Source organism: Chionomys nivalis, chromosome 4 (genome assembly GCF_950005125.1).
Source record: "Chionomys nivalis chromosome 4, mChiNiv1.1, whole genome shotgun sequence".
NCBI classification, from domain to species: Eukaryota; Metazoa; Chordata; class Mammalia; order Rodentia; family Cricetidae; genus Chionomys; species Chionomys nivalis.
Window position 1 is genome coordinate 118,816,055 of NC_080089.1, and position 126,114 is coordinate 118,942,168.

The 126,114-nt window shown below is 43.6% G+C and overlaps 5 protein-coding genes across 5 annotated transcripts; 4 read left to right on the plus strand and 1 right to left on the minus strand.

Annotated features, from left to right (window-relative positions):
- The first annotated feature begins 7,257 nt into the window (after positions 1 to 7,257).
- Positions 7,258 to 22,527, plus strand: Znf660 (zinc finger protein 660). Its single transcript, XM_057768431.1, has 6 exons — positions 7,258 to 7,285; positions 7,606 to 8,054; positions 8,139 to 8,354; positions 16,357 to 16,556; positions 16,762 to 16,823; positions 22,268 to 22,527. The coding sequence occupies exons 1-6, from the start codon at positions 7,258 to 7,260 to the stop codon at positions 22,525 to 22,527; spliced, it is 1,215 nt and encodes a 404-aa protein (XP_057624414.1).
- Positions 22,259 to 33,339, plus strand: Znf35 (zinc finger protein 35). Its single transcript, XM_057768920.1, has 4 exons — positions 22,259 to 22,404; positions 24,484 to 24,774; positions 25,630 to 25,786; positions 28,844 to 33,339. The coding sequence occupies exons 2-4, from the start codon at positions 24,589 to 24,591 to the stop codon at positions 30,085 to 30,087; spliced, it is 1,587 nt and encodes a 528-aa protein (XP_057624903.1). The 5' UTR covers positions 22,259 to 22,404; positions 24,484 to 24,588; the 3' UTR covers positions 30,088 to 33,339.
- A 1,474-nt stretch (positions 33,340 to 34,813) lies between these two features.
- Positions 34,814 to 38,275, minus strand: Kiaa1143 (KIAA1143 ortholog). Its single transcript, XM_057768455.1, has 3 exons — positions 38,107 to 38,275; positions 36,207 to 36,351; positions 34,814 to 35,303 (listed from the first exon to the last, which is right to left on the minus strand). Exons 1-3 carry the CDS (start codon positions 38,212 to 38,214, stop codon positions 35,089 to 35,091), a joined length of 468 nt encoding a protein of 155 aa, XP_057624438.1. The 5' UTR covers positions 38,215 to 38,275; the 3' UTR covers positions 34,814 to 35,088.
- Positions 38,276 to 38,371: 96 nt separating this feature from the next.
- On the plus strand, positions 38,372 to 106,997 carry Kif15 (kinesin family member 15). Its single transcript, XM_057767306.1, has 35 exons — positions 38,372 to 38,440; positions 46,138 to 46,180; positions 47,534 to 47,717; positions 49,194 to 49,270; positions 52,150 to 52,187; positions 56,839 to 56,936; positions 59,663 to 59,842; positions 61,149 to 61,358; positions 62,578 to 62,703; positions 62,844 to 62,966; positions 66,134 to 66,257; positions 68,564 to 68,640; positions 68,844 to 69,053; positions 69,849 to 70,026; positions 71,340 to 71,481; positions 72,150 to 72,291; positions 73,013 to 73,210; positions 75,054 to 75,161; positions 75,594 to 75,699; positions 76,944 to 77,109; positions 78,427 to 78,577; positions 78,736 to 78,821; positions 79,934 to 80,003; positions 80,760 to 80,846; positions 82,147 to 82,251; positions 83,112 to 83,234; positions 85,660 to 85,806; positions 95,668 to 95,769; positions 96,083 to 96,247; positions 97,320 to 97,429; positions 101,200 to 101,275; positions 101,767 to 101,804; positions 105,882 to 106,047; positions 106,220 to 106,351; positions 106,606 to 106,997. Exons 1-35 carry the CDS (start codon positions 38,422 to 38,424, stop codon positions 106,666 to 106,668), a joined length of 4,170 nt encoding a protein of 1,389 aa, XP_057623289.1. The 5' UTR covers positions 38,372 to 38,421; the 3' UTR covers positions 106,669 to 106,997.
- Positions 106,998 to 109,170: 2,173 nt separating this feature from the next.
- Positions 109,171 to 112,372, plus strand: Tmem42 (transmembrane protein 42). Its single transcript, XM_057767627.1, has 3 exons — positions 109,171 to 109,410; positions 110,044 to 110,190; positions 110,767 to 112,372. The coding sequence occupies exons 1-3, from the start codon at positions 109,219 to 109,221 to the stop codon at positions 110,899 to 110,901; spliced, it is 474 nt and encodes a 157-aa protein (XP_057623610.1). The 5' UTR covers positions 109,171 to 109,218; the 3' UTR covers positions 110,902 to 112,372.
- The last annotated feature ends 13,742 nt before the right edge of the window (positions 112,373 to 126,114 follow it).

The window sequence follows — 126,114 nt, forward strand, 5'->3', positions numbered from 1 at the left end:
GCTGAACTTGTGCGTCCTCTGCAAGAACAGTATATACTCCTAACCAGAGCCATCTCTCCAGCCCCTGAGATTTGTTTTATTTTTTTTTTACATGTTTTCCCTCTTAAACTTCTGTTGATCTGATCTCAACTTGCTTTGAGTTAGTTGATGCTCTATGGTACAACTGTTAAATTCTCTTGTATTTATATACTTTCATACCAACATGAGGGCTCTTTGTGGGTATATATTTTTCATATATAGATAATTATATTAATTGATAAATAAATAACTTTTAAAATCTCCCTCAATCCTTAAATTTTGTCCCCTCTCCCCAAAGTTTTTAAGGTTGGGAGTGCATCTCCGGTGTCACATACAATATATTAATTACGGTATCGTAACTACTAGGGTATTGTTCTTAGAAAGCTAATTATATGTGAGACAGAGTGAGAGACAGAGCACATTTTGTTGTGGATTCAGTTGTGCAGGCAGGACCCACCTAACATGCATTGTGCTGCACAAGGACTGGCTGACTCCATTCTGACTCTTGAGTGAGCAGGCTGAGAAAGATCAGTCAGAAAACTAGAAAGGCTTCTTGATGACTCCAGTGGCTGCGCTAGGTGACGGGCACACCCACCATGAGTTTCTGTGAGTGTGCCCGAGATCTGAACTCGGATCCTGCACTGGGTCACGGACACACCCACCATGAGCTTCTGTGAGTGTGCCAGAGATCTGAACTCGGGTCCTGCACTGGGTCACGGACACACCCACCATAGTTTCTGTGAGTGTGCCAGAGATCTGAACTTGGGTCCTCATGCATGTGTGGCAGTCATTGCCTACTGAGCCACCTCTCCGGGCCCATTGTGCACACGTTCTTGAAGAAAATGTGGGAAGCTTCCTATTCTAACATACAGTTACGGGCCCCTCAAGGGATCCATAATGAAGAAAAGGTCTCCATCTGGGTGTGTTGGCACATGCCTGTCGTCCTAGCACTTGGGAAGCAGAAACAGCTCTTTATGAGTTCAAGGCAAGCTTGGACTACATAGCAAGATGCAGGCCAGCCATGCCTTACCACTTGTCTTAGAGGGAAGAAGAGGGGGTGTTGTGGGAGCTCCTTCCGCTCCTTCAGCCAATAGCTACTGAGATACCAGCCCATTGGGGCGTGGTCTCTCTCTAAAAAGGGTGTGAATAAAACAATGCACAGAACTTCTACTTCACTGGGTATCTTTAAATTTACATTTCTCGTACGTTCCTCGTAGAGGGCACAGGACAGCTGTGGGAGCTGGTTCTCTCCACAAGGTAAACCCCATAGATCCAAGTTGGAAGTCAGGTTGTCAGACTGGGTAACAAGTGCTTTCACCTGCTGGGCCCTTTCACTGATCCTTGGCTTAATTTTTATAAACCATCCCCTCTCTCTCTCTCTCTCTCTCTCTCTCTCTCTCTCTCTGTGTGTGTGTGTGTGTGTGTGTGTGTGTGTGTAAGAGAGAGGGCGGGAGGGAGGCAGAGAGCGAGAGCATGTGTGTAGTGATCAAAGAACAACTCTGGAGTTGGTTTTCTCCTTCCACCTTTATGTGAATTCCAGGGATTGAATTCAGGTCCTCCAGGCTTGTTCAGAAAGCACCTTTACCCACTGAGCCATCTTGTTGGTCCCTGTATTAGTTACTTTTCTGTTGTGTTGGTAGGGTTGCATATCTTTAATCCCAGCACTTGGGAGGCAGAGGCAGGTGGATCTCTATGAGTTTGAGGCTAGCCTGGTCTGCAGAGCTAGTTCCAGGACAGCCAGAGATACACAAAGAAACCCTGTCTCCAAAACCAAAAATAAGCTGGGAGCTGGTGGCACACACCTTTTATCCCAGCACTCAGGAGGCAGAGGCAGGCACATCTCTGAGCTCCAGGCCAGCCTAGTCTACAGAGTGAGTTACGGAGAAACCCTGTCTCGAATCAACACACACACACACAACAAAAAGAAAAGAGAAGAGCTAGGCATTGTGGCTCCAGCAATGATCATCCAGAAGCTGGATGGTCCCATTTTATACACAAAGCAGAAAGAACATTAAGTGGGTGAGGCTGTAAGTCCTCGTTGTCTCCAGCAAAGCTCCACCTCCTAAAGGTTCTACCATCTTCCCACACAGTACCACCGACTGGGGACACTGTTCTTAATCACCACAGCCCCCATCCAATTTCCTGTTTTTTCTTTCTTGGTTTTTAGAGACAGGGTTTATCTGTGTATTAGCTCTGGCTGTCCTGGAACTCACTTTGTAGACCAGACTAGCCTCAAACTCAGAGATTTGCCTGCCTCGGCCTTTCCCCAAGTTACCTTAAGTCAGAATTCAAATCTTGTAGTCATACATGATGGTAAAGGGTGGGAAGTATACACTGAACCATTTGCCTCTGATACATGGGAACAACAAGGAAAGTCATGTCGTTATACTATACCTTTATATGTTTGGACGCTTGCTAGCATGTATGTTTGCTTGGTGCTTGCAAATGCCAGAAAGGGCACCAGATATCCAATAACAAGAGTAATAGCTGGTTATGGGCCACCATGTGGATCGAACCTGAGTCTCTTGAAGAGCAGCCAGTGTTCCTAACTCCTAAGCAATCTTTCTAGTTCCCCGTATTATTATTATCATTATTATTTTATATTATTATTATTTGGTTGTTGGTTTGTTTATTTTAGGGAGTTGTTTGTTTTGGTTTGAGGTTTTTTTAATATTTATTTATTATGTATACAATATTCTACATGTATGTCTGCAGACCAGAAGAGGGCACCAGACCTCATTACAGATGGTTGTGAGCCACCATGTGGTTGCTGGGAATTGAACTCAGGACCTTTGGAAGATCAGGCAATGCTCTTAACTGCTGAGCCATCTCTCCAGCTCCCTCGTTTGAGGTTTTTGTTGGTTTTGATGTCTTGTTTTAAGACTAGGTCTCACTTTTAGCTCTGGCTACCCTGGATCTCACTATGTAGACCAGGTTGACCTTGAACTCACAGAAATCCACTGGCCTCTGCCTCCCAAATGCTGGAGTTAAAGGTGTTGGACAAGCCTGAGACACAAATCATGAGATTTCAAACTTTGACTATGGGGGGGGGGGCTAGGGAAGTTCCTCGGAATTTAGGGACTTGAACTGCCATGGTAAAGAACTCAAGTTCAGTTCCCAGCACCCACAACAGGTAGCTCACAACCTAATTACCTGTAACTCCAGCTCCAGAAGATCCGATACCTTCTTCTGACCTCCTGAATTCACATGCACTCAACAGCAGTCACTCAAGGATTGGGTGAAAAGAAGGCCAATAGACAGAGTAACACCAGGACAACGTATATCTACCCTAGGCTGAATAAAGGGTGAGGACCATAGCTGAATGGAATGCGTTCAGACCATGGGACAGGGTTATATGTATCCAGCCACAAGACTGAACGCAGTATTCCATTTCCACTCTTAGAGATTGGAAAATGCTATTCCTCCTTAAGGGTTTACACACTGCCCTCTGGAGCAGCGGATGCCAGATCTACAGCAGTGACAGCATATCTGTGGCAGCCTTGGAAAAATCAGAGCACATTCTGATAACAGGAAGAAGCCACAGTGAAACTTTTCCAGTCAGCATTAGGTTGCCTTGGCAATGAACAGAAGCAAAACCAAAACAAACCGACAGCTGCCCATTTTTTTTTACCAGGCAGCCACACAATGGGTGTCCTCAAGTTCTGTAGCTATTGCCTTTAAATTGATACATTTCCACCTAGAGTAAGTAAGAAAGCTACTAATACCAGGGAAGTTAAACTCATAAGGTTCAGGAAGAAAACAAAACTTACAAGGTATTTCTGGAGAGGTAGTTAGCAGTCATAAGCCTTTGCGGGGGACCCAAGTTAGGTTTATACAAAATAGGCTCTAGCACCCACATTTAGAGGCTCACAGCTACCCCTGCCTCCAGAGACTGGTTGCACCAACACACATAAATACATGTGCACACCCACACACACATTCTCTCGCACTACGTGCATGCGCACACACACACTTTTTGATCTTACATTTTTTGCTCAGGAAGATCCTGAAACCTAGAAAATTCATAAGGCCCCTCCCTGAGTTTATATAAATTGTGAGGATAGCTGGGGAAGGTGGGAGAAGGAATGGGAGGAGAGGAGACTGGAAAAAAGGTTGGGATGTACAGTAAAATTTAAAAAACAGCTGGGGAAAAGAGACTCCCTGACCAATCAAGATGCAAGTTGCGCAGAACTCTAGGGTTGAAATATTGTGAATACCCACCCATGTGAGTGTGGTTTCTAGAGATGTAGCTGCCTTTGAGTTATCCGTGTTCTTACAAGGATCTCTCATGTATGTTTCTGTAATTCTTTGGTCTGTTGGTGGTGTCCTATGTGGAGGGAAGATAAATTGTTTATATTTCCTCTGGAAAATTACGTAACTACTGGCACAAGAACAGGGATCCAGAGAAACAAAGATTTAAGTTTGTTTTTTAAACACATTAGCCTCTGAAAGACATTCCAGAGTTGAACAATAGTGACCAATGTACAACTCATTAGCAAATCACTCTGGTCATTCCTTCAAAAATATGTGTAGTTCCTATTCTTAGCTACTGCACTTACAGTAGTTTATCATTTATCATTTACCATTGCGTAAACTGCAATACCTTCTTAATAAATCTGTGTTTGATCTTGACCCTCTCTTAGCCTGTTCTCCAGAGGGCAGGCAGTTCTAACGGTAAAGACTAAGTCAAGGAGCTGAGCTTGCCCACAAGGTTATTTCAGAACACCTCCAGACACAGAGCAGAGAATAACAGAATTTATAGGAACAGCTTTCTTGGCTCATTTCATATCTCACAGGCAACAAATGTCCGAGTATGTGAAGAAGACAAGCAACAAAAGAAAGCCTGTGTCTCTCCTTGGTCCCAAGTACCGAGCAGCTTAGATACAGAGGTGGTGGTGTGACCAGTCACTGAGGACCTTGGATACAGAGGTGGTGGTGTGACCAGTGACCGAGCAGCTTAGATACAGAGGTGGTAGTGTGACCAGTCACTGAGGACCTTAGGTACAGAGGTGGTGGTGTGACCAGTCACCAAGGATCTTGGATACAGAGGTGATGGTGTGACCAGTGACCAAGCAGCTTAGATACAGAGGTGGTGGTGTGACCAGTCACCGAGGACCTTGGATACAGAGGTGGTGGTGTGACCAGTGACCGAGCAGCTTAGATACAGAGGTGGTGGTGTGACCAGTGACCGAGTACCTTAGGTACAGAGGTGGTAGTGTGACCAGTCACTGAGGACCTTAGGTACAGAGGTGGTGGTGTGACCAGTCACAGAGCAGCTTAGATACAGAGGTGATGATGTGACCAGTCACCGAGTACCTTAGGTACAGAGGTGGTGGTGTGACCAGTCACTGAGGACCTTAGGTACAGAGGTGATGGTGTGACCAGTCACAGAGCAGCTTAGATACAGAGGTGGTAGTGTGACCAGTCACCAAGGATCTTGGATACAGAGGTGGTGGTGTGACCAGTGACCGAGCAGCTTAGATACAGAGGTGGTAGTGTGACCAGTCACCAAGGATCTTGGATACAGAGGTGATGGTGTGACCAGTGACCAAGCAGCTTAGATACAGAGGTGGTGGTGTGACCAGTCACCGAGGACCTTGGATACAGAGGTGGTGGTGTGACCAGTGACTGAGCAGCTTAGACACAGAGGTGGTAGTGTGACCAGTCACCAAGGATCTTGGATACAGAGGTGATGGTGTGACCAGTGACCAAGCAGCTTAGATACAGAGGTGGTGGTGTGACCAGTCACCGAGGACCTTAGGTACAGAGGTGGTGGTGTGACCAGTCACTGAGGACCTTAGGTACAGAGGTGATGGTGTGACCAGTCACCGAGCAGCTTAGATACAGAGGTGGTGGTGTGACCAGTGACCGAGTACCTTAGGTACAGAGGTGGTAGTGTGACCAGTCACTGAGGACCTTAGGTACAGAGGTGGTGGTGTGACCAGTCACAGAGCAGCTTAGATACAGAGGTGATGATGTGACCAGTCACCGAGTACCTTAGGTACAGAGGTGGTGGTGTGACCAGTCACTGAGGACCTTAGGTACAGAGGTGATGGTGTGACCAGTCACCGAGCAGCTTAGATACAGAGGTGGTGGTGTGACCAGTGACCGAGTACCTTAGGTACAGAGGTGGTAGTGTGACCAGTCACTGAGGACCTTAGGTACAGAGGTGGTGGTGTGACCAGTCACAGAGCAGCTTAGATACAGAGGTGGTAGTGTGACCAGTCACCAAGGATCTTGGATACAGAGGTGGTGGTGTGACCAGTGACCGAGCAGCTTAGATACAGAGGTGGTAGTGTGACCAGTCACCAAGGATCTTGGATACAGAGGTGATGGTGTGACCAGTGACCAAGCAGCTTAGATACAGAGGTGGTGGTGTGACCAGTGACCGAGCAGCTTAGACACAGAGATGGTAGTGTGACCAGTCACTGAGGACCTTAGGTACAGAGGTGATGGTGTGACCAGTCACCGAGCAGCTTAGATACAGAGGTGGTGGTGTGACCAGTGACCGAGTACCTTAGGTACAGAGGTGGTAGTGTGACCAGTCACTGAGGACCTTAGGTACAGAGGTGGTGGTGTGACCAGTCACAGAGCAGTTTAGATACAGAGGTGATGATGTGACCAGTCACCGAGTACCTTAGGTACAGAGGTGGTGGTGTGACCAGTGACCGAGGACCTTAGATACAGAGGTGGTGGTGTGACCAGTAACCGAGCAGCTTAGATACAGAGGTGATGGTGTGACCAGTCACCAAGGACCCTAGGTACAGAGATGGTGGTGTGACCAGTCATCGAGCAGCTTAGATACAGAGATGTGGACTGGAGCCTGGGGCCCAGATCTCAAGAAAAAGAGGAAACCTTAGTCGTACCCTGAAACCATCTTAGTTGCTGTCTGTGGTTCTGCGTGTTTGCTGTGTGCCAGCTGCTGTGTCTCTGTTACACAGGAAGCAGCTCAGCAAGAACAGCTGACTGAGCCAGGGGACCTTCCATATCCCTGTTCTCAGTGCTAGATTACACTTGATCCCGCCTTTCAGTTACTCTGCTCCCATTTTAGAAAGTTGAGCAAGAAGAGAGCAGGGTGGATTTTATGAGGTTCTTTGCATGTTCTGAGACTGGACCTGCTGTGTTCCACTTCACCTCTATCTGTCTCTATCTTTTTATTGTCTTTTTCCTAACTTCACTTTTCTCATTGTTTTGAACAGCTCTCTGCCTTTGAACACTTGCCCTCCTATGTGAGACACCATGAGCTACTACATCTTGTCTTCCTTGAGTAATTCTTACTCTATTACAGAGAAACTGAGACATGTACACTTTCTCTTCCTCCTGTGTCAGATGGTGAAATAGACTGGGGAGGGATTGATTCTAAAGCGTCATTCCTTGAAAAATCAGAATCACGTTTTACCCTGGAGAATTCCACATAAGTGTTGCCAAGGAAGTAAAGAATTTAAAAGGGAAAGATAAGATCAGAACAGCCACTGGAAAGCCCCCAGCAGAAGATGAAGCGAAAGATGAGAAAGTTCAAACACAAGGTGTTTGAAGGGAGTGACCAGGAGTGTGAAAACGATGGTAGTTAGCTCTGTGACTCTCCAGCACACGAGCGAGGTTGTGGTGGAAAGAGACAGTACTTGTGCCCTGAGTGTGGAAAAGCCTTTAGTCACAGGGCCAACCTCACGGTGCATGAGCGAACCCACACAGGAGAGAAGCCGTATAAGTGTAAGGAATGTGGCAAAGCTTTTAGTCATAGATCCAACCTTGTGGTCCATCGGAGAATCCACACCGGAGTGAAGCCGTACACGTGTAATGAGTGTGGGAAATCTTTCTGGGGTAAGTCCCATCTCATCCGGCACCAGGGAATCCACAGAGCAGAGAAAACAAATGTGTGTAAAGAGTGTGGGAAAGCCTTCAGTCGGAGCTCGGGACTTATTTCCCATCACAGAGTTCACACTGGCGAGAAGCCCTACACTTGTGTTGAGTGTGGGAAAACATTTGGCAGGAGTTCAAACCTTACTCAGCATCAGAGGACGCACAGAGGAAAAAAGGTTTACAAATGTAGAGCGTGGGGGGAAATATGTGGTTCCAATACAAAGATTATGGACCATCAGAGAATTCACAGCGGAGAGAAGCCCTACGAGTGTGCCGAGTGTGGGAAAGCCTTCACCCTAAGGAAGGCTCTTAGCGAGCACCAGAGACTCCACAGTAGAGAGAAGCCTTATAAATGCAACGAGTGTGGCAAAGCTTTCACTTCTAACGGAAACCTTGCTGATCATCAGAGAGTTCACACTGGAGAGAAGCCTTACGAATGTAACGAGTGTGGGAAGACCTTCAGGCAGACATCCCAAGTGATTCTGCATTTGAGAACCCACACTAAAGAGAAACCCTACAAATGCAGCATGTGTGGGAAAGCCTACCGTTATAGCTCATAGCTTATTCAACATCGAAGAAAACATAACGAGGAGGAAGAAACCTTATTGTTTGTGGGCCAGGTGTGATGGCTCATGCTGTTCACCCCAGCGTTTAGGAGGCAGAGACAGGGAGATCTCTGTGAGTTCGAGACCAGCCAGGGCCATACGGTGAGACCCTGACTTAGAAAAAAAGAAAAATTGGCTATTAGGCTGATTGCTACTTTTCTGAAAATTAGATTTTTATTTTTTTAAAGATTTATTTATTTATTGTGTATACAACATTCTGCCTCCATGTATGCCCAAACGCCAGAAGAGGACACCAGATCTCATTATAGATGGTTGTGAGTCACTATGTGGTTTCTGGGAATTGAACTCATGACCTCTGGTAGAGCAGTTAGCGCTCTTAACCACTGAGCCATCTCTCCAGCCCTGAAAATTAAATTTTTAATTAGTAACATTCGACTAAATTCTGCTTCTAAGAATCCACACAGGGAAAATAGTAAGTGGCTAAAGTTTAACAAAAGGTATATTCACGCCAGCATTATATATAACTGAAAGGGGAAACCACAGCGTAGATGTTTGCATGTGCAGGCAGAAACAATGATAGAATATTCAGATTATGCTTCGGAAGACAGTCTGTTTTTAAAAGATTTTTAATGTGTGTGCCTTGGGGAAAATTTTGAATAAAATGGAAAATGAAAGAATTAGATATCCAGATTTAAAATATTTATGCCTAAGGAAATGAGGAAAGAGAAAGAAGACCAAACCTAAATATCAGCAACGATCATCTCTGGGTGATAAGGTGTAGGTGATTTCTATTTTCTTCTGTGTACTTTTTTATGCTTTCTAGATTTTCTACAATGAGAGTGTTACTTTTATATTTAAGAAAAAGTATATTTTAAATATGGTGATTATGTCATCATTTTTATTCAGTGGTGGTAGAAAAAGGACCTGTTGTGTAGTCTTAAAAAGCTCGGATTCACCCTCATACTGGCACCCCACTTTCTACCAGTAAACCAGTGTTGCCTTTTGTTCTTTGTAGTTTTAAGATGAGTTGACTCGCAGAGGAGATTAGTGCACCTTCTCTTCCTCGGCAGTAGAATCTGAATCATCCATGATAGACAGCGACCCAAGCTCCACCCTTCCAAGAAATGTCTAGACAATAAGGGAAAAAATGTCTCTTAATGAGCTGGAGAAATTGCAGGCTCAAAAACTAGAACGCATGGCTGGAGAGATGGCTCAGCGGTTAAGAGCATTGCCTGTTCTTCCAGAGGTCCTGAGTTCAATTACCAGCAACCACATGGTGGCTCACAACCATCTGTAATGAGGTCTGGTGCCCTCTTCTGGCCTGCAGGCATACACACAGACAGAACATTGTATATATAGTAAATAAATAAATATTAAAAAAAAAAAAACTAGAACGCAGAGAATTTCACCTTCGTCGTGTTATTTGAGGCTGTGGTTGAAATGCAGTTAGGCTAAGAGACCTGCGTCCTGATCCTCTTACTGAGAACCAGCTAACTCCTTTGGACAAAGGACTTCACTGCTCAGACTTCTGGTTTACCTCAGGGTTGCTGTGAGGATTGAGATCTTGCAAGCGATGCCAAGACTGGCACATGGCAGAGACAAACAGGCCCACTGAAGGTTATCGGAGCCATGTTTCTAAACACTTCAGTAAGAAAATAACAAGAGATGTTTAGCCTTAGCATATTTTCAGGTGTGATGAACAGGATTCCAAGTAATGAAGAGGTAGTCTAGAGTCAAGCAGCTCATACTTGGCTTTTGTAACTCAACAGTTCATCAGACTTGCAATAATTCCCTAATATTGCTTTTATTTTTTTTTATTGTCTTACTGTTGCAAGTCACTGGTCACAGCTGCATGCTTCTTCACACAGTTTCTTCTACAGAACATTCTATAGTTTATCATTATCGAAAAAAAATGTTTCCCCAAAGTGGGGACAGAATGCTAAATAATTCATGTGACAAATGCGTCTGGATTCCCAGCTTCTGGGAGTGGACCTGGGACCTCACATGCTGGCCAAACACTGTTGTGCTCGTTTATGAGATCTTTGTGGCAAGCTTTTAGGAGGGTATTGGCCTATCTTTAGACACAATCAAAACTTTTAATCCCTTAGTCCAAAATCCATCTAACTGTATTTAGACTCTCTCCATTACAAATTCCTCTTGTATGCAATAAATGCCTTAAGTTAATGTAGGAAGAAGGCTGCTAGTTAGTTCCCGGCCACTTAGCCCCGAAATAATCACACAGAAACTGTATCAATTAAAGAAATTAAATTCTGATCGGTTGACCTAGAGCCTGTCCAAACTACATAGTCCCCATAGGCTGAAAGTGTGTCACCGTGGAAACTCCCCAACAGTTTCTCCCTGTATTACATAGTGATTCGATGGGACTCGGGAGCTATCTCTTTGTGGTTTTCCCTAATATATCAGTTTTTCCTAAATAAATTCTTGGTTTGCTTGAACTCGATCTTTTGTGGATTATTCTCGGATTCTCGGACCCTGCCAATGTGACTTGTCCAAGGCCTGTTCGCGGATAAGCATTCGCAACAGGAAGAGAAGATCCCCTCTGATCAGGTCCTGTCCCCACCAGCCCTCTTTCTCCCGGAGTCTGACCTGAGTCCTAAGTGATTTTCTTCAGCGAGGATAAAAGCTGATCTAGACGAAAGCGCACTTGCCTTGGATTTCAAAGCCTTGCTAGTTAGTTAGTTAGAAAAAGTACTCAAGTTTATTAATCCTTAGTCTCTGGTATTAGGACAATATCGTCTGTCTTAGAGGGCTCTTGTAAGGAGCAAAGTAAGCATGTGAAAAAGGCAGACATGGAACGAGTGATTTTATATTCTAGTTTTTGTTTGTTTTGATGCCCTAGATGTTCTGGTTTGAAAGATAGCTTTATCTAAATATGCAGTTCCCAGCCTGGGAACAACATTGTTTCTGAGCCCGCGAGTTATGGAGATGCAGCTTCCTAGAAAGTCAGGATTGGTGTGGTATGTGTGGGGGGGGGAAGAGGGGAGGGGAAGGGAAGCCCCTCTCCCCTTATGAGCAACCGGAAGTCGCAGTAACTGGCTGAGCCATTATTCCAGGCCTTGTCATCTACTTCCTGCGTTGTCTGCTGGCTGCCAGACTCAGGCTGGACACCGCCCCTCCTCCCCACACACACCCGGGTAGGAGAGAGCAGAAAGTGGACACCGAGGACCAGGAGTGGGGGAGAGACCTCCGGCTGCGGTCACGCTACTTTGGGCTTGTGCTCTGAGAACCCCTGTCATCTCAGCACTAGGGATGCTGAGGCAGGAGGATCAAGAGTTCCAGATCGGACTTGGCCACTTGTGTCAGGGTGGCGAGGAGAAAGCAAGAGTGAGCGCCGTAGCCGGGTTCTTCGCATCAGTCCCATCTCTACCTTTTCGGTGTTCTTGAGGCTGGCAATGCTTTAAATGTTTGACATGTCCCTAGGACAGTGGTTCCCAGTCTTCTGGAGATGGATTTGTTTCTGTGTTTAGGGATGGGTCAGTTGTCCTCCAAATGTATAACTTAATGGAACTGAAAAAAAGAAAAACATTGTCTCTACAGAGAAATCATTTTATCACCGAAGTAGCAAGACTGTAAACTCAGAAAAATGCCAATTCTTTGCCAATCTGGCGATGACTGTAGTTAATTCTCTTTTTTTAGCCTAACAGATGGAAGCTTTTATCTCGGCCTGGTGATTGGAAACAGGTGTCACATGTCTCGTCTTAAACAGCAGTATTTTGGACTCTTGGGCTTAGGATCCTTGGATTCATAGTTTGCTCCCATGCAGTAGCCAGGATGCTCATGTGTGAATTACTAAGCCTCTGGACCTTTTACTTTTGATTGCTGCCTCATAAACCGTTTTTTGAAAAGCAAGAAAAGTGTGGGGTTTGTTCTGATCTGTGACGTATGGAACTCCAGGGAGCAGGTGAGATGGCTCACTGTGTAAAGGCACCTGCCTAACCAACCTGAGTTCCATTCCAGAACCACACAGAGGCGGGAGGAGAGGACTCAATAGTCATCTTCTGACCTGCACACGCGTGCCATGGCATGTGCCTGCACACTCTCATGCACATGCACACATCTGGCACACACAATAACAGAAAAAAATTAAGTATGGAACTTATCAGTTGTAGAGAATTATTTTAAACACCTTCTTAAAAATCCCATACCATCAAGCCAGGCATGGTGGCTCACTGGGGAGGAGGCAAAGGCAGGTGCATCTCTGAGTTTCAGGCCAACATGGTCTACAGAGGGAGGGAGTTCCAGGCCAGCTAGGACTACCCAGAGAAACATTGTCTTAAAAAACAAAACAAGCAAACAAACTAAAATTCCTTTCCATCACTTGTAAATGAGTTACCCAGAATGCCAGGTCTTTCTAGGTTGTCTTGTATGCACTACCTCTTTACTTAGAATATGATCATTTGATTAGACTGTTGGAAAAATGGAGCTGACCTCCTTGATACTGATCCATCCCACTCCAGTATCCTTCCCTTATGTGTTCTTCAGCAATTCTAGACTTCCATCATGTTCAGAGTCTGAAATTTCTCTCTAGTCAAAGCCCCAAGCACAGAAGCCATGAAGGAAAGGTTTATTACATGTCACCAACCGTGGAAACCACAAAGTCGCACATGTATAACAAACTGGGGTGCATATCTTTAATCCAAGCACCCAGGAAGCAGGTCTCTGTGAGTTGGAAGCTAGCCTGGTCTGCCTAGCCAGTTCCAGGCCCTGACTCAAACAAACCAACAAGGGAGTAATTGCAGCTCCCATTGTCAGCAAATATTGACTTTCTTTTGATATGAGGATCAGATATGAGTTAGCATATCTGGCTGTTACCCTCTTCCTTTGAAAATACAATGTCTTCTTGAAATAGCGTTCCTGAGTGGACTTTGTATGTCTTGCCTTTAAGCACACTCCAAAGTCATCTCTCATGAATCCCTGTGCTTGTGTGTTTACGTGTTGTTAGGTGTGACCACACGTATTGGAATCTTTTAGATTTCTGTCTCCCCTGATTGGTTATTGTTAAGACAAGCCCAAGACAAATATCGGCAAGCTTGTATCCAACTGTATGAATTGATGAGGATGCTCATAAATCAGTGTTATAACTGGTAAACCTGAAAACTTGTAAGATTTGTACCCTTTGCCCAGCAGTTTTTCTTCTAGAAATGTATCCTGGAGAAATGTGTAAGAGATAATCGAACTTTTGTTTTGTTTTGTTTTGTTTTTTTGGCTTTTTTTCGAGGCAAGGTTCTTCTGTGTAGTTTTGGCGCCTGTCCTGAAACTCACTCTGTAGACCAGGCTGACCTTGAACTCACAGAGATCCACCCACCTCTGCCTCCTGAGTACTGGGATTAAAGGCATGCACCACCACCTGGTGTTAACCAACTTTTTTTTTTTAATATTTATTTATTTATTTAGTATACAATATTCTTTCTGTGTGTATGTCTGCAGGCCAGAAGAGGGCACCAGACCTTATTACAGATGGTTGTGAGCCACCATGTGGTTGCTGGGAATTGAACTCAGGACCTTTGGAAGAGCAGGCAATGCTCTTAACCACCGAGCCATCTCTTCAGCCCGTTAACCAAAATTTTAACAATAACAATTAGTTTCTGGTTTGTGTGTGTTTAAAAATCTTACAAATTTTTTGTTTTGTACCCAAATAACGCTGTTTCTGTTGAGTACTTCACTTCTGGGGAGAGTCACAGCCTAAGATCTGCTTAGCAAAACTTTGTTCAAAGTTATCCAGATATTTCAGTTAACATAATGAACACATCTCAGAGAATATTGTGTAGGTCCTACAAACCCACACAATTTAATCTAGCCTTCCTTTGTTAACCGAGCATTGGGATCACCCCTTGCATGTTTCAGGATTAAGCTGAACTTGGGGAGGAGCGCAGTGACCCAAGAATAGGCGGCTTTGGATCTGAGCTCCGAGCACTATACAGAAACTTGGATGGGAGTTTAGGGGTACAGTTCAGAGGCTGCACATTTATCTGGCGTGTGCACTCAGTGCCACAAGACAAATCACGATGGAAACCTTCAAGTATAGTTAGACATCACAGTTTCACAGCCCTGTATGAATTGCTGTGGTCTCTGTCACAAGCTCAGAAACCAAGTCATAGGTGAGGTAGGCTGCTCTGGCTACAGCAGTATCCAGCAGGCTTCTTGGTCAGAGTGTTGGCTACGGTTTATTGTAAGCAGGTGGAAGAACTTTTGAGAATAAAGCCTAAGGCCATCCCATGTGTATGGTTCCATCGTCTGCAGGGCAAGGAACTTTTGCCAAAGGAAGTAGTCTACAGAGCCTTGCATTCCAGAAGATTCTATTTGTTACTGGAACTGGCTGGGCTCTAGAAATCTTAGCTTTGGGGACTGGAGAGACAGCTCAGAGGTTAAGAGCATTTACTGCTCTTCCAGAGGTCCTGAGTTCAATTCCCAGCAACCACATGGTGGCTCACAACTGTCTATAATGAGATCTGATGCTCTCTTCTGGCCTGCAAGCAAACATGCAGACAGAACACTGTATACATAATAAAATAAATCTTTTTTATTTATTTTTATTTATTTATTTATTTTGGTTTTTCGAGACAGGGTTTCTCTGTGGTTTTGGAGCCTGTCCTGGAACTAGCTCTTGTAGACCAGGCTGGTCTCGAACTCACAGAGATCTGCCTGCCTCTGCCTCCCAAGTGCTGGGATTAGAGGCATGTGCCACCACCGCCCGGCTAAAATAAAAATCTTAAAAAAAATGAGTTTTGGCTTTTCTCGAGTCTCTTGGAAAGAGAAACCTCATTTGAAGAATTGTCTTGATCAGAGGGGCTTATGGCCACATCTGTGAGAGATTGTCTTAATTGATAATTATGGGGGAGGGCCCAAGGCGTGTATGGGTGGTATGAAAAACTAGCTCAGTGTGGGCCTGAGAGCCAGCAAGCAGCATTCTTCTGTGTTCTCAGAGCTCTGGCCCTGACTCTGCACAATTGGTTGTTGCCTAGAAGTATAAGCCAAGTAAACCCTTTTGTAAGAGACTGGTATTGGCTCAGGATCCCCAAGACCAAGTTCTCAGCACAAAGGAGATTTATTTGCCCCATGGGGACAAAGGACAGAGAACAGGAGACAAAGACAGGAGAGACTGAGGACTAGGGAGAAGGGGAAGGGAGCAAGGGTCAGGGGTCGGTAGTGTTTGTCCCAGTGGTGACACAGGACTGCCTCTGGTTAGAGAGGAGTCATATGGATAGAGAGGAAAATGACGGTTTATAAACAAAAGGGTTTAATTTTAACTTATAATTTAGTTATAAACTAGAGGTGTTTCATTTTAATTGGGCATGTTGATTAGGTGAGCCAAAGGAGGCTTTTGATTGTTGGACTTCAATACTTGGATAGTTGGACCTTAGTAGTCAGCCTCAGGAGGAAGTGGCCAAATAAGGAAATAGACCTTGGTGGCTAGCTTTAGGAAAGTAATCTAATGGTTTTCAGTAAGGCAGATGGAAGGGCAAGGCCTGCCAGAGGCACACTTTTCATGCTTGAGCTTGCCAGAGCCCCTTTACTTTTCCTCCCAAAAGTTGCTTTTGGTTGTGGTGTTTATCACAGCAACAGAAAACAAACAAGGACGCTAACTTTAATGTTTTCTTGAGGTCTTACAGGTAGTGTTCTCCGTGCTCTAAGGAAGATTCAAGCCCAGACCAAGAGGAGTGGAAAGGGGCCTTTCTTAACGAACAATAATAAGAGAAAGTTGGTCCCACAATGTTCTAAGACAAGAGAATCTTTTGACAGGGAAGGACGATGCCTGGAAACGGGGAAGCAGCTTCCCGGGAGGCAGCTCTTCTGTTTTGGAAACCTCGCATCTGCATTTTAGACAGCTACACTACCTTGAGACATCTGGACCCCAGGCGGCACTGAGCTGTCTCAGGGAACTCTGCCACAGGTGGCTGTGGCTGAAGCACACACCAAGAATCAGATGTTGGTGCTGCTGGTGCCGGAGCAGTTCCTGGGCATCCTGCCTTGCGAGCTCCAAGCCTGGGTGCAGCTCCATTGCCCTGGGAATGGCGAGGAGGCTGTGGCTCTGGTAGAGGAGCTGCAGAAAGATCCAGATGGACCACATCCCAAAAGAAGTGAGGTGGCCAGGTAGTGGGGGAAGGAATGAATTAAGACCGGACTGGTCGGTGATCCTGTGATTTTCCTTAATCTTAGCACACTGGCAGCCTGATGGAAATTAAAGCAGGTTTGTGTTCAGAACAAAGTGTATACTCTGGTTTAGGGGTTGATGGTTAAGGTCTTTGATGCCAGTTGAGAATCCTCACACAAGCACAGATTCCTCTCTGTCCTCCAGGGTGAAGATGGCAATGCTGAGTGTGGTTCCATACCTCGGAGGTGATGGTTACAAGCATTCCCGTAAGCCAGCGGTTCTCAATCTGTGGATCTTGGCCCCAACAGGGGTTGCATATCAGATATTTACATTACGATTCCTAACAGTAGCAAAATTACAGTTATGAAGTAGCAATGGAATAATTTTATGGTTGGAGTCACCACAGGATGAGGAACTGTACTAAAGGTCACAGCATTAGGAAGGCTGAGAACCACTGCCCTAAGTAAAGCATGTCTGTTGTTTCTGTGAGTCTGGTTGGAGCAGTGATGTGGGACTGGGGTGCAAAAGGGAGTGGCACAGAGAGAATGATGCTTTCCAAACCAAGTGTGGCGTCTCAAGATTATCGGGCAGTGGTGGCGCAGGCCTTTAATCCCAGCACCCGGAAGGCAGAGGCAGGCGGATGGATCTCTGTGAGTTTGAGGCCAGCCTGGTCTTCAGAGCCGGTTTCAGAACAGCCATAGCTGTTACACAGAGAAACCCTGTCTGGAAAAAAAAATCACTTAGAATGCTGAGGAAGGAAGCTCACTGCAAGGTTTGAACTATTGTGGAATACTTAAGGGGCTCCTGAGCTCCTGTCCAAAAAGGAAGGATGGAAGGAAAGGGAGAAGGTGAGGGAGGGAGGTACGGAGTGAGAGAGGGAGGGAGTGAGACACACGTACACACACACACACACACAGAGAGAGAGAGAGAGAGAGAGAGAGAGAGAGAGAGAGAGAGAAGAAAAGAGAATGCCGTTTTTCAGATCTAGTGGGAGCTCCTCTGTGCTCCCTCACTGGAGATTTGTAAGACACGTGTATAGTTGAGATATGTGCTTTTGGTAAAACTTTGAATCCTTAACCTTTAGGTTGGAACCTTGGCATTGTTTTTTATATTTCTTATTAGATTCATTTTTTCTTAAATGTGTGTATATGTGTGTCTGTGCGAATATATACCACATGTGTTCAGGTGCCAATGGAGGCCAGAAGGGGCCATTGAATCCTTTGAAGCTGTAGATGCAGGTATCTGTGAGCCATATGATGTGGGTGTTGAGAACCAAACTTATGTCCTCTGGAAGAGCACTGAGTCATCCCTATGGGTTTTTTTTTTTTAAAGATCAGCCTATTTATTATGCAAAAATTCATTATGACATTCTCCTGCATATGTATTTTGTACTTCAACTTTACTCCGATTATTTTCCTTCAATCTGTCGCTCATGAAAAATACTTGTATGCAGGCAGCCTGAACCATAACTCAGTCTGGGCAATGGTATCAGGTATCAAGGATGGACTTGTTATTTTATTAAAAGTAAACAATTAGCCGAGTGGTGGTGGTGCACGCCTTTAATCCCAGCACTTGGGAGGCAGAGTCAGGCATGTGGTACACAGACATGCATGCAGGCAAAACACCCATTCACATAAAATAAATAAAAACGGTTTTAAAGTATATTCTTCCAGAAGCCAAAAAAAAAAAAAAAAAAATAGCTCACTGATAGATCACTGGCCTAGCATGTGCAAGACCCTGGATTCCATCCCTGCACTGCAAAAATGAGTAAATTAACACATGTTGCGTGTGTCCTTGTAGCATGTTTTTAAGTCGTGTAATGATTTTGTTCTCAAACGAGGTGTCATAGCACACACCTGTAATATTTGCCTTTGGGGAGCTAAAGCCGGAAAACTGGGCATTCAGCACCATGCTGGGCTACATAACAAGATGAAAGAGGGAAACCGAGAGACAGACAGACTGTCATGGTGGTGCTACCCTGCTGTTCCAGTGCTTATGAGACAGACGGACGGGGAACTCATGACTTTGAGGCTATCCTGACCTACACAGTAAGTTCAAGGCCATTTAAGCTACATAGTGAGACCTTGTCTCAAAAGAAGTATGGACTGAGGATGTTCCTCAGTTGTAGAATACTTGCCTAGCTAACGCAAAACCCTGGGTTCCATCTCTAGCACCAGAATAACCAACAAAAAATTGTCTTTTCAAAAATATAATAATTTGGTTTTTTTAAAATATTTATTTATTTATTATGTATACAGCATTCCTTCCATGTATGTCTGCAGGCCAGAAGAGGGCACCAGACCCCATTACAGATGGTTGTGAGCCACCATATGGTTGCTAGGAATTGAACTCAGGACCTTTGGAAGAACAGTCAGTGCTCCTAACCTCTGAGCCATCTTTCCAGCCCCCCAAATATAACAATTTGATAGCTTTGTATTTAGTTCATTTTACCAGAATGGGATACCATTGCCGAGAATGAGGAGGTGATGTCAAAACTGAGCATTTTCTGAAGAGCAGACCATATAAAAGGAACATCAAAAAGATTCCAAGAACATATTTCTTTGATTTTGAAGAAGAGTGTGAATGGCAAGTTTTGACAAGTCAGTCAGAAAACGAACAGGGGTAGAGCATATATACTAAAGAAGGGGACCCTTTCCGGATGTGAACAATGGAAGAAGAAAAGGACTCTACCAGAAAAACGAGGCCAGACACGGAGGGAATTTGAAGAAAGCTAGACCTTGGATTCAACTATTTGTGAACGTTTCATAGGTACTGAAGGAAAGAAGTTTTATAACGGGATATATGTTCTAAACATTTTAGTAAAATCCCCCATCATATGAACCATCAGAGAATCCATACCGGTAGAAATCTCATACATGCAAGGAGGGAGTGTGGACTAGGCTCTGTTGGGCCTCAAGCCTTCTAATGGTCACAGAACCATCCTGGGGAGAGACTTTCCAAAAGCCAGGACTGTGGGAGAGCATTCTCTCAGAGTGCTTATCTTCTAAATCACCAGGGAATCCACACGGGGTTCTCCTTACAAATGTGAGGAGTGTGGAAAGGGCTCCTTTAGTCCCTCAGGCCTTTTAATACATCTGCGACACCATTCAGGGGAGATACCGTATAAATGTAATAATGTGGCAAGGTGTTTTCCAAGAATGCTTAACTTATTGACTTTCAAATGCAACGACTATGGCCAAGCCTTTCCTCAGAGTGCTTATCCCTTGGACCATCAGAGACTCCACGATGGAGAAAAGCCTTGTGGCTGTAGTGAATGTGGGGAGTGCTCATTCTGAAGAAGAGCCTTATTTTGCTCTCCACACCTGAGAGAGTCTCCATGAAGGCAAAGACTGTGGTAAAGTCTTTGGTTCCAACAGAAACCTTCTTGACTGTGAGAGACTCCATAATGGAAGAAGCCATATGAATGTGGAGAGCCTGGGCAAACCCTTACGATGAGCAAAAGTTTCACGGGCCATCAGAAACTCCATACCCACAAGAGAGAGCCTACAAGAGTGAAGACTATGGGAAGGATTTCAGTTATAATTCAGGAATGTTTGTTCACCAGAGAATCCACAAAGAAAAGCCCTTTGAATGTAGTTAAGTCTGGGAACCTCATCGAACATAAGAGAACCCACAGCGGTGAAAAGCCCTATGCGGGTAATGAGTGTGGAAACTGCTTCGTTCTGAAGAAAAGCCTCATTGGGCATCAGAGGATTCACACGGGGAGAATCCTACAAGGGCAATGGCTGTGGGAAAATCTTCAGTTACCGCTCAAACCTGATAGCCCATTAGAAGATCCACACTGGGGAGAAGCCCTGTGAGTGTAATGAGTGTGGTAAAGGCTCTGCCTACAACAGAAATTAACAGAACTAACAATGGGTAAAGAAAACTTACGAATGTTATATATGCAGAAAAGTCTTTACCTCTAGTAGAAAGTTTATGGTACATCAAAGAAATCACAGTGGAGACAAACTTCACAAATGTGGGGAGCGTGGGAAAAATTTTAGTCAGAATAAAAACCTCGTGGTGCATCGGAGAATGCACACTGGGGAGAAATACTGGAAATCCTTGAGCTCTAAGAGGAATTTAATTGGTCACCAGAGAATCCGCACAGGGGAGAAACCCTATGGCTGTAATGATTATAGCAAAGCTTTTAGGCAAAGGAAAAATACTCACAAAGGAATTCTTGCCACTTCAAGACATCACCTATAACAAAAAGAAATCACACTATGGAAGAATTTCTTTTTGCTGTAAATATGAGTCACTGAGAGATCAGAAAATCTAGGTAGTGCTGGGCATATACCTTGGTATAAAGGTGTTTACCAGGACCCCAGAACAGTAAAAAAGAAAAATGCAGTCATTTGTAAAATAAAATGCAATCACACTGAAGTAACTGTTGCAGTTTGAAGGAAAATGGCCCCAAAAGGAGTGATACTGTTAGGTGTGACTTGTTGGAGGAAGTGTGTTGCTGCAGAGCAGGCTCTGAGGTCTCTCTTGCTCAAGTTTCCCTCCGTGTAACAGTTGACTTCCTGCTGCCTTCTGATGAGATGTAGCCAGCACCATGTCTCCCTTAACAGAGCTATGCTTCCCACCATGGTGATAATGGACTGAACCTCTGAAACGGTAAGCCACCACCTCAATTAAATGTTTTGTTAGTATTGCCTGGGGGCCCAGCCTTCAGCAGAAAAGGGCTCAGAGGGGTGCACACTGTGACTATCTGAGGGGGTTAAGGGAGAAAACACTCACACTCTCTCTTGATGGTTTCCTTCAGACCTTCTCTTTATTCTTCTTCATATTATATATTCTTTATTTTCCTAGTGATTTCTTTCTCTGATTCTTGATGTTTTCCTTCTAACCCTATCTTTATTCTTGATGTTTTTTTTTCCTTCTAATTCTCTCATTCTTGATGTTTCCCTTCTAACTCATTTTGATTCTATCTTTATTCTTGCCCTTACAGCTTATACACCCAGCAAAATCTTTCAGGCAATATAAAAATTACAATGTGGTTACATTCTGTTTTTCAAGTGAATGATTACAATGACTATAAGTAAAAAACCAGCATGTTCTCTGTATCCCTTACAAGATTAAACATTTTACATATTACAGGTGAAAAACGAATTATTCCAGGAACCCACGGACATTCATGTCCAAGCAATTTGCTATAGATTAACAGAGAGTAAGTAAGTAAGGTATTCTTTTATTGGCAGGCTGCCTTTTACAGTTACAAAGAAAGGACCAATTACTTCATTACTTTAAATCTTTAGGGTACATGCCCACTCACAAATAGTTGTTTTTGTTTTGTTTAAGCAGGAGATTGAAAGCAAAAATGGGTACAAGGAATTAATCATCACCTTTGGTCATTATCAAATCCTAGAAAGAAAAGTGCAGACTGCTTTGGTCTTGTCCTGATGAAAGATAGTGGTATTCACTGCATCATTTCTTCAATTTTTCTGTACTGTTTGATATTTTGAAAATACATTTTTTTTTCTGCAATCTATCAGGATTTTCTAGTTTGGCAGCTCTGGGTAGGTGCGCGCCTTGCAAGAAATGCCCCTACCCTGCCCGCTAATACCCGGCTCTCCCTAATCTCAGGACTCTTAGGAAATGCACAGAGGAGGACGACTTCCTAGATTCCTAGAGAAGTCGGCCTGTGACTGTGGAGCCGGAAGCCCTTCCCGAGGCACTTCCTGTCCGGTCATTGTTCTCCCAGTTAATGCCGAGAGGCTCTGTAGTCTCAGTCCCGAAATTGGCGCTGGCGGGCCGGGCCTCCGTGGTGAGCGGGTGTCGCCGGGCGGGAGAGGAGCAGGATCGCCCTGCACCGACCCATCCTACTTGCGGAGCCACGAGGTAGTGGGACGGGCCGGGGCCGGGCGGCTAGGGGCCGCGGGCTCTGGAAGACCGAGGCCTGTGCTGTGGCTCCGGGCCTGCGGGGGCGAAGACCACGGAGTCTGTTCGGAAGACTCAGAGTAGACAGCTTAGGGGAACGAGTCTCAAAGGCTTTCCTGCCAGGGGACTCAGCCCCACCACGGGGAGAATAACCCTCCAGAATTGTGGTTTGGTTCAGTGGGGAAAAGCCTGGCATTCCTTGAAAATTCAGTGTGTACGATAAAGTAACGTTGGAAAAATGAGTATGATTACTCCAAAAGCTGCAAAGGTGGATTTGGTAAAAATTGGCACATTTTTATTAACAGAACCAAAGAGGAATAGAAACAAACAAAAAAACAATGTCCTTATGTCCAGCTAAAATAATAGTCAGATTATTTGACTTAGTTAAAATTAAAAAAAAAAAAAAAACACCTGTCGGCTTATCCAAGATAAAAAAGTCTTGTTAATCAGTAGTTGTGTGCCTGACTTTATGTGGTGTTTTAGGAAGCAATTTGAAACAGTATGGTGAAGTAAGTATAGAATCCTCCACCAGAGTGAGGGAGTATGCTATGTTTACTTTAGATATTGGAAGACCGCTATGGCTGTTGTGAAAGAGTTGAGTCAAGGAATGGCTGTGGCTGAGGGTGTACCTCAGCGATAGAGTGTCTGTCTAATAGCATCAGGCCTTTGGATGTCTTCCCAGCACTGCAGAAGCCACAGCAAAACCCACCAGCACTGTAGTGGCATTTCGTTTGTATTTTAGTAAATAAAACTTGCCTGAAGGTCAGAAAAGCAAAACAGCCAGTCACTAACTCTTCTTACCTTGACCTCAAGTCCAAAATGGTGATCCTGCCTCCAGGAATCCCAGAATGAGACTGTGTCTGAGAGCTGTCTCCTCCTGTCTTATATTCCTCTCTAGGGCTGGGATTATAGGTATGCACCACTACCACCTGGTTTCTATGTCAAACTAGTGTGGCTACTGGGATTAAAGGTGTGTGTCATTGCTGCCTTGTCTGTAAGGCTGGCCAGTGTGGCTGTTTTACTTTTCTGACCCCCAGGCAAATTTTATTTATTAAAATACAAATGAAACACTATTGCACAGTACAGAGTGGAGAACTATGTCCAAGTGTGGTCCAAAAGTACACACACAGGGGACTAGCAACATCCAATCTAGTCACTAATTATGCTGTTTGTTTATATAAGTATATGTGTAGAATACATTTGATTTTATGTGTTTATATAACCTCTTCAGAAAGACTGAAAATTATAGGTTATTGTGCAACAGTTAAAAAATAAGGATAGGCTGGGCGGTGGTGGCACTCGGGAGGCAGAGGCAGGCGGACCTCTGAGCTCGAGACCAGCCTGGTCTACAAGAGCTAGTTCCAGGACAGGCTCCAAAGCTACAGAGAAACCCTGGCTCAAAAAACAAAAAAAAAAGATAAACAATGTTAACATGAATACTTTTAAGACCCCCCCAAAAAAAACCCTCAAAAATGCTTGTAATTATAACCTTTGAGATAATCATTCTTTTCTCTTTAGAAAATCTTTGTAATATTCCCTCTTTAAAGCTTTAGTCTAGGGGTTGGGGAGATAGTTCAGTGGTAGAGTATTTGAGGCCTTGTGTTTGGTCCTCAGTTCTGAAAGGAAAAAAAAAATTAGTCTAATTCTGAAAATAAGTGTCCCCATAGTAAAAAAAAATTAAGCTACTAAGTAAAATAATTATTATCACTGGATTGGAGGTTTTCCCTAATATTTTTCTATATTCTTAAAGTTTTTACAGTTAAAATATTAATACTTCCTCCTTTTTTCCTTTTCTTTCTTTTTTTAATTTGAGATACCATCTCACTATGCAGCCTGGGATGGCCTATGTAGACAAGGCCTCTGCTTCCCCAAGTGCTGGGATTAAAGGTGTGCACACCAGTGCACCCCTGAAATTTGAAGGAGAACAGACCGCCGCTGTTCTGCCGTGCCACTAGCCAGAGCAGGAAGCACCAACCAATGGGCACAGTGTTATCCAAACAAAGCTATATTTGGTGTTAGCTGTGTTTTCTGGTTTTGCAGGGAACAATACTCCTGTGGGCACTGGGAAGAGACTCAGAAGCTCTGGCGACTTGGAGATTAAATGGTGCATGACCAGTGCTGGGCATCCCCCGCTGAACAGAGAGGATGACTGCCGAATTGAAGAGGACCATGGCCCGAGCCTCCTGGGGCCCAGTGAAGGTGGAAAAGGACAGGGACGATGGTGAAAGTGTGAGCGCATCCAGTCGACAAGTGTACACTGAGAACGTCAAGGTCTGGGCCCCAGGGGAAGGTCCTTTTTTAAGCATTGATGTATCTGAAGAGGAGGGAAAGGTAAGTGATGGTCTGGAGGGGAAGAAGAGAGTGCGGATCTCAGATAGTTTCAGAGGCGCTCCACTGCCAAACCCAGGCTTTGTCTCTCCTGGTGAGAGTTCTTACCTTTTATTCCTGTGGAGCACAGTGAGACGTTCCCTTCGATTGATCTGTAAGTCTGTCGTTCACAACCATTGCTGCATAGAACCTGGGGGGCTTTACAACATCTTGTTACCCACGGTATATTCTGTTCTAACCAGAACAGACTCTGGGGAATAATACCTAGGTTTTTGGGTTTGTTTTTAGTTGTTGTTGTTTTTTGTTTTTCGGGGCTGGGTTTCTCTGTGTAACAGCCCTGGCTATCCTGGAACTAGCTCTTGTAGACCAGGCTGGCCTCGAACGCACAGAGATCTGCCTGCCTCTGCCTCCCAAGTAGTGGAATGAAATGCATGCACCACCACCGCCCAGCTCACCCTGATTTCTTAAAGCCATGCTCCCTACTTGTCTAAGCTAGGGCTCACTAACAGATAAGAATGTATACTGTAGAATTCTGTGAGTTAAAAATCGAAGTGGTAGAGGGGGTGGGGGGGAGTGAGGGGGGTGGGTCACCCACCTTTAATCCCAGCACTCGGGAGGCAGAGGCGGGTGGATCTCTCTGAGTTCCAGGACAGTCAGGGCTACACAGAGAAATCCTGTCTTGAAAAACTTAAAATAATCGAAGTGGTAGCCTAACTTCTCCACGCAGGTGTGTCCTGGGGAGGTAGGGGACTCCTGCCCAGTGTTGGTGACTCCAGGAATGTGCTCTCATCTGCAAAGCTGTATCACAATGCTTCAGTCTTTATTTCCCTCAAACAATCTATGCCCACTTGTTTCTAGGGTCAGAAAATGTTCTGGGACATGGCACTGGTCCTAAAAGCAACACAGGAGGCTGCTGCTGCCGCTTCTGCTGCTGCACCCCTTGGGGGCTACTCATTACCAGGGACTCTGGCCAAGAGTGAGATCCTGGAGCCTCATGGGATCCCAACCCCGCTAGGTAAAGTTCAGCTCCCTGATCTCAGTCACATTAAAATACGTGGGTGGGTGTCTGGTTTTCCTTCTTAAATACACAGTGTGGAGAGAGCAGCCCATATGGTTGCCATGGTGAGTGGTGGGTTTTGTTTTTGTTTTTGTTTTTTAATATAAACTAAAGAGCAAACAGATAAATTCTAAATTTCACTGTTTAATCATGCTCATTCCTCAGGACTTTTAACATCTCTGCGCACGTGTAAACCCGTGTCATCATGGATATTTATATGTTGCAAGTAAAGGACAGTAGGCTCTGCTTTTTTGTTTTTTGTTTTTTTTGAGGTGGTCTAATACCCCTCCTGATCCTAAACTCACTATTCAGCCATGATTGACCTTGAATTTTTAATTTCTAATCCTCCCGCTTTCATCTCCCAAGTGCTGTGGTTACACGGATGTGCCTGGTGCATGTGTGCTGGAAGTTAAACCCAAGGTTTTGTACATGCTAGGCAAGCAGTTTACAAATTGAATTATATCCTCAGTCTTAAATGTCTGGGTTTTTTTAAAATACTTAAAGAAAAAAAAATAATACCTTGGGCTGGAGAGATGGTTCAGCAGTTGATAACACTGGTTACTCTTCCAGGGGACCAGGGTTCAATTCCCAGCACCCACATGGCAGCACACAACCAACTGCAAGTCCAGTTACAGTGTATCAGACATACGTGCAGGCAAAACACCAATGCACATAAAATAAAAAGAAGTAAATTATTAAAAAATACCTTTAGGGCTAGTGATACAGCACAAAAGGTAAAGATGCCGATGACCTCATTCCATCCCTCAGACCCACATATTAGAAAAGAAAAACACTATTTTGACTCTCAAAAGTTGATCTCTGACCTCCACACGTGCACTTTGGCATGCTACTTCCCTCTCCCAATAAATGTAATTTAAAAATTCTTAAAAGATACCTTTATCTTTGTATCATGGCCTTTAATCCCAGCACTCTGGAGGCAGAGGCACTTGGATCTCAGTTTGAGGCCAGCCTGGTCTACATAGCTGGTCTGGACCAGCCAGGGCTATAGAGTATGTGAGGTGTTACTACAGATCATTAATATGATAAGTGATTTAAAGACTTAAAAAGTTAATTCAGGGCTACCAGATAGCTTACTGGTAAAGGCAGTTGTTGCCAAACTTGTTGACCTGAGTTCACTCCCAAGGGATCACATGGTAGCAGGGGAGAACCAGCTCTTGAACGTTGTCCTCTGGCCTCCACATGCACCTGTGGTGTGTGCGCTCATACACACAAACAGAAGTGGTTATAAAGGGGGGGGGTGTGATTCAAAGGTACAGAAATAAAAGAAAAAATCCAAGAAGCAGATGAGGTGTTGAGCCTTGCTGATTGTAAGAGCATCACAGACTGCAAACAGTAGGATGTTAACCTCATCTAATTAAATCATTTAGTATTTTTGCTCATTTGTTTTGGTTTTTGTTGTTTTGAGACAGGGTCTCTCTACATAGCCATGGCTGTCTGTCCTGGAACTCATTCTGTAGACCAGGCTGGCCTTGAACTCACAGAGATCTACCTGCCTCTGCCTCCCAAGTGCTGAGACTAAAGGTGTGTGCCACTACACCTTGGCCTGTGAAATCAGTCCTGATTGTCTATGGCAGAATCCGGTTTGTGCAGGAATAACCCATAAGTGAGGGTCAGGAATGTGTTTAGATGGGATCAGAAATATCTTGGTCGGTGGGATTATATGCTTCATAGCTAAAGAGTACAAAACCCAGTTAAGAGGACCAACAACATAGATTTCAGATATTTTTTTATTTGTTGGTTTGAGTGTGTGTGTGTGTGTGTGTGTGTGTATATATATATATATATATATATTGTTTTGTTTTGTTTTTGACTTTTCAGCCAGTGTCTTATGTAGTTCAGACTGACTTCTTGAATTTAGGAACTTCATGTTTCTTTCTTCCTCCTAGATGTTGGGATCACAGGTATATACTGTCATGCCCACGTGAGGTCTTTTTCTGATTAAATTTTATTTACTCTGTGTGCATGTGTGTTCACACCCACACCACAGAGGTTAGAGAAAGATTTGTGGAGTCAGTTCTGCCCTTCCACTTTCTCATGGGTACAGGGTTGGGTAGCAAGGACTTTGAAATGGTTACATTTACAGTTCAAAATGTAGGTTTACAAATGTGAGGATTTACATTTAATCCTCTGCACCAAGAAGAAAAAAGTAAAATGAAAAAAGATATTGTTATAAAAACTTTGTGGGGTCTGATTGTAGTTTGGTGACAGAATGTTTGCTTGGCATTGTAAGTCCTAAGACCTTTGGAAACATAGTGTTCTTAACTTCTGAGCCAGTTTCTCTGTTTAACCCTGACTGTCCTTCAACTTGCTGTGGTCGAGGCTGGCCTCAGACTCAACAGCAACTTTCCTTCCTCTGTACCCAAGTGCTGGGATTACAGGTGTATGTTACCGCGCCCAGATTTTATCCTTCCTTTCAAAGCTGTCTGTCTAGCATTTGCACACACAAAAAAGCCTAAATTCGTAGCCTTTTGTTTATGAATAGGAATTTTCCATAATTAACTGGTCAGTTTGCTAATCCATGCTAGCAGGTCAAGAAAAAAAGTTGAGGCAGAGCTGGTATCCTTCATAACTGGTCTTCAGGTTACCAGGAGTCTTGTCTAGAGCTTGGGCCTGTTACTCTGGGCTAAGAGTCTGTTGTTGCTGACAGATATAAGGAGGGAAAGATTCTTTTAGCTTACAATAACAGATAACAATAGAAGATGAGTTTGTTCACTTCATGATAAGCAGGAACCAGGGCCTCAAGTGTTCGTAACTTCCTGAGAAACACCATCGCTAGGGGCTGGTCATTCAGCCCGTGACCTTTGGGCGACACTCAGACTGGACTGTGACAGAATCTGGGGAGCTAAGTGCTTAGAAGGGCACAGAGGGCGTGGTGTTTATTCCCTTCTTTCAGGAGGTCAGTTTGCAAAGGTGGAGTTCTTTATTCTGACCTTGATGCCTGTTCTTTTTCTAGGCCAGAGGAATCTAACATTTTTATTTCTGTTCCTGGTACAGGTACTGAAGCCAAGAACCTACAGCTATTGGTTCCTAAAACAGAGATTTGTGGTGAAGCAGAAGAGCCCCCTGTGGTTTTAGGAACAATCCAGAAAGGTGACCTTCAAGGACCTGAGCTAGGAGAATCTTATGAAAAGGGAAATGTGTTAAAAAGACAGAAAATAAAGAGGGAAAAACAAGATATAAGAAAAGTGACAATGAAAGACTCTCCATTGTCTGAGAGCTTCCGAGAGGACGAAGACCAGAAATCTAAGTCCAGGAGGAAATACTGCCTTAGCTCTGACCCAGCCAAAAGTCAGAAAATACAGCCCGGGCTGAAGCCTTTTACATGTAGTGAGTGTGGGAAAGGCTTTAGTCAGAGTGCAAATCTTGTTGTGCACCAGCGAATCCACACTGGGGAGAAACCCTTTGAGTGCCACGAGTGTGGGAAGGCCTTCATCCAGAGTGCAAACCTTGTTGTGCACCAGAGGATCCACACTGGGCAGAAACCTTATGTTTGTGCAAAATGTGGGAAGGCTTTCACTCAGAGTTCAAATCTGACCGTACATCAGAAAATCCACTCCTTAGAAAAAACTTTTAAGTGTGGTGAATGTGAGAAAGCCTTCAGTTACAGCTCGCAGCTTGCTCGGCACCAGAAGGTCCATATAACCGAGAAATGCTACGAATGTGACAAATGTGGGAAGACATTCACTAGAAGCTCCAACCTGATTGTCCATCAGAGGATCCATACCGGGGAGAAGCCTTTCGCCTGTAACGAGTGTGGCAAAGCTTTCACCCAGAGTGCAAACCTTATTGTGCATCAGCGAAGCCATACTGGGGAGAAGCCATATGAGTGTAAAGACTGTGGGAAAGCCTTTAGTTGTTTCTCTCACCTCATTGTCCATCAGAGAATCCACACTGCAGAGAAACCGTACGACTGCAGTGAATGTGGAAAGGCCTTCAGTCAACTCTCTTGCCTTATTGTCCACCAGAGAATTCACAGTGGAGATCTCCCTTATGTGTGTAACGAGTGTGGGAAGGCCTTCACTTGTAGCTCATACCTGCTCATTCATCAGAGAATCCACAATGGGGAGAAACCTTATACATGTAACGAATGTGGGAAGGCCTTCAGACAGAGGTCGAGCCTCACTGTCCACCAGCGAACCCACACGGGGGAGAAGCCCTATGAATGCGCCAAGTGTGGCGCAGCTTTCATTTCTAACTCACACCTCATGCGACACCACAGAACCCATCTTGTTGAGTAGCGAGGAAGAGGATGTTTCTCTGCTGTTGGTCATAGCCTACTGCTCCCAATAGTAGGCACCTCTGTTCAGCTTTATTCTTCCTTTATTAAAACAGCCTATACCCTTTAAAGTTATTTTTCTGGAAGGGAAAGTAAACACAAGCATTTCAGAGACTAATTTAAAGAAAATAAAACTTAAACATCTAAGAGCCAAGGACTTCGTTTTAACCGTACCCTAAGCAGTCATGCTTCCTGAAATGGAATGTGGGTCTGTTTTTTTTCTCTGCCTGTACTCACTGGTCCCAATCCTGCTAAGCTGAGGTTAGATGAAATCAAGCATTGTGGGTGGTATGGGAACAGACGGGTGTGGCTTTTATAGAAATGGGTCCTGATGAGCATATATAGAATGAGATTGTTCAGGGAAAGGTTGTTGCTCAGTACTCCTTTTTTGTTGTTGTTTTTTTTGTTTTTCGAGACAGGGTTTCTCTATGGTTTTGGAGCCTGTCCTGGAATTAGCTCTGTAGACCAGGCTGGTCTCGAACTCACAGAGATCCGCCTGCCTCTGCCTCCCGAGGCATGCGCCACCATCGCCCGGCTCAGTACTCCTTTTTTTAAAATTATGAATCAATTGAGCAATAAGCAAATTGTCCTGGCTGAATTCTGGAGCTTTGAACTTTATGTCTGTCTAGTATTGAGTGAAGCAACGAGTCATCACCTGACATAGCATTTGGCAACTCCACTGTAAACATTTCATACGCTTTCCCATTCCTGAAGTCTTAAAAAAAAAAAAAAAGAAAGAAAAAGAAAAGAAACCAAACACAAGCCCTTAACAACTTGTTCCTTTGAAGTGACAGGAAGTAGAAAACAGCCTTTTTCCTTACTGTCTGTACCTCCCAGACCTAACATTACAAAGCTCTGGGACCTCTGACATGTCTGTCCTAAATGGCCAGGTGGTCAGGGGCTGATGGAGACAGCTAATTCCAGCTACTTTGATTTACTAAGATTGAGGACCGTCCCTAAACGGCTCTACTCCCCAAATTCCTATAATATTCATTTGGGTGAGGTGCTGCTAACATTCCCCAGTAAGGAGTCAGTACTGCTTGTTGAGAGACATGCCCAGGTTGTCTCTGTCTCCTCCCCAGGTTGAGCAAGTTTCAGTGGGTTTCATTCTCATATTCTGGATGGTATTTAGAAAAAGTAGAAAATACCAGTTTTGAGAACTACAAAACAGAGGAGGCACAGTGGGATTCCTATGATTTTAATTTAATCTTTGAGGATTTTTTTATTTTATTTTAAAGTGAAGACACAGATGAAGAAACTGGCTGGAACTAGAGCTCATGGATGGAGTACTTGCCTAGCATGTATGCAGACCTTGGTTGTGATCCACAGCACTGAAAAAGTGCTCTCCTGAAATGAGATGACAGCTGGTATTTGTACTATTCAAACATTTTTTTTTTTTTTTTGGTTTTTTGAGACAGGGTTTCTTCTCTGTAGCTTTGGTGCCTGCCTGGAACTCACAGAGATCTGTTTGCCTCTGCCTCTTGAGTACTGGGATTAAAGGTGTGCACCACCACCGCCTTGCAACTATTAAGACCCTTAATGCCTTGACTTCATAACATGTACTAATGTTCATTTGTTATGCATGATTGTGTTGTGGCTGTAGAAATCCCTATGTTGAGAAAAGATACAGAGATAATTCTAATACATACTTACCTAAACTAAAAGTAAAGTCAAGGGATTATGATAATCTAGGTTACTTTCAAATTTTCTATTGTCAGGACCTCAGAATTTTTTTATACTCTGGAAGAAATTAAAATGTACAGTCAAAATTATAAGATTGTAGTCAGATAAAGCCTGTGCGCCAAAATGGATGTAATTAGAGGTGACAGATGACAAGTGCTCAATAAAATGACATTTCATCGGCTGCACTAGATGCCCTTCAGGGCCTTTAAATCACATAGGCAGATTCTGTGACCTAATTTACTTTATCAAGTTTTACATAACATTTTTATGTTTGTAGTGTGACTTTATATTTCAGCTTGTATTTTAACTCCAAATCTGAGTTTTTTAGAAACTCCAGGGTCAGGATCTTTCTTTGATCCTGACCAAATCACATGAGGTAGTGAATTCCTATCTATCTGTTCACTGTCCAGCTAATAACAACTCTTCCCAGTTCAGTTACTGCCCTCAAGTCATAATCTGTTTTCCTTAGTGTTTAGTAGGGCAGAAGGGCCGCCCTTGTCAAAGCTGGCATGAGTATTCCTGTTGCATTGGGTCATGGCCCTCTCCCTTGGCTAGTTCTGGGGAAAGTGGTTGAAAACGCCAAGATCAGCACTCGGGAGGCAGAGGCAGGCGGATTCCTGTGAGTTCAAGGCCAGCCTGGTCTCCAAGACCTAGTTCCAGGATAGAATCCAAAGCTACAAAGAAACCCTGTCTCAAAACAACAAAAAACCTGCCAAGATCCCATTTCCACAGTTGTTGGGATAGGAAAGAACTTTCTGCCAGGCCTGGCGATTAGCTTAGCTTTAAGAGTAAAGCCAGGTGGAGGCTGCAGAGAGAGATGGCTTAGTTGGTAAAGTGCTGTCTGCAAGCCTGGGGACCTTAGATTCAATTACAAGTGGGGCTGGAGTCAGGTGGTGCTGGGGCATACCTTTAATCTCTCTGAGTTCGAGGCCAGCATGGTCTACAGGGTGAGTTCCAGGACAGCCAGGGCTACACAGAGAACCCTGTCTCGGGGGAGGAAAAAACCATGGAGCTAGAGAAACAACTCACTTTATGCTGTTGTGCAGGACCTAGGTTTAGCTCCCAGCACCTACATTTGGCTCAGTCACCTTTATCTCCAGCTTCAGAAAAGAAACTTAAGAAATGTAAAAGAAAATGTTTTGAGGTCCAAAAACAAAATCAGTTTTGGGTTGGTAATACAAGTTAGGAGAGAAAGTGAATTAGGTACAAAACTTTAGACTCCCCAAGATAGGGTAAGTTAATACCTTTCCTGTCTATGTAGACAGTACCTGATAACTGTTTTCATTGTATACAGCTTTATTGTGTTAAGAGTTAAAAACCTTTCCTTTTTCTTTGGACAAAGAGGGAAATGTTTTGGAACACTTTGAAGACATGTCACTCGGATTGGTTTAATAAAAAGCTGAATGGCCGATAGCTAGGCAGGATTTTCGGGGCAGAGAGGATGCTGGGAAGAAGGGTGGAGTCGTGAGAAGACAGAGGAAGCATGACATTGAGATGAGGTAACAAGCCGTGAGCCATGTGGCAGCACATAAATAGGAATGGGTTAATTTAAATTATAAGAGCTAGTTAGAAACAAGACTAAGCTATTGGCCATTCAGCCTCTTATTAAACTAGTCTGACGCATCTTCATCTTCAGACTGTACAATAAGATTACAACATTTAACACTTAAGATTTCCACCCTAGCATCTCAAGACTATTATAAAGTGGGTTTTATGTGCTAGTTTGCTTGTTTGTCTTATGATGGGATATTCCTGTGTAGCTTAGGGTGATCTGGTAATCCCTGTGTCAGACTAGTCTTCAACTGTGATAATCTCCCTGCTCAGCTACTGGAGTCCCTGGCGTCCAGGCATCTATCATCCCATCCAGCTAAGAATGGAAATTTACAGTCTGACCTTTCCTTCCTGTAAGAAGGTGGATCCCTTGACTAGGCCAACACCCATCTTACTTGTGTTCAGTGTTCTTTGGCTCCCCATTCTACCACTAATTTTCTGCCACACTGAAAGAAATTCATCCTGAGCTGGGAATGGTGGGCCACACTTTTAATCCCAGCATTTAGGATTTACAGACCTCTGAGCTCAAGGTCAGCCTAGTTTACAGGGTGAGTTCCAGGACTACACAGAGAAACCCAGTCTTGAAAAAAGCCACCCCCTCAAAAGATCATCACAAAATGCAGACCGTTATTCCCTTTAGTGGCACTTCTTTATATAAAGCTTGTGGCTCACAGTGTTACCCTGGCTTGCCTGGAACTCACTACGTAGACCAGGGGACCTTGAAATTCCTCGCGTGCATGTTGGACCAACTCTGGAGCTGGGACACCTGGCTTGGGAAGGAATTTTCGGCCAGGCACATATCCATGCCTTCATCTAAAGTAGGGTTTTACTAATGAAAAAAAATCACAAAAAAGGCTCATATATTTGAGTGCTCCATCACCAAGAAATAACCTGAAAGGATCACAAAGATTAGGAGATATGGCTTTATTGGAGGAAGTGTGTCACTGGGGGTGGGTTTTAAGGTTTCAAAAGCCCATGCCAGTGGGCCATGGTGTAACACACCTTTAATCCCAGCGTTTGGGAGGCAGAGGCAGGCAGATCTCTGAGTCTGAGACCAGCTTGGTCTACAAAGTTCCAGGACAGTCAGAGCTACTCAGACAAACCCTGTTTCAAAAAACAAAAAAAGCCCATGCCAGTCTGTCTCTCTCAGTGTTGTCATGTTTCCCACCCCTCCCCCACCACCCCTTGTGGTTCAGGATGTACCTTCAAGACTTCTTCAGCCTCATGCCTATCTTGCCACCATGCTTCCTGCCAGGATGACTAAGCTCAAACTACAAGCAAGCCCTCAATTAAATGCTTTCTTTTATAATAGTTGCCTTGGGTATGGTGTCTCTTTATATCAATAGCACAGTGATTAAGACATCTATTATAACTTTATGAGCTATTAACGTTAGATTTTTAAAATGCAACAAAATTCTAACGCTGTAAATATAAGAACCAGGATACAGAACATATACGACAACTTCAGTTTTATTTAAAAATATAATTTACATATATACATACCCACAGGTGGGAGATAATAAAATGTTAACAGTAGTGAATGTCTAACATTTCCAGCAAAGGGGCATTACTGGATGGGTTTTATTTCAAGTTTGTCTTCTGCGTTTTTGAGGCTTTCTGCAATGAACCTGAAGTACTTGGGGAAGATGTCACTTTAAGATATAGGAAAATTAATGTTTTAAAAAATACCTCATTGCTTTCAAAGGAAACCAAGTCCACATGTTTATACTTACTCATTTTCATCTTCATTGTCAAAAGAAAGGAGACTACTATTTCTTATTTGCTTTTGTGAGTTCTTTCTAACTGGACCCTGCCTATCTACGTCATCTTCATTTGTTTTCTTTTTCTTGGAGCTTGCTGTTAAACCTGAACACTTTTCATCTGAGGAACGCTTAACTGGTTTTCGATACATGATTCTCCCATCAGCTGGAGGTGGATCTTCATCTGTGACAAAAAAGAAAAGAAAAGCTGGAGAAGTTTCTTCTCATTATTTAGCTGCTAACCAAGAGTCAATTGGCAAGAAAGCCGTACAGTGTACTTAAGAAAGCAATACAGTATACTTAAGAACACCCTTGACTAAATTCAGTCTGCTCTACTGCTTCTGGTTATACCGTACCCAACACAATCCACCACTCAGTAAAACGTCACTAACATGTCCCATAATATTATTAGTCCCCAGCCGATGACAGAAAAGATGAGGGTGACACCCGAACTTAGGGTCTCGTATGCTAAGAAGGCCTCTACCACTGAGCTCTTTTCCAGGTCCTCAGGGTGTATTTTGAAATGTGTTTGGAACCACAATATTTCTCCCTAAAACAATGTGACACCTGTTTAGGAACAATGTAAGTGTACCACACAACATACTACACTTCAGCACTAATGAATTACACGAATCGTCGACCTATGTTTTTTTTTTTTTTAAATATTTATTTATTATGCATACAATATTTTGTCTGTGTGTATGTCTGCAGGCCAGAAGAGGGGACCAGACCTCATTACAGATAGATGGTTGTGAGCCACCATGTGGTTGCCAGGAATTGAACTCAGGACCTTTGGAAGAGCAGGCAATGCTCTTAACCACTGAGCCATCTCTCCAGCCCTCAACCTATGTTGTTAAACGGCTACTTTAAACAGCACACTAAGGCAGGATCATTTATTGTCTCTATTTCACTGATGGGGAACTTGCCCAAGGGTACACATCTGGCACCATAGCCAACGCTTGAAACAAAGGCCGCATTCTTCAAACAAATCATTCTATTCAATTGAGAAAAAAAAACAACCCTATTTTATGTCCTTAAAGTGCCAAAAAACAACAACAACAAAAATCAGATAATTTTTGGACATTACCTGCTTTGGCAGCCTTTATTTCTGCTTTAATTTTCATGACTTCTTCAGCTGTTAGGTCTCCCTTCTTTAAAACCACTACTTGAGGCTGCTCATCTTCTTTGTCACTGCGGTCCCCATCATCATCTGGGAGCTGAGGCTGGATTTTCTACAGAAAATCAAGTGTAACGTGTAGGTTGCTGACCTTTAACATAACCACAGCCACTGTGACAATAATTATTAAAGTAAAATGGGTATCCATGAAATGAATATAAAGTGATTAACTCCAAAGAGCCTAACTTACCACACAGAACACAGGTCTACCTGCCAGTCACCCTAGCATGCCCAGTGGCACTCACTTCTATCTAGCCCACTCAAGGGAGTGGTGAACTACTCTGGTTCTTCGTTTATAATCAATATTTTTCACTTCCGTCTTGTCTGAATTTGACAAAAAACAAAATGCCTGACAAACATAACTCAGCCTCACCAGTTAAGCCATCAAAGTAAGGAAAACAACAGGTAAAACTTATTTTCTCCTACCTCTGCTCATCTAATATCCTAACCGCTTCAGTTTAGTAGACACCGTATCAACTGCTCTTCAAAGACACACAACTTATGTAAAAGGTTTTGTTTTTTTGATCATGACATCATGAGATTTTCTTTCTTCCAATATGTCATGTTGACATTTTTTTAAACTAAAAATTTCCACCTCCTCCCCTCCCCCTGTAAAAGGTTTTATACATAAACAACGCTATACGTATTGTTTAACTCTGAAATTTCTCAAGCAGTACCCTGTCTCATTGTACACGTGTAACAAATGTAGTATTTTGTCAGCTAAATAATATTTTTCAAAAGCTAGGCACCATATGTTTTTTGTTTGTTTGTTTTTTTTGGTTTTTCGAGACAGGGTTTCTCTGTAGCTTTGGTGCCCGTCCCGGAACTAGCTCTTGTAGACCAGGCTGGTCTCGAACTCCCAGAGATCCACCTGCCTCTGCCTCCTGAGTGCTGAGATTAAAGGCGTGTGCCACCACTGCCCGCCTCATTTTTCAAATTACTGCCCAGGACTTCATTTTGTAATGTGAACACACTGCGTGAGTTGGCCTTAGACCACTCCACCCTCCAAACTCCAAACTTGAGTACTTAACAGTCCGTGACCATCTCCACTCGTCTGCCTCCTTTGTCTCTCACATTGTGTCTAGGACACGCCGCTGTTCCAGGCCAACCCTTACTTATGTTGCCTTCAAGACTAAAGAGCCTCGCCGGGCGGTGGTGGCGCACGCCTTTAATCCCAGCACTCGGGAGGCAGAGGCAGGCGGATCTCTGGGATCTTCGAGACCAGCCTGGTCTACAAGAGCTAGTTCCAGGACAGGCTCCAAAACCTCAGAGAAACCTTGTCTCGAAAAACAAACAAACAAACAACAAACAAACAAACAAAAAAAGACTAAAGAGCCTCTAGAAGACACACATGTGATGTGTGCATAGCTCCTAGGCAACAAGAACGACACTGTGTTTACGGTCTTTTTTGGACAGACTCCTTTGATGAGTACTGTTTCATCGCCCTATCCTGAGACACGCAGCCTGGACGACTGTAGAGATTCTGCTTCTAGTCCTGGATGGTTCCCCAAAAGACTCCAGATTCGAATCATTTAAACAAGTGGCCTCCGTTTCCTTCTCTGAAAAAGGGGACGATGCTGTCATCATCTTGCTCATGTACAGTGAGATCAAGAAGTGAGAAAGAAAAGGACGGGGAAGCCGTCTTAAGTTACTGAGAGCTAGGTCATCTCCAAACACAGCACTGTGAGCGAGAGACCAGACCTGGGGTCCGAGGCCCGGCCGGCTTGGCCCGGTCGCGAGTGCGGGGACCCGAGGAGCCGGAAGTGGCGTAGGCACGCGGGTCCGACGCGGCCGACTCCGGCTGGCTCACCTTGGTCTCGACGGTGGGCCCCTCCTGGTAGCCGACTCGCTCCTTGAAGCGGGACAGGAAGGCGGGCTCGGCGGGCCGCACGTACGACACCAGGTTGCGCTTGCTCATGGCAGCCCTGACGGGAAGCGCCCACCGCACCCGGCAGGGCAGAGGCGCCGTCGCCCGCGCGCACTTCTGACGTCTGCGCACGCTGGCGTCACCCAACCACGCCCTCGGGGGGTGTGGCGCGTGGGCAGCGCCAAATTCAAATCCGTGGCCATCTTGGCGGGAGGATCCTAGCGGCCACGGCGGTCGCGAATCCGCGCGGAGGTCGCCATGGCCCCTGGCTGCAAAGGTAAGTCGTGAGCCTGCCTCGTGAGCTCATGGCCGCTGGCCAACCCCGGTGTCAGCGGACGGCAGCTCCTAGGGCGGCCCGCTGGAGTGACGGCGGCGCGCACGGGGGGGAACCCGAGTTCCACGCAGAGCGCAGGCGCCCGAGTTCAGCCTCTGCTCACTTGCGCGCCTTTCCCAGCGCTGCACACACTGCTGTGTCCTTGCTGGCTTCTTGTGTCAGTGTCCCGAGGGCGGACCCTCGCGCTCTCCACCTGCTGCTTGCTCCCACGTTTCCGACTTTCTCGAAGGGAAGGGAATCCCGCCCTCAGAGGAGGGATTTTTAAAGCGAATTGCAACCCATCTGTTTACAATAGTTCCCACTTCATCCGGCAAGACTTCCTGAATTCATGAGGCCAGAATTGCATCCTAGCACAGAACCCTATAGACAGATAACTGTGTTCTGTAAATCTCGTATACTCAGAGATAAGCTGATAATAAAATACAGCAGCTGTGGTAATATACAATAGTAAGTTATGTGAAAGGGTTTCTTAGAGCCCTCTTTCCTTTTGTCATGAGGCGCTACGGTGAGAGAAAGGCTACAGTGTGACAGTTTCCAAAAGTCACTTGCACGCAAACATTGTCAGTTAGCTAGTTGCTCTCATAACAGAAGGCTGAGACTATTTAGGAGAGCGGTATATATAGTGTGGCCAAGACCCTGGCTAACGGAGTTGTGTAGCAGGATGTGCTACTGAGAATAGGCTGTTTGAGGCCAGCCTTCATATTGAGAGCTTGTCTCAAGATAATAAATAAAAGACTTACGATTTGTTTAGTTCTGAATTTTCTAGTTAGTGATTTTGGACTCTAGATGGTGGCTGGGATAAAAACCATGGAGAAGGGACCTAGAGTTAATGGGTAGACTGATACACATTCTCAATCTCTTCATTCGGAAGAGACTGATTTAATCCCCCACCTCCACTGTATGTAAGTGCCACCTCTTGTGTTGCGGAATTCTGTAAGCTGTTTTTCTTAAATTCTTTAATTTTAATTATGGTGTATGTGTCGAGGTGCCTGCCCTTGGGAGGGTGGTTGGAGACAACGAGCTGGCATTCTGAGTGTACGGGTGCTGCCATCTGTTTTTTAAGGCTGATTTTAAGATTTGAGAGTGGAATAAGGAGATGCTTGAGAAAATTGTGAAATTGTACGTTTGAATTTTACAATAGTGTTCATGTTTGTACCTCTTTGTCAATTGTAATTGTTTCCTGATTAGTTCCTTAATTTACCTCTAAGTCTATTACACCATTATCTGAACAATTCAGTGTGATCTTTTTCTCAGTTTAAAGCAGTCTTTTTCCTCTGCCACTTTCAGTGTTACAGGAATTTAAGCATACGAATGGGTACGTTGTGGATCTTAAATGCTCATCCTATTTTCTGTATCATCACAGTATTTATTATAATTCTTTTTAAAAGCAGATATCACATAAACCAGACTGGTCTTAAGATTTGTGTGAAGCCAGAGATGGTCTTGGGCTTCTGATCCTCCTGCCTTCACTCCCATAAAATAGAATAGAGCTGTTCCTGTAGTCAGTAACCCTTCAGCCTCGCCAGTATTCTGCTTATCACCACTCAGCAGTCCTATCTATTCTTGAAGCTCATGTGGTTGGTACATACGTTCTTTCTTCTCATAATGACTTTTGTGAAATTTTGTGCCTTTTCCGTGGTAGGCAGCGGCAGCTAGGTCTTTTTCACTACTCTCTGGTATTCCCTTCGGTGAGCATTTTTTTTGTTTGTTTGTTTGTTTTTTTGAGACAGGGTTTCTCTGTGGTTTTGGAGCCTGTCCTGGAACTAGCTCTTGTAGACCAGGCTGGTCTCGAACTCCCAGAGATCCACCTGCCTCTGCCTCCCAAGTGCTGGGATTAAAGGCATGCGCCACCACCGCCCGGCTAAGTGAGCATATTACAATTTGTTCTGTTTTTGAGGGGCTTTTTTCTCTCTCTCTCTCTTTGAACTTGGGTTTCTAGGTCGAATTAAATAATCTGTGAATAGTCTCTAGTATGTTTTTAGGTAGCCACATCGATGACCTCAAAATTGAAAAAAATTTACAGTAAATGTATGTAGAGAATGGTGACCTGATAAGGATAGATATATATATTCCTGTTAACCTATGTAGAGAATGGTGACCTGATAAGGATAGATATATATATTCCTGTTAACCTATGTAGAGAATGGTGACCTGATAAGGATAGATATATATATTATATATATTCCTGTTAACCTATGTAGAGAATGGTGACCTGATAAGGGTAGATATATATATTCCTGTTAACCTATGTAGAGAATGGTGACCTGATAAAGATAGATATATATATTCCTGTTAACCTTGAGTCAAGAGGGAACACAACAAAGTGGCTAAGTCCATGAAAGATGAACTCAACATCCCATCAGGCTTCAGTTGGGAATCGTGCATAGCTGCCTGCTTCTCTGCAGTTTGTTGAGACGGGATCTCTCCGCATTGTTCTAGGTGTTTGGTGCTTGCTGTAGAAACCGGACTAGCCTGTAGCTCAGAGCTCCTCCTGCCTCTGCCTCTGGAGCGATGGGATTTAAGGTGTGCACCCCTGGCCTCCTCCCTGAAATTCTTCATTTTATCTCATTGTTCAGGTAGCTTTGCTTTTGGGGGTGGGCTGGGAATGGGTAAGAATTTTCTTTTGGGATCCACTTGACTTACTGAAAACTTGCACACACATGCCTGTTGATGTCTGGGTACTTAGAAGATCTCTGGAGAGCCAGACCTTGCTCTCTATATGAACTTCTGTCCCACAGAGTCTAGCTGCATTTACTTTCCCAAGCCAAACCATTTTTCCTCAGCTCAGCCAGATCAGCGAGCTCTGCTTGGATTCTCCCGCTGCCTTCATTTCCTCCCCTCAGGATGGCTTCTATGTTGCCTGTTGCCCAGTGTCTCAGAACTTGCTGCAGACTTTTTTTGTTCAGTTCCCTAGTCACTTAACACAAGTACATTGCGTCCTTGCTACTCCATCATCGCTGACAGATTGGAAGGCTGTGTTTGGTTCATAAGGATAAGCCAAAGCGTGGACTCAGAGTTCAGCTTTTGAGACATGAAAGCCTTCCTTTTGTGTCCTGGTCTGTCCTTCTTTTCACTTTTGCTCCAGGTACAGAAATGCTGTTTATTTGTCACCAGCGTTAAGAGAACTGTGTACAGAGGTGTGATGGGTTGGACGGTCGCCTTGTCTGTTTCCTGCTTCACAGGTGTCGATCTGAGGGATAATCTCCAGAAATAAAGTTCTGTGATAACCTTTTGCTTTCAGTTCTTGTATGCGTAGAATTTATTATTGTTCTGGTCTCATTCATTCAGAGATATTTTGTGTTTCTGAGTATCAGGCACTCCTTTCAAGTATGCTTTATAAGGTGGAAGAATAATATGTGTTATGATAGTAATAATGACAACAGGTTCTTTGAAGCTGAACAGAGCCAAGAAAGGTATGGGAATTTTGTCTGTGTTGTGCTCTGACATTCAGTGGAGTCAAGTGTTGGTCCGACAGGTGGTGGGAGAAGTGGTGTTCACATTCAGCTGTTTGGAATGGATCATAGAGTGTGTGTGTCCACATGCTCCCCCCCCCCCCCCCCCGGGCTCTAGAAAGGCCCCTGAGAAGAATAGGCTGGCTGGAAGGTTGTCTGCTTTTTTTTTGAGTGGGGGAAGTAAATGGTAGTGGTGTGTTTCACGGTCTCTTGTGATTGTCTTAGATTGTATTCTTTAACATGTCTGTGAGTTTTATTCTTTAATAGCCAATAAAAGAAATTGCAATATCCGGCACCCCATGTAGGGGGCCATTTATAGGCCGAGTTTATCATCGGGACCATTGGTCACCTCTGTCCCACCAGCCTGCTCCCAAATAACCACACAGAGACTCATTATTAATTATAAATGCTTGGCTGATAGCTTAGTTTTGTTACTAACAGTTCCTGTCTCTAATTAATTATTAATTTGAAAATCATCAATATATACCTAGCATTTAAACTCATGAGACTGGATATGATTACCAGTATAATGGACTGAGATAGCATGGGGAGGAGAAATGAGGCCAAGAGTTGGTTGTGGATATAAGGGATCTGAGAAAGTCAAGGAGTATCAATAACTGAAGAAAAGATTTCCATGATGGATTTTTTGTTCTTTGTTGGTCACCCAGCCTAGGCTTTGCAGTTAGTATATAAATGCAATTATAATTACCTTTAATGGTTTTGCTATATGAAATGGCATATAGCCATTTATATGCCATGAAAAACGATGATACAGATGGTAAAGAATTTACCCAGTTCACAAAAGCATGCAGAGAAGTTCTTTAGATATGCTGTAAGAAGACAATGAACTGGAGAGATGGCTCAGAGGTTAAGAGCACTGGCTGTTCTTCCAGAGGACCCAGGTTCAATTCCCAGCACCCACATGGCACCTACCGACTGTCTCTAACTCCAATGTTGTAATATGAGCGGCGGACTAAGTTCCTAGCACCCGGCCACCCTCATGGCTAGCTTATGCCCCGAAATAATTACACGGAAACTGTATTCTTTTAATCACTGCCTGGCCCATTAGTTCCAGCCTCTTATTGGCTAGCTCTTACATATTGATCTAACCCATTTCTAATATTCTGTGTAGCACAGCGAGTTGGCTTACCAGGGAAGATCTTAACCTGCGTCTGTCTGGAGTGGGAGAATCATGGCGACTCACCGACTCGGCTTCTTTCTCCCAGCATTCTGTTCTGTTTACTCCACCCACCTAAGGGCTGGCCTATAAATGGGCCAAGGCAGTTTCTTTATTAAATGAAAGTAACTCCTCCATCATTTCCCCTTTTTTTGTTTAAACAAAAAAGAAAGGCTTTCACTTTAACATAGTAAGATTACATATAGCAAAACAGTTATCAAGCAAGAATTACAGTTACAATATTTATATCTATTTTATCTTATCATAACTAAGGAAAACTATAACTATCTATTTATTCTTCAACTCCATCAAAGACTCCAGAAGGATATAATATTACCTAAGCAAACAAGAGATCCAAAACTCTAGAAATGACAGAGACATCTCACTGCCTGAACAGTCACCCAAAGTTCTTTTGTACTGTTGGGGCATCCATCTTCAACCTTCAGGCCCATAGTATCCAGCAGACATTTTCATCAAGCAGGAAATTCCAAAGACAGTTCAGTCACTTTTTGCTGTGTCCTGCAGAATGTCTCGCAGACTCTTTTAGGAGTCAGGAACCCCGAAAAGCCATCTCACCTTTAGGCAAGTTCAGCAGTCCTCTTTCTGCGGGTTCTCTGTGTCCAGTTTATGCAACAGTCCAGGCAAGAGCAGTTTCTTGCCCAAATGGCTATCAAACTCCTTAAGGTGCCTCTTCGGTGCCCATCTTCCTCTTGAAGTAGATTGGTGCTGCCAGGAGCAGACGTGTCTCATTATCATGAAAAGCCCTAAGTTATTAAAACATTAAATGCCATATTCTGCAGTCTTTGAAAGATATGAAGAATGCCTATCTAGCTGAAATATATCTATGCACATCTAGAAAATCTAACTAACATGACTAAAAGCTTGACAATTATCGATGATTATCCATTAACAACCTATATACATTACATTTTTAAATGAACTATACAGTCACAATACCTTAATCAAGATTAGAAATATGCATATACACATAACAAAATTGACCTTCAAATCCACACCAATGCAAATTATTCATATCTATATCATATCCCCCTTTAAATGTAAAAGAACATTTATAAATAATATTTGGGAATATGGGCGCAGTTTTTTCTCTCCAAACTGCTTCTTGCTGAATGGGGGCGCTGTATTCAGATCTTTCATGGTGTAACCTGTGTGTCAGGGTCATCTCAGTCGGCAGTTGAATGAAGTAATTTTCTGAAGGTGTTCACAGCAACCTTTCAGGAGGGCGTGGTCTATCATACCACATTGGGATAGACGCAATCCACAGAGTCTCATCCTCTGTGAAAACAAAAGAAGACCCTCTCCAAAGCATCATATCCTTAGACCCATATTCTGAAATCATAATACCCTTATATCCATTCTGGTTTAGCTTGGCAGCCCATATAATGAAATGTCTCTCTGCACTTAGCTCCTTTACAGTCAAAAATTTTAAAGAAAACACAATAATACAAAGAATCCAGACTCTGTGAATTTTCCATTTTTACGTGGCTTATTTTTCTTTATTTCTTTTAATCTACAACTATCTGTACTCTGTCTCTTTAAAGACTTTACCCTTTTTTTAAGACATTAACTTTATTCTTTATATATATATTTTTCTCTCTCTCAAGCCTACGTACATTCATCCAACAGTGTCTGAATCAGTTCTATTGTGAATCTGTAATTTTTTTACTATCCAGGAGCATTTCTTAAAATGTTAAGCACTTCTTAAAAACTTAAGTTGCACCATGTACAGATAATACGGTATCGCCTGTGTGTGTCCTGCCCAGTCGAAACCTTAACTGCGCTGTTATTATGGTAATTATGGTAGTTCCTGCCTGAGACCAGCACAGTTCAGCATGGCGGAGCTGAGCCCTCCTGCCTCAGAGCCATTTGGTGCCCCTGAGCCACACACAGTTCCAGGCACACAGCAGTCCACATTGCCATCAAGCAAGCCATAGCACTTTACTCCAAAAGATCCATTCAAAGACTCTGTCTCCCGCAGGAGCCAGACAGAGATCGCAGTGGCGGCACAGCCCAGAAAGCAGGCAATTTTAAAACAGCCAGTTTTTTCCTGTTGCTGAGTCAGGACAATTTCTTTGCGGCACGTAACCCAGAAACAGCAAAAAGCTGTCTTAAATTCTCTTTCTGTCCTTTTTAAGCCCTCTCAGGTTTTACGTGGAGTTCATTAGCACGCTGGGCGCCACTCTGTTGTAATACAAGCGGCGGGGCTGCGTCCCCGGCACCTGGCCACCCGCATGGCTAGCTTATGCCCCGAAATAATTACACGGAAACTGTATTCTTTTAATCACTGCCTGGCCCATTAGTTCCAGCCTCTTATTGGCTAGCTCTTACATATTGATCTAACCCATTTCTAATATTCTGTGTAGCACAACGAGTTGGCTTACCAGGGAAGATCTTAACCTGCGTCTGTCTGGAGTGGGAGAATCATGGCGACTCACCGACTCGGCTTCTTTCTCCCAGCATTCTGTTCTGTTTACTCCACCCACCTAAGGGCTGGCCTATAAATGGGCCAAGGCAGTTTCTTTATTAAATGAAAGTAACTCCTCCATCACTCCAAGATCTGACACCCTCACACGGACATACATGTAGCCAAAATACCAATGCAAATGAAATAAAAGTAAATAAATTATTTAAAAAAAAAAGAAGACAGCATGTCAGTTCCCTAGGCCAGCTTTTGAGGGGAGACCAGGGCAGAGAGAGGGTAGAAGTTTTATAGTAGTTGAGGAGAAAGTTACTTAGTCTCATGAGCCATTTGTGTGGGGTCTATACTGGGATAGATAGGCAGAGATACAGGCTTCTCACTGTCTTGTTAGCTAGGAAAGTTTAAAGTGTGGATCATTTTTTATTAGAACTTAGGTACCATGATGTCTATATAAGACATGTTAAGTTACCGAGGTCAGTCTCCAAGGAGTTGTGGCCTAATTCCTGAGGTAAGAGTTTTAGTTTTATTCTTAGGCTTTTATCCTTACAGATCTCTTATCTTCTTTTTCTAGCTGAGTTACGAAATGGGACGAATTCTCATTCCACCCAGCCAAGGTAAGAAAAAGTCTTGCTGATAAAGAAAATGAAGGGTATAGTAGATCGCTGTTTAGTATGGTCTGTAGTAGGAGCAGCAGGCCACTTCCCACCGCCCACTCCCTGCCACCGGCTAGCTTATGCCCCGAAATAACAACACACAAATTATATTCATTTAAACACTGCCTGGCCCATTAGCTCTAGCCTCTTACTGGCTAACTCTCACATCTTGATTAACCCATTTCTAATACTCTGTGTAACAGCACGAGGTAGTGGCTTACCGGGAAGGATTCTAGTCTACATCCATCTTGGGTCGGAGCTTCATTGCATCTGCCCTGGAGAGGAGAGGCATGGCAATTGCCTCACTTCCTCCCAGCATTCTGTTCTGTCTACTCTACCCACCTTAGGGCTGGCCTATCAAATGGGCCAAGGCAGTTTCTTTATTAACCAATGACCTTCCTCCATCAATGGTCAGAGATGCTTAGTTCAAAATTTAGCTCGTCTTCAACCAGCTGGAAGTAGAGGACAATCGCGTGCTTCCCAATGCCTTCCTACTTCCCCGCAAAAATATAGAGTGAATGACGTGATGATTCCTTGGGAAGGAATTACTTATTAATAGGTACTAGTAGGCTGGCAATAGCAGAAAAGCGAAGCTGAGCTCCTTGAAGTAGCTGCCTTTGATTTTATTTTCAATAAAGGTGTGTGAGGGTATCTGCTGGAAAATAAATCTGGGTGTGAGTTATGTGAGAATTTAAAAGGAGTAAATTTCAGCGGCACAGGCCTAAGACTTGGCCTCACTACAGTAATGTGACAGGCAGTGGTTGTAGGAGCGGCAGGCTACGTTCCCGCCCAGCTCCCGCATGGCTAGCTTTATACCCAGAAATAACAACATACAAATTGTATTCGTGGGGCGCCACTCTTAGTAAGAGCTGCTATCTGCTTTCGCCGCTCCCGGCTACCGGCTAGCTTTACCCGAAATAATTACATGGAAACTGTATTCTTTTAAACGCTGCTTGGCCCATTAGCTCTAGCCTCTCACTGGCTAACTCTCACATCTTGATTATCTTAACTCCAACAATCTGTGTAGCACCATGAGGTGGTGGCCCACCAGGAAGGATCCTAACCTGTGTCCATCTTGACAAGGAGAATCATGGCGACTGCCTGACTCGGCTTTCTTTCTCCCAGAATTCTGTTCTGTCTACTCCACCCACCTAAGGGCTGGCCTATCAAAGGCCAAGCAGTTTCTTTATTAATTAACCAATGAAAGCAACAGATAGATGACACTCCCACATCAGGCAGTTTGAGATTCGGTTCTTTATTTATAGTCTCCTTTCCCCAGCAAACTCACCTGTTCCCTTTTGTTTTGGTCCTCAGTAATGAAGGTGATGCCATCAAAGTTTTTGTGAGAATCCGTCCTCCTGCGGAGGGCCCAGGACCTTCAGATGGAGAGCACAGCTTGTGCTTGTCTGTGCTCTCCCCGACGACGCTCCGGCTGCACTCCAACCCAGACCCCAAGACCTTTGTGTTTGATTATGTTGCAGGCATGGATACCACTCAGGTAGTGGCCATTGGAAACTTACCCTTTCATTAGGAAGATATGAGGCTTTGATTGTTGGGATTCAATTCCTGGTCACTTTTTAGTTGTGTAGATTTCAGATAAGAAAGCTAAAACTTCCATAAATGTTTTAATCTAATTTTATTAAGCAGTTGTCTTCTTTAGTCTTCAAGCTTTGTCCAAGAATCACACAAAGCTGCTTTATGTTTCTTTTTATACATACTGATGAAGATAAATGGAGATTTTAGAGCTACTTAAACAATCCCTAAATACAGTTCACTTTCTAGCTTAAGGATTTAAGATGACTGTGAGCTTGTGAAAATGACTCCATGGATAAAATCACTGCCTCAAAGGTCTCGCTAGCTGAGTTCAAACCCCAGAACCCACATAAAGAAGGTTACTGTTGTGTGAACAACTGCTTTGCTTTGCTTTCTTTCCTTCCATCCCTTTTGTTGTTTTGTCTTCTCCCCTTTGAGACAGGGCTTCTCAGTGTAGTCCTGGCTGTCCTGGAACTCACTCAGTAGACCAGACTGGCCTTGAACTCACAGAGATCTGACACCTCTGCCTCTAGAGTACTGGTGTTAAAGGCCTGTGCCAGTACTGCAGTTTGATAACTGCTTTTCTGATTAAATCCATTTTAATTAAAATCTAGTACCACTGTCTAACAGAACTTTCTGCAGTGGTGGAAATGTTTGATATTTGACCTGCTACAGTAACTTCTGGCCATGTAGTGAATTAAATTTAATTAAAACTAAATAAAATTTAAAATTTGATTACTTGTGTGCATTAGCCATACATGACTCTTAACATTTGAAATATGGCTAGTATGTTAGATAATTCAAGTTAGTCACATGTAACTAATGGTTACTGTATCAGACATCACAGGTCTTTATTTTTTTGTTTCATCCTAAGATCCCATGCATGAGCAAAGGCAGAACTGGTGGTCTACACTTGTAATCCAAATGGTGGGAAGGCAGAAATATGGATCACTGGGACTCACTGGTCAGCCTGCCTAGTCTACTTGTTGAGTTGATTTTGTCTCAAAATTAAACAAAAAACTACAGTGGGTAGCACCCAAGGAACAACAGCCACAGTGTCATTTGCATACACACATCTGTACATAAATATGTATGTAAACCCAAAGAATTGAAATGCATTTGTAAACAATATCAACACTTTAAAAATAGTAAAACAGTGTTACAGAAATTGATAAGGCTGAAACCATAAAGTCGACACTGTTAGGTTTCTCAGAACCTTTCCCTGGTCGTGTTGCTCCAAAGCCGTAGATGCACTTTCAATGTATCACTGTATTGGAGATAAACGGACCTAACAATATCTGTAGTTTACCTTTTATCATCTTTTATGGTTTACCCTTTTTTCCTAAGTAGATGCAACCTTCAAGTAATCAGTTTTTATTATATCATGAGATGTAGATTAGAAGTATTTTTATTTAACATGTTTGGTGCTTATTATTTGTAGGAATCTGTGTTCTCAACAGTGGCTAAAAGCATTGTGGTGTCTTGCATGAGCGGTTATAACGGGACCATCTTTGCATAGTAAGTTGTTGTTTGTCTACATACAAAGGTATGATAGTGCTTGTAGTAGTTCCTACTTGTTGCTGCATTAATAAGTCACCCCAAACTTTAGTGGCATAAAATAACCAATTTATTTTACTTAAGTCAAAAGTTCAACATGGATCTTACTGGGCTAAGATTAAGCTGTTACTGGAGCTTCCTTCCTCCTGGCAGCTGTACAGAATATTTCTCCTTTCCAGCTTATGTGGCTCAGAGCCACTAGCAGTGCAGTGACCCTTTCTGACTTTTATTCTGTCCCTGACAAAGGCTCTGGGTTTGTAGACATGTCTGCTGTAGGTCAGCCTGACCTGGGCAATCAAGGTGAGTGGGTTGAGCTCTGTCTCTTGGAGAGAAGAATGATATTTGAAATTTTTCTGAAAGAAAGGTTTGTTTTGTTTATTCGTCCATTTATGTGATCTATAGTCATGTATATTTATATTATACTTTGGGTTGTAATCCTGTGCTATAGTCTTATGTTGCTCATCTTGTTCCATCCTTGGTCACTGGGAGCGTTTTGAAGTTGGTGTACCCCCTTGACATATTCTGTCCTTTGAGTTTTGAGCACTTTTCTTGCTTTATGATGCTACCCGACTTTTCTTGTTTTTTTAATATTTATTTATTATGTATACAATATTCTGTCTGTGTGTATGCCTGCAGGCCAAAAGAGGGCACCAGACCCCATTACAGATGGTTGTGAGCCACCATGTGGTTGCTGGGAATTGAACTCAGGACCTTTGGAAGAGCAGGCAATGCTCTTAACCTCTAAGCCATCTCTCCAGCCCAGCTACCCGACTTTTCAAGCTCTTATATTTTCCCTAAACTCGTTCCAGAACCATTCAAACCCTGGTTCCTTTTGTTGGAAAATAGTAATGAGAAACCAAGATCTGGCCCCTGAGATGTATTTGTTTCTATTGGACAGTGACTGCTTTGAGGCTTTCTCAGCAGACAGGGCTAGGAAATCTATGTATGTAACCTTGTGTCAGCAGAGAGATCTGGAATTGTTTCTGTATCATCTGCTCTGCTCATGTAGATACCATGCTAAACATGGGTTTATACTGATGTCTGGCTCTGACCCAGTAACCACAGGGTTTATTCTAGCCTTTCTTGTTTACTACCCTTGCCGTCGGTGATAAACCTTTTCCTGTCTGTCATCCCTTTACTAACCTATTCAGCCTTAGGATACATGTAAAATAGTTTCAGAATTAATAGGTATCACTGTGAGAAACAAATTAGCTGTAAAGTGTTAATGTGCAGTTCCCTTTCCGTGTGCCCTCCAGCACCATGAGAACCTGTCTGGGCCTGTTCTCAAGTGCATGGTGTCTTCAGCAATAGGGAATGACCTTCCATCTCTAGGAGGGTAACCAAGGGCAACAGCAATAGGTTGTATGTTCTGGGGGTCTCTTGGACACCCCTGCCCAACAACTCAAAAGAGGGCTTCTCATGTCTAGTATTGGGGGTTTTGGTTTTTGTTAGGTAATCTAATTATACATCCATACATACATACATACTATATTATATAAAATTATATATATGATATTTCATGTATTATAGTCTTTTTTAAGTAGATAATTAGTAGTATGATTCCTTATGGCTTTTTCAGAATCCATATTGTTATTTTACTGTCCTCCCTCCTTCTATCTTTACCTCCACCCTGCTCCCCAAAGAGCCTGCCCTTTCCCATTTCCCGGGTCAGACCATTTGTAACCTGCTGTTCCCCTCTCGCTCCCTAACCCCTCTGTCCTGGCAGTGGTTCTGTTTTATTTTCCTGGTTTCTGTAGACTGTGCACTCACTCACATCTGGAGATTTGGAGCTAGGATCCTTTAAATGTTTCGCTTTAAGACACGAGATAGAGGCCGGGCGATGGTGGCGCACGCCTTTAATCCCAGCACTCGGGAGGCAGAGGCAGGCGGATCTCTGTGAGTTCGAGACCAGCCTGGTCTACAGAGCTAGTTCCAGGACAGGCTCCAAAACCACAGAGAAACCCTGTCTTGAAAAACCAAAAAAAAAAAAAAAAAAAAAAAAAAGACACGAGATAGAAAGCTATTCTCTCATGCCTTCCCATAGCAGTGGAGAATTTTTCCATAGATTATTTTGAATGATCAAATTCAAAATGACTTTGAGATAGCCACAGTTGCAACAGATTGCCTGTCTTCAGAACTGTTTTGGTTGGAGACTCTGGAGGCTGGCTTGCTTGCTTGTTTATTTATGTGTTTATTTATTTAGAGGAAGGGTTTCTCTGTGCAGCTCTGGCTATCCTGGAACTTGACATATAGACCTTGAACTCAGAAAGCTCTGCTTGCCTCTGCCTCCTGAGTACTGGGATTAAAGGCGTGCACCATTATGTCCAGCTCTGTAGGAATATTTATGCTAAGATTCACTCATTAATATATTAATTCAAATTCTTTTTTATATTTGTGGGTAGAACTTGGAGATAAACAAGTGATTTATTGGTTGGGTGATCATACAGATCTCAGAGATCTGCCTACCTCCGCCACATACTGAGATTAAAGGCATTTTCACCAGTGCAGTCCTTAAACTTAAATTAAAATAGACATTTAAATGTCTTTTCCAGGCAGAGAACTTCAAAATTGCTACATTATTTAGCGAAAATTAGAAACAGAAGTCTACTTGGTTCTGGTTGAATAACTTATGCTAGAAGATTCTGTCTCCATAACATACTGTTGTAGCTATTCATAAAAATGAGGGAGGCATCTGTTTTCTGGCTGAGATATCTGAGGTGCAGTTAATTAAGGGAAAAGAAGGTTGCAGAGCAGTTTGGAAAGGATCATCCCATTCCATTCTAAATAGGAGGATAGTCGGAATTTTATGTGTGAAAATAACACAAAATTTTATCTTTCAGTGGACAGACTGGCTCAGGGAAGACATTTACTATGATGGGTGAGTAACGACCAGTGTTTGCTACCAATACACTTCCTGTGGTGACTACTTGGGGCATGTTTTAGGAGAAGGCATTATTTTTTTGTGTGATGTTGCTTTTGTAAAAATATGGATGTTTCCCATGTTTCTACCAGGTTGTGGATTCCTAGATAATTTATTTGTTAATCCTGATTATAGCTATGTACCTTACTCAATAGACTAGGTATAGATTGGGTGCTAGACACAATTTTATGTTTGTGTGTCCATTCATATATATACATACATGTGTGTGTGTAAAATCATATACATATGTGTGTGTGTATCTGCATAAGCACTACCAAGGCCCAGATTGCTTGTTTATGGCTCCTGCCCTATCCCCTGATACTATGATTGTTATCTTCATTATGTTTGCTTGCTTTGGAATGTCTACAAATGAGATTTTATAGAAAAATAATGTAAGATCACTCATGTATCTAATGTTATTTTCCTACCTAGTATGCATGTCTGCTCTCCTCCTCTCTCTCTTTCTCCTTCCTCTTTCTATCTGTTTCCTTCCTTCCTTCCTTCCTTCCTTCCTTCCTTCCTTCCTTCCTTCCTTCCTTCCTTCCTTCCTTCCTTCCTTCCTTCCTTCCTTTCTTTCAAGACAGGGTCTTATTGTGTAGCCATAGCTATACTGGAACTTGCTCTATAGACCAGGCCTGCCTTGAACTCACGTTCATCTGCCTCTGCCTCCTCTGGAGTGCTGGTATTTATAGTATATGGCACCTTGTCTAGCTCCTCCTTTCTTTCCTTTCTGTGATTCCCTCCCTAGGGATGCCCCACCCCCACCAACAGGATCTCATGTAGCCTAGACTGATCTGGAACTCACTGTGTAACTATGGGTGAGGTTGAACTTTATCTTCCTGTCTCCAGCTCCCAAGCAAGAATCACAGGTGTGCCTTTTACACCCAGCCTGTATCCTTAAGGTACAGTTTACAAGGACTATTCACAAACTTATAAGTGCAGTGCTACAAGGCCTGTACACGACAATAAGGTTTTCATTACTTCTCTGTACCCTTTTGTGCATACCAGTGTTGAAGGAGACCACTTGTTAGTTCCCAGCTGCCCTGCCCTAAAATAATCACACAGAAACTGTATTAATTAAATCACTGCTTGGCCCATTAGCTTTAGCTTTTTATTGACTAACTCTTACATATTAATTTAACCCATTTCTATTAATCTGTGTGTCACCACGTGGCTATGGCTTACCGGGTAAAGTTTCCAGCATCTGTCTCCAGTGGGGCTATGTGGCTTCTCTCACTCTGCCTTCTTTTTCCCAGCATTCAGTTTAGTTTTCTCCACCTACTTAAGTTCTGCCCTAATAACAGGTCAAGGCAGTTTCTTTATTCATTAATGGTAATCACAGCATACAGAGGGGATCACACATCATACCAGCCACCTGTTATGCCTAGAGCCTTTGGTCTCTAGGGTATGCTTAACTAATATTTGTAACACCTTCTGTATCATTTTAGTTTTTTGTTTGTTTGGTTGGTTTTTTGTTTGTTTTGTGGAGTTTTTTTTGTTTTGTTTTGTTTTTGTTTTTTGAGACAGGGTTCCTCTGTAGCTTTTGGGGGGGGGGGGGCTGTCCTGGAACTCGCTCTTATAGACCACGCTGGCCTTGAACTCAACAGAGATCTACCTGCCTCTGCCTTCCAAGTGCCACCATCGCCAGGCTCATTCTGTTTTTTTTTTTAATATTTATTTATTTATTATGTATACAATATTCTGTCTGTGTGCATGTCTGCAGGCCAGAAGAGGGTACCAGACCTCTTTACAGATGGTTGTGAGCCACCATGTGGTTGCCGGGAATTGAACTCAGGACCTTTGGAAAAGCAGGCAATGCTCTTAACCACTGAGCCATCTCTCCAGCCCCTGGTTTTTGTTTTTTTTTTTTTTTGAGAGTGGGTTGCTATTTATCCCAGGCGGCTGTGATCTTGCAGCAGTGTTTTGCTTTCCTCTCTCTGTCCTGGGATTGCCAGTGTGCAGCACCACTCTCAGACACACCTTTCCTTTCTTTTCCTTTTTGTAAGAGGATCTTACTATGTCACTCTGGCTATCCCTGCACTCTGTGTAGATCAGGCTGGCACCAAACACTCAGTGATCTACCTGAATGTGCTTCCTGAGTGCACTGACTAACGGTGTTTGCTAGCACACTACCACCCCTTTCTGTCTATCTGTTTCTCTCTCTCTCTCTCTCTCTCTCTCTCTCTCTCTCTCTCTCTCTCTCTCTCTCTCTCACAAAAAGAAAGAAAATCAAACAAGCAAATAAGATCAATAAGACAAAATGCCCATACAAAACAAAAAATCCTCAAACAAACAAACAAACATGAAATTTGTTTTGTGTTAGCCCACTACTCCTGGGCATATGGCCTGCCCTGGAGAGTGGTGGATAGACCTGGCGACACTCCATTGGAGAAAACTAATTTTCCCTTTGTCAGTTAGTATCAGTTGATGGGACTCTGTCATGTTCTTTCTTCTCGTTGCTGGGACTCGGTTTGACTTGAATCTGTTAGACCTTTTCTAACTATAAATGATGCTTTCATCACTCTTTTGGTTTTTTTCTACTCAGGAATTATAGGTGGGCAAGGAGAAGCGTTTCAGAGGGTGGTTGTTGGCAGCTTCTGTAGCTCTTGCATTGGATACCAGGGAGTGCTGGTATAGCAGACAGGTCTGAAGAGGGACAGACAGTTCCAGCTCAGCTGTTGCAGGCCTCAGGTGGTAGAATCCGTAGCAGGATGTTGGGATTCCTTAGTCCTTGGTAGAAGCTGGTGTTGCAGCTTTCAAGTAGGCCTACATAATGAGATTCTCTAGCACTTTACAGTTAACACACAAGACTTCCTAAGGTATGATAATTTATTCCCACCTGCAAGCAAGTAATCATCAGCTAAGTGCCCCTAATGCAATTCATTTCTTGTGTCATCTACTGGAAGTTTGTCCTGGATCCTGTAGGCTTGAGGCTCAACTGAGGTTCCCTCCTCTAAGATGACCCTAGCGTGTGTTGAGGTGACAAAATCTAGCCAGCACAAAGAGCAAACTGCTGACCCATTTCTCCAGCCCTCTGGATTTTGGTGGGGGAGCGTGGGGGTAAAAATTGTTTTGGGAATGACTGTAAAGCATTGATTGGTGATCAACTCTACCTTCAATTTCTTTCTCCTCCTCCTGAGGCTGGGAGGTGAGGACCTGAGCCTGTGGTACTGCAGGCCTCCAGCCCCTCATCCTGTCACTTGCGATGGAAGAGCTTTCTAAACATCGCTTCATTAGCATCATGCGATTTTGAGTGGATTTGTTGTAATAGTCTTTCTCCTTCGTTGCTCTAAACTGTCCTGTGGCTGCTTCAGGAGTCAGGGACACAGGCAGAAGTTCTTGAGAAAAGGACATGCTTTCAACCTACACACTTAGGAATAACAAGGGATACAGAACTTGTCAGCTAGGAGCTGTTGAGGTACATCAGAGTATAAATACCACATCACAAACTTCAGCTAGTATTCCTTACAACTCTTACACATCTGTCTTTCCCCAATTGTAACAAAACAGAAAAAACTCTCTGCATTAATGTCTGCTAGTAACGGGGGAAATGTCATTAGTGTGACCGTCTTACTGGTATTTTTTTAACTGCCCAATTAAAAAAAAAAAAAGATAGCAAATCCTAATTTTTAGCACTTAATGTGCTCGATGTCCTACTGTAATTTATTTGCAAACTTGCAAATCTTTCAACAGCTTTCTAGTTATTGACATCATTACCCCTATTTTGTAGTTGAAAATTATGATGCTCAGGACACAGTGTGGGTTCGTGGCTTAGAGGACTGACCAGTCTGCGTCTTAGTTTCTTTTCTCTGGCTGTGACAGGACATCATGACCAAGGCAACTTACAGAAAAAGCGTTTATCACAGCTTACAGTTTAAGAGGGCGGGTCCATGACTGTCATGGCAAGGAACGTGGCAGCAGGCAGACAGTAGCCGAGAGCTTATGTCGGTCCACAAGCAGGAGGCCTAGAGAGTTAACTAAGAATGGTGGTCGCCTTTGGAACTTCAAAGCCCATCACCATTGACACCCCCTCCAATAAGGCCACACCTCCTAACCCTTTCCAAACAGTTCTACTAACTGCAAATCCAGCATGCAAATTACCATTCAAGCCATCAATCCATCTATGAACACACAGGTCACCTGCTTAAATAGAGTAAATAGAGTACAGTCACTCAGTACCTGACGCTTGGAAGTCACCTGTGTAAACAGAGTACAGTCACTCAGAACCTGACACTGGAAGTCACCTGTGTAAACAGAGTACAGTCACTCAGAACCTGACACTGGAAGTCACCTGTGTAAATAGAGTACAGTCACTCAGAACCTGACACTGGAAGTCACCTGTGGAAATAGAGTACAGTCACTCAGTACCTGACGCTTGGAGGATGTGAAGCTTAGCATGGGGATAGATCATACACTTTTTAGAATTGGTTGGTGGCTACTGTGGGCCTTCCCTTCAGTCTCACCAAGGGGCAGTTTTATTATTTAGTTTGTCACAGATGTAAATGTAACTTGCTTGAACCAGAACTAGGAAGTTGGTTATACTGGGTATCATTTTATTTCTGTATAAACTGCCTTCTGATATTGCCATTGTTTTATTCTTTTTTCTCAGGACCATCAGACTCCGATAATTTTTCTCATAATCTGAGAGGAGTAATCCCACGAAGTTTTGAATATTTGTTTTCCTTAATTGATCGTGAAAAAGAAAAGGTAAAGCTTACTGTAAAGATTAAATGTTGGGAGGCTGGAGAGATAGCTCAGCCATAAAGAGCCACTGGCTGCTCTCCTAGAGGACCTGCATTCAATTCCCAGCACCCACATGGCAGTTCACAGCTCTGTAACTCCAGGGGATCTGATGCCTTCTTCTAGCCTCTTTGGGTACCGGGCATCTACATGGTGCACAGACATACCAATAAATTTAAAACAAAAAAATTGAAATGAAAAAATAAAATGCGGATAGAGAGCTTGCCTAGAATGCAGTAGGCCCTGGGTTTGATTCCCAACACTGAAAAAGCTGAGTGCGTTGGTGGACACCTGTAATCCCATCCTTCTGGAGGTAGAAGCACGAGGATCAAAATTTCAGGATCATCAGAAGTTCAAAGCCATCCTAATGGATATAGAGTGTTCAAGGCTAGCCTGACTGACAGCACACACAAAAGAGCTGATTGCTTCTGGCACTCTCAAAGCTTCTTATGGGAGAAAAGTGTATAGAAGATCTCAGTCAAGGAAAATAAAGTGCAGTGATTTAAATGAGAAACACCCCCCATAGTCTCAAGCATTTAAATTCTCTCTCTCTCTTTTTTTTTTTTTTTTTTTTTTTTTTTTTGGTTTTTCGAGACAGGGTTTCTCTGTGGTTTTGGTTCCTGTCCTGGAACTAGCTCTGTAGACCAGGCTGGTCTCGAACTCACAGAGATCCACCTGCCTCTGCCTCCCGAGTGCTGGGATTAAAGGCGTGCGCCACCACCGCCCGGCTCAAGCATTTAAATTCTTGGTCTCTACTTGGTTGCACTTTTTGGGAAGTCTGGGGAAGTACGGCCTTGTTAAGAAGTATGTCATTGGAGGTGGGATTTGAAGAAAGTCTCGACGCCATTTCAAATTCACTCTCTCTGCTTCTTGCTTGTGTTTTGAGATTTGAGCCCTTAGCTTCTGGTTCCTCTGCCAGTTGTTCCTCACAGCTGCTCCCTTCTTTCTGCCATCAAGGACTCTGTCCCATGGAAGCTCTAACTTCTGTAAGCTGTCTTGGTTTGGGTGTTTTATCACAGCAGTCGTAAAGCAGCTAATAACTCATGATGCACTAAAAGTCCCATCATCTAGCTGTATCCAGGCTTAACGGTGTGCATAAGTCCTCATGGTCTACATTAATGTGGACCCATCCTGTAAGTCCTCATGGTCTACATTAATGTGGACCCATCCTGTAAGTCCTCATGGTCTACATTAATGGTGGACCCATCCTGTAAGTCCTCATGGTCTACATTAATGTGGACCCATCCTGTAAGTCCTCATGGTCTACATTAATGTGGACCCATCCTGTAAGTCCTCATGATCTACATTAATGTGGACCCATCCTGTAAATCCTCATGGTCTACATTAATGGTGGACTCATCCTGTAAGTCCTCATGGTCTACATTAATGGTGGACTCATTCTGTAAGTCCTCATGGTCTACATTAATGTGGACCCATCCTCCTTTATTGGCAGTACTTGCTTGCACCTCACTGTTGTCTTGTTCTTTGTGGATTAGAACTCCCATCATCTGAGAATATCGTCTTTTCCCCCTTATGGGTTCCTAGGTTGGACCATTCTCATGTTTGCACTTACTTAGCTTGGTAGATTCCAGAGTTAAGAATCCTTGGTATTGAGTACTTTAAATATTTCTGTACCAAGGAAATTGGTAAGTAGCATTGGTTTACTATTTATTCCTTTGCAAAAATATCCCTAACATTGCAATTAAACATATAAATTGCATGAGAGTAAAATAATTAAATTTAACACCATGTGTTTCTGTGGTTACATTTAAAAAAACTTATTTATTTTTATCAATATCGCATGTCTTGTTGGTATGTGTGTCTTGTGTACCACATGCAAGCCTGGTGGCTGAGACCAGAAGAGCAGGTTGGGTCCCCTGGGACTGGAGTTACTGATAATTGTGAGCCTCCATGTGTGCTGAGAATCTAATGGGGGTCTTCTGGAAAAGCAGCCAAGTGCTCTTAACCAATAAGCGATCTCTGCAGCCCCTAGTTGGTATTGTTTTGTTAAGTATATAGAGTATTTATCAGCACGTATGTGCACCACATATGTAAAGTGCTTGTAGAGGCCAGAAGGCAACAAATGCTGAATTGATGTTGTGCAAAAATACCTGTAGGTGCTGGAAATCGAGCCCAAGTCTTGTATAAGAGCTGCAAGTGCTTTTAACCACTGAGCCATCTCTCCAACCCCAAAATTTTTCAGGATGAATTAATTTCAATCTTTTAAAGAACATAAATCTTACTTCAAGTAAAACTTTATCTGGGGCTGATGCTACGGTCCAGCGAAAGGCAGTTGCCACCAATACTAATGACTCAAGTTTGTTCCCTGGGACCAGAAGTTATCTTCTGATCTACACGTACATGCCTACACATACAAACACAATAAATACATGTTAATAGACAAAACTAGGAGGAAGTTCACTATGGAAGGCAGTGGAAACCCATTTGAGCTGCTCAGTTCCCGTGTCCACGAGCAGGCTCCGTGCTACCTTTCCAAACTGGACTTCTGGGACCGCAGTGATGATGCTTAAAGTTAACTAATGTTTTGAAATTAGTTTTCCAGATTATTTTCACTCAGCTCTCAATGCTTTACTTTATATATTAAAGGACAATAGGAGAGCATACCTGTGGTAGCTCATGGAAACTAAGGGTGAATGTGTGAAGCATGTGCTGATGGAGCTTTGATTTTACAGGCTGGCGCTGGGAAGACGTTCCTGTGTAAGTGCTCCTTTATTGAGGTCTACAATGAGCAGATCTATGACCTGCTGGACTCGGCGTCAGCCGGACTATACTTAAGGGAGCACATAAAGAAGGGCGTCTTTGTGGTCGGTGCCGTGGAGCAGGTGGTGACCTCAGCTGCTGAGGCCTATCAGGTACCCTGCCCTGAGGAGGACGTGCTTGATGCTTAGGCAGTAAGCATACTTTGAAAGTGCCCTCATCTTCAAAGAATCAAGAATTGAATTTCATAAAGGCATGGCACAAACTCTTCTGAGAAGTAAAGAGAAAAGAATGTGTAGTCAGAGACTGTTCTTTTGTTTCCCGGCCGCCCAGACCCAAATAATCACACAGAAACTATATTAATTACAATACTGTTTGGCTGGCCTATTAGCTCAGGCTTCTTATTAACTAACTCGTACATCTTAACCCATTTCTATTAATCTGTGTATTACCACTTTTCCTGGATGTGTTGTGGAGATCCTGTAGCCCTGGCCCACAGGGCCGCCTCACCCACCCCCACCCCCACCACCTGTGCTCCAGCAGATCACAGGTGGAGTGGATGTTGGGACGGGCCCACACTTAACCCTGGTTCTGGGCCTGTATGTCTAATTTTTAAAGTTAACATAAAAAAGTCAACATATAGTACATTAGGTACTGTAATTTTTTTTTTTTTAAGTATTCAAGCAAATGTGCTTCTGTTGCTTTTGGGATCTGTCCTGTGTTTGAGAGATGTCTTTTTTGTTTATTTGTTTTGCTTTGGTTTTTTTTTTTTTTTTTTGAGACAATTCTGTGTATTGCCCTGACTGTCCTTCTTCACTCTATAGGCTGGCCTCTTAACTCAAAGAGATCCACCTGCCTCTGCTTCCTGAGTACTAGGATTAAAGGCAAAGCATCTTTTTTTAAAGTTCTGCAAATATATAGCTGACCTAATATTAAATATATTTATTTAATTCTATGAGAAGGGAGCATAAAGTACTGAAGAACTATGAAAGCTACAAATAATTTCAGTTTTATACTGTGTTTTGTTAATAGTTTTTTAATAACTAGCATTTATTGTATTTTATGCCAAGTACTGTGTTAATGTTTATATATATAGTGTATATATATATATAAATAAACATGTATTATATAATACACATATATAGAATCGTGTGTATGTGTGTGTGTGTGTGTGTGTGTATATAATATATAATGTATAATGGTGATGGGCAGTAGTCTTCTCACCATTCCTACAGCTCTCCTACCGATCTTCGTGTTAAGTATATGCTACTTAGAACTTGTGGTAATATGAATTCTGACAAAACTAGATAACCGTGCAAAGTCTGTTCCAAAGGGAAATTACTATGTTGTGAATGTGGATAATTACCTGTGTTATGATTTTTTCACATTACAATGAGATTATTAAGTGCTTATTTTGTATTTTGAGTTCGTCTTGGGTAGTATATTTTCCTTCTTCCCTAGGTCTTATCTAGAGGATGGAGGAACAGGCGTGTAGCGTCGACATCCATGAACAGAGAATCCTCTAGGTCTCATGCAGTCTTTACAATCACAATAGAATCAATGGAGAAGAGCAACGAAACTGTGAACATTCGGACCTCCCTCCTCAACCTGGTGGATTTAGCAGGGTCTGAGAGACAGAAAGATACCCATGCAGAAGGGATGAGGTTGAAGGTGGGAATGAAATTATAGCCTTCATATTTAACTATAAATTCTTACTAAAAAGCAGTGCTACATAAAGTATAGTGAAGACCTCAGAAGAAATAAGAATTGTCCCTGCTCACAGGAACAACGGTTTTATGAGGTCATGACAGTAAACTAAAATGAGATTGGACAGGTCTGTCAGGACAAGAGTGACTGCTTCTGGCCAAAAGGGGACAGGGGAAGGATGGTGGGGAGTGACGACTGGGAGGACATCTGGAAAAGAAGTGGCTTCTGGGTGGCTGTCTCATAGAAACCAGGGTTCGGCTTGGGAAGGAGGAGCAGGGAACACCTGTCCTGCAGAGTGATGTCTCGAAGTTTGCTGGGTCTTGCAGAGTCAATGTGCATTGGGTATTTCATTGTGTATCAGTGAATAGATCAATTATGGAGCAAGAAAGCCAGGTCAGTTAGGACCAGGAGTGCCAGGCCAAGTGTATACTCCGCCTTCTAAACCCTGGAAAACATTTTAAAAGTTTAGAGCAAATGCATAGGTAGCTTTATGTAGAAAGCCTGTTTTATAACCACTTAGATCCATTTTTAAGTCTTTACTGCTGGAATCAAGGGGAGAGCAGTCATCTATAATCTTTGAGGTGGGAACGTACCTAGCCTGAGCTGTTTGGCAGTGGGACATAAATTTAGTATGACATGTATTGTGAGTGTGATGTAGTTTAGGGATGGGATCTAAGAAATCTGAGCCTACTGAGCTTGCAGTCAGCAAAAGACTCATGTTTCTGTCAAGAAAGGAACATGTTTGTAGAGGTACTTCTAGACTTATAGTGATATTACCTCCAAAGAAACTTGGTTAAGATGAAATATCCTAAATGAGAAGTATATTCAACAAATCTAACCTACTAAACATCCCAACTCAGCAATGTCTCACGTGGTCTGAAGCTGCAGCTCGCTGCTGCGGAAAAGTAATGAGAGAATGTTTTATCACATTTGATTTGCTGGAAGAAATAAAAATCAAATCCCAAGTCTAGTGCATTTATAAATTGTAGCCTTCTGCAGTTACGGTGTGCATGAAATAGGAAATGGGGATAGCTGATCTTATTGTTTTAGTTTAGAAGTTGTTTTTCTTTTGTCCCTCCTTTGCTTTTCCATCCTAGGTTGTCGCCTTGCTCCTTAGATATTAGCTCAGAGCGCTGAAGAGTGACATTGCACCTGTATTTTTGCTTTTCCCCTACCTCCTCAGGAAGCAGGTAACATAAACCGATCGCTGAGCTGCCTGGGCCAGGTCATCACTGCACTTGTTGACGTGGGCAATGGAAAACAGAGGCATGTCTGCTACAGAGACTCCAAACTTACCTTCTTACTTCGGGTAAAGCCGATCACTGGCTCCTGCCACCAGCATTATGCCCAGTGGGACTGATAGGGGAGATTTTCTTAGCCTTTATTATTTTTTGAAAAAGACCTTAGGATTTACAATCTAAAACATACACCATTGATGTCATTAAACAGGATTCGCTTGGTGGTAATGCCAAAACATCCATAATTGCAAATGTTCATCCGGGATCCAGGTGTTTTGGGGAAACACTGTCAACACTTAATTTTGCTCAAAGGGCCAAGCTGATTAAAAACAAGGTAAATTACTGGAGTATTTAATATATCAAGTAAATTGGAAAAATATTTGCATATAGTTTTTTTGTGCTTACCCTAATGTTACCATTAATCTTACTTCTGTAGAAGTTCATCTTGGTTGTACAAGTTTGCTCTTCTTCCTTCCCTCCCTTCTTTTCCTTTTTTCTTGATGCAGTTTTCCTTTTGTTGTTGGAATGGAGAGTAATTAGCCTAAGCCATGCTAGCAGAGTTGGTGCGTGTGATGTATATGGTAGCAAAGAGTAATGTATGATAATAATGACATTTGCCTTTTAAGTTGTGTACATCTTCACATATTCTTGTATACACACACACAACACACACATACACACAAGAGTGTCTTTAGTGATGGCTCAATGGTTAAAAATACTGGCTGTTCTTATAAAGAGGAACCGGACCTGGGTTCAATTCCCAGCACCCACATGGCAGCTCAAAACTGTCTTAACTCCAAGATCTGATACTCTCACCCAGACATACATGCAGACAAAACAACAATGCACATAAAACTAACAAAAAAAAAGGTCTTTAAATATTGGTATATTCCTCAGTCAGAAAGCTTTTCTTGTAAACTACTAGGTGATAAACTTCTTAGGCTTCTTGTACCAACTACTCAGCTTTGCCTTTGCAGTAAGAAAGCAGCCACAGACAGTACATAAACACAGCAGTTGCTGTGTCCCACCACAGCTTGGCACACAAAGAGGCAACAGTCCATATCTTGCCGGTGGATAGCGCTTTACCAATACTTAGTCCAAACTGTCAAAAGACCAATAGGACACCTAATTATTTTGGAGAATTGAACACTCCTTTGGTTTCAGACAAAACAACTGTGCCATGAATTGGTAAGTTTAATTCCTTCCTTTTCCAAGGAGATAACTGGGCATCATATCTCCAGGTCATCTAGCAGAGTGAAGTAGACCATGTTGCTCCTTTCCCTGGGTAAGAGAGAAGAGCACAGGTCTTGTCTTTTACTTTATTTCTTTGAGCATCATCCCGTTTAACGTGAATGTTAGCAATATGAAGAGAAAACATCAGCAGAACTTCCTGACTCTGTCTTGGCTTACCAGGAGTCTTATAAGAGTAGAACCGTGTTGATTAAATTTATATCAATAAAGCAAAAAAAAAAAAAAAAAGAGTAGAACCTTGTTAATGATTGTAGTTTTGATGTCACTGATACAATAGTGATGTCATAATGCCTCATAATGAGGCTGGCTATATGAATCAGAAGCATTTGGAAATGACTTTTAAGCATGAACACCAAGACCAGCAGCTTTCTAGTAGTTGCTCCCAATGGTGAGTCCTTCAGCCTGTCAGTGGGAAGTGCTAAGGTGGCTGGAGCTTGTTTAATGATGAAATGTTTCCGTCTTTCCAGGTGGGCAGGGTGAACTTAAGACAAGAACTCGGGGGATCTGAGCTGTTACACGGTGGTTTTCCTTGCTGAAATAGTTGGCTGTTTCATAGCTCGGCCTCTGGTCTGTCTGGCAGTTAACTGATGGCATTTGTTATTACCCTTCAGTTTTATGAATCTTTTTAAAAAATTTATCTAATTAATAAGATTTACTATGTTTGTTTGGTTGGTTTTTAAGACAGAGTTTCCTTGTGTAACAGCCACGTCTGTCCTGGCTGGCCTCATCCGCCTTACCTCCTGAGTGCCGGGACTAACGGTGTGCACCACAACTGCCTGGCACTGCACTTTACTTTTGAAGAAGCTTTAGGTTTACAGCAGAACTGAACAGAAAGCACAGAACGATGCTGTCTTTGTCCCTGCCCCAACACATGTGACCTCCCCACGACTGACATCCCACACCAGAGTGATGCATTTACTGGTAGCTTTATTTATTTATTTATTTATTTATTTATTTATTTATTTATTTATTTAATTTTTTATTTATTTAAAGATTTTATTTATTTATTATGTATACAACATTCTGCCTCTGTGTATGCCCGCATGCCAGAAGAGGGCGCCAGATCTCGTTACAGATGGCTGAGAGCCACCATGTGGTTGCTGGGAATTGAACTCAGGACCTCTGGAAGAGCAGCCAGTGCTCTTAACCACTGAGCCATCTCGCCAGCCCTCTGGTAGCTTCTTTTTTTTCTTTTCTTTTCTTTTTTTTTTAAATTTATTTTTTCTGTAACTTTTTTAGAGGTTGTCATAAGCAAGACTTTTTTTTTTTTTTTTGGATTTTCGAGACAGGGTTTCTCCGTAGCTTTTTGGTTCCTGTCCTGGAACTAGCTCTTGTAGACCAGGCTGGCCTCGAACTCACCGAGATCCGCCTGCCTCTGCCTCCCGAGTGCTGGAATTAAAGGCATGCGCCACCACCACCTGGCTAAGCAAGACTTCTTTAAGAAGTTGAAGACGCCATTTAGTCACCATGGTGATAACATTTGATTACAACTGTTTTTGGCCTTTCAGAGGCCATTTAAAACAGGACATTACTGTAAGAAAGTGAAAGTGACATTGGAATGGATTGTGAAACCAGTCCCTTTTCCTACCCAGGGACAAAGTAGCTCGCTCTGGAGAGGGTGTTTCTGCTCAGGTTAGTCCTGTTGGTGATCATGCCCTTCTAGGCCAGACTCTCACCAAAGGCTGCTGGAGAGATGTTTGATTCTGTTGTTTAAAAGGGAAGGCAGGGTACTTAAGTCAGGGCAATACATTCAGATCCGAAGGTAACCAGCCTAAGATGGCCGAGGACTGATGAGACTGACAGGGTCATTGGGAGCCTGGAGAGAAGTGGCTAGCAAGAGGAAGAGAGCCCAGCTGTGCTCATTGGGCTATACACAGAGACATACACACAGAGAGAGAGAACTTCCCTTTTTTTTTTTTTTTTTTTTTTTTTTTGGGGGGGTTTTCGAGACAGGGTTTCTCTGTGGTTTTGGAGCCTGTTCTGGAACTAGCTCTTGTAGACCAGGCTGGTCTCGAACTCACAGAGATCCACCTGCCTCTGCCTCCCAAGTGCTGAGATTAAAGGCGTGCGCCACCAACGCCCGGCTGAGAACTTCCCATTTTAACATACTATTTTGGTGACCATTTGACTGTTGGCAAGACAGATGTGCAGTTTTGTTTGGTCTTCCTAACTCCAACTCATACTAAACACACAAACAGGATTGTACAACTTGGAACATGGTCTTTCAGTGCTTTGCTAATTTTTTTCCAGGCTGTGGTGAATGAAGACACCCAAGGAAATGTCAGCCAGCTGCAAGCTGAAGTGAAGAGGCTCAAGGAACAGCTATCTCAGTTTACTTCTGGGCAGATCATACCAGAAAGCTTACTAACTAGAGGTAGGATGAGCTCATTGCTTTTCACCCTGGGAAAGACTTGATGGGAATGTTAGGTCAAGAACTTGTGCTATTAGTTGGGTGGTCAGAGTATAGTGAGGCTTTCCTGATTTTCTCACATACTCTCCTCCGTATTTTACCCGTGTAGGAGGATAGTTCTTTGAATTAGATGTTTTGTGAGGTCCAGTAAGAAGGGGAACCAATGATTTTGAGTAATTCATCCCTAATAAGTACTGGAAAGAGATGCGCTTAGATTATGAGAATTTAGGAAAACTGAATTATTTTTCTGTTTAACTGATTTCATTTGATTACTCCCAAGATTCTGAGTATATACAACATACATATATTGATTGGGACAGGAAATGTTTCTTTATAGAATAGTTAGTAGTGGCCAGGTGGTTGTGGTGCCTGCCTTTAATCCCAGTACTCAGGAGGCAGAGGCAGGTAGATCTCTGTGCGTTCCAGCACAGCCAAAACTGCACAGAGAGACCCTGTCTTGAAAAAACAAAAGACATAACAACCAAAAATAATAGCTAGTAGAATTGAGATCTATAAAACTGTAAGAAAAAATATCTGGGGCTGGGAATATGTTTTGATAGTAGAATACTTGCTAGGCATGTGTGAGGCCCTAGGCTTGATTTCTAGTACTTTATAAGACGAAACCAGCAAGCAAAAAATAAAGAACATGCATTTGTATAATAATATAGAGTACGTGTTGGTATAATAATACAGAATATGCGTTGGTATAATAATATAGAGTATGCATTTGTATAATAATATAGAGTACGTGTTGGTATAATAATACAGAATATGCGTTGGTATAATAATATAGAGTATGCATTTGTATAATAATATAGAGTACGTAGCCGGGCGGTGGTGGCGCACGCCTTTAATCCCAGCACTCGGGAGGCAGAGGCAGGCGGATCTCTGTGAGTTCGAGACCAGCCTGGTCTACAAGAGCTAGTTCCAGGACAGGCTCCAAAAACCACAGAGAAACCCTGTCTCGAAAAAACCAAAAGAAAAACCAAAAAAAAAAAAAAAATAATAATAATATAGAGTACATGTTGGTATAATAATACAGAATATGCGTTGGTATAATAATATAGAGTACGTGTTGGTATAAAAATACAGAATATGCGTTGGTATAATATAGAGTATGCATTGGTATAATAATACAGAATATGCGTTGGTATAATAATATAGAGTATGTGTTGGTATAATAATACAGAATATGCGTTGGTATAATAATACAGAGTATGCATTGGTATAATAATACAGAATATGTGTTGGTATAATAATATAGAGTATGCATTGGTATAATAATATAGAATATGCGTTGGTATAATAATATAGAGTATGCGTTGGTATAATAATATAGAGTATGCGTTGGTATAATAATATAGAATATGCGTTGGTATAATAATATAGAGTACGCGTTGGTATAATAATATAGAGTACGTGTTGGTATAATAATATAGAGTACGTGTTGGTATAATAATATAGAGTATGCGTTGGTATAATAATATAGAATATGCGTTAGTATAATAATATAGAGTATGCATTGGTATAATAATATAGAGTATGCGTTGGTATAATAATATAGAGTACGTGTTGGTATAATAATATAGAGTATGCGTTGGTATAATAATATAAGCATAGTCTGTGTACCTGATTCCCAGAACGCAGGGAGCTGAGGCAAGGTGGTTTAGATTTAGACTAGCCTAGGCTACAGAATGAGTTTTAGGCCAGCCCCTACTACAGAGCTACAGACAAAGACTATAAATAAATAAGAGTTTGCATTAGGCTAGGGGGACTGTGGTTCTCCTCCAGGTTCTGTAGACTCATTTCTAAGCAAGCTCTGGTGGCTCATGCCTGTAAGTCCAGCATTTGAAAGGCTAAGGCAGGATTGCCAGCAGTTCAAGGCCAACCTGGGCTACAGTTTTTTGGGTTTTTTTTTTGGTTTTTTCGAGACAGGGTTTCTCTGTGGTTTTTGGAGCCTGTCCTGGAACTAGCTCTTGTAGACCAGGCTGGTCTCGAACTCACAGAGATCCACCTGCCTCTGCCTCCCGAGTGCTGGGATTAAAGGCGTGCGCCACCACCGCCCGGCTTGGGCTACAGTTTTTAAAACAACCCACTTCCAATTCTTTCAGCACATGTATTTATGCTAAGTAAATAACGAGAAACGTGTTTTCTTTGTAGAACAGCCTGTTTGCTGAGAGAGTTAGCATGAAATTGGTCACCAGTGAGAGTTCACAGAAATAAAGTCTTAATTTTGACAAATGAACATGTTTCTTATTTTCCCTTTTTAGACAAAGAGAAGACTAACTACATAGAACATTTCCTGGAGGCAATGCTATTCTTTAAGAAATCTGAGCAGGAAAAGAAGGTAGGAGATAGAAAGAGATCCGGGACATTTTGGACTTTGCTGTTGTGGTTGGTTTTCATTATTTCAGGGAGTGACACAAAGCACCAGATGCGAAGGAAAAGGCTTCGTGCCTTTGAGTTTGGAGTTGGTGCTCCCTGCCGGGTTCATGAGAATAGGAAAGCTAAATTAATTTTCATGTTTAACTGAATCATGATTTTTTTAAGTCTCTGGCAGAAAAAATTACCCAACTAGAAGACCTCACCCTCAAAAAGGAAAAGTTTATTCAGTCTAATAAAATGATCGTGAAGTTCCGCGAGGACCAGATAATGCGTCTAGAGAGGCTCCAGAAGGAGGCCCGGGGACGCTTCCTGCCTGAGGAGCAGGACCGTCTGTTGTCGGAGCTGAGGGACGAGATCCAGACTCTGCGAGAACAAGTGAGTGCAAGCCGCTGCTGCATCCCTAGGGAGGAGCTCTACGGCATGTGTGTAGTCTTCTCCAGCAGCTCGTTCTGTTGTACAGTGAGCTTGACTGGCAGTGTGGGCTGCGTGATTTCCTCTCCCTTTTCCAAGTTTGCAGCTGAAGACAGAAGGAAATGCAGTGCCTTGGCCTCAGCAGCAGCGGTCGTTACCCCAGCCTCCGCAGAGCTGAGCTTTTCAGGGTTCTCCTTTTCTCTAGAGAGAATGAGTTTCACGAGGCACCCAGTTTGAAAACCAAAATAAATTTTTTGTGTCCAATATATTTAACACATGTCCAATCAATGGATAAATATTTTTACTTCCATTTTTTTGTATGCTTTCCTGCACTTTGCTAGTTAATGTATTTTGGAGGGCAATTTAATCTTAATAGACATGAATTTTCCTTATTTTCCCCCCCTCTTTTTAAAGATTTATTTATTGTATTTTCTGTGTATGGGTGTTTTGCTTGCATGTATGTCTGTGTACCATGTGCATCCGTGGTACCTGAGGAAGCCAGCAGAGGGTGTTGTCTATTGGAACTGGAATTACAGCCATGTGGGTGCTGCAAGTTAAACCCGGGTCCTCTGAAAAAGCAGTCAGTGTTTTTAACTGCTGAGACATCTCTACCCACTTACTCCTTTTATTTATTTATTTTTCTGTGCTGGAGGTCAATCCAGAGCCTTTGGCATGCTAGGCTCTGAATGGCTTTTAGAGAGACCAGTTCCTTAGGACATTTTGTCAACACATGATGTGTGTGATTTCTCAATGTCACAGGTGGAGCACCACCCCAGAGTTGCAAAGTATGCTATGGAAAATCATTCCCTCAGGGAAGAGAATAGAAGACTGAAATTATTAGAGCCTGTGAAAAGAGCCCACGAAATAGATGCCCAGTCCATTGCAAGACTAGAAAAGGCTTTCTCTGAAGTGTCTAGCAAAGAGAAAAACGACAAAGGTAAGAAGTGATGTAAGAAGGAGCTGTGGAGCACTGGCTGCTCTTCCAGAGGAACCAAGTTCAATTCCAAGTACCCATGTGGGAGCTTAGACTGTCTATATCTTCATTCTTACAGAGAATGATGCTCTCTTCTGGCTTTCATGGGCACCAGACATACGTGTAGTGCATAGACACACATAAAGAAAAACACACATGCACATAGGATATAAAAAATAAAACCCAAAGAATCTATGGGATTGGAAAGATAATGTCAATAAGGTGTTTGCTGTATTAACATGAGAAGAGAACTGGGATTCTCTGGTTAGCCAGCCTAGCCTATTAGGAAAACTGTTACGCCATTTACAGACCTCCTTTTTGGTGGATGGCTCCTGAGGGAAAAGACTTGAGGCTGATATCTGGTCTGCACATGGCTCTCACACACAGACAGAGAAAGAGGAAAGAACATTTATAGCAGGGTGTGCAGGTGATACACACCTGGAATCCAAGCACTCAGGAGGCTGAGGCTGGGGGATAGTAAGTTCTAGACTAACCTGGGCTATGAAGTAAGACCCACTCCCACCACAGAAAACAAACCAAAAAAAAAAAAAAGTCACTGATGGAGCTCTATCCCCAGTCGCTTCTCTTGCTTTTCTTTTTATCTCTCTATCACCTATCTCTTTATCTACTTTAGACTTATTGAGACAGGGTTTCTCTATGTGTCTGTAGCTGTCCTGGAACTCACTCTATAGATCAGGCTAGCCTTGAACTCAGAGATCTGCCTTCCTCTGCGTCTGAGTGCTGGGTTTAAATGTGTGTGCTCCCGCTGCCCAGCTCTTTTGCTTGTTTGGTTTGGTTTTTTTATCTTGCTTTTTCCATTTCCCTTGTCTAAGTCTTTGTTACTCAGTTATGACTTAGTCAAAGAATATTCACAATTATTTGCCTGTGGAGAAACTCAAGATTTTATATGCAAAATAAGGATTATCCTTGTTATCATTTTCTCTTTTAAATAATTCATTGCCTGTTCACAGTGGCCAGTAGCACCAATTTTTACAAGTTCAGCTGTGCTAGTGTTTCTCTGTCTAGCATGAACATGATTTTCTTTAGTCTCCTAGGGAATAGCTTGTCGCCTTCATTCCATTTCTCCGTCCTGTGGTTTCTGAATCTCGGACATAACTTGTAGTGCCCTTGTGGTACACTGCCGCGTCCTGTGCCTCCTGCTGACACCTTCCGATCCATTTCTTATTTAGCCTCGTGCCTCAAAACCTGGAAGAGCGTAGAAAAATGTTTTCTCATTTTTTGTCTTTCAAAGATTGAAGTGGTTTCCTTCTTAATAGGTCTGCAAGGATTTTCTCCCAAAGCACTGAAAGAACCAAATTTCTTCGTAAACACTGAGAAGTTAAAAGCACAGCTCCTGCAAATTCAGACAGAGCTAAATAACTCAAAGCAAGAATATGAAGAGTTCAAAGAGCTAACTCGGTAAAGTGCAAGCACACACGCTCATCCCCCGTTTTCTTAATACTTTCTATCAATAACCAATAATTTGGCATGTTACTTTACATATGAAACTTTTAGCAGCTGATTTGAAGAAGCAGTTTTTCTTGTAGCTCTTTGCTATGTGTTGATAGTCGGTCGTGCAAGTGTTTTGAGCAGTGCTCACCTGGACTGTCAGTTGAACTTTAGAGTAAGTTCATCTCATTACCAAATTTAAATCACAGCTACACACTAAATTGAGATTCCTTTTAGAAATTATAGATTTATTAATACTGTTATTTGATTTACATTGTATAAAAGGATAAACTATGTTGATATTATAATCGAAGTTAATCCTAGCCTAAAATATAGAAAAGTGTTAATTTTCAAAGTAACAGTATCCTGACATGAACGTGAGATCTACGAGATCATAAACTGCAGTGTACTTAAAAATGTTTGTCACTGGGTAGGGGTGGCACACGCCTTTAATCCCAGCACTCGGGAGGCAGAGGCAGGTCGATCTCACTGAGTTCGAGGCCAGCCTGGTCTACAGAGTAGTTCCAGGACAGCCAGGACTGTTACATAGAGAAACCCTGTCTCAAAAAAACATTAAAAAAGAAATGTTTGACATTATTGATTATCTGAAGGAACTAAGTCTTAACAACGTCTATTAGGAAAAAGCAGGTAGAACTGGAATCTGAGCTTCAGTCTTTGCAAAAAGCAAACCTCAATCTTGAAAACCTTTTGGAAGCAACGAAAGCCTGCAAGCGCCAGGAAGTTTCCCAGCTGAATAGAATTCATGCCGAAACACTTAAGGTGAGTCATTGGTGCTTCTGTTTAAACTAGACACGTCTCTTTTATTAATAAAGGTTATTTCTAAACACAGATTGCAGAACACACTATTGTTAGACTCCAGTGACAAGGTCAAGGAGGAAGAATAAAACATTTGAGATCAAATTCGACTTTAGACTTGTTTCCTAACATCTGCACCTCTCTCGCTCTCGCTCTCTCTTGCTCTTTCTCTGTGTCTTTCTGTCTGTCTGTCTTTCTTTCTTTCTTCCTATTTTTGTTCTTTTTGAGGCAGGATCTCATGATAGCTTAGGCTGTCTTCAAACTCACTCTGTAACCTAGGTTGGCCTTGAACTTTTGATTTTCCTGTCTCTACCCCTATGAGTAATTGTCTTACAAGCATGTGCCATCATGCCCAGCTTTGCAATTTAATTTGCTTTATGTAACACTCAAAGATGTGTCTTAGGCCAGCAGGCCTTTAGTAGGATGCAGAGGCAAGCATCACAAATCCTGATATTACAGTCATACATAACCATGCCCAGCTTCAAATTCCATTTTTTAAACTTTATTTACATGCAACTATATTGACTGATGGGTTTATTTCCATTTGGTCATTTCTACCCAGTGCTTCAAGAACGCATCTTTTTTTGGTAAATTGATGAATAAAACTTTAATTTTTTCCTAGTCATAAAGTCTCTAGGTATTTTCCTTCATATTAATGATTCTTTCCATAATGATTGTTCTGCAGACAATTACCACTCCAACAAAGGCTTATTCACACTGTTCAAAACTGGCCATAAAGTCAAGCCCTGAGGTGGGGAACTTCGGCTTCCTGTATACACAGAATTCCAGCAATTCAGACAACGATATATTAAATGAGCCAGTGCCACCTGAGATGAGTGAACAAGCTTTGGAGGCCCTCTCTGAAGAGCTTCGAACTGTGCAGGTAATACTTTAATTTTAGGAAATATTAACTGAATGTTCATTTAAATAAACTCCCTATAGTTTTTTCGTTTAGCTTTTCGAGACAGGTTTCCATATATAGCACTCTTGACTGTCCTGAAACTCTCTCTGTAGGCCAGGCTATCCTCAAACACACAGAGCTCCTCCTGCCTCTGCCTTCCGAGTGCTGGGATTGAAGGTGTGCGCCACTACTGCTCAACAATTCCTTTTAATTTTTATGTTTGCATATATAAAAGTTTCTCTTCTGATTTTTTTTTTAGTTCTATTTTATTTATTTATTTTTTCCTTCTTTTTCTTTTTGGTTTTTCAAGACAGGATTTATCTGTAGCTTTGGAGCCTGTCCTGGAACTTGCTCTTTAGACCAGGCTGGCTTCAAACTCACAGAGATCCTCCTGCCTCTGCCTCTTGAGTGCTGGGATTAAAGGTGTGCTCCACCACGGCTTGGCTTATTTCTTATTCTTGAGCAAATTGTTATATAGATCAAATTTTAGGGAGGTTTTAATGTACTTTTTAATGCACTTGAAATAATGTAAGATTTTATTACATTGGGATCCTACTAGTTTGTTAATTAAATTTTACCCCTTTGTCCAGGAAAACTTGAAATAGATATCCCAAATCTGAATTTTTTTTTTCCTGTTGCAGGCCAGAGAGGCCTTTGTGATGAAATAAGCCCGAGGAAGCGTCTTAAAAGACTCTAGAGGGGGGCTGGAGAGATGGCTCAGTGGGTAAGAGCACTGACTTCTCTTCCAGCCTACCTGGACTCTGTTCCCAGCACCCACATGGCAGGTCACTGTTATTTAAGTTCTGGGAACCCTATGCCCTTTCTTAGACAAACATGTAAGCAGAACACCAATTCACATAAAATTTAAAATAAATTGGTTTTCATAAAAGAATTATTAAAAAGTCTCTAGAGGGTTCATTGATTACGTCTGAGGTTTAAAAAGTTATGTAGAGGCCTTTATAATTTATTTCATACATACATTTTATATACATATATGTGTATATATAGTATACATATATAATTACCAACCAAGCCATCTATCCAACGCTTTTATTTGCTTGTTTATTTATATATTTGGGGGGGGAATGGTTTCCCTGTTCAGACTGGCCTTGAACTCAGAGATCTGACTGCCTCTGCCTCCCATGCCATACCAGCTAGGGCTCTGTTATTTATTTATTTGGGTTTTTTGAAACAGGGTTTCTCCGTAGCTTTTTGGTTCCTGTCCTGGAACTAGCTCTTGTAGACCAGGCTGGCTTCGAACTCAGAGAGATCTGCCTGCCTCTGCCTCCCGAGTGCTGGGATTAAAGGCGTGCACCACCACCGCCCGGCGGGCTCTGTAATTTAATTCCGGGTTGAATATTAGCCACTTTTCTTTGTGTTTGAATTTATCCATTTTGATCATTCACAAACATAATTTTGAAACATATGTATAATCAGAATAGCCTTGAAGTTTTCTGCCTCCAGCAGTCCTTTGCTATGTTTGCTTCTATAAGGGTTTGAGTTTATTTTGCTTTGGTTTTTTTTTTTTTTTTTTTTTTTTGTCTCTTTAATCAAAAAGAAATCAGGCAGGAGAGTTCTCTCAGCAGTTAGGCTGCTTTTTAGAGTACCTAGGTTCAATTCCCAGCACCCACCCAGTGGCTTACAACTTCCTGATATTCGAGCTGCAGATTCTCTAGCCCCCTCTTCTGCACCCGTGGGCATTGGGCATGCACTTGGTACTCAGATGTGTATTCACGCAAAACACCCGTCCCTAAAACTTTTATAAAATTAATAGTTTTGAAATTCTATGAAAGGCCTTTTTGATGATTGAAGTGTATTGATGCAGGAACAACTGAGCGCTCTTCAAGTCAAGCTGGATGAAGAAGAACACAAAAACCTGAAACTTCAGCAGACTGTTGACAAACTGGAGCACCACTCAACACAGATGCAGGAGGTGAGGGTCGGAGTGCAGCCGCAGGAGGCTGAGAGAGCGCTGTGAGATGGGGCATCCCATCCCTACCTTTGCAGTTCTTTTCGTTTTTCCTTAGTAAATTTATAGTCAGACCCCATTGCCCTCCAAAACACTGCCAGATAAAAATTCCCTTACCAAGCACTAGTGAACTTTCTGAACCCTCTGCTATAGCAGTGAGACAGACATTCATTGTCTTTGAATCACTTAGTAAAGTATAGAAGTGGACGGTTTGTTTAAAGACATCAGAACGGGTCTGTTCACATCTTACGCTGATTTTGGATTGTGTCAGGCATTTCATGATCGTTCATCTTGTTTTGTCTTGTCATTGCCTTTAAAGCTAGACATTAAATACAGAAACGCATGACTTGCATTGCTTTAGCCTACTTTTCCAGGATGTTCACTTTTTTCCCAAAGCTTTTTTCATCAGAAAGAAGTGATTGGACCAAACAGCAACAAGACTATCTTGCACAGTTGAATGACCTTGAAAAACAGCTTCAGGATACTCACACTAAGAACGACTGTAAGTCTGGACAGTGAGGACATTAGCTCAGTATCTTTTTTGATCATTTAAATGAACTTTTTTTTCTATTATAAGGGATTGCTTATTTTGTTGTTAGATAATTGATATTGAATTTTCATGGTAAAGGTATAATAAAATAGGTTATAAGACATAATTTTCTTCAAGATTACTCACAAATAAACGTTACGAGTGTTTACTTAAAGTTTATCTAAGAGTTGGGAGATGGCTCCATTGCCTCACGAGTTTGAGGACCTGAAATCAGAACCTAGAACCCACATGAAAAGCTGGGCATCTGTTAGCCCAGTGATGTCAAGATGGAGGGCAAGACGAGCAGATCTCAGCTCTCTGGGCAGCTTACCCGACCTACGTCGGGAAGCTCTAGGTCAGTGAAAGACTCTGTGTCCAACAAAAGCGGGAGAAGCACCCGAGCACTGATGTCCACATCTGTGAAGTGTCTCTTTTGAAAGCTGGGTTGCGCTAATGTTGACAAAGTAAAGCAGAAATTATTTATATACATTTCTAGGTGTGAGTCTCCTACTTCTTTCACTTTATTTTTCTCTTTATCAAAGCATTTTCAAATAAGCCAGGAAATCCAGGACTTAGGTGAATTCAGGAGATTCAGGAGTTCAAAGTCATCCTTGACTGCACAGCAAATTGGAGATTGGCCTGGGATGCATGAGACCCTGTCTCCAAAATATTTTCGGTAGTTTGCAGTAGCTCTAGTTTTAAGTTGGAGTTTCCTTTTGAGACTGGAAGTGTCTAACCCATGTTGAAAAACTCTGGTATATTACTAAGCATTTTCAACAGCTAAGAGTACACTGGTTCAGATAGTTAAATATCATGAGTTTTTCTTATGTTAGTAGTATTGTTGCATGTTCTACAAGAAAAAATGTTCTTAAAATGTCAAGTGACCTAAAAACGAGGAACAGATGTTAAGATTTTCTGTTTGAGCAGCATTGTTGGAACAGCTGGGTGGTATCCCACGCCTGTAATTCTAGCACTCAGGAAGTGGAAGCAGGAAGGTGAGGAGCTCAGGGCTATCCTTGCTACACAGTAAAAGTAAGGCCAGCCTGGGGCAAAAGAAATGGAGGTGCAGCCATGAACTAAGGTGAGGAAGAAATGAGATCTTAGTGTTTAGTGCTCAGTTGTCGATGCTTGTCTTGGCGATGGTGAGGTCATATTTATTTGCCTGCTTTATACAAGGTAAAGGAACCTGTTGAGAGCTTGATTTCTTTGATTTCCAGTTTTGAAATGTGAGGTCCATGACTTACGAATCGTTCTTCACTCCGCTGACAAAGAACTTTCTGTGGTGAAACTGGAGTATAGCACGTTCAAAGAGAGCCAAGAGAAAGAACTAAACCAGCTTTCTGAAAGACACATGCAGGTTCAGCTTCAGCTGGACAACACCAGGTAGACCTGTTCTCTGTTGGTTCACGGTGTCTGCTTTGTTGTTATCAATACTACCTGAAGTATTAGAAGCCCAACACACACTGCATAAGCCAGTAACATTGTAATTTATTAATAATTTATTACAAGTACACTGTGTTTTTTAATATCCAGTTGGCTTCATTATAAACTGGCTTTGAGATTTTTTTTTTAATTTAGTTGGGGGCGTGCAGGGGCAGGTTGTTCAAGACAGGGTTTCTCTGTGTAACAGCCCTGGCTGTCCTGAAACTCACTCTGTAGACCAGGCTGTCCTTGTTTTTCCGAGACAAGCTCTCACTATGTAGCTTTGAATAGTCTGGAACTCATTCTGCTTCCTGAGTGCTGGTATTAAAGGCAAGTGCCACCACGTCTGACCTAACCTCATTAAATCTTAATTTCCTTTGTTTGTGAGGCTAGAACTAGATCAGAAATGTAAAGAATCTACCGAGCTATGTATGCATTTTGTGCTAAATTAAAAGCAGTGATTATCCTAGTGGTACTGGTCAAAATGTAGAGTTGTTCTGAGTGTCTGTTTCTACAGTGAGCCAAACCAGGCTGCTTATTCCCCGACACACAGTGACTGCTCGTGCTTCTGGATGGTAGAGCACAGCACTACCTACTTGTCAGCATTGTCTGTACCGTGGATACGTGCACAGGACCCCTCTCTGCCTACTTCTTCATTCTCTTTGTAAGGTGCTGCTTCTGCCCTCCTTCATTGCACAGGAGAGGGTTCTGCATCTGGTTAGCTCTGTGTCGGCCAGGACACCTGCCTTGCATAGTTCAGAGATGAGATTATTGGTTCTCTTTTGGATGACTGCTGGATGCTGCATAAGATGCAGTGTGTTGGGGAAAGGAGCAAGAGGGTGTAACTGAACAAGCAACAAGTACATCTTTTCTGGGGTTATAATCTCTCTTGGTTAGGAAGAAGCCATAGATTCTATTATAACATCTTCCTAGACTTTGTCATAAATGGCTGGCGTTGAATTTTTGACAAATCATGAAAATTAGTAAGTGGCTAGTGCATAGCTAGAAACACTCAAGTGAACCTCAATTGTCAGCTAGCTAATAAATCTCCAGCCAGTTAGCCACGTGAGCAAGGACATGGAGGAGATGCTTCAGGGTGACACTCCCTTTCCATCCTGTCTTCTGGTAGTGGTGCTCACATGAGTACCGAGGGCATTCCACACTAGACCGACAGCTCTCTGTCGAATGCCAATGGTTTCTGATACACAAACCCGAACTTGAGAAAATCTGACTTATAGAAGCAGATGTTCATACTTTCCGTTTATCTTGCTGGTAAAGATTAGAAAATGAAAAACTGCTCAAGAGCCAAGCCTGCCTGCAGGATTCCTACGATAACTTACAAGAAGTAATGAAATTTGAAATTGACCAACTTTCAAAAAAACTCCAGAGCTGCAAACAAGAAAATGAAACTTTGAAGTCTGATCTGCATGTAAGTGATGGGCATTGTTATAACTGGTGGCTGTCTCCTGCATCTGTGGTTTCTGTCCATGTCCTCCAACTTCCTGTACCAATCGCAGTGCTTGTTGTTTGATAGCCGCCTGATACTCATAGCTGCCGCTTCAAGCCTAATCTACAATTGTCTTTTAGAATTTGATGGAGCTTTTCGATGCAGAAAAAGAACGCAACAACAAATTATCATTACAGTTTGAAGAAGATAAAGAAAATAGCTCTAAGTGAGTGCTGTTAATTCTTCCCATTGATTAGAATATTGTTCAATACTACATTCTTTATCTCGCTTTGGGGAACTTTAGGGTCTCACTGTCTAGCATAGGCTGGCCTTAAACCTGCAGTCCCCCTGCCTGGGTCTCCCGTGTGCTGGAAATACAGACTTGCACCACTGTGCACAGCTTTCAGCTTGTGGTTTTCTCATTAACACCCTGTGGAGAGTTATTTTCAGTTGGGCTGTAGTTACCTGGGGTTGATGCTTCTACCCTAGTAGCTGATGGTGATCGGTGATCTGTAAGTAAGTCACAGTATGAGCTATATGACTAATTATCTTTTTGTTTATTTTGTTGTTTTGGGGGTTAGTTGGTTGGTTGCTTGCTTTTTTTGTTTTGTTTTTTTTTTTGAGACAGGGTCTCCCTATGTAGTCATGCATGACCTGGAACTCACAGAGATTCACTTGCCTGCCTCTGCTTCCTGAGTGCTGGGATTAATATACACCACACCAGGCTTCTGATTATCCTTTTATTTCTGGGGGGTAGGGGATGACTTTTACTTTTTCCCCCCAGACTCTCATTAGGTCTCTCCCTCTCTCCAAGTTCTTTTTCTTTCTATTTCAGTGAGTCTGTCAGTAATCTCATGATCACACTAGGGAGATAGCTATTTTTCAATTTCTATTTATAGTGTTCTTTATGACTATTCTTGGTCCTGATACACAGTGAAGGCAGAACATGGCACCTAGTAGGGATATAGTAGGGATGTGCTAGCATTTAGACAGAGCCAGTGAGGTCTGTGCCGTAGGTGCTCGAATGCGTAGAGTGAACCAGTGAAAGAGACATCCCTGTGGTCATGGACCTCACGTCTGTCTCAGACAGGTGGCAGTGAATACTGTGAGCTGTGTTTGGGTTATCAAATACCAAACACTGAAGAGAAGTAAAGAACTGTGGCACAAAAATAATTCCTTACTAAACATTGTTAGCAGATACATTCAGCTTTCTTCCCTCCGTGGGGATACGCTCTCTAACGCAGGATTTGCCTGGTAGACTTCATTTGCGTGGCATTTATCTCTTCTGGGCATGCACAGCACACTCAGTTCATGTTTCCTTAACTTTTTTTTCTCTAGAGAAATCTTAAAAGTTCTAGAGGCTGTGCGTCAGGAGAAACAGAAAGAGATGGCCAAATGTGAACAGCAGGTGGGATTTTATTTTTACTCAATTATCCTAGAATTTGGAATTTGTAAATTTTATTTCTGAACTCTAAAGAAGAAAGTGTTTCCGCTTTCAGTGTTAGAAATCATTAATAAAAATTTTGACTAGGGTGTTTTGTTTTGTTTTTTGTGAAGGTTTAGACTTAGACTTCTGCCACCGAGGTGCATCCTTAGACCTTATTTGTTTCGTTTGTTGTTTGTTTCTGAGACAGGGCATCTCTGTAACCCTGGCTGGCCTGGAACTAGCTATGTGGATCAAACAGGTCTTCAGCTCAGAGTGCTGCAATTAAAGGCATGTGTCGCCACACGTGGCCACTTTTGGTTTTTGAGACAGGGTCACACTGGCTACCCTGAAATGCGCACTTCATAGCCCACGTTTTCCCTGAACTCAGATCCTCCTAGCCCTGCCTTCCAAGCACTTGGATTTTTGCATGCAGTAGGAATCTGTTTCTGTTAGTATTTTTAATTTTCCTTTATTATTGCTGTGCACCCCGTCGCGTGTCTGTCTGTCTGTCTGTGTAGCTCTGAGGACAGCTACTCCCCATCTCACCAACTCTTTCTGACTCCCAGGTGGTTATAATGAGAGCAGCTGGGCTCACTTAGTAGAAACCACAAAACCACTCCAGGCCTTGTTCCTTGTTAGTTCAGACTCTGTAATGTGCAAAGTAATTATCAGCCTGTTTTGTTGTTTTTAAATGTGTGTGATTGAATTATTTTCTAAGACTGTTTGTTTTCCCCACAGATGGCAAAAGTACAGAAACTAGAAGAAAGCTTGCTTGCTACTGAAAACGTGATCAGTTCTCTGGAAAAGTCTAGAGATTCGGACAAGGTAGGTAAAGTCTGAGTTTTATACTTCTACATTTTGTTTATTTTTGGTGTTGTGTGTTTAGTTTTAGAGCCCTGATCTCTGTGTAGCCCTACCTGACTTTGAAATCACAATCCTTTTACCTAAGTATCTGGGATACAGGTGCATCATTCCTGTCTCCTGAACTATTTCCTACCTCAGGATGACTTACAGACTGGTCCATGTACATCTGAGGCATTTTTTTTTTCTTTAAAACAAGATCTCACCATGTAATCCTGAATGGCTTGGAACTTACGATATAGACCAGACTGGCCTCAGACTCACAGAGATCCCCGTCTTTGCCTCCTTAGCACTGAGACTGTGCATGTACGCCGGCGTGTCCAGCGTACACTGTTCCTCTACACACGCCTGCATGTCAGCGTACACTGTTCCTCTAGAGGCTGTGAAACACCTCCTCCTTTCAGCTAGAATCCTGCTGTGACGCTGACACTTTTTTACTGACGATAAGTTCATGACACACAGTCTCAGTCCTTATTGTTGGCTTCACCAGAATAATAAAAGTGGTTTGTCTGTCCAAATATAAAAATGAACATAACAGTCTACACCTACCATACCAGGTCTTAGGAGACAGAGGCAAGAAGGGTAGTAGTTAAGAGGCCAGCCTGAGCTACATAAAGATTTGGAAGCTAACCTGAGCTACGTGGTGAAACCCTGCCTCAAAAAGAAATAAGTAAAAATTTAAAAGAAAAAAAGGTTGTGGAAGGTAGAGTATTATATAATATTTTGCTAAAGTAAATTGACTTCCTTTCTTGCCATTAGGAAACAGAAATGGTTTGTGTGTTAGCTACTTTTCTTTTCTTTTTTTTTTTTGGTTTTTTTTCGAGACAGGGTTTCTCTGTAGCTTTGGTGCCCATCCCAGAACTAACTCTTGTAGACCAGGCTCGAACTCCCAGAGATCCGCCTGCCTCTGCCTCCCGAGTGCTGGGATTAAAGGCGTGCGCCACCACCACCCGGCCTACTTTTCTTATTTATGTGACCAAACAATTCCCCCAAAAAATTTATAGTAGGAAAGATTTATACTTACTCATAGGAGCTCTTTGTAGCTGCTGATTGCATGGCACCTGATAGGGAGCACAGGGGCCGCGGGTAGGAATTAGGACTGTAACCCTAGTACCCACTTCCTCCAGTTCGGCCTTACCTCTGTGAGCTCCCAGAACAGCACCACTAGCTGGCAGTCAAGTGCTCAGACAAGACTGCAACAGTTTATCGTTTAAAATGATCTCCATATCACTAGTTTTGAAGATAATGTTTTTGTCCTTCTCAGGAACTTGTCACTAATCTCATGAACCAAATCCAGGAGTTAAGAACATCAGTTGGTGAAAAATCAGAAACCATAGACACCCTGAAACAAGAACTACAAGACGTCAATGTAAGTTCAGTCAGAATGCCGGTAGCTTTCTCTACAAGTCAAAAGACTGTGGTAGAGTAAGCTCGATTGCAGAAGTTAACACTCAGAGGACTTGTGAGATTGCAGTGGACACACTTTGGGATAGAACATTTGTGTGCCGGGAACCACTGATTAGAAACAAACGATATTGCCGGTAACAGTTAAGGCTAAGGTGGGGCTCCTTATTCGCCTCAAGAAAGGAAGTTACGTTTTAGTTAAATTTGCAGGTGCTTGTCATATGGAATTGTGTCCCTGATCTGAGACCCAATGATACCGTTTCCTGAGGTAGCTTCTCCCTTTGCTTGGCTCAGGGTGAAGGTTTTCATCTGCATCTGTTCTGCTTCAAAGGAACTTGCTTAGCTCCATATTTATCTTCACAAGCAGTCTCTGATGAGATGGCAAAGCCAGCTGGTTTTCTTTAACACCTTTAGAACTGTCCTGTTTGTCCTTGCCATGTACACTAGTCATTAGTTCTTATTCCTTCATTAACACGGTTTGTCGGGCTGGAAAGACGGCTTAGTGGTAAGAGCAACTGCTGCTCTTCCAGAAGACCTAGCCCGTCCTCCTCATTGGGCATCTCACAACCTCCTGTCACTGCAGCCACGTGGATTTGATACCCTCCCTGGGCACCTGCACATATCTGGCATGCAAGTGCACTTGCATACACACACATAAAAATAATGAAACCCAAAACAATAACAAAAACAGCCACCAGGAGTTGCGGGGTTAGCTTGTTAGTCTGGTCCTCACCTCGGAACTAGGATCACTTCTCAGTTGCTGTGATGTACATATGAGCAGACGTCCTGCTGAAAACTTTTGTGCCCTGACTTTATTTTCTGCAGTGTAAGTACAATGTTGCTGTGGCTGAGAAAGAAGAGAGCAAAGAGTTGATCAGGAGACAGGAAGTGGATATCCTGGAACTAAAAGAAACTCTCAGGCTGAGAATCCTCTCAGAGGACATTGAGGTGGGTATTATTATCGTGACACTTTCCTTTTTTCTTTTTCCATCCCTCCCTCTCTTGCCCTCCCTTTCTTCCTCTGTCCCCTCCATCCTTCAAGATAGGATCCTCTCTGTGTAGCACGGGCTGACCTTGAACTCACAGAATTCCACCTGCCACTGCCTCCCAAGTGCTGGGATTAAAGGTGTGTGCCACCGCCAGGCAGCAGTAAAAATTGTTGAGTCCTTGTCACAAAAATAAAATAATGTATCGGAATCTTAAGGAAAAAATTTAGCAAGTGTTAGGCTTATCAGAGAGATTCCAAGTGATGTAAAGGAAGACGTGAGAAGGAAAACACAGAGTTAGCATTGTAGGCATAGAAATTCGTAACTCCAATGCAAATCCCAGTGATGAGACCTGGGTATGGTGGCTTTGCCTTTAATCTCACTATTTGGGAAGCCAGAGTAGGTCTAAATAGAAAGTTCTCTGTCACCCAGGGAGGCTTACACCGTGAGACCTTGTCTTGATAGGAAGGGAGAGAGAGGGGGAATCCAGATATAAGTACACATAATAAAAACTAAACTCACTTGAAATATTTAGTTGTGTATTCAGTTATGATGTATCCAGAGGTGAAACAGAATTCACCTGAGAGAAAGAGTGAATACATGGGAGAATGTAGGATAGCAAGTTCCTCTGTGTGCCTGAGTGTGCGTGTGTGTACGTACGTACGTGTGTGTGTGTGTGTGTGTGTGTGTGTGTGTGTGTTTATGGGTTGTGTGTGGAAGCCAGAGATCAACCACAGGTTTAATTTTTCAGGCACCATCAATCCTGTTTTTTTGAGATAAATTCTTACTGTTCTGTGGAACTCACTGCTTAGGCTAGGCTGTCCAGCCTGTGAGCCCCAGGCATCGTCCTGTCTCTACCTCCCGGGTGTCGGGATTAGGGGCCTGCCGTTCTGCCCAGCCTTTTACATGAGTGCTAGGAACTGAATTCTAGTCTTCATGATTGTACTCGTTTCCTTCCTGTTGCTATGATGAAACACTCTGAAAACAAGTTAGATGGAAAGTTCCTGTTTGTCTTATATTCCCAGATCACAACACTTCGTTGAGGGAAGTCAGAGCAGATGCCAAAGCAGAAACCATAGAGGAATGCAACTCATTCCCTGCCTAGTGATGGTGTTACCCACAGTGAGCTTACCTGAAGACATATCCACAGGCAATCTAATGGCAGCTTTCCAACTTAGGCTTTCCTCTTAGATGACTCCGTTGTATCAAATTAACAAGCTCACTAGGATATATGGGAAGATTTTATTGCCTGAATTATCTTTCCAGTCCCTTGGGTTCTCTTTTTATTTATTTATTTTTAAAGATTTTCTTTTCTAGTTATGTTATGTGTGGGTGTATGTAGTACTCTTGGGGGCCAGAAGGGGCCTTTGGATCTCCTGAAGCGGGATTTATGGTGGTTATGAAATGCCGGATGCGGGTGCTAGAAACCCAACTTCAGTCCTCTGCAAGAACAGCACTTTATTAATAGCTGTTCATCTCTCCAGCCCTGAGATCATCTGTTTAAAACTGTGTGCATATGTCTACGCGGGAAGGAAGGGTGAGCAGATTCTGCTCTGATATGGTCACTACCTGTGCTATGTAAGTGAGAACTACATACGCAGGCATTAGGAATTCTCTCCAACAGCCGGTGCCGTGGTGAATTGTTGCAGCTCTTCTCTGACTGCCTGGGCTGAAGACATCTTTAACAGCTGTTTACCTTCTAGAATATGAAGCCCAGAATCAGGCTGAGGATATGGCTCTGTGGATAAGATGCTTGCGGCATAAGCATAAAGACCCATGTTTGGATCCTCAGCCAATGTAAAAACTGGGCTTAGCAGCTAAATCTGTAACCATAGAGTATAGCGCTAGTGGGCAGAGTCAGACAGATCCAGGGTGCTTGCTGGCCAACCAGTCTAGCCAAGTGGTTTATTCCAGGTCCAGTGAGAGATCTTGTCACACACAAGATAAGGTGTAGAATAATAAAGATGCCTGACGTGACCTCTGACACCTGTACACGTCATATACATATTTACACACACAAGTGCATGCATTGTGTAAATATATATATATATAAGTCCATAAAACTCAATTAATGGGATATTAAGTAAGCTTTGCATCTTGAGTGTTCTCCATGAAAAGATCAACTCTAAATCTCTGAATAGAAAGAGCCTACTACCTAGCCTTACACAGGAGCCTGAATCTGCTGAAATCACGCCTAGGCCTGTTCATTTATGTATCAACTGCCTGCGTTGTCTTGGAATAGTTTAGCCCATAAACTGGAGTGGGGGGATTTTAAAGATTTTTATATGCAACTTTTTTAACTTTAAAAAAATTATAAGAATGCGATGATTTACGAAACAAACACGATAGATATGAACTATTTCCTTTGGAACATTGTTTCCTAACAGAAGGACATGCTGTGTGAAGATCTGGCCCATGCCACTGAGCAGCTGAACACACTCACAGAGGCCTCAAAGAAGCACTCTGGGCTCCTGCAGTCTGCCCAGGAAGAGCTGACCAAGAAGGAGGCACTGATCCAGGAGCTTCAGCACAAGGTGAGGGGCACACTGAGATGAAGGCTCAAGTCATAAACAATCCCACACCAGTTTGGAATTGTGATTAATAGGGTGGTATTTATTTAAAGGGGAATAAACTTACAGATCACCATCCCAGACAACAGCCCTCTGCACATGCAATTAGGAAGAAATCTAGTCGCCGGAACCGGAGCAGGAAGTAAAGAGAGAGAGGAGGGAAGTAGCCGCTTTTTTTAAAGGGAAAGAGACCACGCCCCAATGGGCTGGTATCTCGGCGGCTATTGGCTGGAGGAGCAGAAGGACCTCCCGCAACACCTCCCCCTTTTGTTTAAGTAAGAGAGTTCTAAACCTACTATGAAATTATATACAATAAGTACAAATATCCTATTCTAACTAGCTTCGGTCTTATATAATAAATAGCTTGGCTAAGTCATGAGTCGAAAGTAACTACATTTATATAGTCTTTAACCCCATCAAAGATCTGAGAAGGGAAATAATGTTACCTGAGAATTAGGAAGTGCAATCAAACAACTTCCAAAACATGCAACAAATCACAGAGACAACTAGCTACCTGGGCAATCATCCAAGGTCACATTTGCAGCGTTGAAGCAACCAACTTTGGCTAAGGCCTAGCATAACTGACACACCATTTTCAAAGGCAAGAAACTTGTCAAAACTATCTTACCCTGTCTTGGCAGGATATGACAGTCCTGTTTTTTCCATTCACAGATACTCTGTATTTCTGTCAGTGGTTGAGGTATGGGCATTTCTTTACCCAAAGGCCAGTTCAGCCAAGAAGAAAGGCTCCAGGTGGAGTGTCTTTGGTGCTCAATATTCTCTCGGGAATAGAGCGGTGTTGCCAGGAGCAATTGTGTCTCACTACCACAAAACTCTGAGTTAGATTAAAGGCCATTTTCTACAGCTCTTTGAAGAGGTTGAAGATTATCTATCTATACTGAGTATAATCTCTATGTATCTAAAGAACCTGATTAGTCTAATTATAAATGACAAACTTAGAATACTATTGATCTATATAATTCTCAATACCTATCTACTTAAAGACTAAGACAATAAACAACTGTGAAACAAATGAGGACAATGACCTCCAAATATAAACAATGTACAAATATACATTGCAGTATGGTAAATATATATCAATACACAAACAATATATAAGTATCTTAATCAGAGGTAGAAATGTACACTGCAATATGGTAAATATATACAATATATATCAATACAATATATGTCAATACATAAAAAATGTTTTTAAACAGAGGTAGAAACATACATGCATACAATAGTCAATATAATTTCACTTTGTATCAATATATAAGAATCGATACCAATACATTTGTCTCAAAACAATAACTCACAAGTACCAACAAGTACTAATCTATTATCCCTTTTTTTTTTCTTTTTTTTTTTCTTCAAATGATCCCTGAGCTTATAAAATTCCTTCCCCAACCCTCAACCGTATACCAGTTATAATCAACCCCTAAATGATGTCCCTAAACCCAAGGGCAAACTTTACTGGGAGAGGGGACGTCGTCCTCTAGAGTTACTTCCAGCTGTCATGGGGGCGACGTTCTTTCTGGGGGATCCTGTGAAAGTAAAATGATGGTTAAATTTCAAGATCAATGTCTTTTAAAATTGCAAATAGTCTCTGAGTATTTTGTGCAGGTCTGGCCAGAATGTTGTATAAGATGTGCACCATTTCAGCTAACCAAGTTGGGATCGTCTTGTGCAGCTGGTACCCAAAACAGGTCTTGTAGTAGCGCTATCAGTATCATGACGTCATTTCAACCAGGTGGAGTCGTTGTTATGGGGCCCCATCTTCTTCCTGGAAACTTTAAATGTCACTTCAGGAAAAACTCATTGTTCATTGTGAAAAACTTAAACATTAATCATATAGACATATATATATATATATTCAATGAAAGGCATGATAGATATATTCAATGAAAAGTATGATAGATATGAAGAAAAGCAAAGATGTTTTCTAAACTCATATTTCTTTCTGTCCCCTATCATGGCTCTTGACATGAGACAGAAACTCCAGAAACTCTGGTTTTTTCTCTTACCAACAGACTTGAAATTGGAGAGGAACTGAGCCAGAGTCCAACTTCAAAACCAGCTCTATAAATTTAGAAATATGGTTTAGTATATTTTACTTACACAACTTATTCAGTTTTCTTGATAGTTCCTATTGGGCAGGTATTTTTCTAGCTGTCAGTATCCAAACATCCAGGATCCCTTGAATTTTTCAAAGATGAGTGTTTTCCTGTGGAGATAAGAACAGAACCCTGCCCCCATTCTATATGTTTTTCTTACCACCTGTAGGAATATCATCATTGTGGATGAGTTGTCATTTCTCCTTTCCAAGAGGTTTCTCCTCTTCAAATCGAACCTTTATTAATTTTGATGGTATCCACAATTTTTCTTCTCCTGTGGAAACAAGAGCAAAACCCCTTCCCCAACGTAGCACATCTCCTGGCTTCCATTGAGAGGTCAGCACATCTTTGAAATAAATTGGTTGATTTAGTTCAGCAGACTTTTCCATTATCCAGTGTCTTTCTGCTGCTGTCGTTCCTTTCTCATTAGCGTTAGAAAAATTCAAGGTCAATAAAGCATTATGTAATCTATTTCTGGGGGTATTTTCGGCCCCTTTCTGTTTGTTCAGCATATCCTTTAGAGTACGATTTGATCTTTCTATAACTGCCTGACCTGTGGGATTATGTGGTATACCTGTAATGTGTTTTATATTATAATAAGCAAAAAAGCGTTTCATTTTCTTAGATACATATGCTGGACCATTGTCTGTCTTTATTTGTGCAGGTATACCCATGATGGCCATAACTTCCAATAGATGTGTGATTACTGAATCAGCCTTTTCTGAGCTCAGGGCAGTAGCCCATTGAAAACCTGAATACGTGTCTATGGTGTGGTGTACATATTTTAATTTACCAAATTCCATAAAGTGGAACACATCCATCTGCCAGATTTCATTTCTCTTAGTACCCTTTGGGTTACTCCCTGCAGGCAACGGTGTTTGATTATAGAAAGAACAAGTAGGATATCTCTTTATAATGTCCTTAGCTTGTTGCCATGTAATGGAAAATTCTTTCTTTAGGCCTTTACTATTGATATGATGCTTCTTATGAAATTCTGAGGCCTGCAACACGCTTCCAATCAATAATTGATCAATCTCAGCGTTGCCTTGTGCTAGAGGACCAGGCAGACCTGTATGGGACCGGATGTGTGTTATGTACATCGGACAAAGCCTGTTCCTGATTATGTCTTGTACCTGGATAAACAATGAAGTCAACTCTGTGTCATCTGGTATAAATCAGCGGTTTTAATATGCAAGATAACTCTTTCTGCATATTGTGAATCTGTAACTATATTAAGAGGTTCTTTAAAATCCCTTAGCACCATAAGAATGGCATATAATTCTGCCTTCTGGACAGAATTATAAGGGCTTTGTTCCACCTTACTCAATTCATCTGACTTATAACCTGCTTTCCCTGATTTATTTGCATCAGTATAGAATGTACGGGCTCCAGTTATTGGAGCATCACATACAATTCTAGGAAGAATCCAAGAAGTTCTCTTTATGAGGTTAAGTCTACCACTTTTGGGATAGTTGCTATTAATTTCTCCCAAAAAATTAGCACAAGCTCTTTGCCATGGTTCATTGTCTTCCCATAACTTTTTTATTTCTTCAGTAGTAAAAGGCACTATAATTTCTGCTGGGTCTATACCTGCTAGTTGATGAAGTCTCAGTTTACCTTTTATAATTAATTCAGAGACTTTTCCCACAAAAGTTTTTAATTTTTTACTTGGTTTATTAGGTATAAATATCCACTCTAAAATAATATCTTCCCTCTGCATTAGAATCCCTGTAGGAGAAATTCTGGAAGGCAATATGACTAGGATGCAGCTAAGATTTGGGTTCACCCTATGCACATGTGCCTCCTGTAATTTTTCCTCAATCACTGTCAGTTCCTTTTCTGCTTCAGCTGTCAGTTTTCTTGGACTATTCAAATCTTTATCACCATCTAAGGTTTTGTTTAAATGAACTATTAGATCAGGTGTTATCCCAACAGCTGGTCGTAGACTGGAAATGTCTCCTAACAATCTTTGGAAGTCATTAAGAGTCTTTAACCGGTCTCTCCTAATTTGTGCCTTTTGCGTTTTAATTTTCTCTAACCCTATTCTGTAACCTAGGTAATTAATAGAATTTCCTCTTTGAATCTTTTCAGGGGCAATTTGTAATCCCCACCTAGGCAAGACTTTCTTTACTTCTTCAAACATCCTTTCTAAAGTATCTTTATTTGAATCAGATAACAAGATGTCATCCATGTAATGATAAATTATGGACTTGGGGAATTGTTTACGAATTATTTCCAATGGCTTACTTACAAAATATTGGCACAATGTAGGACTATTGAGCATACCCTGTGGGAGGACAGTCCATTGATATCTCCTATTAGGCTGAGAATTATTATAAGTAGGCACTGTGAAGGCAAATTTTTCTCTATCCTTTTCTTGTAACGGTATGGTGAAAAAACAATCTTTCAAATCAATAACTATAAGAGGCCATCCTTTTGGTAACAGAGAAGGCAAAGGAATTCCAGATTGTAGTGGGCCCATAGGTTGAATTACCTTGTTGACAGCTCTTAAATCTGTCACCATTCTCCATTTACCGGATTTCTTTTTTACAACAAACACAGGAGAATTCCAAGTGCTGGTTGATTCTTCAATATGGTGAGCATCTAGTTGCTCTTGCACCAGCTGTTCCAATGCCTGTAATTTATCTTCAGCTAGAGGCCACTGTTTGATCCATATTGGCTTCTCAGTTAGCCATTTTAAAGGTAGGGCTGTTGGTACCTCTAAAGGTTTGCTATTTGCTGTATGTTCTTGTACAGCCTGAATGGCTGGTGACCTTTTCCCATAATATCTCATCATGTCCTTCCCAGAATTATGAGTTCCTGGAACTACAGGAATGTTAATCTGGGTATTCCATTGCTGTAGCAGGTCGCGGCCCCATAAATTTATTGCAATATTGGCAATATATGGCCTTAGTCTTCCTATTTGCCCTTCAGGCCCTATGCATTCAACCCATCTTGTGCTTTGTTTTACACGAGATAGGGTTCCAATTCCCAGGAACTGAACATCTACCTCTTGAAGAGGCCAATTCGGATGCCAAGATTCTGGAGTAATGATACTTACATCCGCACCTGTGTCTAATAAGCCTTCAATAAAAGTGCCATTTATACAGACTCTTAGCTTTGGTCGTTGATCATTAATAGAAGTCTGCCAAAATATACGTTTACTCTGTCCTACTGGGTTTTTTGACTCATCCTCCATGCGTAATTCATCATTTAGACCAGTAATATTTTTTACAGCAGAAATTGGAGCTTTTAATTTTCTTGGTGAGGCACGTTCTCTACTGTGCCTGGGAATGACTGGGCCACTGTTGGCTTGGGGGCCTGCGAGAGGCCCCTCAAGGAGTTTTCCAACGGTATCGGGTTGCCTTGTCTGTCTGTTGTTGACCTGCATTCGTTGGACCAATGTCGGCCTTTACCGCATCTCCTACATATACCTGAAGGCCGAGGTCTCCTATTTTTGTCATTCCCAGAAGGGATATTATTCCTAGAAATCCTTTGCCTGCAATCCCTTTTCAGATGTCCTAATTTACCACAATTAAAATACCTGGCAGTTTGATGTCTCCTCATTGCTTTGGAAATCGCTTCTCCCACCCAAGATTCATCATTATAGCTAAACGTCTCAACATTCATTGTATGCTGAACCCATTCATCCATAGGTGCTGATCTAAACTTTAAAGGCCCAATTATCTTTTTGCATTCTATGTTTGCATTCTCAAAAGCTAGAGATTCAAGAAGTAGTCGTCTAGCTTCTGGTTCTGTTACCCCTATGTCCAGAGCCTTAATTAATCTTTGCAAAAAGTCAATAAAGGGTTCTCTTTGTCCCTGCCTAATTCTGGTATATGATTCAACCCTTTTTGCTGGATCTTGTAGCCTATTCCAAGCATTTAAAGCTGCTTGGTGACATAAACACAGTACTTCATCATCATAAAGAGTTTGGACCTGTGGGTCAGCATATTCTCCTACACCAAGAATTTGATCTTGGGAAACCTCCACACCTTTCTCTCTTCCTTGCTGTTCCATATGTTTGGATTCCTCTCTGAAATAGATTCCAAACATAAAGGAAGGTCCATTATCTAAAACTGCAGACACTAACTGATGGAAATTGTGGGAGGTAGCTCTAGCATTAGAAGCCCAAGTCCTTATCATTCCTTAACATATGCAGAGTGCAAGCCAAAGGTAACAATAGCTTGCTTCATTTCTTTTAGATCATTCATTGCTATTGGCATCCATCTAGCTTCTCTGACTCCCTTTGAGCCTTTAGAAGTTGACGCTTTGTCAGAATGAATTACAGGGTATGTCGCTAAAACCCTGGGTAAGCCAGATCTAATAGCTGGTGGTGGCATTGTATCCTGTCCTTGTGCCTTCTTACTCTGTTCACCAGCTCCAATAATTTCTTCAATCATTTCAAGTCTTTTTATCATTGTCTCTCTTAAATCCTGAATCTCCTGAGCTACATGTGTTTCTAGTGATTTCACTGAGGTATCAATTTTTTGGTCCCCATTCTGCACCTGTGATTCCAAAGCTTTTGAATCCTGAATCTCCTGACCTGTATTAGTTTCTGGTAAAGATTGTATGGTTCTTAGGAGTGCCATATTTTTCCTAAATAATAGAATATTCAAAAGAATACTGAAACCTAGTAACCAGTAAATTAAGTTATCTCCATAGTCATATAAACCTTGCATGAAAAAATCCATTGTTTTGGTAGCCAAAACAGTAAAATTCGTGTTGGAAACGAAAACTGCCATATTACCTATTATCCAGCAGGTGGCGCTGTTGCCGAGTTGCGACGAAAACGGGGTCCTGTTTCAGTGTCCGCCTAGTATTTGTTAAAAACTGGGAAATGCAAGTTGCTCAACAAAGTAAATGTAATTAAATCAATTCCGTACACGGAACCATAAACCCAGAATCCAGGGGTAGAGAAGAGTAACCCGGAAGCCGTGTATGCCTCCACGTGACAGAGTCGTCCCAAGGGGTTGCAGCTTTCGGCAACCGGTAACCGCGTGCTCTGGTTCGCTCCGTTTAAGAGCTGCGCTTGCAAGGGAGATTTGAAAATGACTCAGAAAAGAGCAAACCACGTGGGCAGAGACTACGCGGGCCTGTGGAGTTTAAATCCACGTAGGGAAGCAAACGATAGGCTGCGTGGGGACTTGAAGTCAATCTGAGGTGTCTAAAGGGGAAATATAAAGAACTGCAGCAAGAAAAGCCACTGCATGATGATTTATGTTAAACTGCTGGCTCCACGCACAAGGCACAGGCCGCAAGGCACAGGCCGTGGCCGAACTGCCGGCCGGCAGCCAAGCGGGGGAAAGAGGGGTCCTAAAACCAAACGTTGGGTGCCAGATGAAGGCGCAAGTCATAAACAATCCCACACCAGTTTGGAATTGTGATTAATAGGGTGGTATTTATTTAAAGGGGAATAAACTTACATATCACCGTCCCAGACAACAGCCCTCTACGCACGCAATTAGGAAGAAATCTAGTCCGGAACCGGAGCAGGAAGTAAAGAGAGAGAGGAGGGAAGTAGCCGCTTTTTTTAAAGGGAAAGAGACCACGCCCCAATGGGCTGGTATCTCGGCGGCTATTGGCTGGAGGAGCGGAAGGACCTCCCGCAACACTGAGACACTCAGACACCAGCAGGGAATGGCATGGGGCAGGGTGTCCTGACTGTCCTGCTGTGGCTGAGTTCTCTGTGCACAGAAAGTCGGCCAATGGGTTGATTAGATAGAGGCTGTCATTCCACCATGGACTTCCCTCCCTGCCCTGGGTCTTTGACACATGACAGCAGTATCTGCGATAAGGTTGTGGTTATGAACAGTGAGATATTAAAACTTTAGCCTTCAAAGTAATAAATTGAACATACATATAACACTTAAGGAACATCTGTTTTTGCTGTTGTTTGAGACTGGGTCTCACTAGTTATTAGGTTGGCTTTGAGCTCGTCATTTTCTTGCCTCCACCTCTTTTGTGGGGAGGCCATTTAATTTAACCCATTTCTAGTAATCTGTGTAGTGCCACATGGCAGTGGCTTACCAGGTGAAGTGCAGGCGTCTGTGTCCAGTAGGGCTACATGGCTTCTCCTTGACTCCGCCTTCTTCCTCCTAGCATTCATTTGGTCGTGCCCCCCGCCCCCCCCACAACTAAGTTCTGCCTTGCTATAGGTCCAAAGCAGTTTCTTTATTCATTAATGGTAATCACAGCATTCAGAGGGGAATCCCACATCACACCTCCCAGAGGGCTGAGAGTACAGGCACACGCCACTACACCCAGAATAAAATATCTTTTTTGTGTAATAAATAATTAGATATATTTGTGAGGTTCATATTAATAGGTTTTGCTGGCGTTTATTGAAACAAGCTTGCTTTGTAGCTCTGGCTTGCCTGGTACTCAGCAGGCAGCCCAGACTGGCCTGATATTCTATAATTCAGGCTGTCCCCAAACTCATGATAATCTTCCTAATCTCCACCCCCTGAATTCTGGGATTACAGGCGCCAGGCATCTCATTTGCCACACTGTGTTGCTTTGATATATGTATACCTTATACTATGATTAAATTAGCTTGGTTAGTATATCCATTACCTTCATATGTATATACATTATACTATGATTAAATCAGATTGGTTAGTATATCCATTACCTTCATATGTGTATACATTATACTATGATTAAATCAGATTGGTTAATATATCCATTACCTCACTTATTGTTTTGTTTGTGATACAGTTTTAAAACTACTTTTTCCTGTTTTGAACTATACTTTATGCATTATTTTTGCTTGTGCTCAAGATATATTAGGTCTCAAAAACTCTCCTGTCTGAACTTGATAGACTTTGATGGACACCTCCTGTCCAGGGCTCTTTAACTCCCCAATCTCTCATAACTACTATTCCTCTCAACTCTTCTGAGTGACGCTGTTGTGGGTTCCACATAGAAGCTAGTTCATTGTGTTTCTGCCCTGGCTTGTCAGTTTTGTGGTATCTTCTAGGTTCGTGCATTTTATTGCAGATGACAGAGTTTGCCTTGTCCTACAGGCTGGCCAGTGCTCTTTTGTATCTAGGTACTCCTTGTTTTCTTTCCATCTGCCAGTGGATAATCAGATTTACTGTGTGCTTTGGCTGTTGTGAACAAGGGTGTGGTTAACACAGGGATGCAGCCCTCTCCTCAAGTATTGTATCACAAACTGGGGAGGATGGTTCAGTAGATAGAGCAGTTACCAGGCAAGCATACGTCCTGCAGCGTAGATGTGCAAAACTCACAATAGCTAGGTAGACGTGGTGGCCTACTTGTGATCTAGTGTGCAGGGAGCAGAGCCAGGGAGTCCCCTGAGCACACTGACTAGGGGTTGGCCTCCACAGGTCACAACCATGCTTCTGCATGTGATCCCACACATATGTAAGCACACACATACACCATTTCATTTCCTGCAAATAAAGACCCAGAACTGAGATTGCTGACCACCTGGGAGTTCTTGTTTGTTTTAGGGGTGACCTTCCCCCTTTCCCATGGGTTTGTAATTGTCATACCGATAGCAATACAGACTGTCTCCAGGTCCTCAACCAGTACAGCTCTTTCACCTTGACAGGGATAGGACACTGACTGTGATGTGCTTTTCTCTGGTGGTTGGCACTGGGGAAACTTGTCTCTTCTAATTGGACTGTGTGTCTTGAGTTATTTTCTAAACTATAACATGTTATCTGTTCAATTTGCCCAGTTAAACCAAGAGAAAGAGGAAGTAGAGCAGAAGAAGAATGAATATAACTTCAAAATGAGACAGCTGGGGCATGTGATGGATTCTGCTACCGAGTATCCACAGGTACTTTTCCAAAAAAGTGCACTTCAGAATAATCAGTTTTTCAAATGAGAAAAATGTGTAATTCCTTGTAATTTTTAAGAAAAAAATCTCTTCATTAACACCCCGTCTGCTTTGTACCTGGTAAATTCTTTTGTTTTGCTTGGATGGGAATTAAAATAATAAACTAAGTGGCCTTTCTCAGTGTGCCCTTCGTTCTAGGGGCGAGGCATATGCATGAAAACCCGCATGTTATCCGTGCAGTGTGTGGACTGCAAACGAACTCTTCATGGTATCGTGTAAGCGAGCATTTGGATGCATATGATTTTCGTTTCAGAGTCCCAAAACACCACCTCCTTTTCAATCTCATTTGGCAAAACTCTTGGAAACACAAGAACAAGAGATAGAAGATGGACGGGCCTCTAAGAATTTTTTGCAGCACCTTGTTACAAAATTAAATGAAGAAAGAGAAGTCAGAAATGCTGAAATCCTCAGGATGAAGGTGCATGACGTTTCCTTTCCGTGGCTTTAAGAATCTGCAGCTTCCTTCCAGCTGCTGCTGATCCACGTTCAAAAGGCCAGAACTTTTTCAGAGTCTTCCTCCCTCCCTTGACCCCTGGTCGTCTACTTTGTAGTCCCGGGGAGCTGCCACTTTCCTTTCCTTCCTTTTTAAAACTGTTCAGTACATACTCACTAAGTCTGTAAGCTCCCTCTCCCTGCCGTGGGGGGGTTTTTAGTATCATAGTCTCTACCAACCACATTGTTATGAGCAATGAATAAGAGGCCTGATTCCTTTAACTTCTCAGTGCTGTCCAACTTCTGAATCTTTGCCAGATTAATAGCATATCACCTCAGCACAGATTTAAATGTGGCATGTATGTCTTAGGTGCATGTGCTCATGGAGGCCAGCGGTCAACATCACATGGGTTTCTCTATCACTTTTCACCTTAGTTTTTGAGGCAAGGTCTCAGAGCAGGCACTATATTGACTGCGCCATCTTCCCAGCCCCTCGGTGTAGTTTCCTTTTCTCTCCTCTCTTAGGCTGTTTAAGACACTGAACATGTTCATGAGTCATGGTTCTAAGTCTCCAAGAACCCATCCCCAGCTGTTTAATCCAATAACACTCAGTGCTGTACTTTAAGAATAATACAGCCAGGCGGTGGTGGTGCACGCCTTTAATCCCTGCACTTGGGAGACAGAGGCAGGATCTCTGTGAGTTCAAGGCCAGCCTGGTCTACAGAATGAGTTCCAGAGTAGCCAGGGCTACACAGTTAAACACTGTCTCAAAAAACAAAAAAAAAAGGTAATGTAAAAAAAAAGGGGGTGGGGTCTCTGTCTCAGTCACAACCTTTTCTTTGGGGACGTGGGGGGGTGACACACAGTGTCACTTCACAGACCTTGCTGTCCTGCAACTCCTTATGTCCAGCAAACTCAGAGTTTTGCCCACCTCTGCCTCTCAAGTTTTAGAATTAAAGGTGTGTGCCACCACACTCAGCTTCAGTCACAACCTTGGGAAGAAAAATAGCACCCAGTCTGATATTTCTTCTGAAAAAAGCTATTTGGTGTGTTCTCAGGATCAGCTGTGTGAAATGGAGAATCTGCGCCTGGAGTCTCAGCAATTAAGAGAGAAAAACTGGCTCCTGCAAAGTCAGTTGGATGATGTTAAAAGGCAGAAGGACAGTGGGTGAGTTCAGAGCAGAAGTCCTCTCTCTGGACTTGGTCCGCCTGTGCGTCCTTATGTAGATGAGGTCAGTGCACGCCTCCCCTGACCCGGGCAGCGCTTGTTTGGCTTGAGTTCTGTGGAGGGTGTGGCTCTTTCTAGCATCTACCTACCAGCTCTGTGGACTAATCATTTGGAATATATTCAGAAGATGTGGACTATTTGAACCAAATCAAAAGCATTATATCAATAAAAACCTAGAGTCAGAGATTGAGTAAAACCTGAAGGATCAGAGAAGTAGCGGAGTAGCCACCAGTGACTTCCTGCTTCCCCGGTTCCTCCAACCAAACGAGCTTAGATCCTCTCTCGCCCCACCTTAGCACTTCCTGTCCCCTCTCTGTACAGACCTCCAGACCTCTATGGTTGACTAGTGGCTGGCTTCACCCTCTGACTCCAAGCAAGCTTTATTTGTCAGAACACAAACAAAATGTCACACAGCACAAACTGCTTCTGTTTAAAAGAGTTTTTGTTTTTTTGGTTTTTGGGGTTTTAGGAAGGGAGGATTGTTTTTGTTTTTATTGGGGTGAGGTTTTTTGAGACTATGTTTCACTATTGCTCTGACTGTCCCAGAATTCACTAGACCAGGCTGGCCATGAATGAATTCACAGAAATCCTCCTGCCTTTGCCTCCTGAGTGCTTGCATTAAAGGTGTGCACCACTACACCTGGCTTTTTGGGTTTTGTTTGGATTTTCCGAGACAGGGTTTCTCTGGGTAGCCTTGGCTTTGTAGACCAGGCTGGCCTGGAACTCACAGAGCCACCTGCCTCTGCTGGGCACTTACATACTAGCCATGTGCCCCACCACTGAGCCACAGTCTGAAACCTAGCATCTGTATTTGTTAAGTAGCTGTCATAGGGTTTCTATTGCTGGGAAGAGATAGCATGGCGACTCTTACTTAGTTGGGTGGCTACGTTTTCAGAGATTTGGTCTGTTACCATCATGATGGGACACGGAGGCATGCAGGCAGACAGGTGCTGGGGAAGGGTCGGAGAGTTCTAGCTACAGTTTGCAGGCAACAGGAAGTGAACTGAGATGTGTCTTGAGCATTCATGAGTCCTCAAAGTCTGCCTCTACGGTGACATACTTCCTCCAGCAAGATCATACCCACTAGGCAAAGCCACACCTCCTGATAGTATCATTCCCTCTGGGGGGCCATTTTCTTTTAAACCACCACATTCTACTCCCTGGATCCCAAAGTCTTATCACCATATATTAAATGCAATCAATCCAACTTCAAAAGTCCTCACAGCCTATCACAGTCTATGCAGTGTTTAAAAGTCTAAAGTTCAAAGTCTCTTCTGAGATTCACGCAGTCTCTTAATTGTAATACCCTATAAAACCAAACTAAAAAAAAAGATCACATACTCCCATCATATAATGGCTCAGGATATACATTATCATTCCCAAGCATAGGCAAGGGATCATAGCAAGGAAATACTGGACCAAAGCCAGACCAAAGTCCTCATCTGGTCACCTCCAGACTCTGCATTTCTGTGCAATAGTTTGACCTGCGTTCAGATCTCCAGCTTCTATCAGCTTCATTGACTGCAGCACACTTCTCTCTCTTGGGCTGGTTCCACTCCCTGTTAGCAGCTCTTCTCGGCTGTGTCATACAACTCTGGCATCTTCAACATCTTGGAGTCTCCAAGACAATCCAGGCTTCAGCTTCAACAGCTTCACACAATGTCCTCTCTAGACCCTCAGCTTTCCTTAGTCACAGAAGGAGATTCCATAACCCATTTCTTCTATTCTTTTTTTTTTTTTTTTTTTTTTTTTTTTTTTTTTTTGGTTTTTCGAGACAAGGTTTCTCTGTGGTTTTGGAGCCTGTCCTGGAACTAGCTCTTGTAGACCAGGCTGGTCTCAAACTCACAGAGATCCGCCTGCCTCTGCCTCCCAAGTGCTGGGATTAAAGGCATGCGCCACCACCACCCAGCTCATTTCTTGTATTCTTAACTCTAAACTCAGAACCATGTGGCTGAAGCTGCCACGTTCTGCTGCTTGCTGGGGCTGGAACATGGCCCCTCCTTCAATTATATCTTCACTAGCTTTCTGTTTTCGATTGTTTCTTCACCACCTAAGCTGGACTGTCCTTGCTCTGCAGACCAGACTGGCCTCAAACTCAGATCCATCAGCTTCTACCTTCCGAGTGTTGGGATTAAAGGTATGTGCCACTACATCCAGCTCTAAGCTTTTTTTAAATTTCTTTTCACAAGATGGAAATTTAGCTGGATGATAGGATCTTACCCTGAAGTCACTACTCCCTTTATCCCATTTTTAAAAATCTGTTTATCTCCTTGAACACAGGATTTTGCTCCATTCTACTTCCTAGTGCCCCCTTTCTCCTCAAATTTTAGGTTTTGTAATTTATCCTGCTCAGCTTGCTCCTTTTCATTATAAATCTTCACTAGAGTTACCACTAATAACCAAACAGCAGAGTCTATACTAGGCGGTTTTGAGATTTCTGCCTGTAAAATTAATCTAAAACTCTTCCCTTTAGCCTTAGACACTCTCTTTGGACAAGGGCAAAAGGCAACCACATTCTTCACCAAAATATTTCAAGAATGGTCTCTAGGCCGTATATTAATATTCTCCTATTTTGAATCCTCTTGAGCCCGGGTTCACAGCACCACTCTCTTCCATGCTCCTACTGGTACGGCACATTAAGCAATGCTTAAAGCATTCCACTGCTTTCCTACCCCTAAGTAACACAGTCCAAATTACTCCTAACAAAAGCATCGTCAGGCTGTCACAGCAATACCTCACTCCTCGTACTAAGTTTTGTCTTAATTAGGGTTTCTGTTGTTGTGAAGAGACACATGGTAATATTTAATTGGGTGGCTTACATTTTCAGAGGTTCAGTCCATTGTCATCATGGTGGACATGACAGCATGCAGGCGGACGTGGTGCTGGAGAAGGAGCTGAGAGTCCACCTCTTGAAGGAAACAGGAAGTGAACTGAAACACTGGGTGTACCTTGAGGAGATACAATACCTCAAAGCCCACCCCCACAATGACACACCTCCTCCAACAAGACCATGCCCACTCTAACAAAGCCATATCCAATAGCGCCACTCCCTTTGGGAGCCATTTTCTTTACCACCACAGTTTCTAGGTAAATAAGGTCCAAGATGCAGAAAAGGGGAGAGTTTCCCACCATCTACTCTGCTTTGCAATATGGTTCAGGCAGACGGAGGCATCTTCAGCACCCTGCTAAGCATGCCTAAGGCCCTAGGTTCGATATCCAATACCACAAACAAAGCCAAACTAGATGTCAAGTGTACGGTATAGAATTGTTGCCTGTTAACTTTCTACAAGAGGACTAGCAATAGGAGGGCTACTTACAGACCTGGTGTCGTCATCCATGCCTGCCTGTAGCCCAACTCAAAATGTGCAGGCAAGGGGAGAAGTTCACGGTCATCTTCAGCTACACATCAAGTTCATGCCCGCTTTATTAACTCAGAGCTGATCTTCATGTTGCCACTTTTAGCAAAATTTCTGCACTAACTTTTCCTTTAAGCCTTGGTTCAATTTCTGCACTCTGCTGGTCTTGCTTTTATAGTGATAAGGTTCAGTCCTGAATTCTGGGGCCCTCTTTATCTCATCTGTGGCCACACTGGTTAACTGTACTGACTTAATCAGCACAGTTAGTTTTACTATAGTTACATATAACAAACGGTAAATTAATCCTTGAATATACCTGATAGTGTTTCCCTGTCCGTTCCCTAATCTGTGCAGCAGTCAGAGTCATCCAGACGGTCAACTGCTGAAGAACGAACATGAAGAGGAGATTGTCAAAGAAAGACTTGCTAAAGTATGGCTTTGTTTACACAAGTTTCTTCTGTGAGAATTGCTTTTATACATAACATTCACAGTTATTTATTTTAGAATCCATTTTGCTTTTGAAATTATTACCTTTACTGTGTTCCCACTGATGATCGGGATATTTACCATCAGTATTAATATGTAACCGAGAAGTAAAGGTGTCTGTCGGCTGGGCATGGTGCTGCACAGCCGGTGCGGTTCCAGTACTTGGGAGACTGGAAGACGGTATCTGCCCTTGTATTTCTACACAAGCACTACATTTCCCATGCACGCACGGTTATCTGCGTAGAACCGAGTGTGGCGTCTTTAGTGCACGGTGCGGGAATGCTGGGAACTAGTGTCCTTTGTATAGCCATTTGGGATTGTGGGAGTGGACATTGGCTTGATTTTATTAGCACAAAGGAAAACGGACTTGTTCCTCTCAATCTTTTTAGTAAAGGTATTAAAGAACCTAACCATCTTTTCTTTTTTTAATTATAGAATAAACTTATTGAAGAAATGCTGAAGATGAGAACAGAGTAAGTGTGCTCTTTTATAGTTCAAATCTTTCTTATGGGGGAGTGCCATGTGTGTGGAGGTTTGAGGACAAATGTTGGTTCTCTTCTTCCACATAGGTCATCAGGCCTGTACAGAAAGTGTTCTACCTGCTGAGCCGTCCTGCCAGGCCTAGTTCTTTGTTGTTGTTTTTAATTTCGTGTGTATGAATTTTTTTTGCTTTGCCTTATGTATGATGTGTGTGTGTGTGCCTGGTACCTGCAAAGGCCAGAAGGGGGCAGTAGATCCCTTAGAACTGGAATTACAGGGTTGTAAACTGTCCTGTGGGTGAAATTCTTCTCTAAAGGGAAAGATACATCCATAAGATAACTTATTCCCTTCTGTGGTATATGTGAATATAATTGGTGTTTATAAGTTTTTTTTTCCCCCCTGAGACAGGGTTTCTCTGTGTAGCTATGACGCTTGTCCTGGAACTTGCTCTCTAGACCAGGCTGGTCCTGAACTCACAGAGATCTGCCTGCCTCTGCCTCCCAAGTGCTGGGATTAAAGGCATGCACCACCACTGCCCTGTTCAAAGTCTTTTTTTTAATAAGATTTTATTTTACATTGCATGTGTTTGTGTATGGGTATGCACACATGCATGCAGACGCCTGCAGAGACCAGAAGAGAATATCGGATTCCCTGTAGCTAGGTAGAGGTACATGTTACCTGCCCTTTATGGTGTTTGGAGCTGAACTGCAGGTCTCTTCCAGAACGAGTGCTCTTAACTGCTAGCCATGTCTCTAACCCCAGTATTTGCTCAATAGGCTTTTCATGTAAAGCCACTTTTATTTATTTATTTATTATGTATGCAATATTCTTTCTGTGTGTATGCCTGAAGGCCAGAAGAGGGCACCAGATCTCATTACAGATGGTTGTGAGCCACCATGTGGTTGCTGGGAATTGAACTCAGGACCTTTGAAAGAGCAGGCAATGCTCTTAACCGCTGAGCCATCTCTCCAGCCCGTAAAGCCACTTTTAACAGCAACAAAAAAGCGTATGGGCAGTCTTTAGTTTTCTTGAGTTCCTCATGTACAGTTAAGAGCAGTTTAACAGGTTCCAGCTAGTAGTGGTTAAGCTGGCATACAGGATAGTGTGTTGAAGGAGCCGCGGGCCGCTTCCTGCCACCCAGCTCCTGGCTGCTTGGCTAGCTTATGCCCCGAAATAACAACACACAAACTGTATTCATATAAACACTGCTTGGCCCATTTCTATCAATGTGTGTAGCACCACGAGGTGGTGACTTATCTTGCCTAACCCATATTTAGTAATCTGTGTAGCACCAGTCTTACTGGGAAAGATTCAGCATGTCTGACCTGGCGACTTGCTTTATCGCGTCTGCCCTGGAGAGGAGCAGCATGGCGTCTGCCTCACTTCCTCTTCCTCCCAGCATTCTGTTCTGTTTACTCCACCCACGTAAGGGCTGGCCTATCAAATGGGCCAAGGCAGTTTCTTTATTAACCAATGAAATTAACCTCTCCATCAATAGTGAACACTCCAGATAAGTGGGGTTTTTTTGTTTTTTTTTTGTTTGTTTGTTTGTTTGTTTGTTTGTTTGTTTTTGAGACAGGGTTTCTCTGTAGCTTTGGAGCCTGTCCCGGAACTAGCTCTTGTAGACCAGGCTGGCCTCGAACTCCCAGAGATCTGCCTGCCTCTGCCTCCCGTGTGCTAGGATTAAAGGCGTGCGCCACCACTGCCCGGCTACAACACATTTTCTTAAGTGCTACTGAGAACTAGATATCAAACTGTGGTGGCATGGGCAGGAAATATGTGATTTCATGTGGTTGGTACTTGGTGATACCATCAGGAACTAAGACTTTCCTCGTTGTGTTTTTGGTACTACTGGCTACATTATACCCTACTGCAGTTCCAACATCCTGTCTCCATAGTGTGGTGGTGGCTGCTGCTTCTTTTTTTTTTTTCTTTTTTAGCGAGGTCTCATCTTTTAGCCCTTGCTGTCCTGGAATTCATTTTGTAGGTCAGACATCCTCAGGGCTTTGAAAACAAACCAGTGTCCAGCGAGAAGACAGAGCTCACCATGCTCAGCTTAGGCCAGCATCGTCCTCTGCTGGGAAACAGATGGGCCAGTGTTCTCTTCCCTCATAAACAAGCCAGATGTCTCCATGTATTTCGATACATTACTGACAAAAGGAGGAAACAAGGCTTTATTCTGATTTACGGTTCCAGAGGAATCCAGACCATCGTGGTGGGGAATGTCATGGAGGCAAGGGTAGGAAGCCAGCGTCACACCGCATTGGTAGTCAGGAATGGGAAAAACGGGAACGAGTAGGAAGCCAGCGTCACACCGCATCGGTAGTCAGGAATCGGGGAAAACGGGAAGTATGACTGGGCGGTAAAACCTGATGGTGCGCACCTTTAATCCTGGCACTCAAGGCAGAGACGGGTAGGTCTCAAGTTCAAGGCATCATAAGTTCCATGACAACCAGGGTTACATAGAGAGGCCTTGTCTCAAACAAAACAAAAACCCTCAAGACATGGGCCTTAGAGGGATATACTTGCTCCAGAAAGTCTCCACTGCCTTCCAAAATAGCGCCAATCCGCTAATAACCCGGTATTAAAATAGCGCTACTCCACTAGTAACCCCAGTATTAAAATAGCGCCACTCCGCTAGGAACCGCAGTATTAAAATAGCGCCAATCTGCTGGGAACCCGATATTAAAATAGCACCAGTCCGCTAGGAACCCGGTATTAAAATAGCACCAGTCCGCTAGGAACCCGTTATTAAAATAGCGCCAGTCTGCTAGGAACCCGGTATTAAAAATGCATGGGCCCTAGGGAACTTTTCGCATTCAAGCCACAAAACCTGACAGTAAGGTGGGCAGGAGCAGCATCTGAGCTTTTTATTCAACCAGAGCAGAGGCGGAGCTCTTCCTGCATGGTCTCTGAGGGTATGGCTGAACATGCTCTGGAAACACATTTCTAGATTGAGCCGGCCTGTGGAGAGGTTTGGATCCTGTGTATCACCTCATCCATCAGTCCCTATTACATTCCACATGCATTGTAGCAAACAGTGTTTCCAACAGAAAGTTTACAAGACTGAAACGTTCTTATAAAGTAGGTGAAATCCTATCCTTTTTTCACTGAAATGGGTAAGGTACACACCCCTGACGCCAGAACTAATGTTTCATTGTCTGGGGCTTGGTTTTTATTTTATTTATTTATTTATATTTATTTATTTATTTTTGAATTTCGAGACAGGGTTTCTCTGTAGCTTTTTGGTTCCTGTCCTGGAACTAGCTCTTTTAGACCAGGCTGGCCTCCAACTCACGGAGATCCGCCTGCCTCTGCCTCCCGAGTGCTGGAATTAAAGGCGTGCGCCACCATCGCCCGGCTGGGGCTTGGTTTTTAAATCAGAAATCATTATTCTGAGATTGGAGACACTTAAAACCTACAGACTGTAATGATACCTCATTTCCATCTCCATGTGGTCAAGCAAAGTTTCACCACTAAATTTTTATGATTAAAAGTGTGAAGCCTGTCATTGTGGAATATGCCTATAATCCCAGCACTTGGGTAAGGGAAGTAGGTCATCCTCAGCTACATAGTGACTTTGAGGACAACCTGGGCTACACAACAGTGTGACTCCAAATAATAAATAAAATGGTTTGAAGAGTTTTTCTCAGGATTAAAACATTGACCTAACAGAGCAATCACATCTGATATTCAGTACTATCCCCCTACTGTGTTGAGGAAGGTGGAGCCTGGGCCTGAGCCGTTGTCAGCAAAGCCTTCACCACCTATGTCCACCCCAGTTCTAGCCTTTTTGTTTGCTTGTTTCAAGAGAGGGTTTTCTCTGTGTAATCTTGGCTGTCCTGGAACTTGCTCTGTAGACCAGGCTGGCCATGTATTCAGGGGTCTACCTTCTGCCTCTGGAGTCTTCGGATTTAAAGGTGTGCACCACCACCCAGCAAGTCTTCTTTTGCCAGCTCTACAGGAGTCCTGAAGAAATCAAATTCTGAACTTAGAAGGAAAAACCTAGTTTGAGTCCTGTTTTATAACTGTATTTTCCTGCAATACTATTAGTAATGCTATTCTTCCAGGCTAGAAGAAGTCCAAAGTGCTCTTCAGAGTAAGGAAAAGGTCTGCCACAGAATGGGTGAGGAGATTGAGCGAACCAGAATTTTGGAGTCCAGAGCATTTCAGGAAAAGGAGCAGCTGCGGTCAAAACTGGAAGAAATGTATGAAGAAAGAGAGAGAACTTTCCAGGTGTGTCAGGTTGTCCACGCTAGGTAGAATACTTGAGTAAACAGAATTAACAAAACACATCCGTGGTTCAGTTTCTCTGGTGTGCAGAAGGCCCACAGAAGCTTGGCCAGTGCTCCGTTGGTGCTGGTGAGAGGGTGTGCATAGTGTGATCTTCCTGTCCTTGGACTGACAGGAAATGGAGATGCTGAGAAAACAACTCGAGTATCTTGCTGAGGAAAATGGAAAATTGATAGGTCATCGAAACCTACATCAGAAGATCCAGTATGTAGTGCGTCTCAAGAAGGAAAACGTCAGGCTTGCTGAGGTAAACTGGAAACTACTCTAAGTAAACTTATGGTGGTTTAAAAGTGATTATTTTAGTAAAATAAATTGGTCATTGCTATTTTACTTTTTTTTGTTTTGAGACAGGGTCACACTCTAATCTCACAGGAGCCAGATTTTTACTTAATATTCACAAACTCTATATTGTAGCTTTAATTTGAATATATACTGAAGTCAAGAAAATAGCTTCTATAACAATTAGAAACTTAATTTTCTTTTTTTTTTTTTAAATTACAGGAGACAGAAAAGTTGCGTGCTGAAAATGTGTTTTTGAAAGAAAAGAAAAAGAATGAGTTCTAAAGCTCCTAGCCAGCTCCCTAAACATCATGTTGTTTAGATTGGTTCTTTAAAAGTGAGATTGCCCTTGCCCAAGTAATAGAGGCAAACTAAAAGACCTTAATCATAAACCATGGTGTGCAGTGACCCTCAGTATTCTGATGGAATTCTGCATGCAAACAGCAGACTGTTAAGTGGGTAACAATGCACTTCCAGGTTTCCAGTCACTTGTAAGTTCTGGAAGACACTTTAAAATAACCTACAGCTGTGGTCTCTGGTGAATGTTGACCAAGTCCTTTTCTCCTTAGATTCACCTTTGATAAACTTGGTGTGAATTTGATGGCTGGCTGATTTTGTAGCAAACTTGTTCCTATACGTTTGTTTGTTTGTTTTTTTATAACTATTGTCATGAGCATTTTATACATGTCTAATGTTTTCTACAGTCAAATAAATTTTTTCAAAAACAAGTTTTAAAAAATTGTGTATAAATATTTTGCCTATGTGTATGTACCTGTACCACATGTGTGCCTGATATCCTTGGAGGTCAGAAGAAGGTGCCAGATCTCCTGGAACTAGTTACTGATAACTGTGAGCCACCTGTGGGTGCTGGGAACAAAACCCAGGCCCTCTGCAAGAACAAGTGCTCTTAACCTCTGGGCTAACTCTCGAGCCCTAGTTGTGAGTCTTTTGACCAGGATCATAGGGTCTCGTGTAATCCAGGTTTACCTTGATCTCACTCTGTAGGCAAAGATGCCCATGAATTCCTGATCCTCCTGCTTCCATCTCCAAAGTTTGAGGATTTTAGATGTGCACCATCACACCCAGATTGTTAGTTAGGTTTTGACATTGGATACACAAATAATAACCAAGTCACCCCACTAGCCTTACCTGGGCTTAGTTTGCTCTGAAATCACTGATTCTGTTGGCCATATGGCTTCCCACTATTTCTCTACACCTCACACATCAGATGCCAACAGCTGTCTGCCTTACCCTGCTAAAACATGAAGACCATTTCTGCTAAAAGCACAGTGTTACTTTCCTAATCTTGAGATGAAAACCACGACAGAAGCAGCTTAGATCGGTTTTAGCTTCGCTTGCCCGTTGCCACAGTGTTAAGATCTCTCCACTATCAAGAGAAGCAGTACGACGAGGCCTCTGCGTGTCAACTTCCTTCACTGCAAATGAAATCATTTATACCACATACAACTACCTGGGATAATCGATGCTTTTTATTCAAGATTTATTTTTATATGTGTATCTGTGTTCAGGTATGTGCACACGAGTGGAGGTGCCCATGGAGGCCAGGAAAAGGCACTGGATCTCCTGGAGCTCTGACGTTGTGGGTAGCTGTGAAGTTGTGAGCTGCCTAAACTGGTGGCTGGGATCCGAACTGCTAAGCCATTTCTCCAGCCCCCAAAACTCCATCCCCTTATTTCCGGCACAAAACTACCTGCGTGCGGAACAATGGGACATGTTAAGAATGTCCACGGAAATAGTGTGCTGAACAAGAAGTGAAATGCGTAGCCCAGGCTGCTCCCTCTCACAGAGATCCATTTGCCCCTGCCTCCTGAGGTGCGCCTCTACCCTGGCCGCACCACTTTATACCCTTCTAAAGCACTTTGGGGTTTTGTTTTAATTTTTTTTAAGGAAATGTACCCACAATATACACTGTCATGGATTGAAGTCAGGATTATCCATGTGTTAGGGAAGCACTAACTTAGGTCTCCAACCCTCCTTTTTTTAAACAAAAAAACCTCTTTTTGAGATAGTCTCAAAAATTCTTTGGCTAGTCTAGTACTTGCTATGTTGTCCAGGCTGGCCTCAAGCTCACGACAATCCTGCCTCGGCCTCAGTTGGATTTCAGGCCTGTGCCACCAACCATGCCAGGCTGCTCCATTCCTCTTATGTGAGATGTGTTGTCCAGGGTTGCCATTAACTTGTAATATTGCTGACAGTAGGTGATGCGTTTTAGTTTTTTGGATAACTTTACATGAATTTTGAAGTGATTGTGGTTCTGGTGGTTAACAAACCAACGCGGTTAACAAACGACGCTTTTCTTGGCACTTGCCCCAAACTCTTCTGTCTCAAGCTGCGCGCCTCCAGATCTGTCCCCTGCATCCACGAGGGACAAGAGCTGGAAACATTTTGTTTGGTTTGGTTTTGGTTTTGCTCTGTGTATCCTGTCCTGGAACTCATTCTGTAGAACAGGCTGGCCTCGAACTCACAGAGATCCGCCTGCCTCTGCCTCCCGAGTTCTGGGATTAAATAAAGGCGTGCACCACCATGCATCTTTAGGGTGCACATTGACTTCAGGACCTGCAGAGCCCCGAATCAGCATATTCAGGTGCTAATCCATGCCAAGAAGAAGGCATGGAACTGCAGATCACCCCGTCTTCCCCTGGGCTGCAGGGTTTTTTCAGGATCTAGGTCACTTCAGCACTGTGACAGATTCGCCTCCGCAGCAGATTCGTCTCAGTGGCGCACGGTGCTCACTGGCAGATTCGCCTCGCTCGGCCTTGGCTCCGCCCTTGCCGGGCTCACGGAGGCTCGGCTGTGGCGGGTGCAGCGGGCCTCATGGCGGCCGGGCCGCCGACCTCAGGTGCCGCCGTATCGGCAGCTGCCTACCCCGACTCCCCCGTGGAGTTCCCCGCTCGCCTCCGGGCCGGCGCCATGCGGAGCCGCTTCTGGGGCGTGCTCAACTGTCTGTGCGCCGGCGCGTTCGGGGCCCTGGCGGCCGCCGCCGCCAAGCTGGCCTTCGGCGGGCAGGTGTGGGTCAGGGCGCGGGCGGGGCGGGGAAGGGGGCCGGGGGGGGGGAGGACGTCCGCACCACCTCTCCCTGCAAGCCCCGTGCACCCCTGTGCCCAGCGCGACCCGGCACGGGACTCCTAGGGTGAGGTAGCCGGTTGCCCACCTCGTCCAGCCTCTGGCCGGAGCCCTGACGACGCCCCTAGCGGGGTGGGCCTCTCCTCCGTCCCGACCTCAATAGGGGACCGCTTGTTTTAAGATTCCTGGCGATTTAGAACCAACCGCGTCGCAGTTGCCAGGCTTGAAGCGCACCTCCCTTTGGGTGTGCAGATGTGCCCGAGTGGTCCAGAGGGCAATGAAGGGCTCTAGACTGTGGAAGTTGTTCTTACTCTTTTCCAGTAGCGATCAGACTTTGGTTACCCACTGTGCAAGCAGGTTGCCCTTGGCCCTGGCAATGATGCACTTTTGTAAGTCATCTCTTTCCAGGAATTTGAGGTCCACAGGAAAGAAAACGATTCCCCTTTCCTAGAGGCAAGTACCTCACTCTCTGTCCACAAGGTCTACATATCCTTTGCAGGAGGCATCTAAAGATCCCCCGGGCCTTTAAGGTTCCGCCCTTGGTGGTTGTACCTGCAGTGACCCTCTCTTCTGCAGGTGAATATTGGCTTGTGTGTCTTAGGCATTATTGCCATGGCAAGCACCAATTCTCTGATGTGGACCTTCTTCAGCCGCGGCCTCAGTTTCTCTATGTCTTCAGCCATTGCATCTGTCACAGTGACATGTTCGAACATACTCAGCTCGGTGAGTAGCCCGGTGACCTTGTTCTCACTCCTGTTCTGGGTGAGTTGTCCTTTGGGAAACCCCCTGCTTGCTCGGGCTCAAGAAAGGACAGGAAGTCAAGCAGAGGTTGGGCTCACCAGTCGAGGAACAGCTAAACCTGGAGAGCATAGGTAGGGATGAAATCTGAGTCATTCTGGGATCACACCAGCCATGTGAAGTCCCTTGGCGTGTCTCTCGTAAGTCTGGAATGAAAACATTAGCTGTGGGCATAGAGGGGACTGGTCAAGGTTTCCTGTAGAAGCCCAGGGCCAACAAGGCGGAGCAGACACGTCAGTCCTGAAGTGGAAGGAACATAGCCTAGCTTGCTTTTATGATTACTGGCCCCACCTGCTGGCCTCTTGGGCCCCGTTGCTCAGTTGGGGTAGCCCCTGCCTTCCACAGAGGAGACAGAAGAACATGGATTGATGTGGTGAAGGTGGTAGTTGGATGTGAAGCAGCAGACTTTGGCGTCTGGCCTCCTCAGGAAGAAGTCAGCCGCTGAGGAATGGTAGAGCCTACCAGAGGAGGCCAGGTCCCTTACACCTGTCTCTCCCACAGGCCATCTTAGGCTACGTGCTGTACGGAGAGTGCCAGGAGGTCTTGTGGTGGGGAGGGGTGTTCCTCATCCTCTGTGGGCTCACCCTGATCCACAGGACACTTCCACCCACCTGGGAGGCAAGCAAGCAGCAGTGATAGACCCACTGTAAAGGTGACTGCGATGCCCAGCCATGGGTTGGCAAATAGGACTGCCTCCAGGATGGCCTGGGAGTGCAGCCTTTGACTGTCGGCCACAAGGAGATGCTCGACCAACCTCAGGCCTCTGGCCAGCTCACAGCCTGGAGTGTTGAAGCATTAGCTCCTGTCAGATGACGATAACCACCACAGCATGAGGCCCAAGACCTTCAGTGTTGGTACAGGGCTCTGAATCGTGTGCTCCAGAGCTGCCTTGATGAGCCCTGGAAGATTATGTTGGTTATAATCCTCCTACCTGACCATGACCCTTCATATACCCCGGAGTCGGCAGCTGGCGGGACGTCCTGATGGTAAAAAAGCAAACAAACTTACAATGTGTCAGGTAGTCTGTCAACGCCTATGAATCCGCAGCAAAGGAAGGAAACGGGCTAATAAATCTTACTTTGTAAGATAAAGGTACTGGGTGTGGAATCTTAATTCTTTCCAATTGCAGCCAGGTAGCTGAGTTCTCAGAATTGGGGTTGTGGAGTGGTACTCATGGAGATTGTGTGCCCCTGCCTCCATCTCCAGCTCCACCCTTGTGGTTCCTCCCTAAGCCAGGACCCAGCAAATGAAGGTTCTTTCCCCTGCTCGTGTGCGCAGGTGACAAAAACTGCGTCTGCCAGCGGGGACCCGGCCTCAGTTCTCACACAACGGTTTCTATCTCAGCTTCTGTTCTGTCCTGCACACTGGACTCCCCAGTGGCTGGACTGCTAATATAGAAAGGTTTGCAAGTCCATGACGTCCAGTTCCGGTTTGTGCTTCTGTGTCTGCTCACTTGCTGCGCTCCTGGCAACAACCTCTGCCAAACCCAGTTCCAGACTCCTTTAAACCCTCCCAGGAGCCAAGGCAAAGCTGTTGGTTACTTAGCCCACTTTGTAAAACCACCTGACCACTCCATGAGAAACACACTCTAGTATTCTCATCTTAGGTAAGGAAACAGAGTCTCAGGAGCCCGTGGAGTAACTTGTCCAACATCACACAGCTAATGAGGACTAGAAAGACTGTCAGCCCCGTCTTTCTCTAAGCCTAGAGAGGCTTAACCCTCAATCTTGTCTCCTCAATAAATCAAGAGCAAAGAGACCCGGTAGCAAACTGTACCAAGTCTCAGAACTTCGTCACTAACCACTTCCTTGTTTATGAGGGTTTCATGATGGTCATTCTACCAGTGAGAAAGAAAGCCCCCCTAAGGTGTGTTCCTGTTGGGGGGCTGTGGACCCCCAGACCCTGAATTTCTTGTAAACAACTTGTTATGCTTGCAGCTGCTCTGAGCAAAACAATTTGTTTTCCTGTATTTGCAGCTGCTCAGAGCATGAGACCCTCAGGAGTTCCTGATGGCAGGGGAGTGGTTTTTGGTGGGTTTGGCTAGGGCTTGGCTATCAGTTAAGGATCCCTATATAAGCTGCCCCTGAACACAATAAAGGGGGCATTCTTGGCATTCTTGTATCCCCATGTCTCTGTGTGCGTGTGTTTTTAAATCTCCAGCCTAGTTCCCGGCCCGCATACTGTCCCTGTAGTGCAGGCATCAATCAAGAGCAAGCATGAGGACTGGAGAAATTGCTGTTTTTGCAGAGGTCCTGGATTTCTGTCACCCACGTGATGGCTTACATAGTTCTCACACATTTGCCCTCTTCTGACCTCTGCTGGCACCAGGCACACATATGTCATGCAAGCATGTGCAGACCAAACAGTTACACACATAAAATAAGTATTTAAAAAACAAACAAGTATTGAAGGTTGCTGAGAGCCACTGGTAGGGTCTCTCTGGGCGATGTCCATCTTGTCCCAGGCACTGCTGAAGGAACTCTGCCTCCAATCTAGACAGCCCCTGAATGCACAGAGATGCTTGATGCTGGCTAGTCCACAGATACTTTTTTCTACAGGGAAGATGAATTGTTCTGGAAGCAGAAATGTTTGCCTCTGGAATCACCTGAGGAGACTGGCAGCATTCATGTCTTTGTTGCACTGGTTCTTTTGCAAGAAGAATAAACCACAAGACAATATTTGTGTTTCTGATGTGTGTCCTGGATTGTGGCTTGTTTTGTTTGCTTCCGGGCTGGAGATTTGGCATCAGGTTCTGTGTAGCCTGTGGCCTTGATAGGACAATTGCCATTTTCTGTTCTTGCTTTTTATTTATAGTTAGCTCAGCAGTTTTTAATAATCCTCAGGATTTTCAGCCATCATTAATTCCAGGAAGTCTTTCACTATCAGTGAAAGTCCTACCCATCAGTCGTTGCTCTGTCCCAACCTCACTGCACTCCCTGCTATCACAGGTACCTCTGTTTCTATGAATTTCCTAGTCTGGATATTCCATGTAGTGGGTCTTTTCCCGAGGTCTTTTTTTTTTTTTTTTTTTCACTTAAAATAGTGTTTCCCAGGCTCATTATTAATGTAACACATTTTAATACTTCATTCCTTCCTATGGTGCAGTGCCATCCTACCTTGCAGGGAGACCGTTTGACCTTTTGTTAGATAGGTTGTGTCCACTTTGGGGTTGTTATAATACTAGCGCTTGTGTTCAAGATGTCTTGTGGAGATGTGATTTCAGCTCTACTGAATACATGCCTAGAAATGGAATTACTGGGACACATCATAAGCCACTTTAACTTGGTCTTTGTGTTTTGTTGCTATTTTTGAGATAGGGTTTCCATATGTAGTTCATGCTTGCTTGGAATTTGCTGTATAGACCTGGGTGACCTCAGACTCACAGGGATCCACCTGTCCCTGCCTCCTGAACAACTAGCAGCCACACCACGTTATAGTTTAGCCATCCAAGTATGAGTTTCCAGCCTCACCACTTTCTTGACAACATGATTATTAACCATCTTTTTCAGTTTTTATGTTAATTGTACATTGTATTAGCATGTGTTAATTGTACATTAATTATAACATTTTATACATATAAAATACTTTGTTTATACTCAGCCCCCACCTTTGTTCATCTTTTTTTTAATTATAGCTGTTGTTTTAGTTTCTTTTCCTGTCATTAAAATACTGACAAAGTCAACTTGAGAAAGGGTTGGCTCTGGCTCACGTTTCAAGGACACAGCCTATCACTCTGGGGAAGTCACAGCCACGCTGGAGCAGTTGGTCACATTGCATCCACAGCTAGGAAGAGAGTGGCAAATGCTTGCTGTTCATCACCTATAATGAATAACCGTGCCAAGCATCTTTTCTATGCTCATGAGTCATTTGTGTATCTTCTTTGGGAAAAATGGCTTTTGGGGGACTTTGGACATTTTAAAAGATCAGACTTGCAGAGGTCTTGCTTTCGGTTTTGGTTTTTATGATGAATTCATTATGTAGGTCAGACTGATCTCAAAGTCACACAATCCTACCTCAGCCTTCCAAGGGCTGGGGTTACGGGAATGAGCCTCCACAGTTGCCTGGGCTTGATCTATAATAAATGATACTTTAATATCAGTCTCTGCAAGGGACTGGGGTTAGGAACAACCCTGACTCTTGCCCAGTTTTCCCAGATGCTGTCTTAGAAGAAAAACTGGCAGCTTGGCACTTAAAAGGTGGGCACTGCAGTGGGGTAAGAGAGAGGAGAGGGCAGCAGAACTGAGGTCCTCAAATCCAATCTATGACAGTTTCTGCCTGAGCGGCGTGGCTCAGGCAGTCCTGTCCAGAGCCTCCCACACTTAGCCCTGCCTGGTAACCGTTCACTGCCGAGACCTATTTATGATCTCACTGTCATATTCCTGAAACTCAGTCCATCCACACCTAGACCTCACCCCGTTCTGGATAGTTTAAGTCAACCTGACACAAGCTAGAGTCATCAGAGAGGATGGAGCCTCATCTGAGACTGTCTCCTTGCCTGGAGGTGGTGGCACAAACCTTCAATCCCAACACTCGGCAAGGCAGAGACCAGCGGATCTCTGTGAGTTCGAGGCCACCCTGGTCTACAAAGGGAGTTCCAGGACAGGCTCCAAAGAAACAGAGAAACCCTGCCTCGGTGGGGGGCCGGGGAGGTTGGAAAATGTCTTCTTAAGAGGAACCAGGCAGTGGCACACACCTTTAATACAGAGCAAGTTCCAGGATGGGTCTACAAAGAGAAACCCTGTCTTGAAAAACAAACAAGCAAAACAAAAAACAAAGAAAAGGCTCAGTGAAAAGAACAGGCTGGAAGCGGAAGCAAGCCTGTAGGACATTTTCTTAGTGATTGGTGGGGGAGAAAATCGGCTCCAGTCTCCAGTTCCTGCCCTGTTTGAGTTTCTGTCCTGATTTCCTTGATGATGATAGTGATATTGAAGTGTAAACCAACTAAACCCTGTCCTCTCCAAAGTGCTTTGGTTATGGTGTTTCACTACAGCCAACAGCAGCCCTGACTGGAAAAGCCCTTAATCCTGGATACAGACAAAAGGAAGGACTAGGGCCCCCTGCCTGAGCACCTTCCCAAGACCTTCTTCATTCTATTGAAAGCTAGTCTCTCTTTAGCCCTCCCTAAAGGGTAAGGGAGGGTGACCTCAGTTTATACCCCAAGTTCTTTTACCAGAACCCACCCCCCATCCTGTGCAAGCACAGCAACCAAGAGCTTTGATTGGGTGTTCTCTCTCTCTCTCTCTCTCTCTCTCTCTCTCTCTCTCTCTCTCTCTCTCTCTGTGTGTGTGTGTATCCCTGTCTGTCTGTGGTCTCTGTCTGTCTGTCTTGGCCTCCCCTCTCACTGTAGGAGCATTGGGATTACAGATGTTTGTCATTCTCAACTTTACGTGGGGTCTGGGATTGGTGTTAATAACTAGAAAATTCTGAGGTAATAATATCATTGGGGAAAAATAGGAGAGAGAGACTGGACCCTAGACAGCCGTGAAAACAAGGCATGGGTCGTGTGGGTGAATAAATCTCAAAACTCTAATGTAGGTGCTGAGGAGATGACTCGGGGGTAAAGTATTTGCTGTACAAATATGAGGACCTGAGTTCAGATCCCCAGAACACACATAGAAGCCAGGTATGCCAGTACATCTGTAATTCCAGCAGTTCTATGGCAAGGGGGGAAACAGAGGCAGGAGAATGCCTGGAGGTTTGCAACCCTGTCACATGTAGCACTGTGCCAAACACTACTTCAGACATGGTGGAAGATGAGGACCCATACCCGAGACTGTCGTCTGATTCTGACACACACACACACACACACACACACACACACACACACAGTGGCATGAGTATACCCACACACATCATCCATACATACATCATGCACACACCATAATATGGGAAAAAAACAAGGACACTTTCAATATACTAAAACAGAAGGAGGAGGAGGAGGAGGAGGGGAAGAAGAAGAAGAAGGAGGAGGAGGAGGAGGAGGAGGAGGCCCTAAACAGTGCTACTTTTTAAAAATATTCACATGAATGGTGTTTTTAAACCAGTAAGGGGGAAAAAATCCAGTAAGGGGACTGAGGATGTAGCTCAGTAGTAGAGTGATTGACTTTTGGCCTGAGGGTTTGCATTCAATTTCCAGTTCTTAGACAGATGATAGACAAATAGGTAGATGAGTAGATAAAGGATGGATTGGATAGATGATGAATAGATAGATAGACAGATAGGCAGGCAGGCAGATAGGCAGATATAGATAAATTATGGGCGGGTGGGTGGGTGATACATGAAAGAAGCCCTAACTCAGAGTAGTGTTTAACTTTGACAAAACAGTGGTGCAGGAGGGGACACAGGCTGGGGCATTAGGGTAACCACAATGTTTTAGTTCCTGATCTTAAGAAGGAGATAGAGATTTTTATTCCTTTTTGTTTTTATAGGTCTTATGAGTCTTTAAGGACAATGGCTTGTTGATATATTGGAATGATGACTTTTAATATTATAAAACATGAAGTTACAGTTGCTGTGGTGGTCAGCTAGGAAATACACATTATTCCTACTAACCTGGCTGTGTTCTGGATTCCCTGGACCTAGACAAGAAGACATGTTTGGTGGTACACAACGGACGCCACTGGAATTGGCTCCAGGAATGGGCTAGACAGAGAATGGTCCCTCACAATCCTCATGTTACTGACTTTTTTTTAAAAAAATATTTATTTATTATGTATACAATATTCTATCTGTGTGTATGCCTGCAGGCCAGAAAAGGGCACCAGACCTCATTACAGATGGTTGTGAGCGACCATGTGGTTGCTGGGAATTGAACTCAGGACCTTTGGAAGAGCAGGCAATGCTCTTAACCTCTGAGCCATCTCTCCAGCCCTGTTACTGACTTTTTGAGAGCGAGCCATGTAACTCAGGCTAGTCTCAAATTCACGATATAGCTGAGGATGACTCCTGGTCTTTCTGCCCCTACCTTCTTTTAATTGCTGGGGTTATGGTGTGCTTCACAATGGCTGTGCAGATCCTACATCCTAGGACATAGGCTCAGAGAGCTCATGCTTTCCTGCATCTGTCCCCTGGACATAGAGGGGCTGGGAGCCATCAGCTGCACTTCCTTGTCCCCTAACTGACCTCCCATGGCATCCCGAAGGGTCTTTCTACTTGATACCGTGGCCATTGGTCCAGATCATCCTTTGCACGGTTTACCCCAGATGACAGATCTTAAGCCAAGAAGTTAAGCCTTGGACCCACAGCAGGCACAGCAGAGGAAAGCACAGTTCATCACTGCATGGCAGTGACCCCCAGCAGGGCTGATGGTGCACCAACCTGGGCTGTGAGCAGAGGTAACCGAATCAGCACGGCCCCCGGCACTGGATGGCTTGATGAGTAGAGATTTCCTGGGTTATTGGAATCTTTCGTTTTCTCTTGTAAAGTTGTTTATATACATATGAATCAGAACAGAGATAAGCAGAGGTTCAGATACCAGAAGAAAAGATGTTCCTAGAGGTCTCTGGGTGCTGTTTACCAACCCCTCCTGTCTCCACAGGCAGCGAGGACAGACGTACAAGAGGACATCTTTATGCTTCAGAGCCAGTGTGTGGCGCCAGGGCCGCTCTTGTGGCACCGGGATGGCTGCCAGGCCTACGACTGCTCCTTTCTCAGAACTGGGACGGGAGTGTAGAGGTTGGGTAGCAGAGCCGGCACGAAAAACCGCAAGCATCCCTTTCCAGGCTTTCCTTTTTGGAGGAGAGAACCTGGTTTAGAAGCTGTCACTCAGGTGTCCCCAGGATCCCTCCCCTGCACCCATCGGGTGGCCCTGAGGCACATCTTCACACATTATCTTAGTTGGCTGTCTCCTCACATACTCAGCCCTGAGCAAGATCTCTCAACATGATCCCAGCCATGGGGCAGAGGCAAAAGGTGGACAAATCTAGTCCTGGCTGGCAGTTTCATGTCTAAGTGTGTTTCCATCTCCAGTGTCTCACCTGCAAGTTTCTAGAACTTTCCTGCCAGTTCTCTCTGTCTCTGTCTCTTCCTCTCTCCCCACTCTCCTCCAAGACCCTACCTTCTCTGGATTGAGGTCAGTGGTACCTGTTTCCCAGGTAGTTGCCTTCAAAGCCTCTGTCCCCTGGTGGGACCCGTGCCTGATCACCTGATCACTCCTATGAGAAGAACAAAGAGTGTGGGATAGGCTGACAGCTCCAAGCTCTACCAGCAGGCCCTGGTACAGCTGGAACATAACCAGCCACTGTTCCCTGTGGAACAGACAGGGAAGATGAGAACAGGTGGCACCTAGCACCACCTCATAGAGAAATGCCGCAAAGTAAAACAAAACAAAAGCCAGCGCAGTGGAGGCGAGGGAGGGAAGCTGGCTGGGCTCCTTAGATAACACCTGTAAAACTAAGGCAGCATCCTATCTGGAGCATGCCTTCTAGTCTAGGTACCAGGAGCCTGTGGGATAACCTTGAAGGCCTCCTCACAACCTGGAGCACGGGGATTCATCACCTCCCAGTTTCTAGAGGTTGAAGACAAAAGAGGTGAAGCGGCTTGGTCAAGGCACACGGTCTGTTCTCTGTGGACATGGCTGCTCTCGCCCTGGTGCCCTGGAGACAGCTTGTGCTTTTCAGGTCCCAGGAGAGTAAATACAGACCCCCGTGGTCCCTGGGCTGGGACTCTGCAGAGGCTTCGCTCCTTTCCACTTCACACGATGAGCAACTTTAGTTTTACATAATCCATGCACATGGTCCTAATTCTGATGCTATGAGAAGGAATAGAAAAATAAGTCTCTTGCTAGTATACTTGACTTGAAAGCAGGGTGTAGAGAACCCTGCAGAGCGAGCCTGCCCAGGCTGTAGAACCCTGCAGAGCCCGGGCTGGGCTGTAGAACCCTGCAGAGCCCGGGCTGGGCTGTAGAGGCCCAGAAGAAATTCAGTCCCTCAGACAACTTCCCAAGAACACAGCACAGTTACTGACTCAGGCCGTACTCCTGCTCCGGGGCTTTTGTTGTGTCAAAACAGCTCTTTCACAAGATTCAGCCTCGCTGAAAAGGTTACAGGTATGGGGTTGAGAAGATAGTTCAGTGGATAACGTGCTCAGCAGACGTGAGGACCTGCGTTCAGATCTCTAGAAACCATCTGAAAGCTGGCCCGGCAGAGCATGTCCTCATCCCAGTGCGGAAGAGAACGGAGACATTAGATCGCTGACATTTGCTGGTCAGCTAGCCTTAGTCAAACAGTGAGCCCCAGGTCAGTGAGGAGCCTTGTCTCCAACAGTAATGTGGTTAGGCTGAGCAGCTGCTCAGCAGTTAATAACACGTGCTGTTCTTGCAGAGAATCTGAGTTCAGTTCCTCCCACCCACACTTGGCAGCAGCTCACAACCACCTATAATTCCAGCTCCACAGAATCCAAAACCCTTTTTTGACCTCCATGGTCACCTGCACACATGTGTACATGCACATACAAATATATTCACATAAAATAAAAAATTTAGGGGGCTGGAGAGATGGCTCAGAGGTTAAGAGCATTGCCTGCTCTTCCAAAGGTCCTGAGTTCAATTCCCGGCAACCACATGGTGGCTCACAACCATCTGTAATGAGGTCTGGTGCCCTCTTCTGGCCTGCAGGCATACGCACAGACAGAATATTGTATACATAATAAATAAATACATATTTAAAAAATAAAAATGAAAATAAAAAAATAAAAAATTTAAAAGATATATAATTTTATAAGGCAACACCTGATGTTAACCTCTGGTCTCCAGACATATGTGCACAAACAGCTGTAACCTGCACATAACATGTATGGGTAAGTGTATCTACATACATGTTCACACATAAATCCACTCCAAGTCAAGCAAAAGACCTTATAGGTATCCCTAATGGAAGCAGAGAACGGATGTCCACAAGACACACATCTGGGCACGCATGGACCAGTGTTTCCACAAGACCCGTGGTTCTTCCTATAGACACAATGTAAGGAGGAGTGACCTGTGTGAAGTCCTTTCCCTGCAGCACTGAAAGGGAGGAACTGCTGCTTATCCATGGGAAGAACTGTGGGATGTAGCCACATGTGGCAGCAAAGTCTCCAACACCCCCAAGGCCTCGCTGCAGATTCAGAACACAGTGGTACATATGTTTCACGTAATGTGTGCACATGCTGTCTTCTCGGTGGACGGTGTGTCTGCCAGGGTCTAAAAGAGAGGAGGAATTGGTGGCTGGGGACACTGGAAAAATCCTGAATCATGTGTGCGTTACATGTTAGAAATATAAACAAAAATAAAGGGGGCTGGAGAGATGGCTCAGTGGTTAAGCTGAGCTCTTCCAAAGGTCCTGAGTTCAATTCCCAGCAACCACATGGTGGCTCACAACCATCTGTAATGAGGTCTGGTGCCCTCTTCTGGCCTGCAGGCATACATGTAGGCAGAATATTGTATGCATAATAAATAAATAAATATTAAAAAAATATAAAAAATTATTAAGCATCCCTTATTTTAAAACAATAAAGCCACGTACTAAGATCTTCCCAGTGTTCCTGAAGGTCACAGGACCCTAGCTTTTGGGGACTTGTTCCTGGGGTCACAGGACCCTGGCTTTGGGACTTGTTCCTAAAGGTCACAGGACCCTGGCTTTGGGGACTTGTTCCTGGGGTCACAGGACCCTGGCTTTGGGACTTGTTCCTGAAGGTCACAGGACCCTGGCTTTTGGGGACTTGTCCCTGGAGATCACAGGACCCTGGCTTTTGGGGACTTGTTCCTGAAGGTCACAGGACCCTGGCTTTGGGACTTGTTCCTAAAGGTCACAGGACCCTGGCTTTGGGGACTTGTTCCTGAAGGTCACAGGACCCTGGCTTTGGGGACTTGTTCCTGAAGGTCACAGGACCCTGGCTTTGGGGACTTGTTCCTGGGGTCACAGGACCCTGGCTTTGGGGACTTGTTCCTGAAGGTCACAGGACCCTGGCTTTGGGGACCTGTTCCTGGGGTCACAGGACCCTGGCTTTGGGGACTTGTTCCTGAAGGTCACAGGACCCTGGCTTTGGGGACCTGTTCCTGGGGTCACAGGACCCTGGCTTTGGGGACTCTTCCTGGGGTCACAGAAGACACATGGCGCCATTCTCTGTGCCCCCTCCTTTGAAGCCAGCTCATCTTGTCTCCTGACTTCCTCCTGGGGCTGATATGGAAGATGGTTAAAGTTTTATTGTTTCTCATCGATATGGGCCTAAGCCTTGCCCCTTGGCAGCCATTGCAAAGCCACATCTACCCCAGGGCCACATAAAAAGGGGCCACACCTGCTCCGAGACTCACTCTGGCAGTGCCGTTGGCATCAGGGCTGCAGAGAGAGACCATGGACAGCAGCAGGAGTGGTGAGTGGGTACAATCTGCACTATGCCAGCTTGGCTTTCTGGGCACCTGCTGCTGTCCAGCCCTCTGAGCCAACCACTTGCCTCAAGGCGGGGTGGGTGCCTGGGCCATTGTCCTACCTAATCCATGGCTTGCTGTCTTATTCATTGAAGAAAGCCACATTTTCAGATACACAGTAATTTTAGATTCCCCAAACAATTACAGGGGTCAGAATGCTGGTTCACTTTCACCCGCACTCCCTTATGCTGACTGCATTAGTTTTCCATGCGAGTCTCTCAGGCATCAAGCATTGTACAGCCTCTTTCTGGATGCAGAGCCATGGGTCAGGCAAGGAATGAGTACTTTGGAGCTCTGCGAAGGGGTGTGGTTTGAGTGACACTGGATGACAACATGATTCTTCGTAGCCCCCAGGCCACCTCGATTCTTCAGATGGCCGAATGCTCATCCACATTCAGAGGAGGAGGACAGCAGGGCCAGGGGCTTGGTAAAGGCCGTGTATGCTGGGAGGGCCTGCTGGTCAGAGAGATGGTTCAGGCTGAAGTCTGCTATACACTGGTTAGCAGTGTGGCTTTGGGTTTTCTCAGCCATAATAAAGGACAAGTCTGTGAAGGTGTTTGCGAATGGAGCCTTGTTGATGTCACTTTGACACAGACTGGAGATACTAGGTCAGCCGTACAGGCTGATAAAATGTTTGCATCAAATCAGGCCGTAGTCAGGCCTGTAAGGCATTTTCTTAATTGATGATTGATGGGGGAGGGCCCAGCCCATTGTGCATGGTGCCTTCCCTGGTCAGGTGGTCTTGGGTTCTATAAAAAGGTGGGTTGAACAAGCCATGAGGAGCAAGCCAGTAAATAGCACTTCTCCATGGCCTCTGCATCAGCTTCTACCTAAACCGGTTCCCCGGTTTAAGTTCCTGCCTTGGCTTCCCTCAGTGGACTCTAACTGGGGATACAGAAGCCAGATAAACCCTGTTCTCCCCAAGTTGCTTTGGTCATGGTGTTTCATCACAGCAATGGGAACCCACTAAGTGGCTGGAGAGATGACTCAGTGGTTGAGAGCACTGGTTGCTCTTCTGGATGACCTGGGTTCAATCCCCACCACCCACACGGCAGCTCAAATTGTTTATAATCCAAGTTCCAGGGGATCCAATACCCTCACATAGATATACACACAGGCAAAACACCAATGCACATAAAATAAAAACAAGTAAACCATTTTTTTAAAAAAAAAGAAAGAAAAAAGAAATCTTAGCTAAGACCACAGCTTGAAAAAAAGATGTAGTTTCCTGAGCCAGCCGGTGTGTTGAGGGGAGAAGCACTCAGGAAAATGACCAAGGACTGCAAGTCCAGGGTCACCAATGACGGAGCATCGTGAAGAGGGCCTAATGCACCTGAGAGATCCTCTCGATGACTGCGGACTTGTCAGAATGGGTGCGAGAATGAATCGCTTCTTCAGGAACAAAAGAATCACAAACAAAACAAGTAATAACTGGTCATTGCAAAACTTAAACCTGCGCCCCCCCCCCCCCATGACTCCAGTTCCCTCTCCAGAGGTGGTCACAGTGTCTGCCTCAGCTTTTGTATCTGCTTCGATGGATGCTTGTTTGGTACAGGAGCAGGTTTCTCAGTGGGCATTTTTTTTTTTTTTTTTTTTTTTTTTGGTTTTTCGAGACAGGGTTTCTCTGTGGCTTTGGAGCCTGTCCTGGAACTAGCTCTGTAGACCAGGCTGGTCTCGAACTCCCAGAGATCCGCCTGCCTCTGCCTCCCGAGTGCTGGGATTAAAGGCGTGCACCACCACCGCCCGGCCTCAGTGGGCATTTTTAATCTCAATGCTGACACCCACTTTCTCACCACCCCAGTAGTCTTGTCTTGTGGGTGGTGCACTCCCTGCTGTTGGCAGCTCTCTTCCTAGAGCTCTTGTGTCTCGGGCCCCGTCAAACCCACTTCCATGTTCCCAGTCTGCTCCCTAGGTCACAGTTCTCCTAGTTATGATTTTTAAATTTGTTTGCTGGATTTTTAAAAGAGAGAGAAAGAGGGAGGGAGGAAGGGAGGAAAGGGAGGGAGGGAGAGAGAGAAGGAGAGGGCTATTACACACATGTGGAAGTCAGAGGCAACTATCTGTAAGTCTTTCCGTCATGGGGGTTCTGAGGTGGGAAGTCAGGTTATCAGGCTTGGAAGCAGCACCTTTACCCAAGGAGCCACCTTGGGAGCCTTTCAATATTTTTTGAAAATTATATTTATTTGTGTGTGTGCCTGGTGCCCATGGAAGGCAGAAGAGTATGTTGGATCCCCTGGAACTGGAGTTATAGACAGTTGTGAGTGTTGGGAATTGAACTGTGGTCTTCTGCAAGAGCAGTCAGAACTCTTAACTGCTGAGCCATCTCTGCAGCTCCATTCACCGTGTATTTAATTTTAAGAAATTTTATTTTTAGAAGTTATTTTAAATCTGTCTTTTTAATATTTCTTTAACTTTTATTTTGTTTTATTATATATATGTGTGTGTGTGTGTGTATTTTGCCTACATTTTTGTCTGCGCCACTTGTGTGTCTGGTGACCAAGGAGAGCAGAAGAGGGCATCTGATCCCCTGGGGCTGGACTTACAGATGGTTGTAAACCACCATGTGTGTTCTGAGAATTGAACCTGAGTCCTTGGAAGAGCAAGAAGTACTCTCAGCTGCTGAGCCATCTCTCCAGCTCACCCTCCCACACTGTTTTGAATTTCTTATGTTTCAACTGTTTTTTTTACATATTTATTTTATAGTACAAAGCATCTAATTTGTTTTCTTTGGGGGTAGAAGTGGGGATGAGAAAGACTTGATAATCTCACTCTGGCAGCCCAGGCTGGCCTCACTCTTGTGAGATTACTGGAGGGGCTGCTACCTGTTGTAAGCTTTTATTTCTTTGGGAAGAATATTTGTATAGTTTTTGTACAGTTCTGTTTTTAAATGTGCGACTTCATTTGTGGAAATACTGTAAAACCCTGACTGCAAATGAGTTCCTTTGATGAGGATTGCTGTGTGTTCTCTAAATCAGTGACAACTCTTTGGCATATGTACCTAGGGCAATCATTTACACTCCCAATTTGGAGGGGCCCCAGCCCTCTGCAGGAAGAGGTAAGGTTCCAGCAAGCTCCTGCGGGCATCTTTCTCCTTCGGCAGCTACATGGCATCTTTTTGACTCTACCTACTTTCTCTCTACATCTCTGTTCAGAATTCCTGCCTTGCTCTATTCTACCCTGTCTATAGGCCCGAAGCAGATTCCTTATTAACCAATGACAATAAAACATTCACAACATACAGGTGGGTATCCCACAACACCAACTTAGGAAGAAAGTGTTTATTTCAGCCAACAGCTCTTGGGTCACCCTCCTGTCACTCAGGGAAGTCAGGGCAGAAACTGAGACAAGAGCTGACACAGGCATGGAGGAGTGCTACTTGCTGGCTTGCCCCATGGCTTACCCATCCTGCCTTATTATAGCAACCCAAGACTACCAGCCTAGAGGTGCCACTGCCCACAGTCAGCTGGGTCCTCCCACATCAAACATTAATCAAGAAAAAGCAGGCTTGTCCACAGGCCAGTCTAGTGGGAGCATTTCTCACTTGAGGTTCAGTCTTCCAAAAATGGCTTAAACGTGTGCCAAATTGGCACAAAACCAGCCAGCACACACAGATTGACATGTAGTATTCTCATGGCTGTGCCTTCTTGTGGCACAAGGTGCAGCAGTCACCAAAGGGAGAGACTTGGTCAGTGGGGTCACACAGTGTGTGCCCCTTGACATCCTTAACAAGTGATAAGTTATCTGTTAGAACAAGGGACTCAGCGCCTTCAGAGTTTACCGTAATCAGTCATGTAGCCAAAATCTTAGACCTCTAGGAAGAAGTCATCTGTGTTTGTGCAAACTAGGTAGTGTGCACCCTGGGGCACTCTAACGGAACAGGACCGATACAATGAATGTGTTTTAAAAGGGAATTTATTATATTGGCTTATGTAGATAGTTCAACAATAGCAATTTTCACAGTGGAGAGGTTGAAAGGCCAATGTATTTATTATATTGGCTTATGCAGATAGTTCAACAACAACAATTTTCACATTGGAGAGGTTGAAAGCCAATAGCTGCTCAGGCCAGGAGACTAGGTGTCTCAGCATCCAGACTAGCGTTCGAGGCCTGGAGGATTCCCAGATAGTTATTCGTCTTCAGTCCATGTCAGCCAGAGAAGCTGTGTTCTCATGTCAGCCCAAAGTGGTGGCGGCAGCAGCTTGAAAATGCCAACAGAGCAGATAAGTTTGCCAGCAAGACCTGAGAGTAAGCAGTTTCCCTCAGACCTGCTTTTATCAGGCTGGCGCTGGGAGGTGCCATCCACTTCAAACAATATGATTAAAAACAAACAAACAAACATCAACAAAACAAAAACAAAAAAACAATGTCAGGCAGCGGTGGCACATGCCTTTAATCTCAGCACTTGGGAGGCAGAGACAAGCAGATCTCTGTGAGTTCGAGGCCAG

Excerpts from the sequence above, each read along its gene's own strand:
- Znf660 (XM_057768431.1), top strand. The coding sequence starts at position 7,258 with ATGAGCTACTACATCTTGTCTTCCTTGA. Across the intron at positions 16,557-16,761 it reads AAAAGAAGTGAGGTGGCCAG|GGTGAAGATGGCAATGCTGA; the intron begins GTAGTGGGGGAA and ends TCTGTCCTCCAG. Across the intron at positions 16,824-22,267 it reads TGATGGTTACAAGCATTCCC|TTAATGCCGAGAGGCTCTGT; the intron begins GTAAGCCAGCGG and ends TTGTTCTCCCAG.
- Znf35 (XM_057768920.1), top strand. The coding sequence starts at position 24,589 with ATGACTGCCGAATTGAAGAGGACCATGGCCCGAGCCTCCTGGGGCCCA. Across the intron at positions 24,775-25,629 it reads TATCTGAAGAGGAGGGAAAG|GGTCAGAAAATGTTCTGGGA; the intron begins GTAAGTGATGGT and ends ACTTGTTTCTAG. Across the intron at positions 25,787-28,843 it reads TGGGATCCCAACCCCGCTAG|GTACTGAAGCCAAGAACCTA; the intron begins GTAAAGTTCAGC and ends TTCCTGGTACAG.
- Kiaa1143 (XM_057768455.1), bottom strand. The coding sequence starts at position 38,214 with ATGAGCAAGCGCAACCTGGTGTCGTACGTGCGGCCCGCCGAGCCCGCC. Across the intron at positions 36,352-38,106 it reads GGCCCACCGTCGAGACCAAG|AAAATCCAGCCTCAGCTCCC; the intron begins GTGAGCCAGCCG and ends GATTTTCTGTAG. Across the intron at positions 35,304-36,206 it reads AATAAAGGCTGCCAAAGCAG|ATGAAGATCCACCTCCAGCT; the intron begins GTAATGTCCAAA and ends TTTTTGTCACAG.
- Kif15 (XM_057767306.1), top strand. Across the intron at positions 52,188-56,838 it reads GAAGACATTTACTATGATGG|GACCATCAGACTCCGATAAT; the intron begins GTGAGTAACGAC and ends CTTTTTTCTCAG. Across the intron at positions 69,054-69,848 it reads TCCAGACTCTGCGAGAACAA|GTGGAGCACCACCCCAGAGT; the intron begins GTGAGTGCAAGC and ends TCAATGTCACAG.
- Tmem42 (XM_057767627.1), top strand. The coding sequence starts at position 109,219 with ATGGCGGCCGGGCCGCCGACCTCAGGTGCCGCCGTATCGGCAGCTGCC. Across the intron at positions 109,411-110,043 it reads AGCTGGCCTTCGGCGGGCAG|GTGAATATTGGCTTGTGTGT; the intron begins GTGTGGGTCAGG and ends TCTCTTCTGCAG. Across the intron at positions 110,191-110,766 it reads GTTCGAACATACTCAGCTCG|GCCATCTTAGGCTACGTGCT; the intron begins GTGAGTAGCCCG and ends TCTCTCCCACAG.